The sequence below is a fragment of the Oryctolagus cuniculus genome, chromosome 5, assembly GCF_964237555.1.
Source record: "Oryctolagus cuniculus chromosome 5, mOryCun1.1, whole genome shotgun sequence".
Classification (NCBI taxonomy): Eukaryota; Metazoa; Chordata; class Mammalia; order Lagomorpha; family Leporidae; genus Oryctolagus; species Oryctolagus cuniculus.
In genome coordinates, this window is record NC_091436.1 from 35,195,747 (window position 1) to 35,339,925 (window position 144,179).

At 38.5% G+C, this 144,179-nt stretch overlaps 1 long non-coding RNA gene and 1 pseudogene across 2 annotated transcripts; both read right to left on the minus strand.

Annotated features, from left to right (window-relative positions):
- Positions 1-11,830: 11,830 nt before the first annotated feature.
- LOC100358102 (cold shock domain-containing protein E1 pseudogene) lies at positions 11,831-20,335 on the minus strand (annotated as a pseudogene).
- Positions 20,336-24,218: 3,883 nt separating this feature from the next.
- On the minus strand, positions 24,219-72,878 carry LOC138849730 (uncharacterized). 2 transcript variants are annotated; one of them, XR_011388862.1, is made up of 4 exons: positions 72,766-72,878; positions 50,913-50,984; positions 25,516-25,602; positions 24,219-25,410 (listed from the first exon to the last, which is right to left on the minus strand). It is a non-coding gene; the product is annotated as an uncharacterized lncRNA (long non-coding RNA). The 2 variants fall into 2 exon arrangements; XR_011388863.1 differs by lacking the exon at positions 50,913-50,984.
- Between the last annotated feature and the right edge of the window lie 71,301 nt (positions 72,879-144,179).

Sequence of the window (144,179 nt, forward strand, 5' to 3'; positions counted from 1 at the left end):
TGTTAAGCTAATGACGTTCTGTTATAAAGTTTTTACTTTTAACCTGAAGGAAAATATATTTAGGGCTTCTATTAAAGAGAAAATTTCGGCTTGGACTAATGTTCAGTCTGGTGCCAAATTTCCAGGAGAATTAAAATTCACATAATCTATTGAATTTTATTAATGGAGCATATCCTAATAGAGTAATCCTTCACTTTGCTCTATTGAACTGTCTTAAAATTTCCTGTTTCAAACAGCTATATTACTTGATTAAAATAATTAAAATTAAAGAAAGGATATCTGTACTCCCACATTCTTTGTTACATCATTCACAATAGTTAATTTAGGGAAACAACATGTGTTGTTTCTGTCTATGGACAAATATATAAAGAAATTATGATATTTAGCACACTCACATGTACACATAAAAGCATGCACACAAAGGAATATTATTCCTATTTTAAAAAGGAGATTATGCCATTTACAACAGCATAGATGATTCTAGACCAGAGGACATTTATGCTAAATGAGATTAATCAGACACAGAAATGTCCATACTATATAATCTCATTTCATGTGGAATATAAAAAAAGTCAAACACATAGAAACAGAACAGAACAGTGATTAGCAGGAAAGAGTTATGGTGGGGGACACGAATGAGAAATGTAGGAAGAAGTATACAAAGTCATAACTACATAGTAGAGATAAGCCTAGAGATCTAATACCACATTACAGTTAATATTATGTTGTAATCTGGAAATTTTGCCAAAAGAGTCGATTTTAACTATTCTTAAGAAAAAGGAAAGTAGGAAGGTAGGCAGGCAGACAAAGAGGAAAGAGAGAGAGCCAGAATGATTGTATGTATTTATGGGGTTTCGGATGACATTTCAATACCTGTATACAATGTACAATCACATCTGCATTACTGATGTATCTACCTCCTCAGGCATTTATCATTTGTTCTCTACTAGCTACTTTGAAATACTCAATTAATTGTTGTCAGCCATAATTATGCTACTGTGCTATAGAATCTTAGAAGTTGTTCCTCAAATCCAACTGCACCCTTGGTCCCATTAAGCATCCTCTGTCCATTTCCTCTAAGCTTTCACACTCCTCTCAGACTCTGGCAACCATTGTTCTATTCTCTACTTCCGTGAGCCCATCTTTTAGCTTCCACATGTAAGTGAGAACATGCGGCATTTATCTTTCTGTGCCTGATTTACTTCAGTTAACAGTGTCCTCCAGCTCCATCCTTATTGCTACAGATGACAGGAACTCATTTTTTTGTGGTGGAATAATATTTTTTTACTGTGAATGCATACCACATTTTCTTTAAATGCTGTGCCAAATGCCCATGATGTTACATTTTCTTCATCCGTTCCATCCACTGATGGACACATGGGTTGCATCTGCAGCTTTTTTTTTTTTTTTGACAGGCAGAGTTAGACAGTGAGAGAGAGAGAGACAGAGAGAAAGGTCTTCCTTCAGTTGGTTCACTCCCCAAATGGCCACCATGGCCGGTGCGCTGCACCGATCTGAAGCCAGGAGCCAGGTGCTTTCTCCTGGTCTCCTATGCGGGTGCAGGGCCCAAGCACTTGGGCCATCTTCCACTGTCTTCCCGGGCCACAGCAGAGAGCTGGACTGGAAGAGGAGCAACTGGGACAGAATCCGGCACCCCAACCGGGACTAGAAGCCGGGGTGCCGGTGCCGCAGGCAGAGGATTAGCCAATTGAGCTGTGGTGCCAGCCACTTCTGTATCTTAACCATTGTGAACAGTGCTGCTATAAACAAATGAGTGCAGGTGACTCTTTGATATATAATCTCAATTCTTTGGAAGTGTACTTAGTAGTGAAAATGCTAGGATACATGGTAGTTCTGGTTTCTTTAGGAAATTTCATACTATCCTCCATAATAATTGTATTAACTGATATTCTCCAGTGAGGTATTTGCCACAGTGGTCAAGATGTCATTGAAATGGTTGTATCCTATATTGGAGTATCGGTCTTTGAGTTCTTGCTCTACTTCTTTTTTTAAGAAACCTTTTTATTTAATGAATACAAATTTTATAAATACAACTTTAGGAATTAGTGGTTCTTCCCCCCATCCCTACCCTCCTACTCCCACTCCCATCCCACCTCCTCTTCCTTCACCCACCGCATTCTTCATTAAGATTCATTTATTTTGGTTAGGCAGAGTGGACAGTGAGAGAGAGAGAGAGACAGAGAGAAAGATCTTACTTTACCAATGGTTCACCCTCCAATGGCTGCTGCGGCTGGCGCACTGCGGCCGGCGCACTGCGCTGATCCGAAGCCAGGAGCCAGGTGTTTCTCCTGGTCTCCCATGTGGGTTCAGGGCCCAAGCACTTGGGCCATCCTCCACTGCACTCCCGGGCCACAGCAGAGAGCTGGACTGGAAGAGGGGCAACCGGGACAGAATCCGGCACCCCGACTGGGGTGCTGGCGCCGTAGGCGGAAGATTAGCCTATTGAGCTGCGGCACTGGCCAGATTCATTTTTAATTAACTTTATATACAGAAGACCAACTCTATAACAAGGAAAGATTGTAACAATTTGTATCCCCCTGGAAAATATAAAGAATTGTTTGAGTACAAGTTTTATCGTTCATTTTCATAGTACAACTCATTAAGGACAGAGGTCCTGCATGGGTAGGACTCCTGTTGTTAATTTAACAATTAACACTCTTATGTATGATGTCAGCGATCACCTGAGGCTCTTGACATGACTTGCTCTACTTCTAATTCCAGCTACCTTATAATATGTACCCTGAGAGGTTGGGCAAGATGGTGGAATAGGAAGGGAGCACACTGATAGTCTGGGAAGACAGTTTAATAAAAGTGGAGATACTGCAGGTTCAGGGGAAGAAACAGCAGAGGAAACTCTTCCAGAACTAGTGATTCACAGTGGACTTGCATGGAGAGCATGGGAGCCCACGGTGCGGGACACCAGCAGCAGAATCAACGCACCAGTGCTGGAACATGAGCTGTGTGCAATTACTTCCCTTTTGAATCAAAAAAAGAAAGAAAGAAAGAAAGAGAGAGATTTACCAAGCCTAACTAGGAGTGCCATCTTTGGCACACCCTTAACCCTGAGGAACCAAACAGAGCTCTCAGGCTACACCCATCTCAAGCCTCTAAGGCTCCATTAAAAGCAGACAGTCCACTTAATGCAGTTATAGTATAACAAGAAAAAATACCACCACGAGGGAAGAAGAATCCAAAGGATATATCCACAATGCCAAGCAACAAATGCAGAAAGCGAGGAAACAAGATCAAGGAAGACATTATGACACCCCCAAATGAACAAGACACCCCAAGCCAAGATTATGAAGATGATGAGATGGAAGAAATGCAAGATACCGATTTCAAAAAATTTATGATAAGAACAATTAGAAGTTTTCAAAAACAAATGCTTGAGCTACAGAAATCCTTACTGGAAAGGATAGAAAATCTCCTTTAGAAAATGAAATCTTAAGGAGGAATCAAAATGAAATGCAGAAACTAGTAGAACAGCAAAGTGTGATAGGGAAGAGAAATCAAAATGAAATGAAGAACTAAATAGATCAAATGACAAACACATTAGAGAGCCTTAAAAACAGAATGGGTGAAGCAGAAGAGAGAATATCGGACTTAGAAGACAGAGCACAGGAAAATTTACAGTCAAACCAAAGAAAAGAAGAGAAATGCTTTTTGGTTGAATACTGTAATCAATACACAATTCTTCTTAAGTGCTGAAACTTAACTGAAAAGTGATTGCTGTTAAATATAAGAGTGGGAATAAGAGAGGGAAGAGATGTGCAATTCGGGACATGCTCAAGCTGACTTACCTCAAATGGTAGAGTTAGAAACATACCAGGGGATTCCAATTCAATCCCATCAACGTGGCATGTACCAATGCCATCTCACTAGTCCCAGTGATCAATTTCTGTTCACAATTGATCATAATGATAGGACTAAGAATCAAAGGGATCACATAAACAAGAATAGTGTCTGCAAATACTAGCTGATAGAATCAAAAAGGGAGAGAACGATCCAACGTGGGAAGCGGAATACACAGCAGACCCATAGAATAGCAGATGTCCTAACAGCACTCTGGCCTCATAATCAGCCCTTAAGGCATGCGGATCCGGCTGAAATGCCCATGAGAGTATTTCAGGCATGGAAAGCCAAGACACTCTGGGGGAAAAAAATGACCTAAATAAAAGATCTCCACGAGTGAGATCCCAGTGGAAAGAATGGGTCATCAAAGAAGGAGGTACCTTTCTCTGAAGGGAGGAGAGAACTTCCACTTTGACCATGGCCTTGTCTGAAAATGATCAGAGTCAGTGAACTCAGGGGGCTTCCATAGCCTTGGCAGCTCATGACAAGAGCCTAGGGTGATTACTGATGCCATAAACAGGAGTGTCAATTTGTTAAGTCAACAACAGGAGTCACTGTGCACTTACTCCTCATGTAGGATCTCTGTCCTTAATGTGCTGTACATTGAGATTTAATGCTATAACTCAAATAGTATTTTTCACTTTGTGTTTCTGTGTGGGCGCAAACTGTTGAAATCTTTACTTAATATATGCTAAACTGATCTTCTGTGTATAAAGATAATTGAAAATGAATCTTGATGTGAATGGAAGGGGAGAGGGAGTGGATAAGGGGAGGGTTGCGGGTTGGAGGGACGTTATGGGGGGGAAGCCATTGTAATCCATAAGCTGTACTCTGGAAATTTATATTCATTAAATAAAAGTTAAAAAAAAAGAAATCTAAAAAATATTGTCGGGAATCTACAGGATACTATTAAAAAAAAACAACATTCGAGTTCTAGGAGTTCCTGAAGGCATGGAGACAGAAAAAGGATTAGAAGGCCTTTTTACTGAGATACTAGCAGAGAACTTTCCAGGTTTGGAGAAGGACAGAGACATCCTTGTACAGGAAGCTCATAGAACCCCCAGTAAACATGACCAAAAGAGATCCTCATCACGACACGTTGTAATTAAACTCCCCACAGTGAAACACAAAGAAAAGATCCTAAAATGTGCAAGAGAGAAACGTCAGATTACTCTCAGAGGATCTCCAATTAGACTCACAGCAGACTTCTCATCAGAAACACTACAGGCTAGGAGGGAATGGCGAGACATAGCACAGGTGCTAAGAGAGAAAAATTGCCAGCCCAGAATATTATATCCTGCTAAACTCTCATTTGTGAATGAAGGTGAAATAAAGACCTTTCATAGCAAACAGAAATTGAAAGACTTTGCCGCTACTCGTCCGGCCCTGCAAAAGATACTTAAAGATGTGCTACACTCAGAAACACAGAAACACGGCCATCAATATGAAAGAAGGTAAAGGAAGAACACCTACCAGTAAAAGAGCATGGGAAGCTCAAAGCATATACTAGAAAATATCTCTGGGAAAATGGCAGAGCAAAGTAACTATGTATCAATAGTCACATTAAACCCTCAATGGACTTAACTCTTCAGTTAAAAGACACCGATTGGCTGATTGGCTTAAGGAACAAAACCCAACTATTTGTTGCCTACAAGAAACACATCTCTAACAAAGATGCAAGCAGACTGAAAGTTAAAGGTTGGAAAAAGATATTCCATGCCAACAGAAACAAAAAAAAAGCAGGTGTAGCCATATTAATATCAGACAAAATAAACTTTAATACAAAAACTGTTAAGGGAGACAAAGAGGGGCACTACATAATGATTAAGGGTTCAATTCAACAGGAAGATGTAACTATTATAAATGTATATGCACCTAATTACAGGGCACTGGTCTATTTAAATGATATGTTAAGGGACTTAAAGGGAGACTTAGATTCCAATACAATAGTACTGGGGGACTTCAATACTCCACTCTCAGAAATAGACAGATCATCTGGACAGAAGATCAACAAGGAAACAGCAGATTTAATTGACACTATAGCCCAAATGGATCCAACAGATATCTACAGAACTTTCAATCCTACATCTAAAGACTTTACATTCTTCTCAGCAGCGCATGGAACCTTCTCTAGGATTGATCACATACTAGGCCATAAAGCAAGTCTCAGCAAATTTAAAAGAATTAGAATCATACCATGCAGCTTCTCAGACCACAGCGGAATGAAGCTGGAAATTAGCAACTCAGGAAACCCCAGAAAGTATGCAAACACATGGAGACTGAACAACATGCTCCTGAATGAACACTGGGTCATTCAAGAAATCAAAAGAGAAATCAAAAACTTTCTGGAAGTAAATGAGGATAACAACACAACATATCGAAACTTATGGGATATGACAAAAGCAGTATTGAGAGGCAAGTTTATAGCAATAGGTGCCTATATCAAGAAATTGGAAAGGTACCAAATAAATGAGCTTTCAGCACATCTCAAGGACCTAGAAAAACTGCAGCAAACCAAACCCAAATCTAGTAGGAGAAGAGAAATAATTAAAACCAGAGAAGATATTTACAGGATTGATTCCAAAAAACATTACAAAAATCAGCCAAGCGAAGAGCTGGTTTTTTGAAAAAATAAACAAAATTGACACCCCATTGGCCCAACTAAATAAAAAAAGAAGAGAAAAGACCCAAATCAATAAAATCAGAGATGAAAAAGGAAAAGTAACAACAGACACCACAGAAATAAAAAGAATCATCAGAAATTACTACAAGGACTTGTATGCCAGCAAACAGGAAAATCTATCAGAAATGGATAGATTCCTGGACACATGCAACCTACCTAAATTGAACCAGGAAGACATTGAAAACCTAAACAGACCCATAACTGTGACAGAAATTGAAACAGTAATAAAGGCCTCCCAACAAAGAAAAGCCCAGGACCAGATGGATTCACTGCTGAATTCTACCAGACATTTAAAGAAGAACTAATCCCATTTCTTCTCAAACTATTCAGAACAATCGAAGAAGAGGGAATCCTCCCAAATTCTTTCTATGAAGCCAGCATCACCTTAATTCCTAAGCCAGAGAAAGATGCAGCATGAAAGAAAATTATAGACCAATATCCCTGATGAACATAGATGCAAAAATCCTCAATAAAATTCTCGCTAATAGAATACAACAACACATCAGGAAAATCATCCACCCAGACCAGGTGGGATTTATCCCTCGTATGCAGGGATGGTTCAACATTCGCAAATCAATCAATGTGATTCACCACATTAACAGACTGCAGAAGAAAAACAATATGATTATCTCAATAGATGCAGAGAAAGCATTCGATAAAATTCAACACCCTTTCATGATGAAAACTCTAAGAAAATTGGGTATAGAAGGAACATTCCTCAATATAATCAAAGCAATTTATGAAAAACCCATGGCCAGCATCCTATTGAATGGGGAAAAGTTGGAAGCATTTCCACTGAGATCTGGCACCAGACAGGGATGCCCACTCTCACCACTGCTATTTAACATAGTTCTGGAAGTTTTAGCCAGAGCCATCAGACAAGAAAAAGAAACTAAAGGAATACAAATTGAGAAAGAAGAAGTCAAACTATCCCTCTTTGCAGACGATATGATTCTTTACTTAGAGGATCCAAAGAACTCTATTAAGAGACTACTGGAACTCATAGAGGAGTTTGCAAAGTGGCAGGATATAAAACCAATGCACAAAAATCAATAGCCTTTGTATACACAAGCAATGCCACGGCTGAGAAAGAACTGCTAAGATCAATCCCATTCACAATAGCTACAAAAACAATCAAATACCTTGGAATAAATCTAACCAAGGACGTTAAAGATCTCTACGATGAGAATTATAAAATTTTAAAGAAAGAAATAGAAGAGGATACCAAGAAATGGAAAAATCTTCCATGCTCATGGATTGGAAGAATCAATATCATCAAAATGTCCATTCTCCAAAAAGCAATTTATAGATTCAATGCAATACCAATCAAGATACCGAGGACCTTCTTCTCAGATCTGGAAAAAATGATGCTGAAATTCATATGGAGACAAAAGAGACCTCGAATAGCTAAAGCAATCTTGTACAACAAAAACAAAGGTGGAGGCATCACAATACCAGATTTCAGGATATACTACAGAGCAGTTGTAATCAAAACAGCATGGTACTGGTACAGAAACAGATGGATAGACCAATGGAACAGAATTGAAACACCAGAAATCAACCCAAACATCTACAGCCAACTTATATTTGATCAAGGATCTAAAACCAATTCCTGGAGCAAGGACAGTCTATTCAATAAATGGTGCTGGGAAAACTGGATTCCCATGTGCAGAAGCATGAAGCAAGAGTCCTACCTTTCACCTTACACAAAAATCCACTCAACATGGATTAAAGACTTAAATCTACGAACTAACAACCATCAAGTTATTAGAGAACATTGGAGAAATCCTTCAAGATATTGGCACAGGCAAAGAGTTTCTGGAAAAGACTCAGGAGGCACAGGCAGTCAAAGCCAAAATCAACTATTGGGATTGCATCAAATTGAGAAGTTTCTGTACTGCAAAAGAAACAGTCAGGAGAGTGAAGAGACAACCGACAGAATGGGAAAATATATTTGCAAACTATGCAACTGATAAAGGGTTAATAACCAGAATCTACAAAGAGATCAAGAAACTCCACAAAAACAAAACAAACAACCCACTTAAGAGATGGGTCAAGGACCTCAATAGACATTTTTCAAAAGAGGAAATCCAAATGGCCAACAGGGACATGAAAAAATGTTCAAGATCACTAGCAATCAGGGAAATGCAAATCAAAACCACAATGAGGCTTCACCTCACCCCAGTTAGAATGGCTCACATTCAGAAATCTACCAACAATAGATGCTGGCGAGGATGTGGGGAAAAAGGGACACTAACCCACTGTTGGTGGGAATGCAAACTGGTCAAGCCACTATGGAAGCCATTCTGGAGATTCCTCAGAAACCTGAATATAACCCTACCGTTCAACCCAGCCATCCCACTCCTTGGAATTTACCCAAAGGAATTTAAATTGGTAAACAAAAAAGCGGTCTGCACCCTAATGTTTATTGCAGCTCAATTCACAATAGCCAAGACCTGGAACCAACCTAAATGCCCATCAACGGTAGACTGGATAAAGAAATTATGGGATATGTACTTTTAGAATACTATACCGCAGTAAGAAACAATGAAATCCAGTCATTTACAACAATATGGAGGAATCTGGAACACATCATGCTGAGTGAAATAAGCCAGTCCCAAAGGGACAAATACCATATGTTCTCCCTGATCGGTGACAACTGACTGAACACCAAAAAGGAAACCTGTTGAAGTGAAATGGACACTATGAAAAACAGTGACTTGATCAGCATAGCCCTGACTGTTAATGAACAACTTAATACATTATCCCTCTTAGTAGTTTTTTGTCTGTTCTACTTAATACTACTGGTTTAATTCTGTAATAAATGCACAGTTATTCTTAAGTGTTAAAATTTAACTGAAATGTCATCCCTGTTAAATGTAAGAGTGGGAATAAGAGAGGGAAGAGATGTACAATTTGGGACATGCTCAAGCTGACTTGCCCCAAACAGTAGAGTTAGAAACATACCAGGGGATTCCAATTCAATCCCATCAAGGTGGCATGTACCAATGCCATCTCACTATTCCAAGTGATCAATTTCAGTTCACAATTGATCATAATGAAAGGACTAAGAGTCAAAGGGATCACATAAACAAGACCAGTGTCTGCTAATACTATCTAATAGAATTAAGAAGAAGAGAACGATCTGACATGGGAAGCGGGATACACAGCAGACTCATAGAACGGCAGATGTCCTAAACAGCATTCTGGCCTCAGAATCAGCCCTAAAGGCATTTGGATCTGGCTGAAAAGCCCATGAGAGTATTTCAGGCATGGAAAGCCAAGAAACTCTGGCAAAAAAAAAGGACCTAAATGAAAGATCTCTGTGAGTGAGATCCCAGTGGAAAGAACAGGTCTTTAAAGAAGGAGGTACCTTTCTCTGAAGGGAGGAGAGAACTTCCACTTTGACCATGGCCTTGTATAAATAAGATAAGAGTCGGAGAACTCAAGGGGCTTCCATGGTCTTGAAAACTCATGACTGGAGCATAGGGAGATTGCTGATGCCATAAACAGGAGTGTCAATTTGTAAAGTGAACAACAGGAGTCACTGTGCACTTACTCCTCATGTAGGATCTCTGTCCTTAATGTGCTGTACATTGAGGCTTAATGCTATAACGAGTACTCAAGCAGTGTTTTTCACTTTGTGTTTCTATGTGGGTGGAAACTGTTGAAATCTTTACTTAGTGTAATCTAAACTGATCTTCTGTATATATAGATAATTGAAAATGAATCTTGATGTGAATGGAAATGGAGAGGGAGCGGGAAAGGGGAGGGTTGCAGGTGGGAGGGAAGTCATCGGTGGGGGGGGATGTCAATGTATTCCATAAGCTGTACTTTGGAAATCTATATTCATTAAATAAAAGTTAAAAAAAAAGAAAATGATCAGGATCACTAGCCACCAAGGAAATGCAAATCAAAACCACAATGAGGTTTTGCCTCACTTCAATTAGAATGTCCCACATACAGATCAAAAAATGACAAATGCTGGCAAGGATGTGGGGAAACAGGTATCCTGATACACTGTTGATGGGAATGTAACTGGTGCAACCACTGTGGAAGACAGTATAGAGATACCTCAGAAATCTGAATATAGACCTACCACACAAATCAGCCCTTCTACTCCTGGGAATTTACCCAAACCAAAACAAATCAATATACGGGAGAGTTATCTATACCCCATGTTCATTGCAGCACAGTTCACAATAGCCAAGATAATGGAGTCAACCCAGATGTCCATCAACTGATTACTGGATAAAGAAATTATGGTATACATGCACTCTGGAATATTTCCCAGTTGTAAAAAAAAATGAAATCCTGTCTTTCGCAACAAGATGGTTGCAACTCGAAACCATTATGCTTAGTGAAATAAGCCAGTTCCAAAGAGATAGATATCATGATTTCCATGATCAGAAATAATTATGATATGCTTTTTAATGCCAAGAGATTATAAAAATTAGAAACTTGGAAACATGAAAGTTCATGTACTGCTGACAATTGCCTTTTTCTAGAATAATTCTTGTCCATGTGATGATATAGAAATCCCACTCTATGCATAAAACTAAAGGAACTGGTCCAGCATACTCACAATGGTGCTGCTTGGAGGTAACTCAGATGTCCATAACTAAGAAATTTGAAAGTTATTGTGGTGATATTATCCACTAATTGGAAACAATACCTGAATTATAACATATTGAAGTGGAAGAACTATTTTGATAATCAATGATGTTTATAGCCCCTGTCTCTCTCGTTGAGGAACAGTACTTTGTTTTGCTTTGTTTTGTTTTCTCTTCATACTATCTGTTGAACTCTGTTACTAGGGTAGCTTTAACTATAAGAGCATTAAGACTACTGAAAAAAGATTTTTGTAAAAATTAAAAGTGGGAATATGAGAGGGAGGGGTAGGAAGGGTGGGGGGAAGTGCCACTATGTTCCTATAATGGTATAAGGGAAATATATGAAACTTAAATACAATATATATTTAAAAAGGTAATGTATTTTGACATCATATGGTCCTCAGAATTAAAGCATACTGAACAGGAAGGAAAGAAAAAGAATGCAACTCAGTGCTTAGGAAAACACCTTACCAGAAGTTACAAAGGTCATGTATATACTAAATATCAAATGCAGAATTTCATAGGGCTAAGAAGATCCTTCTGTATTTTTCACTCACATAGGTGAAGTGGATTTCACAATTACCAATTTCACTAAATGCACCAAGTGAAGCTCCTTAAATTGATACAATAAGGCACCATATTAAGTTTTTCCAGGCTGAAAATGTGCATAATTTTAAAGTGGGTTTCTTAAATTTATTTATGTTTTTAAGCACAACACAAGGAAGGTGTTACAATTGTTGCAATAGCTGAACAGAGTAAGTATTCCAGATTTTGGGAGGAATGAAGAGGGAGATACTCAATACCCTTCACCAGATGCCCCCAGCTAGATCATAACACATTAGTGATCCATTATGCCTTGTGGATGGCATTAGTCCATGACACCCCTTGACAGTTCTTTCTGCACCAAATCTCATTGAGTTATCTGGTCCCCTTGGCTGACAACAAACTGTTAGGTGGGAGGAACTGGCTTCATCCAAGGTGGTGCTCTTCAAATGACTGACCATGCAATCAGGCCAAGGAGCTTCAACAGCCTTGGGACCCTCACAGACTCACCAAACATAACAGCTGCTGCACTTGCCAGGGTACTGGTTAAGAATCACCAACAACTCCACTTCATCTGCCTGTAGCTCAGTGCCATCCTGAACTTCTTTCACGTGGCAAAAGAGCTTCATGCTGTCTCCTACTTCATACTTTGTGAAGCCAAACTGATCTTTCACACACTCCACCCTGGTCATACACATTAATATGATGATGTAGACCATACTATGCATTTTGGCTCAGGACACAGACCTGGAAATTGACCATCTTCCCTCTCTGCAAGCAGTCTTCTTTGTTTCTTCCAACTAGGCAAAATAGATAGGCCTCACCTTTCATATCTCCCTCCTCCACAATCTCAATCATTGCTCAGCACTCTGTCTGTGCTGGATCAACACTCCTTAGCGGGTAAATGACTTTACCAGAGTAGAAGGTGGTATCAGCTCTCTCTGTAACGATATTCACTGAGTGTGCTTTGTCCTCTTTTTCAGCACTGATTCTGCTGCCTTTGCCTCTAGATAAACTGCACTTGACCATGTCTCCCAGTTCCAGGCTGTCAACATCACCAGAGAATTCACTATAATTGAAAAAGATTTCCTTACCATGATTGGCTGCTTTAACAAATCCAAAATTATCCTTCAGAGTTGCCACATAACCCAAGAGCCTCATAGCGTTTCCATTATGATTGAAAAGTCACACAGAAGCTGGTCAGGGCCTTGTTTTCCACAAATAAATTCAACCTGACCTTCTATTTGAGGAGAAGTAGGTCCTTCCACATCGTTGGCTTGAAAGTGAAGGTCAGGTTCACCCAAACTTCGTAAGTAATAATGCCACCCTTAGCTTCCATCTCTCTACCTGTATTTGGGCTAGTGTTTTAGAATTAGAACTAGTGGCTTCATTTTCTACAGTGCCCAGACAATGACTATCTAAGAGAGAATGGAGTGAAACTGTGACCTTGTGAAGCTTTTCAATCCTAATAGTATGATGTTTTAGGGCAGAGAAATGTCAGGAACTGCAATAGACTCTACTTCATCTGCAATAAGGAATGGTTCCCCATCTAGAATTTCACTAAAGTTAAAAAAAATTCAAGCATCACAATCCACACACTCAGTGAAACCCAAACCATCTCTCATGGCAGCAGCCACACCCATTTCTCTGGCTTCATTAGTGAACTGAAATGTGTTTGATAGAATTTCTATGCAGGTTGCTCATTCTAAATGTTCATATTGATCTATTGAAATATTGAACTTAATATGGTTGCCTCCTAGCAAGGTCACCTTGAATTTGTTATCTTTGACTCCAAAGGGAAGATCTTCAGGAATCAAAAGGTCAACTTTGGTGTATCCTGGCAATGTGTCATTCTGATTTTTGATGGCTACTTTTGTTATAACTTTGGTTACAGTTTCTTCAAAATGTTTGATAGTGATATCTTTAAAATTGACCATTCCTTGAGACAATAGTCTGATATCTGTTGCAACTTCTTTACCATTTCTATCCACGAGAGTGAATTGCATGTCACCTCCAAGCTGTAATTTTTCTGTATTCACTATAGCAAAAGAATATTTATTTTCTAATACCTTTCTCAATAAAGCCTCCTTCATGGAAGAAACTACTCCCTGACAGCAGGCTTGTTTGTCAACAGCATAATGTCCGAGTACTTTCAGGACCAGTATGTTTATTGTTATCAATTGCAATGTTAATTTTATCTCTAGTTTCCTGCTGAACATAAAGACATTAGTATATATGCTGACTTCTTGGATAATACCCCAAAAGCATAGGCAGCAAAAGAAACACTAAACAAATTGGATGGCATCCCCTCAAACCACTGGCTGTGGAAGTTCCTGTCAGTGTCCTGATCACTGCTGAATAACTGTACCATCCTGCTGCCATGACATCTCTCTTTCTTCTGTAGAATTTCTACTGCAAACATCTCTCCAACTGTCCCTTGGGAACACACTTCTTTCTCCTTTCTTCTGTTATCTTCCTGCGCACAAAATCAGCACATCTTTCCCCTGTTCAGCTATCTTGGTTCTTTCACTCGCTCTGTGTTTATGGTAATAGCCATTCTGACAGGAGATGAAGTGATATCTCATTGTGGTTTTGATGTGCATTTCTCTGATGGATAGTTCCATGTAGCTTTTTTAAATATATATTTGTTGGACATTTGCATTTCTTCTTTTGCAAATGAGCTCTTCAGGTCCTTTGCTAATTTCTTAAATGGATTGGTTGGTTATTTTTGCTCTTTTTTTGAGTTGTTGATACATTATGGTCATTAATCCTTCATCAGATAAGTCACTTGGAAATATTTTCTTATATTCTATCAGAAGTCTTTTCAGACTATTGTTTATTTTGCTGTGCAGCAACTCTGAGTTTGATATAATAATCCAATTTGTTTAGTGTTTCTTTTGCTGCCTATGCTTTTGGGATATTATCCAAGAAGTCAGCATATATACTAATGTCTTGGAGTGTTTTCCCTATGTTTTCTTCAGGCAATTTCACAGTTTCCGGTGTTACTGAGAGGTCTTTTATCCATCTTAAGATCACTTTTGTATGTAGTAGAGTTCTCATTTTATTTTTCTACATATGTATAACCAGTTTTGTAATTATCATTACTTGAAAAACTATTCTTTCTCCATTGTATGTTCTTGGTACCTTTGTAAAAAGTCATTTGGTTGTATATATGTGAATTAATTTCTGGGCTCTCTATTTGATTCTGTTGACCAATGTGCTGATTTTTATGCCAATATCATGCCATTTTAATTTCTATAACTTTGTAGAATACTGTTGAGCCAACTTATTATGATGCCTATAGCTTGATTTTTATCTCCCTCAGGGTTGCTTTGGCTTTTCTGAGTCTTTTGCAATTTGAAATGAATTTTAGTATTTTTTCTCTTTTTTAGACATCTTTTATTTAATAAATAAAAATTTCATAGGTACAGCTTTTGGAATATAGTGGTTCTTTCCCCCATATCCGACCTCTCACCTCAGACTGTCCCACCTCCTACTCCCTCTCCCATCCCATTCTTCATTAAGATTCATTTTTAATTATCTTTTTTTCTTTTGACAGGCAGAGTGGACAGTGAGAGAGAGACAGAGAGAAAGGTCTTCCTTTGCCGTTGGTTCACCCTCCAATGGCCGCCATGGCCGGCGCACCGCGCTGATCCGAAGGCAGGAGCCAGGTACTTATCCTGGTCTCCTATGGGGTGCAGGGCCCAAGTACTTGGGCCATACTCCACTGCACTCCCTGGCCACAGCAGAGAGCTGGCCTGGAAGAGGGGCAACCGGGACAGAATCTGGTGCCCCAACTGGGACTAGAACCCGGTGTGCCAGCGCCGCAAGGCGGAGGTTTAATTATCTTTTACAGAAGATCAACAATATACTAAGATTTTAACAGTTTTGCACCCACACAGACACACACAAAGTGTAAAGTACTGTTTGGAGACTAGTTTTTTTTTTTTTTTGACAGGCAGAGTTAGAGAGAGAGAGAGAGAGAGAGGTCTTCCTTTCTCTGTTGGTTCACCCCACAAATGGCCTCTATGGCTGGCACACTGTGGCCGGTGTGCTGCACTGATCCGAAGCCAGGAGTCAGGTGCTTCTCCTGGTCTCCCATGCAGGTGCAGGGCCCAAGGACTTGGGTCATTCTCTACTGCACTCCCGGGCCTCAGCAGAGAGCTGGACTGGATGAAGGGCAACCGGGAAAGAACCCAGTGCCCCGACTGGGACTAGAACCCGGTGTGCTGGTGCCGCAGGCAGAGGATTAGCCTAGTAAGCTGTGGCACTGGCCTAGTTTTACTTTTAATTCTCATAGTACAACTCATTAAAGACAGAGGTCCTACATGGGGAGCAAGTGCACAGTGACTCCTGTTGTTGATATAACAATTGACACTCTTATATATGACATCAGTGATCACCTGAGGCTCTTGACATGAATTGCCAAGGCTATGGAAGCCTTTTGAGTTGGCCAACTCCAATCTTATTTAGATGAGGTCATAGTCAAAGTAGACGTTCTCTCCTCCCTTCAGAGAAAAGTACATTCTTTGATGGCACCTTCTTTCCACTGGGATCCCACAAAGATCCTTTATGTAGATCATTTTTTTGCCACAGTGTCTTGGCTTTACATGCCTGAAACGGTCTCATGGTCTTTTTAGCCAGATCTGAATGCCTTAAGGGCTGATTCTGAGGTCAGAATGCTATTTAAGGCATTTATCATTCTGTGAGTCTACTGTGTATGGCACGTTCCCATGGACTTACACCTAAGAGCAAAGCTAAAAATTTGCCATGGGACTCCAAATTCCCCTTAGTTGGCAGGTACTAATGCCATTTTACACATGAAAGTGATCATATTAAGTGTGTAACTAATTATATAGATAGGATAAAGTGTCAAAGGGATCACGTAAATAACACCAAGTGTTTGCTAATAACAATAAATAGAATTAAAAAGGAGAGAATGATCCAATGCAGGAAGCAGGCCACACAGTATTGTTTTTTTCTAATTCTGTAAAGAAGGTCATTGAATTGTGATAGAGATTGCACTGAATCTGTAGATGGATTTAGGCAGTATAGATATTTTAACAACATTAATTCTTCTAATTTCTGAACAAAAAATATCTTTCCAATTTTTGTGTCTTTGATGCTTTTTTTATCAATGTTTTATAAATTTTCATTGTAGAGGTCTTTAATTTTTTTTAACTTTTATTTAATGGATATAAATTTCCAGAGTACAGCTTATGGATTTCAATGGCTCCCCCCCCATAACTTTCCTCCCACCTGCAACCCTCCCCTTTCCCTCTCCCTCCCCCCTTCCATTCACATCAAGATTCATTTTCAATTCTCTTTATATACAGAAGATCAGTTTAGCATATATTAAGTAAAGATTTCAACAGTTTGCACCCACATAGAAACACAAAGTGAAAAATACTGTTTGAGTACTAGTTATAGCATTAAATCTCAATGTACAGCATTATGAGGACAGAGATCTTACATGAGGAGTAAGTGCAGAGTGACTCCTGTTGTTGACTTAACAAATTGACACTCTTGTTTATGGCTTCAGTAATCACCCTAGGCTCTTGTCATGAATTGCCAAGACTATGGAAGCCTTTTGAGTACACTGACTCTGATCATACTTAGACAAGGTCGTAGTCAAAGTGGAAGTTCTCTCCTCCCTTCAGAGAAAGGTACCTCCTTCTTTGATGACCTGTTCTTTCCACTGGGATCTCACTCGCAGAGATCTTTCATGTAGGGTGTTTTTTTTGTTTTGTTTTGTTTTGTTTTTTTTTTTGCCAGAGTGATTTGGCTTTCCATGCCTGAAATACTCTCATGGGCTTTTCAGCCAGATCTGCGTGCCTTAAGGGCTGATTCTGAGGCCAGAGTGCTGTTTAGGACATCTGCCATTCTATGGGTCTGCTGTGTATCTCGTTTCCCATGTTGGATCGTTCTCTCCCTTTTTTATTCTATCAGCTAGTATTTGCAGACATTAGTATTGTTTATGTTCTCCCTTTGGCTCTTAGTCCTATCATTATGATCAGTTGTGAATAGAAATTGATCCCTGGGACTAGTGAAACTTAACTGAAAAGTGATCACTGTTAAATATAGGAGTGGGAATAAGAGAGGGAAGAGATGTGCAATTCGGGACATGCTCAAGATGACTTACCTCAAATGGTAGAGTTAGAAACATACCAGGGGATTCCAATTCAATCCCATCAGGGTGGCATGTACCAATGCCATCTCACTAGTCCCAGTGATCATTTTTTAAATTTATTTCAAATATTATGAAAGTGAACATCCTTGTCCTGTTTCAGACCTGAGCGGGAAATGCTTTCCACTTTTCCTTGCTCAGTATGATATGGGCTGTTTGTTTATCATACATACTCCTTTATAATTTTGAGGTATTTTCCTTTTTTACCTAATTTATTTTTTAAAATCATGGAGAAATGCTGAGTCCTTTCTTTTTTTAAAAGTTTTTTTATTTATTTGAAAGTCAGAGCTGTAGAGATGCAGAGGTAGAGAAAAAGAGAGAGCTCCTCCATTCGATGGCTCATTCCCCATATGGCTGCAACGGCTGGTGCTGTGTCAATCTGAAACCAGGAGCCAGGAGTTTCTTCCAGGTCTCCCACGTGCGTGCAGGGGCCCAAGGACTTAAGCCATACTCTACTGCTTCCCCAGGCCATAGCAGAGAGCTGGATCAGAAATGGAGCAGCCAGGATTCAAACTGGTGCCCATATGGAATGGTGGCACTGCAGGGGAAGTCTTTACCCACTATGCCACAACACTGGCCCCAAAATGCTGAATCTTTTTTTTAACTTTTATTTAATGAATATAAATTTCCAAAGTACAGCTTATGGATTACAATGGCCCCCCCCCCCATAACGTCCCTCCCACCCACAACCCTCCCCTTTCCCACTCCCTCTCCCCTTCCATTCACATCAAGATTCATTTTCGATTCTCTTTATATACAGAAGATCAGTTTAGCATACATTAAGTAAAGATTTCAACAGTTTACTCCCACACAGAAACATAAAGTGAAAAATACTGTTTGAGTACTAGTTATAGCATTAAAATGCTGAATCTTTATGAGTGATTTCTCTGTGCCCATTGAGATGATCATATGGCTTTTGTTCTTTATTCTGTTGAAGTTATTTGTGATATTCATTCATTTTTGAATGTTGAACCACTCTCACATCTCTGGGATAAATCCACTTTGATTTGATGTATGATCTTTTGGATATAGGTTTGGATTCAGTTTGCTCTCTCTCTCTCTCTCTCTCTCTCTCTCTCTCTCTCTCATATCTCTCCCTTTCTCTGTAAATGAATAAATAATAAACAGATGCAATATGGGATGTCACTCAGATTATTGATTTGGATTTAGTTTTAAATGAGCCCAGAAATGTTATCTCTGAGAAATTTATTCAGTGAAAATCAGTGTCAGTAGTATATAAAAGAAGCACAGTTGTCTATTCTGCAGCAGTTTGTGGAGGTAGTAGTATCATTTTGAAATGGATGCGAACTTGCAAAGTTGTGTGTTTAGTTTCCAGAGATGTGGGTGTCAATCATGCTAGGGTTTTTGATGGATATAGCCATATTTTGGATGCTCTGGGACACAATGGAGGCTGTTTGCTTGAACTACCAGGCAAGTCAGTAAGATGCTGGGGATTGTGGCACCAATAGTTAGGGTCTTTTAATTGTATGATGTGGATACCCCCAGGTCCTTCTGTGTGCACAAGACTAATTCTGATGCTTATGATACCCAAAGCCAAAGTCCCAGCACTGAGACCTTGCCCAAATACATAGGGTGAATACAGATTGTGCTGAGGATTATACACTGGAAAACGTGAGTCTGGAGCATTTTGGAATGCACGTAGGCTCTTCTCTAGATCCTGAAGGGTATATTTCAATGACTCTTGGGAATAGAGTACTAACAGTCATAGTTCTGTAGCTGCAGGATACAGTGGAGTCTTTACCCAGCCTTCAAAGTTTAAGTGCCAGTTGCTGGGGATTGTAGACTGGCAGTCACCTGTCTGATGCGCAGAAAAACAGGTAGTGCTCTCTAGATCCCACAGATGAGTGTGACTTACTCCAGGACTTATATCAGCAGCAGCAACAATCTCAGTTTTAGGGCACAGGGGAGGATGTCCCAGTTCCTACAGAGGATACAAACGTGAAGCTGGGGTTGTGCACCTTGAAGTAAGACCTGAAATAGGAGTTTCCTCAATTGGGATTGTGTATGGGCTGATGCCTATTTCTAGTCCTAAGAAGACAAGTGAAGTTCCCCAGATAACATAGAGCAATCAAATGTAACTCCAGGGCTTGTGCCCAAAACTCCTGTGGCTGAAGGAATATACTGTCTGCTTGCTGCCACGGAAAATGTCCTTGCTGTCTGGGGGCTGCTGCTAGCACAGGGGCTGCTTGCTTACTCCTAAGACACATGAGATTTGGGTTTAGAGATTTGTGGATGTAGGTAGGCAATGAGGGTTCAATTTTTTGGAGCAAAGTAATTGCTCAGATTTCAGTCAGCTCTCTAGACTTGATTTAAATTCAGTAGAGCTATGAAATTCTCCTGTAGTTAGAGCTGCCCATCTATGACAGTGGTGGTAGTGTGCCTCTTTTTGCTTACCTCTTTCAGGCAAGATGACATCTCCTAGCTGGGGACCTAAGGACGGAGTGGTGGGTACTGGATTGTGCTCTTTGTTCTCTCTCTGCTGGCCTTGAGAGTCAGTGCTGTTTGCAGGTCTTGTCACTTTTCTTCACTAAAGCTTTTCCCTCAGTCAGTCTTCTCAGTGCTAATATCTTACATACAAAACTCTTCCTGGGAAGATGGTGTCCCCTGACCAGAGAATCAGAATAGGAGTGGAAAGGAGGCTCAGCTGGCAATGTCAATGTCATGCTTTGTTTCTCTCTCTGCTGGTTTTTGGCATCTGTGTGCTGTTTGTGGTTCTTGTTACCTCTTTACTGAAGTGTTACTTCAGTCAGTATCCTCAGATCTAATATTCTGTGTGCAGAACCCCTTTTCCAGCAAGATGGTGTCTTCTGGCCAGGATATTGTGTTTGGAGAAGTGATAACAGCAGTGGTAGAAGTAACGTGTCTTTTTGTTTTGTTTTGTTTTGTTTTGTTTTCTCTCTCTTGCCATCTGCTGATTTTATTTTTTGAGTCTCCATGCTATATGTACTTCCCTTCACTTCTTTACTGAAGATTTCCCTTAGAAAATCATCTGGAAATGTTGTTTTTCATCCATTTTTTGAAATATTTTTCTCTAAGGAGGATGCAGATCTTTTCTATTCAGCCGTCTTCATTCTGAGAATTAGATTTTGTTGTTGATTTGCTGGTATTTTGTTGAGAAATTTTGCATCGATGTTCATTGGAAATATTGGTCTTTAGTTTTCTCCTTTTTTGTTGAATCCTTTTCTGGCTTTGGTATTAGAGTAAAGCAGGCCTCATAAAATGAGGTTGAAAGGGTTCCTTATATTTCAATTATCTGGAATAGTTTGATAATAAAATTATACTCATTCTTATTTGAAGGTGTGATGAAATTCAGCCATGAAATAATTCAATCCTGGCTTTTCTTTGTTGGGAGTTTTTATTGTTGATTCAATCTCATGGCTTGTTATTGGTTGCTCATGTTTTCATTGTGCTCAGGATTCAATTTTGGTAGTTATATATGCTCAGAAATTTATTCATTTCTTAAGTTATATATGCTCAGATATTTATTCATTTCTTCTAGGTTTTACAATTTGTTGATATACAGTTCATAAAAGTTTTTGTGATAGTTAGCTGTATTAAAGATTATTTTTTTGAGAGTCAGAGAGAGAGATAGAGAGAGAGAGAGACAGAGAAGAGAGAGATGGCAGGAGGGATCTTCCATCGGCTGAAATGGCCAGGACTGGGCCAGGCTGATGCCAGGAACCAGGCTCTTCATCCAGGACTCCAACAAGGAGGGCAAGGGCCCAAATACTCGGGCCATCTTCCACTGCTTTTCCCAAGCACATTAACAGGGAGCTGCATATTTGAAGTGGAGCAGACTGGACATAAACAGGAGCCCATATAGGTTTATCTGCTACAACATAATGCCAACACTGGATCTTTTGCTTTTTGTGACATCAGTTTTAATATCTCATCTTTCATTTCTGATTTCATTGATTTGGATCTGCGCTTTTTTCCATTGATTAGTCCAGAAGATCTGTCAGTTTTGTTTATCTTTTCATTAAGCTATCTCTTCTTTTTAGTGATCTTTGTAAATTTCTGTTTTTTTTTTTTTCCAGTTTTTATTGCTGCTCTGATCTTTGCTATTTAATTTCTTCTGATAATCTTGGGTTTGGTTTATTTTTCTTTCGTAGTTTCAAGATTTGCATCATTGGGTTTTGCATTTGAAATTTTTTCTTTTTTAAAATTTCATTTAAGTCATACAAGTTTCAGATGTTTCATATATACAGATTTAGTAACTTAGTGGTATTTCCCATCCTACCCTCTCTCCCTCCCACACTTCAACCATCCTTCTCCTCCATCTCCCTTTCCCACTCTTAATTTTTATAAAGATCTGCTCTCAGTTCACTTAATGATCATAAGGTTAACCCTAGAGTAAGTGAAGAGTTCAACAAATAGTATGAAGGAAAAATCACCATTACTCAACAGAAGAGAATAGGGCTGTAAGAAATAATTGAAACTCAAAATGTCTGTTTCACTCTAATGCATTACATTTTAAGTACTCTATTAGTTACCCCAGATCTGGGAAAACAGATCTGGGCAAATATATTGTATCTGTTTTTTGGGACTGGCTTATTTCACTAAGTATGATGGCTACTAGTTACATCCATTTTGTGTAAGAGAGGATTTCATTTTTTTTTTTTTTTACAATTGAGTGGTACTCTATAGTGTATGTATACCATCATTTCTTTATCCAGTCATCAGTTGATGGACAACTGGATTTGTTTAGCTCTCTTTAGATGTAGTTACCGCTTTAAACTTTTCTCTTAGTACTGCTTTTACAATATCCCATGGGCTTTGATGTGTTGTGCTTTTATTTTCATTCATTTCAAGAATTTAAAAATTTTCCTCTTGGTTTCTTCATATTTTTATTGATTATTCAAAATAATGCCGTTTAATTTCCATGTATTTGTATAATTCATAAAATTTATTTGATTTTTAGTTTCTTTCCGTTGTTATCATAGAAGACATGCTTCATGATATTTTTTTGAATATTTGACTCATTTTGTGCCCTAACATATATCCTATCCTGGAGAATGTTCCGTGTGTTGATAAGAAGATGTACTCTGCAGTTGTGGAATGAAATGCTCTGTAAAAGTCTGTTAGGTTTATTTGATTTACAGCATACTTTAGCTATGATATTTCTTTGTTGATTTATTACATGTATGTTCTGTTCACTGATGAATATGACAGTGTTCAAGTACCCAACTAGTATTTATGAAGGGATATCTTGGGGCCAGCGCTGTGGTGTAGCAGATAAAGCCACCGCATGTGCTGATATCCCATATTGGCACTGGTTGAAGTCCCAGCTGCTCTACTTCTGATCCAGCTCTCTGATATGGCCTGAGAAAGCAGTGGAAGATTGCCAAAGTCTTTGGGCCCCTGTATGCACATGGGAGACTGGAAGAAGCTCCTGGCTTCTGGCTTTGAATTGGTGCATCTCTGGCTATTGCTGCCATCTGAGGAATGAACCAGTGGATGGAAGACCTCTCCCTCTCTCTCTCTCTCTCTCTCTCTCTCTTTCTCTCTCTGCATTTGCCTCTCTGTAACTCTGCCTTTCAAATAAATAAATAAATCTTTAAAAATCTAAATTCTGAAAAAAAAGAATATCTCTCCTTTAGAAGTAATATTTGCTATATATAATTAGGTGCCGCAGAATTTGGTGCATATTTATTTGAAATTATTCTTTCCCCTTGTTAAATTTATGTCTTTATCCTTATGGAGTGTCCTTTTCCATATCTTTCTACATTTTTTTTTTACTTAAAATATATTTTATTTGATATAAGTTACTCATTCCTACTTTGGGTTTCCATTTGTATGGCTGTTATTTTTTTCCATCCCTTTATTTTCAATCTACATGTGTCTTTACTGGTGAGTTGTATTTCTTTTAGGTAACGTATCATTGAATCTATTTTCTTATCCATTGATTCCATCTTATCTTTAATCAGAATATTTCATTTGCTTATGGTCAAGGTTACTTTTGAAAATAAAGGTATACTGTCATTTTTAGACTCTTTTCTAATTGTTTTGAATATCATTTGTTCTTTTCTTATTTCATGTTCATGTTTGTGATTTTGCAGTTTTCTTTACTGATAAATTAAAAAAAAAAACAAGAAGAGAACAAGAACTTATCTGCTCTACCAGTGAGTTTTGTATTTTTTTATTTATTTTTTTTAACTTTTATTTAATGAATATAAATTTCCAAAGTACAGCTTATGGATTACAATGGCTTCCCCCCCATAACGTCCCTCCCACCTGCAACCCTCCCCTTTCCCACTCCCTCTCCCCTTCCATTCACATCAAGATTCATTTCCGATTCTCTTTATATACAGAAGATCAGTTTAGCATACATTAAGTAAAGATTTCAACAGTTTACTCCCACACAGAAACATAAAGTGAAAAATACTGTTTGAGTACTAGTTATAGCATTAAATCTCAATGTACAGCACACTAAGGACAAAGATCCTACATGAGGAGTAAGTGCACAGTGACTCTTGTCTAAATATGATCAGAGTCAGTGAACTCAGGGGGCTTCCATAGCCTTGGCAGCTCATGGCAAGAGCCTAGGGTGATTACTGATGCCATAAACAAGAGTGTCAATTTGTTAAGTCAACAACAGGAGTTTTGTATTTTTGTGTGGTTTTGTGATTATAGTATTTGTCCTCTCACCTCTAATGTAAGACTTACTTAAACATTTTCTGTAGGACCAGTCTGTTGACGAATTCGCTCCACTTTTGCTTCTCTTGAAATGATTTTATTTATTTTTCATTTCTGAAGGATAGCTTTGCTCAGTAGAGTATTCTTGTTTGGCAGACTTATTTTCCTTTTAAATACTTAGAATATATCATTATATTCTCTCTTAATGTTTAAGGTTTCTATTGAGAAGTTTGATGTTAGTCTAATAAAGATTCATTTATATGTGCCTTAACAGATTGTTCTTGAAGTTTTAGGAACTGATCTTGGTCTTTTTCTTTAGTCAATTTGACTGTAAATGTATTGGACAGAATACTTTTTGAACAAATCTAATAGAAGTCTTTTGAGCTTGCTAGACCTAGATGTTTATTTATTTCCCAGATTTAGAAAGTTTTAGCAATTATTTCATTAAGTAGGTTTTTATGTCTTTTTCCTTTCTCCTCATTAAGTGCTCATAGTGGGAAGGATTACTGGCTTAATATAGTCCCACACATGTTTCATAGGCTTTCTTCCTTCTTTTAAATATTTCTCACTCTCTCTCTCTCTCTCTCTCCCTCTGACTGTCTCTCAGGATCCAGAGAAATTTTCCACTTAGCGAAGGCTGCCCAGTTGATTTCTAGGCTCAGTGGTGGGTGTTTAGCATTTCCAATATTACTTTCAGGGTCTATGCAGGCTGATCATCTTGGGGATGGCTTCATGGCTGCTTCAAGGCACAAAAGTGGGTGGTCAGGGCCACCTTGTGATTCAAAAAGAGCAAAACGGGAAGCTTTCTTCAAATCTTATTATGGTGCTTAATATGGAATCCTGTAGTGTTGATACTGTGTGAAAACATAAATAAAAACAAAATTCATAGTTTGAAATTATTTGGAAGTCACCGTCTAATCACTTAGTTCTATAGATCAAAAAGAAGTTAGGTGACTTACTCAAGAACCAGTGAATGACAAAGGCGGGACTGGAATCCAGGATTCTTTACTGGGCTCAGGACTTTTTAAAGGCATGCTTTACTGCTTCTAGAAAATTTTTACAGAAAGTGTTAAGGATAAAGTTAAACTATGATGTTATACCAGAAATTACAACTACATTATATTAAATATGTATATTTAATGTGATTGATTGGAAAATGACATGTGAGCAGACTACATGGTTGGTGAGCTGGGGAAAGTAAAATGATATTTAACTTAATGGACAAGTCTGATTATATAAAAATATCTTCAGAGATGAAGGAAATATGAAGATTATAGAGAATAAAAAGCCATTACATAAATTTAAATAAATTACAGAGTTAAGTTTATAGCACATGAATGGATAATATATGTCTTCAGTTGACACAGAGGAGATAGAAGTGGAAATCATTTGAGAATACACTTTCTGAAGTTTCTGTTTCTGTTTTAAAATTTGAAGTAGAAGCTTTAGAATATCATTCGTCTTTATTATAAATAGAAATTTGAGTACATTTAAGCCTATTTTTAAATTTGAATTACCATAGAAGAAATGCAATTAGTGGAGTTTTATGAATTAATTAAAGTGATATTTATTCAAAAGGTATATGTTCTTTTTATTAGAGGATTGAATGAATTAGCCTAAGATATAACTATAATATTTATTTATTTATTTTTATTTAACATGTTTATTGAAATATAGTGTACATAATAAAACATGCACATAAGTGTACAAATGAATGAGTTTTTGTCCTCAGAGCACACTCATAACCAATACCCAAATTAAGAATAAAATAAAAAACTAATGCCACAAGAGTCTTTGTTATTATAACTTCAGTGTTCTTGTTTTTTCTTTTTTTTAATGTGGGAAATGAAGAGTATATTTTCATTTACATGTACATAGTATGATTCAATGAAGCAATATTTATAGCTAAATACCAAATGACATGGCATCCACAAATTTTTTATACTCTGTGTATGCATACATATGTATATGTGTATATAAATACATTTATACACACACACACACACATATATATAAACTACAAGTAAGAGAAAATCTGATGTTTGTGTTGTGTTTTTGGGTCTGGCTTAGCATAATGATTTCCAGTTTCATCCATTTTTGGTCAATGTCAGGATTTCATTCATTTTGTGTTTGAGTAGTATTTTCATTGTGTATATGTATCACATTTTTATTATCTAATCATCAGCTAATGTTTATCTTGGTTTATATTATGTATTTGCTACTGTGAATTCAGCTCTAATAAATATGAGAGTGCAGATAGCTATTTCATATATTGACTTCATTTACCTTGGATATATTCCCAGGGGTGGTATAGCTGGGTCATATGATAGGTCCATTTTTAGTTTTCTCAGGAATCACCATCCTGTTTTCCAGAAAGATTATACCAATCTGCATTCCCACCAATAGTGTATTAGTGCACATTTTACTGTTTTTTCTTTTTTCTCTTTTTTGAGAGAGGGACCTTCCATCTGCTAGTTTATTGTCCAAATGCTTGCAAAAGCCAGATCTGGGCCATACTGAGCCAGAATCCCAGAACATAATTTGCATCTCCCACATTGGTGACAGGCTCTCAGTACTTTAGTTTTTTAGAAGCTTCCCAGGGTGCACGTGCACATAAGCAGGAAAATGGATAAGAAGCAGAAGAATTGGGACCCACTCTTGGCACCATGATATAGGGTACAGGAATCCTAAGTGGAGTCTTAAACATAGCACCAACCACCCACCCAAATTTTCTTTTTTCTCATACTAACACAAAATTTATTTATTTATTTATTTTTACATTTTATTTCTCAATTTTTAAAAATTTATATTTAAGGTATACAAATTTCATGTATTTCATATACACAGACTTAGGAATACAGTGATAATTCCAAGCCTACTCTCCCTCCTGCCCATGTTCCCACCCTACCCCCTCCTTTCTTTCCTATTCCCTGTATTAATTTTTACAATGTTCTACTTTTAGTTTACTTTATACTCAATTTATAAAATTAACCCTACACTAAATAAGGAGTTCAACAAATTGTAAGAAAAAAGACACTGTTCCTCAACAGTAGAGACAAGTACTGCAAAAATCACTGAGACTGAAAATGTCAATCTCACTCCTACACATTACATTTTTGGTACTCTATTAATTACCACAGAACAAGGAAAACATATGATATTTGTGTTTTGGGACTGGCTTATTTCACTCAATATAATGGTTTCCAGTTTCATCCATTTTATTGAGAAAGACAGCATTTTGTCTTTTTTATGGATGAGTAGTATTCCACAGTTTATATACACCACAATTTTTAAAAAAAAATTTAAAAATTTTATTTAAGCTATACAAGTTTCTTATATTTAATATATACATATATTTAGGAACATAATGGGATTCCCCCTCATCACCTCCTACCCACCCCACACCCCAACCCCTCCTCCTACTCCCTCTTGGATTCCCACTCTTAACCTTTACCATGATCTATTTTCAGTATATTAAATGATCATAGAGTTAACCCTACTTTAAGTAATAGAACTCAACAGATACTATGAAGAAAAAAGAAAGCAAAACAGAACAAAACTAAAGAAAACACTATTCCTCAATGGAAATGACAAGGGTTATAAACAATCATCATATCTCAAGATGTCTATTTCAGGTCAATACACTACATTTCAGGTACTCTATTTGTTACATCCAATCAGGGGAAACACGATGTCTGTCTTTTTGTGATTGGCTTATTTCACTAAGTATAATGGTATTCAGTTGTGACCATCTTGTTGTGAAAGACAGGATTTCATTATTTTTACAGCTGAGTAGTGTTGTATGGTGTATATGTACCATGAGTTCTTTATCTAGTCAACAGTTGAGGAACATCTCAGTTGGTTCCATATCTTTGCTATTGTGACTTGTGCTGCGCTGAACGTGAGGGTACAGATGACCCTTTCATATACTGATTTCCCAGGAGTGGATGGCTGGATCATATAGTAGGTTTATATTTAAATCTGAGGTATCTCCATACTATCTTCCACAGTGGTTGCACCAGTTTACATTCCCACCAGCAGTGGATCAGGGTAACTTTTTCCCCACACCCTCACCAGCATTTGGCATTTGATGATTTCTGTAAGTGGGACATTCTAACTGGAGTAAGGTGAAAATTATTGTTGTTTTATTTGCATTTCCCTTATGGCTATTGATCCTGAGCATTTTTTCAAGTGTCTGTAGGCCATTTGCATTTTCTTTCATGAAAAATGCCTTTTTAAAGTCTTTTTTCCATTTCTTCACTGGATCATTTGTTTTGTTGTTGTTGAATTTCTTGCACTCTTTATACATTGTGTATGTTAACCTTTTATCAGCTACATAGTTTGCAAATATTTTCTCCCATTCTGCCAGTTGTCTCTTCAGTTTGCTGAGTGTTTGCCCTGCAGTGCAGAAGCTTTTCAGCTTGACGCAATCCCATTTGTCAATTTTGGCTTTGATTACCTGAACTTTTGCAGTCTTTTCCAAGAAGTCTTTGCCTATGCCAATGTCTTGTAGAGTTTTCCCCATGTTCTCCAATAATTTGGTGGTATTGGGTCATCGATTTAGGTCTTTGAAGGCTCCATCACCTTAATACCTAAACCTGGGCTGGTGCCATGGCTCACTAGGCTAATCCTCCACCTGCGGCACTGGCACTCCGGGTTCTAGTCCCGGTTATGGTGCCGTATTCTGTCCTGGTTGCTCCTCTTCCAGTCTAGCTCTCTGCTGTGGCCCGGGAAGGCAGTGGAAGATGGCCCAAGTGTTTGGGCCCTGCACCTGCATGGGAGACCAGGAGGAAGCATCTGGCTCTTGGCTTTGGATCGGCGCAGCACGCCAGCCACAGTGGCCATTTTGGGGGGTGAACCGATGGAAGGAAGACCTTTCTCTCTGTATCTCTCTCACTGTCTAACTTTGCCTATCAAAAAAAAAATACCTAAACCTGAAAAAGTTATAATAGAGAAAGAGAACTATAGACCAATATCCCTGATAAACACAGATGCAAAAATCCTCAACAAAATACTACCAACTAGAATCCAGCAATACATCAGAAAAATCATTCGCCTGGACCAAGTGGGATTTTTTCCTGGTATGTAGGGATGGTTCAAAATTTGCAAATCAATCAATGTGATATGTCACATTAACAAACTGCAGAACAAAAACCATATGATACTCTCAAAAGATGCAGAGAAAGCATTTGATAAAAACAGCATCCTTTCATGATAAAAACCTTAAGTAAAATGGGTATAGAATGGTGCTGGGAAAACTGGATCTCCACATGCAGAAGTATGATACTATAACCCTATGTTACACCTTACACAAAAATCCACTTCATAAAAAGAGTTTGGAATGATTCTCTGCATCTTTTGTAAGACTGGATGAGTGGAAACAAATTCTTTCAATTTGTGTTTGTTATGGAAGGTCTTTACTTCACTTTTTCATTCATGAATGTAAGCTTTGTGGGGTATAGTATTCTGGGTTGACAGTTTTATTTTCTTTTAAGACTTGGGCTATATCTCACCATTCCCTTCTAGTCTGTAGGGTTTCTGATGAGAAGTTAACTGTGAGTCTAATTGGAGATCATCTGAAAGTAATCTGGTGTTTCATGCACATTTTATAATCTTTTCTTTATGTTTTACTTTGCAGAGTTTGACTACAATGTGGCATAATGAAGATCTTTTTTGGTCATGTATTTTAAGGGTTCAATGTGATTCCAATACTTGGATGACCCTTTCTTTTTCCATATTTGGAAGTTTTCTATAATAATTTCACTAAATAGGTTTTTTAGTCCATTCTCTCTTTCTGAAACTTCAGGAATTCCTGAGACTCATATGTTGGGTCATTTGATATTTTCCCATGGATCTCCAAAATTGCTTTTAAGTTTTCTATTTTCTTCCATTTCTTTTTCTGATTGTAAGATTTCCAAAGGTTTGTCTTCTAGTTCAGATATTCTTTCTTCTGCCTCACCAAGTCTCCTGTTAAGACTTTTCACTGCATTATTAATCTGGTCTATCGAATTCTTCATTTCTAATATTTCATTTTGATTTCTCTTTGAAATCTCAATTTTATGGGAAAATTTTTCATTCATGTCATGTATGGTTTTCTCTATAGTTCATAAATTTGGTTATGAATGCTTTTGAGTAATCTTATGATTAATTTTTTGAATTCCATTTCTAGCATTTCCTCAGTATCTTCATCTTCACCTTGTAATTCTGAAATGTTCTGTGTTCCTCTGTGGGGGCCTGGTGTCTTCATTATTCTTGTTTCTTGAATTTCTGGTTTTATTTTTAGGCATCTGTGAAGTTGTGTTTGTTTTTGTTTTAATTCTGATGGCTTTTATCTTAGGGTTCTGCTTATGTGGTACAGTGGGATGTTTGCTTTTTCAGTGAGTACCAAGACATGTGTAGTGGGTATAACCTGGGAGTTCTAGTCAATGCTGTAGGGTGGGACAGTTTCCAGGGTAACACCCGGAGTTGAGCATGGTAGAACTCACTCCCCAGCTACACTCTACCCTTCCTCATATAATTGCTGAGTCTCCCAAGTCTCAGTACACACTACTCTTACAGTTGCTGGGTTCAGAGGTTTCTCTCCACCCTGTCAGTCTGTCAACAGAGAGGTGGAGCTGCCTCAGTGTTTTGACTCTGGGAGGTTGCAGGTGCGAGTGCCCTGCCTTTAACTGCCCAGCAACCTCCCAGCCAGGCTCAAAGACTATGGGGACCATGGACCTGTTCCCTCCACAAGAATCTCTAGTTCACACATGCACACTCAATCCAGTGGCTGAATGCTGCTGCCTGTTCACCTCTGCCACCAGCACTGTTAAACAGGCATTTGGTCTCAGCCCACTGCCATGTGAGGACCCAGTGGCTTCTGAAGCTGCTGCTGCCCTCTTCCAAAATGGCACCTGCCCTTTCTCTGCCAGGCAACAGGCATTGCACTGGGGCAATGAGGGAAGAATCAAATATTCCCCTCCACTTCCACTGGGTCCGCAGGTAACCACCAGCAACTGCCAACCCCTGGGACTCCAGTCCAGACTCACACCATGTTCTTCCTCTTGCTATATCACCACAGGTTGCTGCAGCCAGGCTCACCTTGTCTCTAATCTGTAGCTTGCTCCAGCTTTCTGCTGCAGCTCTGCTCCTGCCCGCGCTGTGCCTCAGCTCCATTCACACACTGGTTCTTGCCATTCACCTCTTCCCATGGGGCTTCCCATGCAGTTTTCTCTCCAATTTTCCCCTGGGGGTGTGCCTCCTATATTTTATTTTTTCACTCCATAATTTCTTTATCCAGTCATTAGTTGATGGACATTTGCATTGATTCCATATCTTAGCTATTGTGAATTGAGCTGCAATAAACATGAGGGTATAGATAACTCTTTTTTGTATGCTGATTTCATTTCCCTTGGGTGAATTCCCAGGAGTGGGATTGCTGGGTCATATGGTACATCTGTTTTCAGTTTTCTGAGGAATCTCCATATTGTCTTCCACAATGGATGCACTAGTTTACATTCCCATCAATAGTGTATTAGGGTACCTTTTACCCCACATCTCGCCAGCATTAATTGTTGATTTCTGTATGAGAGTCGCTCTAACTGGGGTTAAGTGAAACCTCATTGTAGTTTGATTTGCATTTTCCTGATGGTTAATGATCCTGAGCATTTTCGCTTTATTTTTCCTTTTGAAAAATCCATGTTCAAGTCATTTGCCAATTTTTTAACTGGATTGTTTGTTTTCTTGTTGTCGAATTTCTTGAGCTCTTTATATATTTTGGATATTAATCTTTTATCAGTTTCATAGTTTTCAACTATTTTCTCCCATTCTGTCAATTGCCTCTTCATTTTGCTGAATGTTTCTTTTGCAGTGCAGAAGCTTCTGATCTTAATATAATCCCATTTGTCTATTTTGGCTTTAATTGTTCAGTTATAGGGTACAGAGGATCTGCTCTGCCCTGCTAAGTTATCCAGTCCATCAATAGGCAGAGATGTTCCCAGGGCCAGCTGTGTGTGGGTGCTCTGCCTTGGGAGTTTGAGTCCCAGAGACTGTGAGGTGAGAGGCTGGAGGCACCTCACAATCCTAAATGGGTGCCCAGTGCAGCAACCTGTCAATCCTCCCAGCCAGACTCAAAGGCAGTGGAGAATGTGAACTTTTCTCTATGGTAAAATAGCTGGGTCACATGTGTGCACAAGAGCCACTGCTGCTGTTACTGTTGAATGGCAGGGTTCTTGTCTTCACACAAGGAAAAATTCAGGTGTGAGACAGAGAGTAGTGGAAAGTAAAATAGCAAGGTTTATTAGGGTAGGGACATCCGTAAGAATGAATGGGAACCTCTCCAGACAGAACCTGAGAGAGAGTACCCAGTCGCTCAGACTGGGGGAGAGAGGGTTACATGGTTGAGTGGAGAGAGTACACCTGGCCAGGCCAGGCGGGCAGCTCAGCATAGAGGCAAAGGACTGAGCACACAGTCTGGTTGAGGCTGGGGGTTTTTAAGAGGATGGGTTTTGGCCGGCGCTGTGGCTCACTAGGATAATCCTCCGCCTTGCAGCGCCGGCACACCGGGTTCTAGTCCTGGTCAGGGCGCCGGATTCTGTCCCGGTTTCCCCTCTTCCAGGCCATCTCTCTGCTGTGGCCAGGGAGTGCAGTGGAGGATGGCCCAAGTCCTTGGGCCCTGCACCCCATGGGAGACCAGGATAAGTACCTGGCTCCTGCCATTGGATCAGCACAGCGCGCCGGCCGTGGTGGCCATTGGAGGGTGAACCAATGGCAAAGGAAGACCTTTATCTCTCTGTCTCTGTCTCTCTCTCTCTCTCTCACTGTCCACTCTGCCTGTCAAAAAATAAAAAATAAAAAAAGAGGATGGGTTTTGCCTCCTCACCTCTTCTCCTCTTGGAACAAAGGACTTTTTGGATGTAAATATGAAAAATTCCTTTCTGAATTTTCCCCCTGAAGTTATCAGACAGGGGGAAGCTTGGCTGGTATCACCCCGCCTGAGAGGAGCCTTAGAGGAAGGATAGTTATTGGGTAGAAGGGGCTGGGTGTGTTTGAAGTACAGATACTGGGCTGCACCTGGAAGGTTATCAGGCAGAAGGGGTGGGGATGCCCACCTGGCAGGTTATCGGGTAGAAGGGACAGGGCAGGATGCAAATACTGGGCTACCCCTGAAAGGTTATTGGGATGACTTTGAGATGCATATGTTGGACCTAGATGTCAACTCTTTAGGCCTTTGTCACACACACACACATAAGCTCATGTCTGACTTCCTACCTAACAACTGCCATTATTTATTTCAAATTGTGGGTTCTCCCTGCCCATTGCTGTGTATGCTGACTTGAGCTGCTGCAGTCGCTTCTTATGTCAAGGTGGTGTCCTCTCCCAGTCAGTGGCCCAGAGCTGTTGTGGGGGGATGGGGAGAAAAAAAGATGTCTTCTTTTGCACTGGGTTGGGGGGTACACTATTCACCTTAGGGCTCCAGGCTGGACTCATGCCAGGCTCTCCCTAAGGCTATATCACCAGTGGCTCAGGCTGCTGCAATTTGCTCTCGTACTGCTCTCCAAAGCTGGTGCTTCCTCCCTGCTCTCTGCTGCAGGTGTCATGTCACCCTCCCACCCGACTCCCATCCCACCTCCCTCTTCTTTTCCCATCCCCTTCTTCATTATGGTTCATTTTTAATTTGATTTTATATACATAGGACCAACTCCATGTTAAGTACAGATTTTTCAATGAAAATTAAGACTAGATCATACCTCAATTCAATCTTCAAATGTTATTGTTGAGTTTATTTATGACTTTTAACAATTATTGTTCCCAAAGTTTTTTTTTGAGTTATAAACATGTATAATACTTTTTGATTCTTCTGAAGATTTTTAAAAATTTTAATTTTAATTTTTTAATTAATTTTTTAAAGATTGATTTATTTATTTGAAAGTCAGAGTTACACAGAGAGAGGAGAGGCAGAGAGAGAGAGAGAGAGGTCTTCCATATGAAGGTTCACTCCCCAATTGGCCCCAACGGCTAGAGTTACACTGATCTGAAGCTAGGAGCCAGGAGCTTCTTCTGGGTCTCCTCAAGGACTTGCGCCGTCTTCTACTGCTTTCCCAGGCCACAGTAGAGAGCTGGATCAGAAATGGAGCAGCTGAGTCTCGAACCCAGTGCCCATATGGGATGCCGGCGCTTCAGGCCAGGGTGTTAACCCTCTGCGTCACCGGCCCCTCTGATGAAGCTTTTTTTTTTTTTTTTAATTTTTAAAAATTATTTGCCAGGCAGTGTTAGACAGTGAGAAAGAGAGACAAAAATAGATAGAGAGAGACAGAGAGAAAGGTTTTCCTTCCCTTGATTCACTCGCCTATTGGCCACTACCCAGGAGCCGGGTACTTCCTCCCAGTCTCCCATGCTGGTGTAGGGACCCAAGCACTTGGGCCAACCTCTGCTGCCCTCCCGGGCCACAGCAGCTCCGGGACTAGTACCCAGAGCCCCAAGCGAAACTAGAACCTGGGGTGCCGGCGCCGCAGGCAGAGGATTATCCAAGTGAGCCATGGTGCCAGCCCCTTCTGAAGCTTTTTAAAAATATCTCAGGCGTAGGCATTTGATAGAGCAGTGAATATGTCAATTGACATGCCTGCATCCCATGTCAGAATGCCTGAGTTTGAGTCCTGGTTCCACTTAGGATTCTATTTTCCTGCTTAAGTATACTCTTGGAGGCTTTAGGTGATGGCTTAAAGACTTGGATCCTTGCCACCTATGTTCTTGGTTCAATCCTGGGCTCCTGGCTTTGGCCTGACAGCCTTTGTTGTCGCAGGCATTTGAGAAGTGAATCAACAGAAGATCTCTGTATTTATGCCTATGTCTCTTTTTTTGCTTTTCTAAACAGATTGATAGATCAAAATTTACTGTGTTAGAATGGAGCACAATGTGTATTTCACACAATTTTGCCTTCTATTTCAAAAGGCCCCTGGGCTCCCCTTGTGGCCAATCAGTAGATTGCAAGTTGAAAAACTAATGTATTAGGATTCAAGGTTAGAATAAATGTTGAATGCGTATCCGATCTTGATGAAATAATTTGGATTGGATCTAGAAAATAAAATACACAGCTTTGCTTTTATGCTGCCAAGCCAAAAAATTTCTTTGGTGTAAATCATACTGCTGGACTAGATGACCTTTAAAATCCCTCCAAACGTAACATTATATTATACCATGATTCATCCTTATTGGCTAGTGAGACTGTTCTGATTTCACTGCTGTATTGCACCACCTTTGCTTCAATCCAATTATGTCCAACTGGCCTCAAGTGTATTCCCCAGAAACTAGTCATACATTTATCAGGCAATTTCCTTTGCTTAATTTGGAAAACATCTAGTGAATTAAATACTTTATTTCCAGGGAATAAAGAGCAATGGTAAACAGGTTATTTATTATACATGTATGTACTTCTTACGAAAAGGAACAAGAAAAAAATTTTTGGTGAAAGCATTTCATTTTTACAATTCAGAATCTTTTTAGCCTGTAAAATCCATTGTTTGCTTCATTTTACACTGTTTCTGTTAGAAAACAGATTTCTATTCAAAATAAAAGATACCTTCATTCAAGTGTAAATACCAAACAAGCATGAACTTCTCTTGTTAGGAAGGAGAATTGTTTCTTAAATCCAAACACATGGGTATTTTCAGAAATGTTGAGAGTAAATTATGACCTTGAATCTATCATTTATTTTCCAGGACTTATGGAAAAAAATTGGAAGCAGATAACTCACTAAACTTCAAATTTGTGTTTATGTAAAAGGAAACAGTCAGTTGATCACTAGGAATTGTAGCGCTAAATATTGACTTATCCAAGTATAGAAGTGTTTGATATTGGAAAAGAGAAAGTTGACTTTATTTTAAAATTTCCAGGTTTATTATGCAGATAGAATCCAAATCTATGAAAATGGTAAGAAGTAGAATTTCTAGATTTTCTGGGAAGAAAAACTTATATAAGGGAAAAAATTCAATTTTCTGCCTAAATTTTCTCAAAATGACATTGGGCTTAGCCTCAAGATTAAATTCACTGACTGCCCACCAAGCAGTGTTATTATCTTTCTAATTGCTCTCCTGCCTTATCTTTTTCTTGTATAGCTTGAAATTCTCACCACCTGAAATTCCTGTACCTAACCTAGACTGAAATGCTCATCTTTTCACATCAGTGCAAAGCAGGCTAGGACATTACTGAGTTGCCTTGATTCTGGGGGTTGCACACCTACTATAATGTCAGTAAGAAGAAAAAGTTAAAGATTATGTCCTCGAATCTGCCCTTTATGAACACACCACTCCATGCCTGAAAAATAGCAAGCTTGATTATTCCAGATAATGGGAACAGTCTTGGAGGAGTCCAGCCCACAGCCATCACAACCCACAGGCACCAAGAGCTAGGGGCAACGATGTTCAGAGAAGCTCCAGTCAGCTTCCTAAAAAAGTGAGAAGCTGCCCAGTGTCAACAGGGATATAAATCAGTGAACTTTGGTCTAATCTTACAAAGGCCTGCTACACGGCAGTGTGACTGAATTGTCTGCTCCACAGCACAGAATTGGTGAAACTCAGAAACAAATGGTAAGTGAAGATAACCCAAGTCTCAGAATACTAGAAGTGGTATGATGCTATTTTTGTAGAGCTCCAAAACTAGACACGATGTTGTTTCAGTATACCAACATATGTAAAAGAATCATTTTTAAAAGAAAGAGAATGATAAAAATAATGTTTGGAATCCTGCTCAACTGGGAGTTGTATTAGTGAGGCAGAGGTTCAGGACTAGGAAAGAGCATCCAAGTGTAGGCCAATTATTGGTAACATTGCCTTTCTTGGCTTATGGATATTTACAAATCATAAAAGAGATTATACCTATTACTTTGGAGATATCAAATGTCATATTAAAAGAGATAAAAGAGGAAGGAAAAATTAAGGGCTATCTTCTTTCATTTAGTTCTACTTAATCAAGACATAATCAGTAACTGAGAGCCCAGAGAAAGACCAGTTGTTAGAGAAAGTGCAATCATATCTCTCTTGAACCTCTTGCTGCCTTCAACATAGGGCTTTTTTCACAGGAAGCTTCCATATGAAACCTTGCTATCAACTCCAAATGGAAAGCCCACATCCACCAGGACATGGGAGGTTTTGGGTTGTCTTAAGCCACTCCTAGAGAAAGCACTCATTCTGTGTGCTTGTCCACCGTGTCATAGTTCAGTTTGAGTCTCAACATGATAAGCTCTTCAAGGCAGAACATTTCCAGCTGTCGTGGTCAGACAGCAGCAGGTTCTTATCTGAGGATAGCAGGGCCATGTGGCACACGGCAGTCGGGGCAGTGTCAGCGGAAGCATGTGGTCTCTGTACACAGTAGCAGGGTCCAAGAGACAGCAATTAGCACCAGGAGAATGAAGATGAACGGGACATATACATAACCTTCATAAAAATGTCACAGGGAAAAAGACTCACAAACCATATGGATCCAAACTGGGGCTCTCCCAGGCATGGCCTTTTATATTCCACTAGTCCAAGTGTAGAGTTTTAAAAGCGATGTCTTTTCACAGCTGTCTCTTCCTGGCCAGCTCTACCACAGGAAGTAAAGTAATTGGCTTCCTCTCTGATGTTGGATGAAAAGAGATGAGCACTTAAATCTTGACATTGTGTGGCTTTTTCCACTTGTTTTTCGACCAGTTGTGTCATCTGCACAATATATTGGTAGTTAATTGGACACACTGCCTCCTCTTCTAATATGTTCTGTTTGTCTTTTAGTGGTGTTATTCTGAACCTATAGATATTTCACAAACATCCTCATCTGTTTTCAAAAAAAACAATGCCAGATATTCTTTGTAGCAAAGAAATAGAAGCTCCCAGTTGTTAATTTAAGAAGAAAATTAATTATTGAATAGGATTTTGTGTTACCTACAAGATCAATGAAGTGGCTACAGAATCAGTTCCAGGAAACAGGTAGATATGGAGGAAAAGACTGAGCAAAAACCACAGCCAAAACCCAACCACAGGGCTCAGTGGTTAGCACTGTCACTGCTGGTGACCACAAGCTAAAGGGTTTTTGGACATAGTAGGGCATCTGCTGCTGTTGCCCTACACACTCCCTCCTAGAAAATTGAGTGTGGGGCCACTGAGACCATAGCCAGGAAGAGTTACATAGAATAAGAGGAGAAGAAAAATCTTCCATCTGCTGGTTCACTCTCCAAATGGCCTGAATGGCCAAGAATTGCACCAAACTGAAGCAAGAAGCCAGGAGCTGTTTCTGGGTCTCCCATGTGGGTACAGAGACCCAAGAATTTGGGTTGTCCTCTGCTGCTTTCCCAGGTGCATTAGCAGAGAGCTGAATTGAAATGGAGTAGCAAGCACTCAAACCAGGGCCCATAGATGATGCCAAAGTTTCAGGAGGCAGCTTACCCTACTACATTACAATGCCAGCCCCTTAACTACTTTTTCAAGATGTCAACACTTGACTCAAAATACTAGATCTTCTTCAAAAGAATCATTGCCTACAACAATGTCTTGAAATGTTTCTTCTATGTTTTCTTTTAGTAGTTTAATAGTTTTAGGTATTATATTTATGTCTTTGATCCATCTTGAGTTAATTTTTGTAAATGGTGAGAGGTAGGGATCTAATTTGATTTCTACATATGCATATCCCATTATGTCAAAACCATTTATTAAAAAGAATATCCTTTCTCTACTGTATGTTCTTGGCATCTTTGTGAAAAATCAGTTGGCTGTACTTATGCTGACTAATTTATGGGTTATCTCTTCTGTTCTATGAATCTAGATGTCAGTTTTTATTTTAGTATCATGCTGTTTTAATTACTATGGCTTTGTAGTATCTTTGGAGTCAAGTAGTCGATGTTTCCAGCTTCATTATTATTATTGCTATGTTACTCTTGGCTCAAGATCACATTGGCTGCTGTTGTTCTCTTGTGGTCTTGTATGAACTTTAGGATTGTTTTTTCTAATTCTACAAAGAGCCACCATGGATATTTTGATGAGAATTGTATTGAATATGTAGATTGCTTTGAGTAGTATGTATATTTCAATAATATTAACTTTTCCAATCCAAAAATATAAAACTTTCTCCATTTTTTTGTATCCTCTATTAGTTCTTTCACTGATGTCTTATCATTTTTATTATGGAGATCTTTGATTTCCTTGGTTAAATTTGTTCCTAAATATTTTATTATTCTTGTAGCAACTATAAGCAGGATTGCTTTCTTGACTTCCCTTTCAGTAGGATCATTTATAGTGTTCTTTTAATGTTGATTTTCTATCTTGAAACTGTATTGAATTTGTTTAAAAGTAGAGAAAAGGCTTATCCACTGATGGTGAAAATGAAAATTAGTACAGCAACTATGGAAAACAGAATGAAGATTCCTTTAAAAACTAGAGGTAGTACTGTCATTATGATTCTACAATCTTGTTACTCAGCTGAGTATATTTCCAAAAGACATTAAATCATGTATCAAAGGGATACCTACTCCACGATGTTTGTTTCAGCAGTATTCACAACAGCCAAGACATGGAAAAAACCAAGATGCCCAACATCAGCTGAATGCATATGGAAGAATATTCAACCATAAAAAAGAGAAAAAAAGAGAAATCCTGTCATCTGCAACAAAATGGATGAAACTGGAAGACATCATGTTAAGTGAAATAAGCCAAATGTAGAAAGACAAATACCACATATACTCCTTCATATGTGGAAGCTAAAAGCAAACAAACAAAACTCAATTTGAACACAGAATAATAGTTAATAAAGGCCGGGAGAGACATAGAGGGTGTTAGAGGACTTGCATAATGGGTACAAAATCAGAGTTAGATTGAAGAAGTAAGCTCCTTTTGTTACACAGTATAGTGGAGAGACTATAGCTCACAGTGCCTATTACATATTTTATGAGCAAATAGAAGAAAGGAACTTCCAGGAGCCACTTATAAAGTAATGCCAAAGAAGGGAAAGTATTGATTAGCCCATGTACTTGTAATGAAATGTCATCCTTCTTCCTATAAATATATGCAATTATTCCCAATTTTTAAAAGGAAAAAGAGGCCAATAATTACTTATAATGAGCAGCTGAAAAGTACCTGACACCTTTGCAGGTACTTGGGATCTATCACTGAAGGAAACAAATTAAGTGTTGGCCTACTGTCTTAGGACTTACATTCTAGTAGGGATGAGGGAGAAAGAAGCATAAAGAGACAGACTATACAATAAACATCGTAATGAAGTAGATCATGTAAGATAATCATAAATGATAAGTGCTTTAGGAAAAATGAGGAATGCAGAATAAGGGGTTGTATTAATCAGGGCACTCCAGAGAAACAGTCAACTTGAAACATAAAGTTAACCCTCACAGGGGAGAAGGAGGATGAGAGTGGGACTTTCAGGTGACAATTTTTAAATCAGATGATCAGAGTAGCCTCATTAGAAGGGTGACATTCTAGCAAAGATGTACAAGAACATGAGAATGGGATGTCTTGCAGCCTTTGTGGAAAATGCAATGTGGCACCTTGGCCGAGAAATTCAGAGAGTTTAATGAGATGGTTTCAGAGCATGGAAAGAATGGGAGAGGGGACAGAATGAGGGCATACTTTGAGCCTTTTAGGGGAAGAAAAGCAGGAGAGAAAGAGCTTACTGGGAGCCTGGGCTTATTGTGGTGACTGGTACATGAAGGTACTTAAAAAGTTAGTGGAAATCACAGTAAAAATGTATTTTTCTTCCAAACAATTCAAATCCAGGAATACGTGGGGTATTCCAAACATTAATGAAAAAAATAGCTGAAATCATGAGTGGAACTGGAACAAACATGAACTTAAGAGAGAAGCCAGATACAGAAAGAGTACCATGATTTCATTGATATGAAGGACAAAACAGACAAAGCCAATTTGTTATAGTGACTCTATCTGGGGAGGAGGTAGGTGTAGATCCTGGATGACAGGATGAGGCCTTCTGGGGAATAGGTAACATTCTATCTATGGAGTTGGATGGTTTTATGAGTATGCTAGGAGTTTTGGCACTTTGATATAAGTATGGGAGAACTCAATAGAAACATTTTCTTTTATACTTTTATTATTATGCAGAAAGCAGTGTTGGTTCTGTAGTAATGGAGAAAAGGGTATGCCCAGACAGAAGCTGCAGTCACTGCTCCTGCCTCCCATTCCACCCTCTTTAGTTGAAAGGTGGGACAAGAAACACCTTTTCCTCAATGTCCACATCTTTCTAGCTCTGGTTTCCTGTTTACCAGACAGTCTGTGACTTGTTTATTTCCTTTCTTCTGGCTATTTTCTTGTTTATACCTCCAACCGATTCTGTGGAACACAGGCCGTCTGCCTTGATTTATTTCCCAAACACAGAAAACCAATGTAGGTCATACACTTTTATGTAGGATTCAGGGAAAATGGGGAGAGGCAGCAGCTGAGCAGGTCATGTGACCTTAATATAAGTTCTGAGCCTTGAATTCAGTGGGTTTTCTTTATCCTCTCCTCTTCCTCAGAATCTCCCGCTGGAAAATTTTCACTGTTTATCTCCTCTTTTTGGATTCCTACCTCCCATCATCCTTCTTCTGCTCACTAATATTGTATTTTTCTTCTCCTCCAGAGCTAGCTTATTGCATTCTCCCATATATATTCTTCAAATTCACTTTATCCCACACATCAGTATTACGGCCATATACTGGAAGTTAAATTACCAAATTAGCATAGGTTTGCTACTCCCCTCCAGGTTCTGCTGATGGCCTATAAACTGGCAATTCTACTCTGTTCTCTTTGATCCTTAAACTGTATTTAAACTCTGTGCTCTAAATATGTGAAGTCCTGGTGAACTGCCCTCACTTTAATTTTAAAAGTCTTAAAATTATTTTTAATTACAAAATAAATACAACATCAAGACACACAGCAGCCTAGAATATCAGAGTTAGTTTACTGTTATTTTTTTTTCCCTCCAAAGACTAGGTCATTTCTACATGATCTTAAAACTTTTACCAGCTTATCGCTACTCTACTATATTCATGCATATTCATTTGTCTTTTATTTCATTACATAGTCATTACATCTGAAGCTGTCCAAAAGACACTTATATAAGGAATTCTGATAGTCACAACACTTTTATCATGTCTAAAAACTAATTAACGTTTTTCACATGTCCACAATACTTTTCTACAATATGGATTAAATTACTCCCACTGTGTGGGATAAACAGGTAGTGACAAGGACTTTGAATGCTTAGTACTACTGATGACTGACAGAGGAGAGGAAACATGCTCCTAAACATTTTAGAGGCTTGTTCTATCAATGAGGTTTTTATGGGTCCAGTGGTTTGGGGAAGACTGGAACCTCCCTTCTAAGAAAAAAGAACAAGTTACTCTTCCTTGAAGTACTTTTCACTACACAAGAAACCCAGTGTTTTGTAGGTTTCTGAATCTGATGCAGTAAATACCATCCTGGCTCACTTATAAGTTGTGAGTAGGATATCGATGCACCAGCTCCATGCTGAAAGTTGCCCTTGCACTTGGGCCATTTGTCTTAGCAGATCTGAGTGCTAATGGTATCCTTGATTAGAAGTCTAAACAAGTTCCCTGCATTCTAGAGTGGGTCATTCTGCTGAAGCAGAGAACTAAATGCTGGCTGTTCATAAACAGCTCCTGATCTTTCCTTGAACTCTCGTAGAGCTTAAGTGTCTGCTGATGAGAACTCCAGCAACTATGTTTCAGGGAAGAGCTAGTTGAAATCCTGTATGTGATGCAATCTTTGAGACAACAAATATTTCACTAGTGTGAAGCCAATTGCATCAGACCCTGGAGGAGGCAGTAATGTTTGAGGATACTTCAAAAAGTTTGTGAAAAAATAGAGTGAAATATTAACTTTGTTTTGATGCAAAACATTTTTTGAAATCTACCCATAGTTTTTTTCATAATATCCATTTTCCACAGACTTTTTAAGGTTCCTTCTACGCATAGATCTCACAATCAGATCTAAAAGCTACAGTAGAAGGTTGCTTCCATCCATTTCTTGCATCACATTTCTATCAGTTTTGTCCAAGGGTTTCTTGACCATGCATGTCTGCTCCACATTGTCCTCACTTGCTGCTCCAGAACATTTCTGAAACTGTTACATGGGGTAACCACATGAATCCCCTTGGCTTTCATGATTTACAAACCAGAACTCCAGGAGTATTAAATCTCTGGGACTACTTTTGACTAGTGGGAGAAATGAAGCCAATTCATAAATGCTTCTCTTTTTGTCTTCTAGTCAGGCAATTCTGAGATATATTCCATGACACTCCAGAGAAGTTTCTGGTATAGTGGAACAGCATCTCCCAATGGTATTGACCATTAAATATGCACCCTGGGATCCCTTTTCCTTTCTTTCCTGTCTTCTTGCCCATGTTTCCTTCTTTTCTTCCTGGAATCACTACCCAAATAAACTACCTACATGCAAGTCTTTGTTATAGGAGCTCCCTTTGGAGATGTTTAAGATAGATTAAAGATGAGAATAAAGTTGATCAAAAGTTTATTTCACTTTCCTCAAAAGAGACTGTAAGTAAGGAATCTGGCAGGTTTGGCTGTCCTGAAGGTGTTATCTGCACTCCTCCATATGAAGCTGGAGCAGATCAGATGCCTACAAGAAATGGAGTCATTATTATCCTCCAGGTTACTAAGATTCAGTTAGGTTCAAGTGGGCTATATCAACTCAGCCCACCCTTCAGAAAAATCTCAAGAAATGGTTTTGGTAGTTGGATTACATAAGAAACTCTATCTATAGCCAAACTAAACTCTATGCTTACCTTATCAACATTAGAAAGCGGTTTCTCTTATATTTGACAAGCACAATATCAATAAATCAACTTTAGTGTTTTAACATTAAGAACTCATCTGAAAGTGATAGCACATCATTTATAATGTACTCTGAACCAAGAATGCCCTCTTATAAAAGTCCTTGGTTTGTTTTTCTCTGTAGGACAATATCCCTATAAACTGCAGGGAACCCATTGTTAAAACTTGGAAACTGTCTTTGATAATTTTAACTATTCTAAGGAATGAAGCAATTTTTATTCCAATGCAAAAGAGAGTTCCTTTTAGTTCTGTCTGTCTCATTAGGAAAGGGGGGGGGGGCTAAGTAATAGTTTGAGAAATTACCAACTGTAAGTGATGAGGGAGATGAGTGTTTAGGTACTAATAATTCCAAAAATCTATCATGAATATGTCAGCATTTGATAAGAAGAAAGAATGATGAAGCTATTAATAATTGTGTTTTAGTAATATCCCAAAATTCTTTTAAACAAAGGCAGTGTGTTTGAATCAGTCCAAGATAGTACGTTAAAAATAATTAGACATTCAGTTGAAACATCATGATTCTATAATTTCTCTCCTCCACATCTCAGCCTACCCTTAAAAGCAAAATTATGAGTTTCAGCCTGCCATTAAAAGCAAAATTATAAGAGTTTTTCTAGAATCCTGCCTTCCCCCATGGCCATGTAGAAAAGCAATAAAGACTAAAGCTATACAAGGTCTCTGATTTGTCACACAAATCAAAGTACAAGAAAGTATTTCATCCCAAAATTTCATTCTAGCTTAAATATGAAAAGATCTGCTGTTATTTATTTTCAATTATGAAAATGGTAACTGAATTTTTGACCTGAAGATCAACTGAGAATTTAAAAGATGGAAAGATTAGAATTAGTCTGAAATATTCTCAGGTAAAAAGGAAAGAAGTCTTCAAAGTATAAAAGAAGAAATATGAAACGTTACATATTTATTTAAGTGTAAAATGTTCCTTTCACATTGAGGGCACCTCAAAAAGTTCATGATTACTGAAATAAAAAAATTAAAAAAATAAACTTTATTTCTGAATAGAAGCTCCATCAAGTTTAAGATACTTTTTAAAAAAAATTATTTGACAGATAGAGTTAGACAGTGAGAGAGAGAGAGAGAGAGAGAGAGACAAAGAGAAAGGTCTTCCTTCCATTGGTTTACCCCCAAAATGGCTGCTACGTCCAGCGCACTGCGCCTATCGGAAGCCAGGAGCCAGGAGCTACCTCCTGGTCTCCCATGCAGGTGCAGGGGCCCATCCTCCACTGCCTTCCCAGGCCAGAGCAGAGAGCTGGACTGGAAGAGGAGCAACCGGGACTAGAACCGGTGCCCATTTAGGATACCGGCCCCGCAGGTAGAGGATTAATCAAGTGAGCCACAGTGCCAACCCCTTAAGACACTTTTGTGAGGATGCCAGTCATTTAATCGATCCCTAAAGAAGTGAGAGTCTTGGAGGTTTAACCATGCTAATACAATATTTTTTACATTATTAAGGGAAATGACTGCCCTTTAATGATTTTTGAAGACAAGGAAACAAAAAGAAGTCAAAAAGAGCCAAATAAGGACTATTGGATAGATGCCTAATAATTTCCCATTGAAACTCTAAGCAAATTGCCTTTGTTGGATGATAGGAATGAGAAGGAGCACTGCCAAGATAGAAAAGGATTCTAGGGAAGCTTTCGTGGGTATTGCTTTCCTAGGGTGAAGCTTTAACTAACTTTCTCCAAACATGGTCCTTATAAGTAGATGCTATCATTATTTGGCCCTCAAGAAAGGGAAAAAGCAAAATGAATTGTGCATCCCCAAAAAACTGTTTGCCATGGCTCTTGCTCTTTAATGAGTTCACTTTTGTTTTGCCTGGACCACTTTCACATCTTGGTAGCTGTTACTTTCATTTTCCTTTGTCTGCAGGTTCCGAGTGGTAAAGCCTTGCTTCATCTCCTGATAGAATTTTTCAAATAAATCTTCAAAGAAATGCTTCAAGATCTTGATCCCTCTCATTTGAAATTTCCATGTAAAGCTCTTCGCCCATCTGTAGTTAATCTGGACACAACAGTTTTGGAACCTATGAAGCAGAAAGTTTGCTTCACTTTATTTTTTTGGTTCAAATTCTTAAAATGAATCTATTGAAATGTCTATGGTATTGTCTATTGTTTCTTCTATTAACTGTTGATTATCTTAATTAGGGAACAAATTTTTTTCTCTCAGATATTAATGTGGGTGGTCTACTGGTGCAGGTTTCATCTTCAACATCATCTCATCCCATGTTAAAAAAGAGTTCTCTAGGACTGGCACTGTGGTATAGTTGGTAAAGCCCCCACCTGCAGTGCCAGCATCCCATATGGGTGCCGGTTCCTGTCCCGGCTGCTCCACTTCCAATCCAGCTCTCTGCTATGGCCTAGGAAAGCAGTAGCAGATGTCCTAAGTCCTTGGGCCCCTGCATCTGCATGGGAGACCCAGAAGAAGCTCCTAGCTCCTGGTTTTGGATTGGTGCAACCCCGGCAATTGCAGCCAATTGGAAAAAATTTTAAGCACTCAATAAAATTTTTAAGCAAAAGATGTTAAAATACTAACACTTATTATAGTCACATCTTGTTGTTGAAATGATCTCTTAATCATTACATAGTGTCCTTCTTTGTCTTTTATAACAGTTTTTGTGTAAAACTATTTTTTCTGGTATTAGAATGGCTACACACGCTGGTTTTTGCTTTCCATTAGCATGGGCTATTTTTTCCACCCGTTTACTTTCAGTCTGCCTATATCTTTGTAGATGAGGTATATTTCTTGTAGGCAATAAATAGATGGGCCTTTCTTTTTTTTTTTTTTAATACATTCAGCCATTCATTATCTTTTAATTGGAGAATTTAGACCATTTACATTCAAGGTTGCTATTTTATTTGCAGGGTTACTATTGATAAGTAACAAGTTGGTTCAGCCATTTTTCCATAATTATTCATAGTATTTACTTTGGATTTCCTTTGTATTTTTACTGGGAGATTTTCTGCCCTCACATTCTTTCATAATGATGATGATATTTCAGTGTTTCCACGCATAGCATATCCTTAAGTATCTTTTGGAACACTGGATGAGTGGTGACAAATTCTTTCAATTTCTGTTTGTTATGGAAGTTCTTTATTTCACCTTCATTAATTCGTGAGAGCATTGCAGGGTATAATATTCTGGGTTGATGGCTTTTTTCTTTGAAGACTTGTGTTATGTCTCTCCATTCTCTCCTAGGCAGTAGGGTTTCTGATAAGTTAGCTCTGAGTCTAAACAGAGATTCTCTGAAAGTAATCTGAAGTTTCCTTCATGCACATTTTAGAATCTTTATGTTTTACTGTGGAAGGTTTAACTAAAATGTGCCATGGTGAGAATCTTTCCTCGTCGTGTCTATCAGGACTTCATTTTTTTATGTGTGTGTGCTTTGTGTACTTGGCTGTCCTTTTTTTTCCAAGTTAGGGAAGTTTTCTGTAACTATTTCACTGAATAGGCCTGCTAATCCTTTATGTCGTTCCACATCTTCAGTAACTCCCAAGACCCATATGTTGTTTCATTTAATAGTGTCTCATAAGTCTCCAACAGTGTTTTTAATTTTTCTAATTTCTTTTTCTTTGTTTGGTCTGAGAAATTTCCAAAAAATTGTCTTCTAGCTTGGATATTCTTTCTTCTGCTTCACTAAGTCTATAGTTAAGGCTTTCCATTGTATTATTTATTTGACATATTCAATTCTCCATTATTAATATTTCAGTTTGATTTCTCCTTAAAGTCTCATCTCATGGGATAATTTTTCTTCAATGTCATATATGGATTTCTTTAACTTCAGAATTTGCTTCTAATTAATCCTATGACTAATTTTTTAAATTACTTCTCAGGAATTTTATAAATCTCTTCATCTTCACATTCTAATATTAAAGTGCACCCAATTCCAGAGTGCCTGGCTATTTAAAATAAATGCTAATAGATCTAAAGGGAGACTAAACTCTCAATACAACAGTAATGGGGGACTTCAACAGCCCATTTTCATCAATGGACAGATTAACCAAAAAGAAAACCAACAAAGAAACAACATAGCTGATCAACACTACAGACCAAATGGGCCTAACAGATATCTACAAAACCTTTAATTCCACAATGCAGAATACACATTGTTTTCATCAGTGCATAGAACTTTCTCTAGGATACACCATATGCTGGGCCATAAAACACGTCTCAGTAAGTTAAAAAACTTAATACCATGTATCTCTTCTGACCACAATGGAATAAAGCTGGAAATAAACTCAAGAATCTCTAGAACATATGTAAACACATGGAGACTGAACAATAGCTTCTGAAGGAACAATGAGTTTTGAAAAAAATTAAAGAGAAATTAAAAATTTCTGGAAACTAATGAAGATTACAATACAACATATCAAACTTGTGGTACACAACAAAATCAGTGTTAAAAGGAAAGTTAATAGCAGTCAGTGCAAACATGAAGAAATTGGAAAGGCATCAAATACATGAGCTATCAATGCATCTCAAGGACCTAGAAAAAATCAACAAACCAAACCCAAAATAGTAGGGGAAAACAAATAATTAAAACTAGAGAAGATATAAACAAAATTGAAATAATACAAAAGATTAGTGAAAAGAATAGCTAGTGTTTTGAATAAATAAAACAAATTAACACATCACTGGCTCAACCAACCAAAAAAAAAAGAGGGAGAAATCCAAATTAACAAAATAAGAAATTAAAAAAAAAGAGTTACAATGGATACCATAGCAATAAAAAGAATCATCAGGAATTACTACAAAGAGCTATATGGCAACAAATTGGAAAATCTAGAATAAATGGATAGATTCCCAGACATGTACAATCTATCAATTTTGAGTCATGAAGACATAGAAAATCTAAACAAATCAATAACCAAGATGAAGATGGAATCAGTGATGAAGACCCACTTAACAAAGAAAAATCCAGGACAAGATGACTTCACTGAGAAATTCTACCAGATTTTTAAAGAAATAATTCCAATATTTCCAAGCTATTCAAAGCAACTGAAAGGGAAGGAATCCTCCTAAACTCCTTCTGTGAGACCAACATCTCCTTAATTCTTAAATCAGAAAAATCATAAACCATAGAGAATTGCAGACCAATATCCCTGTTGAATAAAATCATCAACAAAATATCAGGTAATAAAATCCAAAAATATATCAGAAAGATACTTCACCCAAAGTGGGATTTATCTGTGGTATGCAAGGATGGTTCAACATTCACAAATCAATAAATGTGACATATCACATTAACAAACTGAAGAGTAAAAACCATATGATTATACCAATAGATGCAGAGAGAGCACTTGATAAAATACAGCATCCCTTCATGATGAAAACCTCAAGCATATTAGGCATAGAAGGAACTTTCCTCAACACAATCAAGGCTATTTATGACAAACTCACAGCCACCACCTTATTGAATGGGGAAAAGTTAGAAGCATTTCCACTAATTTCTGAAACCAGACATTGATGTCCACTTTATCTATTGCTATTCAATATAGTTCTGGAAGTTTTAGCCACAGCTAAAAGAGAAATCAATGGGATACAAATTAGAAAGGAGGAAGACAAACAATCCGTATTTGTAGATAACATGATTATATATATAATAAATAATAAAATTTTGTCTTTTGTGATAAAATAAATGCAAATATCAACCATTATACTTAGTTAAAATAGCCAGTCCCCAAAAGACAAATACCATGTTTTCCCCGATCTGTGGTAACCAATAGAGTACAAAAAATGTAATGTGTCTGATTGAAATTAACATTTTGAGCATCAAAGTTTATTTATAGTCCTTGTCTTTGCTGTTGAAGATCAGGGTGTTTTTTTTTGTTTTTATTTTTTTCTTTCTTTCTCTTTTTTTCACTATTTGTTGAATTCTTTACTTAGTTTAGGGATAATATGATGAGTGCAAAGTAAAGTGAAAGTAGATCATTGTAAATAAGAGAGGAAGGAGGAGGAATGGTTGCAATGCAGTATGGGCAGAAGGGAGGGTAGAGTGGGAAGTATTGCTATGTTCCTAAATCTGTGTATATTAAAAAATGAATTTTTTACCTTAAATAAATTTTTTAAAAAAGTAAGCAAGAAATGAATATCTGAGACTATGTATTTGTTGATATTTGACTGTAATGGAATATTTGTGAACACCATTCCCATGATAATTCTGTATTTCCTATGTATTCAGTCATAAGCCATTTATATTATTTTTGCTTTGGAAAAATCAGGCAAATTATGTAGTACTTTCTGAAATTTATTTTTTATACAGTATTGTATTCTTTAGAGTTTTCCATAATGAAATCTAGTTTTAATGACTGGAATTTTTCTTGCATTATTAGATTGTGGTTTTTCTCTTTACTTACTGTTTGTGGATGGGGTGTTTTCTGCTTTGTTGTTTGTTATTTTAACGAGACATGCAACAGTGGACCTTGCAGTACCTGTCTCTGGATACACATGTGCTAGTACACCTGGGCTATGGAGCGTGTATCTTCAGTTTTATTAGGTGTAGGGGAGGGGTGCACTTACCAGCAAGCTGAAGTCTTGACTCTGTCATTTACTCTATGTAATATGACCCTTTTTGACTCTGCTTCCTCATCTCTAAAACAATGACAAAGAATAGTAACTGTGTTTTAGACTGCTTGTTGAACTCCAATAACACTGTCTCCTGTGTCTATAAAAGAGTTTTAGCATATAAGGCCACTCTAATAAAGGTCACTTTTCCAAGCATCCTTACAGCTAGACATGGTCACATAATTTGTTCTGGCTAATAGAATGTGAGTGGAAGTAGTATATAACCCTTTACGCTTGTGTTTGCCTTTTCTCTTCTGCTGTCCAGAAAATGGTAAAAAAAAAAACAGAAAAAATCTAGTCTCAGGGGTGGAATATTCATATGGAACCTGGTGGAATTGCCCTATTAGATCTTTTTAAAAAATTTTAATTTATATTAGGGGAACAAATTTGATGTATTTCATATGTAGACTTAGGAGCATAGCAATACTTCCCACCTACCCTTCCTTCCTGACCATGCTCCCACCCTTCCTCCTCCTTCCTTTCTTATTCTTTCTTTTAATTTTTACAATGACATACTTTCATTTATTTTATAATCACAATATTAACCATTTACTAAGTAAAGAATTCAACAAGCAGTAGGAAGGAAAAAACACTGTTCCTCAACAGTAGAGACAAGGGCTGTAAACAATAATCAAATTTTTTAAAATTTTTTTTTAACTTTTATTTAATGAATATAAATTCCCAAAGTACGGCTTATGGATTACAATGGCTTCCCCCCCATAGCATCAATTCAAAGAGGATTATTATTAAGCTCTAAAATCTAATGCAATTTGCTCTGCAAGGCTTCACACTTGCTTGGGATATATGATACTTTGTATTTTTCCTGATTTATTCTTTTTGTAATAATAATGTCTGCCCTATGCTTGTCCTACTATTATATTTTGGAACTAGGTAAATCATTGGTTTATTTCACAGATTCACAAATGAAGAGGAATTTTAAAAATATTTTTATTTTATCTGTTAGAGAGAGAGAGAGAGAGAGAGAGAGAAAGTGAAAGAGAGAAAGAGAGCATTCTCTTTCCACTGGTTCACTCCCCAAATGCCTACAAGCTGAAGACAGGAGCCAAGAATTCCATTCGTGTTGACCAGTGGTTGACAAGAACCCAAGTATTTGGTCTTCATCTGTTGTCTTTCTAGGCACAATAGCAGGAAGCTGGATCAAAGGTGGAGTAACTGGGACCCCAACCAGAACTCTTATGTGGTATGTGGTGCCCCAACTGTGCCACAGCACTCATCTCTAGGGAGGAATTTTGCCTTAGTGTTACGATTTTACCTCAAATATTACCCATATCTGACTTAGATAATATTTCAATGATATTCTGGACTTAGAGTTGACCTTCTAATGGGTTAAGAATTTTATGACTGGGGGCCAGTGTTATGGCACAGCAGGTGGCTCCCACCTGCAGTGCCAGCATCCCATATGGATGCAGGTTCGAGTCCCAGCTGCTCCACTTTCAATCCAGTTTTATGCTATGGCCTGGGAGCAGCACAGGATGGCCCAAGTCCTTGGGCCCCTGCACCCATGTGGGAACCTGGAGGAGGCTCTTGGCTCCTGGCTTTGGATTGACACAGCTCCAGCTGTTGCAGCCACTTGGGGAGTGAACCAGTGAATGGAAGACCTCTCTCTCTCTCTTGCTCTCTCTGCCCTTCTGTAACTCTGCCTTTCAAATAAATAAAACTTTAAAAGACATTTCATGACTGTTGGTGTTGGATGAATGTGTTTAACATGCAAGAAGGACAGGAATTTGGAGAGGGCAGTGTGTTATAGGCTTTTGGGTGTAGAGAGTTATGTCCTCCCAAAAATCATATGTTGAAATTTTTACCTCTAGTACCTCTGTGTTTGGGGAAAAATCTTTAAAGTGGTAATTTAGTTAAAATAAAGTCATATGAGTGGGCCCAAGTACCTGAGCCATCAGCTGCTGCTTCCCAGGCACAGTAGCAGGAAGATGAATTAGAAGCAGAGGCTAGACTCAAACCCAGGCACTCAGATATGGGATGTAGCAACCGAAGCAGTGGCTTACATGTTGCACCACAATACACACCCCAGAACCCCCATTTAATGATCAAATTTCTACTAATACTCTGCTCATAATATCTGTATTCTCTGAGATGATAGAAGCTTTCTCTATAATTACCTTATTTTATTTATGAATCTTCACCAGAATCACCTTTAACATTCATATTTCTTATAATAATCTAATATTATATTATAGGCTTTAATATATTATAGGACTTTAGTAGGCTGTTTCAAATCTTTTCCAGATTTATCAATTTCTTAAGATTTCATTAGTTATTGATTTATGTATTTTGAGACTTATGAACTGTTAAAAATGCCTAGTGTGTTGGATGTCCTACCATTTTAAAATATTTCTCTTTATCTCTGACAGTGATTCTTGCATTATAGCCTACTTTTTTTTTATCTTTTATTTAATGAATATAAATTTCCAAAGTACGACTCATGGGTTACAATGGCTTCCCCCCCATACCGTCCCTCCCACCCACAACCCTCCCCTTTCCCACTCCCTCTCCCCTTCCATTCACATCAAGATTCATTTTCGATTATCTTAATATACAGAAGATCAGCTTAGTATACCTTAAGTAAGGATTTCAACAGTTTGCTCCCACACAGAAACATAAAGTGAAAAATAATAGATGATTTATTTTTATTTTTTTTATTTTATTTTTTTTAACTTTTATTTAATGAATATACGTTTCCAAAGTACGAATAATGGATTACTATGGCTTCCCCCCATACCGTCCATCCCACCCACAACCCTCCCCTTTCCCACTCCCTCTCCCCTTCCATTCACATCAAGATTCATTTTCGATTATCTTAATATACAGAAGATCAGCTTAGTATACATTAAGTAAGGATTTCAACAGTTTGCTCCCACACAGAAACATAAAGTGAAAAATAATAGATGATTTTTTTTTAATGATGATGAAATCAGATCAGACCTATTGTCATGTTTAATCCCAGTGAGAGTCAAGTTGGGAGTTGATAGTTTCTTTTCTTTTCTTTTTCTTTTTTTTTTTTTAAGAGGATCAGTTTAGTATGCATTAAGTAAAGATTTCAACAGTTTGCACCCCCATAGAAACACAAAGTGAAATATATTGTTTGAGTACTCGTTATAGCATTAAATCTCAATGCACAGCACATTAAGGACAGAGATCCTACATGAGGAGTAAGTGCACAGTGACTCCTGTTGTTGACTTTACAAATTGACACTCCTGTCTATGGCATCAGTAATCACCCTATGCTCCAGTCATGAGTTTCCAAGGCTATGGAAGCCCTCTGAATTCTCCGATTCTTATCTTGTTTAGACAAAGTCATAGTCAAAGTGGAGGTTCTCTCCTCCCTTCAGAGAAAGGTACCTCCTTCTTTGAAGACCTGTTCTTTCCACTGGGATCTCACTCACAGAGATCTTTTGCCAGAGTGTCTTGGCTTTCCATGCCTGAAATACTCTCATGGGCTTTTCAGCCAGATCCGAGTGCCTTTAGGGCTGATTCTGAGGCCAGAGTGCTATTTAGGACATCTGCCATTCGATGAGTCTGCTGAGTATCTCACTTCCCATGTTGGATCACTCTCCCCTTTATTTATTCTATCAGTTAGTGTTAGCAGGTACTAGACTTGCTTATGTGCTCCCTTTGACTCTTAGTCCTTTCATTATGATCAATTGTGAACTGAAATTGATCACTTGGACTGGTGAGATGGCATTGGTACATGCCACCTTGATGGGATTAAATTGGAGTCCCCTGGTATGTTTCTAACTCTACCATTTGGGGCAAGTCAGCTTGAGCATGTCCCAAATTATACATCTCTTCCCTCTCTTATTCCTACTCTTATGTTTAACAGGGATCACATTTCAGTTAAATTTCAACACTTAAGAATAACTGTGTATTAATTACAGAATTAAACCAGTCATATTAAGTAGAACAGACAAAAAAACTACTAAGAGGGATAATGTATTAAGTTGTTCATTAACAGTCAGGGCTATGCTGATCAAGTCACCGTTTCCCATAGTGTCCATTCCACTTCAACAGGTTTCCTTTTTGGTGTTCAGTCAGTTGTCACCGATCAGGGAGAACATATGGTATTTGTCCCTTTGGGACTGGCTTACTTCACTCAGCATGATGTGTTCCAGATTCCTCCATTTTGTTGCAAATGACTGGATTTCGTTGTTTCTTACTGCGGTATAGTATTCTAAAGAGTACATATCCCATAATTTCTTTATCCAGTCTACCGTTGATGGGCATTTAGGTTGGTTCCAGGTCTTGGCTATTGTGAATTGAGGTGCAATAAACATTAGGCTGCAGACCGCTTTTTTGTTTGCCAATTTAAATTCCTTTGGGTAAATTCCAAGGAGTGGGATGGCTGGGTCGAACGGTAGGGTTATCTTCAGGTTTCTGAGGGATCTCCAGACTGACTTCCATAGTGGCTTGACCAGTTTGCATTCCCACCAACAGTGGGTTAGTGTCCCTTTTTCCCCACATTAAATTAAACCAGTCATATTAAGTAGAACAGACAAAAAAAATACTATGAGGGATAATGTATTAAGTTGTCCATTAGCAGTCAGGGCTATGCATTATAGCCTACTTTTTAAAAAGTCTTTATTTATCAGTTTAATCTTGCTTGAAATGTAGAGAGACACAGAAAGTGACAGAGAGATGGAGAGAAAAGTCTTCCATTTATTGGTTCACTCCCCAAATATCTACAAAAGCTGGGACTGGGTCAGGGCAAAGAAAAGATCCAAGAACTAAACCCAGACTTCCCAAGAACTTGAGTCATGTGGGTGGCAGGGACCCAAGTACTTGAGCCAAATCCTGCTGCCTTCCAGGGTTTGCTTGAATAAGATGGAGCTTGAAATGGACACTGGACTTGAACCCAAGTACTCCAATACACGACACAGGTGTCCCGAGTGGTACCTTAATGTTTGTGCCAAATGCCCACCCAAAAACCTCATCTTTTTATCATAGAATTCAGACTGATTACACTTAATTAAGTAACATATATTTTGGGTAAAATCTATCATCTTTTTAATTTTTCTTTTGTTCTTTCTTGTCTTCTTTAAGATCAGTCAACTAATTATTTCATATTTACCTTATATCCATTTATGATTCATTATTTTACTTATAACTCCAAAGATTAAAGCATGAATCTTTGATTTATTACTGTTTGGAAATACTATTGCTGTTACCACTTCCTCAACAATGCATATGTTTTTCCTACCTTTTGATCTATGATTGCCATGTTCTGGTTGCGTCTAATATTTCATATTACACACTGCACTAGACATATTTTAACATTCATTCACATGTGCTAATATATTTATCATTTTTGATCTTCTTTATTCCTTCCTGGATTTTATTTGTCTATTTTTTGTGTACTTTAGAATTTAATAATTATTTCAGGATACATTGAGTATGAGTCTGTAGGTGAACAGTTTTCAGGTTTTTTTTTTCCCACTATTAAACATTTTATTTCAGAATAGCTTAAATTTTACAAGACAAATTTACAAAACAAAACTTGGGAGGTAATAATATTTACTTTAAATTTTGATGGATAATTTTGCAGTTTGTAGAATTAAAATTGGCAGTTGTTTTCTTTCAACATTTTTTAAAAAGATATACTTATTTAATTAATTTATTTATTTGAAAGACAGAGTGATAGAAACAGAAAGAGACATTTCATCTGCTGGGTCACTCCCCAGATGACCACAACAAATAGAGCTGGGCCAGACTGAAGCCAGGACACAGGAACTCCATCCAGATCTCCCACTGGGGTGGCTGGAACTCAAGCATTACATCGACTATCACATGATTCCTAGGTGCGTTATCAGGAAGCTAGATTGGAAGTGCAATAGCCAGATTGAAACCAGCTCTCTAATGTGGAATGTGGGTGTCCCAAGTAGCGGACTCGTGCCCTCTTTCAGTATTTCTAAAGAAGTCATGATATTTTCTCCTATTTTCTAATGCTCTGTTGAGCGGTTAACTGTCAGCTGTTCTCTCTGGATGCATTTGATATTTTCTCTCTATCTGTCCTTAGAATCTTTGGTGTTTAATAGTTAAGACTTCCTTTGTATTTATATATTTTGTGGTTCATAAATCTTCTAGAGTGTGAGGTTTGATATTTTCTACAAATTTATAAAAATTCTTAGTCATACTTCTTTAATATTATATCTCAGCTTATTTCTTCTCTCCTTTTATGCCATTTTCATCACACCCTGTATATTTATTATAACATATTCTGTATTAACCCTCTTTTTTTTTCCCACCATGCTTCATTCAAAAAATGTCTAGTGTCCTGAAAAGCCAATCCACTGAGTTCTCAACTGTGATTATTCTATTAATTTTTATTTGATTTTTTCTGGATTCTCAACTGAAAGTTGTTATCTTGATGAATTTCCCACAGAAAGGACTAAGTTTTCCTTCTAGCAGATGGAAAATTAAGATATAAGTAGTTTATCTTAATCTACTTTGTAGTACTAGTGAGAAGTTCTCTATTTCCCATTTCTTCCATTAGTCCAATAGTCTATATGGGTGTCCTGGGCTTCAACGGAATGTTTGAGATATTTTTATCAAGATCTTATCCTAAAATGAAGCCTGAACTCCAGTTTTTCTTTTCTAGCCCTTGAGATTATCCTAAACTCTCCATAGTTTCTAAATCACTTAGTTACCAGTTTTTTGTTTGGATTTTAGCCACTAGAAATCATGCACTGTCAAATAGTTTAGCAGGTAAGATAACTGTGAATGAATGCTCAGCTTACCTTTCTTTGGAACCTTGTTTGTTTTTTTGTTTTGTTTTTGACAGGCAGAGACAGTGAGAGAGAGAGACAGGGAGAAAGAAAAGACAGGGAGAAAGAAAAGTCTTCCTTCTGTTGGTTCACCCCACAAATGGCCGCTAAGGCCAGCATGCTGCACCCATCCGAAACCAGGAGCCAGGTGCTTCCTCCTGGTCTCGCATGCCGGTGCAGGGCCCAAGCACTTAGGCCATCCTCCACTGCACTCCTGGGCCACAGCAGAGAGCTGGACTGGAAGAGGAGCAACCGGGACAGAATCTGGTGCCCCAACCGGGACTAGAACCTGGTGTGCTGGCGCCGCAGGCGGAGGATTAGCCTAGTGAGCCGTGGCGCCGGCAGAACCTTGTCTTCTTTTTTTTTTTTTTTTTAAATGTTTTTTTTTTTTTTAAAGATTTATTTATTTTTTTTATTTTTATTTTTTTTTATTTTTGACAGGCAGAGTGGACAGTGAGAGAGAGAGACAGAGAGAGAAAGGTCTTCCTTTTGCCGTTGGTTCACCCTCCAATGGCCGCCGCTGCAGCCGGCGCACCGCGCTGATCCGATGGCAGGAGCCAGGATCCAGGTGCTTTTCCTGGTCTCCCATGGGGTGCAGGGCCCAAGCACCTGGGCCATCCTCCACTGCACTCCCTGGCCATAGCAGAGAGCTGGCCTGGAAGAGGGGCAACTGGGACAGAATCCGGCGCCCCGACCGGGACTAGAACCCGGTGTGCCGGTGCCGCAAGGTGGAGGATTAGCCTATTGAGCCACGGCGCCGGCCAAGAACCTTGTCTTCTTAAGTCCTGCTTTGATTGCTCTCGGACATCTTAAACAAGATTTTTTAACTTTCTAGTTCTTTTTTTGTTTTTGTTTCTCTTCAAAAGATTTAGTATTGCATAAATTAGTCAACAGTAGCTAGAAGTAGAAACTCTTTGATTATTATTTTATTTGCATATCTATTTATTGTAGAGAGGTTGAGACTATTTTTATGTATTTATTGGCTGTGATGTTTTCTTCTCTGAACCCTTTGCCCACTATTTATTGGGTTGTCTTTTGGTTTATAATGCATGAAGAATTCCAGATACTATTTAGGAGAAAGGAGGCTTTAATACATCTGAAAATATCTTCTACTCCATGACTTGTCTTAATTTTTTTATGTTGCCTTTTGTTACACAGAAATGTCAAATTTTAATAGATAAGTTTAAACATACTATCTTTTTAGTTTGTAGCCTTTGCATTTGGTTTAATTAATTCTTATATATCCTCAAGTCATAAAGATATCCTCCTAGATTTTCTCCTAAAAGTTTTGTGGTTTGAATTTTCATATTTTAGACTTTGCAAATTTACCAGATTTTTTTTCTGTCTTATGTTATGTAAGGACAACCAATGTTACATTGTCATGTATCAAAATGCCAATCATTTCTCAACCATGGGCAATACCATTGTGTGTTTTTTAAATGTTATTTCAAAATTTGCAAATAGTATTTCTTTTTTAAAGTTAAATAAAATTCTTAAAAATAGTTATGGCATCCTACAGTTTTTTTTGAATCTCCCAAATGTCTCAACTTGCATAAAAGTTAAATATAAAGAAACATCTGCTAATGGATGTGTTTATTTAGAATGATTAATGCTTAAACAACATATACATATATGCATATTTATATTCAATCACAAAATTTACACAGATTTCTTTCAGGTCTACCAAGAAGTTTCTAATAATTGCAACAAATACTGATTTTTAGCCCCTCTAAAAGGAAGCTTTAGAAAAGTAATAATACACTACACTTGTTAATTACTAATTATATGCCTACAAAGTCTAGATAATATTATATGTAATATATGTATATATAAACTCATTTATAAGGAAACTGAGTCAGGTAAATAATTTTATCTATGTTTTTCAGAGAAAAGAGAAACATGCTGTAGTGAAATTTTACTAAAATTTCTGAAGCCATTAAATGCAAGACTGCTTTATTCAAATCTACTTTGTTTAAACTTGTAAAAGTAATGAAATATTGCTACTACCTTTCAGGTGAATACTGTGCTATGATCTTCTCTGCATTGCTTGTTCACATTTATATTTCACTATATGAACACTGTTATCATAATCCTTAATAATAACTTACTATTAGCTTACAATTTTGTCATTTTGTATAAGGTGCTAAAATTAACAACAGTTTGCTTGAATATACATAAAACACTTGGTATGTTTGTCACTGTTCTTCCGCTGATAATGGTTGCATTTCAAAGGATAATGCATTTTATATATTGTCCTCATGTAAAAACTTGTTTCACATAAATGAAGTAAAAACCATTTAATGAACTAAGCTTCATGCATATGAAAGCCAGCAGCAATATTAGAAATGGTGTTTATTTTATAGCCCAGAAACTGCATTTTAAATGCTAGTATATGTTTATATGACAGTTCTATTAAATATAAAAGAGTCCCATTACAAGGGAAGTCCTTTACATAGGCTTTTTATATGGTCTAAATAGCATACCCAGTCCTGCAACTCCTCATGTGAGACATTTTTAGAACCTTATTTATGTTAAAGCCATAACAAACTAGCAACTACAAAACTATAATGGGCACAAACGGCTAATAAAAATGAGATTGTTGAAAATTCTTCTTAATAGCAACTTAGGAAGTATCCTGATAAAACAAAGTCAAGGTTCAGTGTCTCTGGAAAGCTGCCACACCAGTCATCACAGCCATTTGGCCACAGGTACCCCCCTTCCCATCTTGCCTTCTTGGCTGGAAACTAAATAGCTCATGCACTTTAAGATTGGTATTTGCCCGATTTTTCATTTGTGTGCATAGTGAACCGGAGGTGCTCTGGAAAAAATCCTAAGATCTTTCTCCTGCCTGCACTGATTACGTACGGGTGACTCCTCTGCAGAAGCAGAACAGATGTTCCAAGGCTGGTCAGAGGGAGAAGAATGCCAGTATATGATTTGGCTCTTTCAGCATGTATGTGAGTGTGAGACTGTATGCAGGAGTTGCATATGTATGTGAACATGTGTTACACATGCTAGGCTCCCACGTTTGAAATCTGGATCACTTCTCTGTTGAACTGCTCTGTTTAGACAAGCTAACTAAAATGAACAGGCCAAACCCTACATTTATAGAGTAAAAACCATTTGATCTAGGGTAGATATCAGCTCCACAGGCAAACATGTTGGGCCAAAGTCGTTTTTATTGCTACATCTTATAGAATTCTGAAGAGTTCATGTGGGTCTTTCACCTGAACAAAGGAAAAACTCCCAACAAAAAGTAGACCAGTCAACTGTGAAATGCTAGTTGAATCACCTAAAACCAGTATGTGTTTATATAAGCAAGAATGTAAAGGAATGGTGGAAGAAAAGGTTTAATTTCTGATCTAGTGGGAACCTCCTAATGAATTTTGCTCATCTACATCCTGGTGGTGCACTGTGGGGGCAAGAACTGAGGCTGATAATAAAGTGATGTTTTGTGCCATTAAGATGTTTGAACCTAGTAGAATACAATTTGAAGACTACCCATGTACTGTCATTATTTGTGACATGATGAGTGGTCAAAACCTCAGTAACTTTTGGAGCTGGCTGCCATATTTGATGTAGAAATTCCATCAACAGCACCTCTGACGATGATCTTCTGGTCTTTTTTTGAACTCAGTGTTGGGACACATATGAGCTTCACATTTTTCATCTTTGTCAATTTTTCATAATGCAAATATTTCAACTTACTGATTTTCTATAATTTAATTCGTTCCCATTAATGAATATTCAATTATTTCCAATATTACAATATTCTTGCCCCTATAAACAAAGCTTCAGTTACACTCTCTTATAGTAATCTTATTTTCCTTTTAGAAGAAAAAAATAAAATATAGAATTATTAGGTCAAAGGTTTAAATTTTCATGATATTTCCAGAGCTTCTTTTTGAAATACCAAGTGCACATGGATGCCAACTTCTCATTTTCATTGCATTTCCTTTTTTAATCAATCTTTACTTCTTTTGCCATTCTGATTTTTGAAGTTGCATTTTTTTTCATTATTAGGAAATTTGAGTTTTTCTTTCTTTTTTCACTTTCTTTGCAATTCTTTGAAGGTGTTTTTGCCTGATAGCCTTAGCAATTTTCTACTGAGTAGTTTTAAGTTTTAAAATCAGTTAGTAGAATTTCTTTTTACATTTGCAATTTCCTCTTCCCTTCCTTCCTTCCTTCCTCTTTGCTTCTTTATCTCACCTGCTTGCCTGCCTTCTCTATTGCACCCCCCCCATCTCCTGCTCTGTTTTTCTTCCTATCTCTTATTTTCCTGTTCCTCTCTCTGTTTCCCCTTTCTTTCTAACAGTAATGTTTATTTTCCATTTGAGCTTCTTTATGGTGTCTTTTATCATACATCACAGGTTTTTATGTACAAAGCAAACATGTCTGTCTTTTCTCACATGTCTTCTGAGTTTCCATCTTGTTGCTTTCTCCACTTTATCATGATTATGTGATTTTCTTAGTAACATGTTAAGTGTTCCAGTATTCTACCATACCCTGCTATAATCTAGATCCCAGTCTGGAAATATAATTGAAGACCTATTGTGTGCCCTTTGATGTATTACTACTGTAACACAATAGGAGCAGGAAATTCTTTTTAAAAAGTATACAAAATATTTTTTCTAAAATTACCTTTTAATTCCATTTTTCCATGAACTATTTTTTGAAAGGGGGAGAGGATGGGAGGGAGTTAAAGAGAGAGAAAGAAAGAGAGAGAGAGAAATCATCCACATTCTGGTTCATTCCCTAAATGACTTCAATAGTCAGAAATGGGCCAGACTGAAGTCAGGAGCACGGGACTCAACATTGATCTCTCACATAGGTGGCAGGGACTCAAATATTTGAGCCATCACCTGTTTCCTCTCAGAGTTTACATTAGTAGGAACCTGGAATTGGAAGCAGAGTCAGAACTTAAACCCAGACACTTCAATATAGATGTATGTGAAGTGGCATCTTACCGCTGCTCTAAATGGCCACTCTAAATATCTTAAAATGCAAGGAATTATTTAGCAGTAACATTTTAGAACATTTCTAGCAAGTGAATAATCATTCTTATATGAAGTATCTTTCTTTACTTTTGTAAAGTTAGTGAATTTGGGATAAACTCTGCTATTTTGGTTTCTTTCTAGACTTTCATAAATTTTTAAACTATACTAACAGTGCTTTAATGATAACATCTCCAAGCAATTTCAGGACTCTGAATACAGTATCTTTCGACTTGGAATACAAATAAAGCTAAAGGAAAATGGTTTCTTGGAGACTGCTGATAGGGCTTGTGTAATAGCATAGCTCTGGATATGGGGCAGTATAACTACTATATAGATGACATCATTTTGTATGTGCCCAGCTATCTTTAAGTGTAATTTGTTCTGTTTTAAAGATTTTTATTATTTTTATTTTTATTTGAAAAGCAGAGTGACAGGAAGAGAAGGAAAGGCAGAGAGAGAGTCAGAGATCTTCCATCCACTGGTTCACTTCTATAATGGTGGCAATAGCCTACGATGGACCAGGTCAAAGCCAGGATCCTGAACTCCATCTAGGTCTCCCATGAGGATGACAGGGGCCCAGAAGTTGGACGAACTTCTGTTGTTTTCATGGGGGCGTTAGCAGGGAGCTAGATTGGAATCAGAGTAGCAGGGACTTAAACTGCTGCTTGGATATGGTACACCAACATTGCAGGAGGAAGTTTAACCTGATGTGTCACTATGGGGTCCCCTAAATATAATTTCTGATTAAAGATTACAGCATCATCATAATTGGGAGGAAACACTAGTTTTTGATTTTTATAGGCTTTAAGATTTCTGAATCTACTAGAATAGTTAAATATGAAGTTAGAGGGCTAACATATGATTTTAAAATTTACAGCAAAGATGTAGTAATTGATAGTATGATGTTTCTGCAAAGAGAGAGAATAGAATAATGGAACAAAAATATTTTAGAAAATTCATTATATGGTAAAAGAAGTCTTTTCAACAAAAGATAGCCATATGCAGTAAATAAATAAGTACATTTTGATCCATAAGTCATGCCATATACAAAAAGTATCTCAAAATGAGTCAAAAGCCCAAATGCAAAACTGTATCAAATTCTAGAATGAAACAGAGGAATTTCTCTGTGATCTTGGGCTGGGTAAAAATACAACACCAAAAGCACAATACAGAAAAGAGAAACTTAATGAAATTTTGGGGCCAGTGTTATGGTGTATCAGATAACGCTGCTGCCTGGGATGCCCACACCCCGTATGTGTGCCAATTCGAGTCCCAGGTGCTCCACTTCCAATCCAGCTCCCTGTTTGTGCACCTGGGAAAGGCACAGAAGATGCCTCCAGTACTTGGGCCCCTGCTGCCCATGTGGGAAACCTGGAAGTAGTGCCTTGCTCCTGGCTTTTGCCTCCCAGCCCCAGCCATTATGGCCATTTGGGGAATGAACCAGAGGATGGAAGATATCTCTCTCTCTGTCTCTCCTCTCTCTGTAACTCTGACTTTCAAATAAATAAATATTTTTAAAAATTGAACTTCTTAAAAAATCATTTTTCTTTGAAAATTCACTGCTAAAAATGAAAACAAGACTTTGAGAAAGTCTTTGCCAAGCATACAACTGATAAAACACCAATATGCATCTGTAACATATAAAAATTCTGACAATTCAATATTCAGAAAGGACACATTTCTATAAATGGACTAAAGTTTTGCACAGTCACTGCATTTAAGAAGATACATGGATAGCAAAGAAGCAGAAGAAAGGATGTTTAATATCCTGTGGGAAATGCACATTAAAACCACAGTGAGATAGGACAGAGTTTGCTCATAGAGGTCATTATGACTTCCTAATTCAACTATGCTACTATGAAATCCAGCTTTCCTCTCTCCCCAACTCTGACCCCAGCAGTATATTGCTAAGAGCCATCTTTCTCAACACTTCCATACAGATCTCTTGGACAGGCCTAAGGTCCCTGCCACTTGCCATGACTTTGGAGGTGCATGAGAACTACCTGAGGACTTGAAGGTAGTCATCAACCACAAGATCAACCTGGAGTCCTTCACTTCCTACCTCTACCTGTTCATGTCCATTAGTACCTTGATCATGATGATGTGGATTTGCCAAACACTTTCTTCAGCAATCTCACAAGGGGAGGGTTTGAGAAACTGATGAAGTTGCACCAAAAAAGTGGCCAAATCTTCTTTCTGGCTATCAAGAAACCACACCATGGCCACTGCTAGAGTGAATGCAAATGAGTGAATATTATACTTGAAGAAAAGCATGAATCAGTCGCTACTGGAACTGCATAAAATACACACTGAAAAAAGTAGACTCCTTCTTATGGGGCTTTATGGAGCTTCATTACTTGAATGAGCAGGTGAAATCCATTAAATGAGTGATCACTATAACAAAGTTACATACAATGGGAGACTTGGAAACTGGTACTGCAGAGTCTGTCTTTGACCTATGCACCTTGGGAGAGACTGAAGCTCATAACCATGAGATTCTGTTCTTCCATTCCACAGTAGTGAATATATTTGGGTTTAACTTTATTTTCCCCGTAAGTTCCTCTGAAACACCTGCATAAATTCTTTCATGTGTAACATTCCTTCAAATCAAGCAATGTGGTATATGCACCCCATCCCTCATTACAATGAGATATCACTACACATACATTAGATTGGTTAAAATTGATAAAACTGACAATGCCACACACTGATGGCATAGCTGACCTCTTCCACATTACTGGGAATGTAAAATGGTCCAACTACTGTGGAAAACAATAAAGTAGTTTCATAAATTGTCAAACATATACCTATCATGTTGTTTAGTCCTTCTATTATGGGATGATGAAGCAAATCACAGTTCTTGTTACATGTCAAAGAAGAATTTCCATGAGACAGGGACGGTGAGCAAAGCGAGATTTATTGAAAGTGAGAAACTTCCTGTCACAGCAGTCAGGAGGAAGGCTCTATGGAGAAAGCTGGGAAGCCTGCAGGTACTGGCTTTTTTATGCACAATAGTGGCTACCTAGATTTATCCAATCAGGGGAGGAACATAATAACAGCTAACAACCAATCAGAGGGCTAGAATAGCAACCAATCAGGAGACTGGAATAATAACCCATCAGAGGGCTGAGATAACACCCAATCAGAGGCAGGGATAAATCCCATCTGAGGGCTGGAATTTGTAATCCTGTCTAGCCAATTCTCATGATAAAACTAACTGTTTCTAAAGGCAGTCTCTGGAAAGAAGTGAGCACTTCATCCAACCTTAAAGGGAGTCTGCCTCTTTTCTTATTCTGACAGGCACCTGACCTAACTACCTATTAGTCCATCTAGTGCCTCACACTTCTAGATACTTACTCAAGAGAAATGAAAATATATGTCACACCCAAATGTGCCATGTTAGCTTTATAATGACCAAAAGGTGGAAACAACTCAAATTTCCATCAACAGAAGAATGCATAAACTGATTGTTATCTATCCATACGATGGGGTGCTATTCAGTAATGAAAATGAATTAACTATTGATATATGCTACAACATGAATGAAATCTCAAAATATTTATGCTGAGTTAAAGAAGTCAGCAAAGAGGGAGAAAGGAAAAGGGAGGCGGGGAAGGGGAGGTGAAGGGTGCAGAGGACAGGGGAACATCCTGTGTTATTCCAATTTTGTGAAGTTCTAAGAAATAAAAATTAATATATATGGAAAAAAAGCAGATTAGTGGTTGTGAAGTGGGGGTGGATAGCTGTTCCTAGCCACTTAGTTCATTGTGTCATTATGAAGAAGTGTAAAGGCACAGCCACAGAATGACATGTGCATACTGAAGCAAAGTTTAATGAAGAGGAATATACCTGAAAGACAAGCTTCATAATGGACCTAATAGCCTCTTTGGTGTAGTGCAGAAGAGATTCCCCTAAGCTACATGTAAGGGGAGGTCTGTGACCCACCTAGACAGGATACTGAATAATGACAAGACTTTTGATATATAAATGCTGGTTGCTTCTACATTTCTTTTCTCATTTAACCATACAAAAGACCTATCTAACAAAGTTATTGAGCAAAAGCAATACTTTAGATATGTAATTGCTGGTTTGCTTGTATAGTTTTCATCACCCCACCACACAGAAATTTCTGCAAGAAAATTGCCCATTTTCTTCTGCGCCTTACACAAATAGACTAACGTCTACTTAGCTACCTTAACAGTTGCATGAATGGAAGTGGGAGGTGTTGGAGGGAGGGTTTATTAAGTGGTGCAAAGAAACTTCTGAGGGTGATGAGTATGTTCATCATTTTGAATGAGTGGTGTAAATTCTCACTTTACATATGGATAGTTTGGAGCCGGCACTGTGGTATAGCAGGTAAAGCCATCAACTGCAGCACTAGCATCTCATATGGGTGCCGGTTCAGGTCCCGGGTGTTCCACTTCTGATCCAGTTCCCTGCTAATGCGCCTGGGAAAGCAGTGAAAGATGGCCCAAGTGCTTGGGCCCCTGCACCCACTTGAGAGACCAGGGAGAAGCTCCTGGCTCCTGGCTTCAGTCTGGCCCAGCTCCAGCCATTGCAGCTATTTGTGGAGCGAACCAGCAGATGGAAGATATCTCTCTGCCTCTGCCTCTCTGTAACTATGCCATTCAAATAAATAATAATAAAGTAAATCTTTTAAAAAATTATGTATAGTTTGTACACTATACCTCAGTAAAGCTGTTTTAAAAAAAAATATCTGAATGGCTGGCGCCGCGGCTCAATAGGCTAATCCTCCACTTGCGGCGCTGGCACCCAGGTTCTAGTCCCAGTCAGGGCGGCGGATTCTGTCCCAGTTGCTCCTCTTCCAGTCCAGCTCTCTGCTGTGGCCCGGGAGTGCAGTGGAGGATGGCCCAAATGCTTGGACCCTGCACCCGCATGGGAGACCACGAGAAGCACCTCGCTCCTGGCTTCGGATCAGCACGGTGCACTGGTTGCAGCTTGCTGGCCACAGCAGCCATTGGGGGGTGAACCAACGGCAAAGGAACACCTTTCTCTCTGTCTCTCTCTCACTGTCCACTCTGCTTGTCAAAAAAATATCTGAAAGGCATAAACTTACTATAGGTTTGCATTTACATGTATTTTTAAAATGTGACTTTAAAATGTTAATATGCCCCATTAATAATCCCCTGTCCCATCACCATGCCTGAGTTTAATACCTGCCTCTGGCTTCTGACTTCAGGTTCCTAATAATACTGACCCTGGGATGCAATGGTGATGGCTCAAATAGTTGGGTCCTTGCCACCCACACAGGAGACCTGGATAGTGTTCCTGGCTCCTGGCTTCAGCCTGGCCCTGTTCCAGTTATTGCAAGCATTTGATAAGTGAATCAGTGGATGTGAGCTCACTCTCTCTTTCTCTCTCTCTCTTTAAAATACATAAATAATTATTTTATTTATGAAATATTAGACCTAATACAGGGCTAGCACACCATAAGCAACGATGGCTGCCTCCTCCAGTGCCTGGGTCCTGTGGGTCATTCTTTGAGCATCTCTGTTCTCCCTAGTGCTCAGGTGTGTGGTCCTGCCGAGCTACTGTTGTTCTTGGCTTCCTTCATTCACTGCTCATCTTTTCCTCTCTGATATTTTTTTCAGAGGTTACATCCTCAGTGAGATCATTTAAAAAAAAGATATGTGTAAAACTCATAAATGCCTCTCTTCCTTTATTTCCTTTTTAACCATACCAGTTCTCAAAGTAAAAGCATTGCAATTGTATTTTTGTCAAATAAAAGCATTAATTTTAGCCTTCTGTTTGAGAAGTGAGGGCATTAGCAGAGAAAGTAAGCACTCCTCTAATGGAAGCTGGTGCAAGCAGACAGCTTTATTAATCTGGCCAAATAAATGGGAACGTGGGAGGACTGGCCCATGGAGCCAATCTGGTTATTGACTAAATTTCAGCCTGTTGTCCAGCACGTAGCCTCAAGAGACAAGACTGTTTGTTCTTCTGTGGGAAGCATGGCTCCAGCTTCATGGGTTTCATGCGTCACAAACTCAAAGCGTACAAGTGAGGGTATTTTTCTCTATGAAAATCCACAATACTTTTCTCTGTGTTAATAACCGTGTGTCTCTCCCTATTTAGGGTGACTCTCTTTATCTCTCCTTGAGTGTGGTCTTCTTCCCTATTTCTCCTCCCTCTACTTTGACTCTCTTAACTATATCATGAACTTAAAGTCTGTTTGTATTATTTTATTTTTTGGATGAGATGTGTGACTTTCCATCTTTACAAACAGATAGATAGCACATTTTATATCTCCCAATCACAATGATACAAATACAATCTAGCTGTTTTATGCTTTTTAAATTAAGTGGCCTTCAATTTGTTTTTCTGGGGTGGGGGCGCTGGTGGTGCTTCTCTCCTCTCTTCCTTCCTGCCAGCTGTAACACTATTGTAAAGTAACAAAGAATTTAGTAAATGATTGTCCATCATAGACTTAATAAGTGATATCAAAAAGTAAATGACAATAGAATTGGCTGTGTGTAGGAATTTGCTATCTTTCTTTTTAAGGTTTTTTTGGTCTGACTATTTAATTTCTACTAAAAATATGATGATTAAAACAAACTTTATTATGAATATGTATTTAAAAGGAGTTACTATACTTTGCCAAAAATCACTTGGCCAAGCTCATCAGTAGTAGTCAATGTGAAGCATGACTATGTCCTTCGTGGCTTTGGCCATTCCTCTCATCTTTGGAGGAAGGACAAATTGTGACCACGTTATTTGCACTGAAAGAACATCAAAGGCATTTGTTTTAGGCATTCAGCCTCACAGTGGAAGGCCCCTGAATTTCTAAGAGAGTTTACTTTCCAAACTATCACTGATCATTCATGAGTCCAGAGTTCTACCTGATAAAATATGAAGCCAGGAAAACTACCCTTTTCAACAATGTCAGTTAAACATGAAATAATAATAGAGCCAATCAAATGAGAGCAAAATTACAAAAGCGCTTTAGAAACATTAAGCCAAAAGTATTCTAAAACGGTTTAGTGAATTCTGCAAGGAGATTAGAAAAAAAAAAAAAAAAAAAACACTGCTTGCAATCCTGCACCTCTGCTTCTCTATTACATTTTATTATTTTAGCCACAGAAAATAAACAATACAAGACACGGGAAGTTCTTTTGAAATACAAGTTGGAGAGAACTTCTTTTGCAGTTCCTTTATTGTATCATCATCTCTTTCCAACTCGGCGACTTCCTTATAAAGAGAAGTTATAAAATTTCCAGAATTACACCCACCTGCAGCAGCAAGATTTAGAGATGGGAGTATTTCCAGAAGGAGAGTTCAGCCACATTCCCACTGACCCCTGGAGATGTAAAACAGCCCCTCAGAGACAGAGAGGAGAGGCCCCTTTAGTAATAGCCAACCATTCAGGGAGAGCTCTCGCCTGCATCCCTTCCCAGACCCATGAGGTTTCCTGTCCATGTGCAAACACAATGATATTTGAGCAATCAGTACTCTCTCATCAGCAGATCAAGGGGATGATAGAATGTCACAGCACATTTGGAATAAGAGGCCACAAGTAGATGGGCAGAAAGCACAAGAGCAGCTCAAGTTCAAACGGACTTCGGCCTTGACTGTTTCCATACCTCAGCAAACACACTTCTCTGGGGTGGGATGGGCCAGTGGGCATGGCAAGCTTAGCCTGGACCAAGGGAAGGACCTCTAAGCAACACTAATTTCTTTCAGCTACCTGGGGAGAGGTCTTGCAGACTGTAGCCTTCCCTGAGGTTCCTCAGAGACAACCCCAGCATCCATGGCTGCTTGTGCGTCTCTGCTGTTGCAGCCAAGAACAGCACCAGGCTGAGGAGTTTGGGGCTGACACAACAGGGCCTTGGACTCCTGCGTTGATACTGAGACCCCACATTCTTTACTATATGGTTCTCCGTTCCCTTTAAAAAATTATTATTAATTATTTAATTTACTTATTTGAGAAAGAGAGAGTGCTCTCATCTGCTGGTTCATTTCCCAAATGCTTTCAACAACCAGAAGTCAAAAATTCCATCCAGATCTCCCATACATTGGGTGGCAGGAATCCAAGTACTTGAGCCATCATTTGTCATCTCCCAGGGTCTGCATGGACAGGGAGTTGGAATTAGGAGCAGACCCAGACAGTCTGATATGGGACACAAGTGTTTTAAACTGGCATCTTAAACACTATGCCAAATGCCTGCCCTTCCATTGTCTTTTTGAAATCAAGGAAGAACTTCCATTCATATTGCCACCATCTGTGCAGCTCTAAACTTCAATCTGGGCTCTGATCAACTGTAAGGTAGAGAATACCCTTGCTTGCTCCCCTGGAGATGAGCTCAAAGACAACTGCAGGGGCCAGCATTGTGGCGTAGCAGGTAAGGCTGCTGCCTGCAGTGTTGGTATCTCATATGGTTTCCAGTTCGAGTCCCGGCTGTTCCACTTCCAATCCAGCTCTCTGGTATGGCCTGGGAAAGCAGTAGAAGATGGCCCAAATTCTTGGGCCCCTGCACCTGTGTGGGAGACTGGAGGAAGCTCCTGGCTCCTGGTTTCAGATTGGCATTCAATTCCAGCCGTTGCAGCCATCTGGGAAGTGATCCATCAGATGGAAGACCTCTCTCTCTCTCTCTCTCTACCTCTACCTCTACCTCTACCTCTGCCTCTTTGTAATTCTGACTTTTAAATAAGTAAAATAAATTTTTTAAAAAATTAAAGGAAGAAGGACTAAAAATTGGGGGGGTTCTCATATTAGTAAGTTAAAACTGCAAGGATTTCTGTTGCTCCACATGCTTCACCTATGTTTTCCTCGATCCTTATCACGATCACACTAGTTAGAGATGCATTCATTTATGGTGAATATTTGTATAAAACCTACTCTGTGCTGTTTTAAATGCTAGTTGTGGGGTTATAACTGAGAATAAATCAGAAATCATCCTTGTCCTTTTGGAGCCTAGATTCCATTGGAATTGCCCTTCATAATGTATATTGTGAAGCCTGGGCTCAGAAAGGTTCAGGAACTTACCCAAGGACTCACAGCCTATAAAAGGTGGTACTGGGGTGAATTCAATCCCAGATCTTCTCAATCAACTATTTTTTTAAATCTCTATATACATCATTTTAAACTTTTTCCTATAACACACATCATATTTGCCATCCACTACATAAATAACTCTATTCAAAGGCACTTCAAGGGGCTGGAATTGTGGAATAGTAGGTTAACTTGCCACCTGCAATACCGACATCCCATATGTGGGCAGGTTCCAGTTCTAGCTGCTCCACTCCCACCTCCCTGCTCACGTACCAAGAAAAGTATTAGAAGATGGCAAAGTACCTGGGCCATTGCCATCCACATGAGAGACCCAGAAGGCATTCCTGGCTCCTCGCTTCTTGGCCCTTGACCAGCTGTTGTGGTCACTTGAGGAGTGAACTAGCAGATAGAAAATCTCTCTGCCTCTCTCTCTAATTCTGCCTTTCAAAAAAATAAAAAGTTTTTTAAAAAAACAAAGTACTTCAAAAATTTGTGGAAAAGTTCAATTTAAATGTAAGTTTGGGATAGGTTGTTTGTGCAGTAGTTGACATCACTCTGTTTTCCTGTATTGGGGTGCTCCCAGGTCTAGCTTCCTGCTAATGTAGGCCTTAGGAGGCAGGAGATGATAGTTCAAGTACTTTGGTCCCCAGCATCTCTGCGAGAGAACTAGATTGAGCTTTGGGTTCCTGGCTTCAGCCTGGTCCAGTCCTGACTGTTGCAAGCATTTGGGGGAGAGAACTAGTAGACAGAAGATCTCTGCTTCTGTTTCTGCCTCTCTCCCCCTCTCTCTTTCTTGGCCTTTCAAACAAAATGACAATAAATAAATAAAAAATTTATAATTGTCTGATATTATGTTTTACTTCGAATTTAATGTGATCTTTTCAGTTTCATTTTCCTGCATTGAGGTGATCCTGTGTCACTTAAAATCTGTGTGTACCTCCCTTCCCTGCTCAGAGTCCTTTCTGGATTCTTAATGGATTATATTCAGCTCAGCTCTCAGCACGTACCTGCTCTGGATGGACGTTTCACCCAGGTGGAGTGGCTTTCCTAGATGGCCAGGCTCCAAATACGACAGTGGATACTGCTGCTGCTCCAGTTCTACTTGCCATCCTGAAGACAGTCTTGCAAACCATGCCTTTCACCTCTGCTGCTGTCCTCCCATTGATGACAGCACAATGTCTGTGATCATGGTGTCTGGAGATCTCCCATGTGCTAATCATGAGTTACAGACCTCTAATAGCAGGATAAACAAATTTAAAGGCTAAAAAATTTTTAGATAAGTTTATTTTGGTGTAAAAATTTGAAATTCATGCATCATTTTTTCAAAATCACATTTCCCATGAACACTTCAAAGACCCCTCATAGGTTCTGCTTGATCATTAATAAATTAGACTTCAGCTTTCTCTCCCATTCAAGTTTAGGAAAATGTAGCATGGAGAAAGTTAATATTATAGAAATAATCTATAATCGTCTCTAGCTTATTTTAAATAAATCTGTAAAAAATATCACCAGTTTAATTGCCAGTGTTACAAGCCTCACATTTGAGCATTTGTCAGCAGTTATGCTACAATTAATTATCTGTCTACTAAGCCAGACCTCTGCTACACTATCCTAGGCTGCCTAAGGTGAGTCAGGCATAGGATTCAGAGGATCATAGGATTCAGCTGACTCTCACAGAGGATCTGCATTCACAATTTCAGAGTTCTCTGGCTATCTGGGCAATCTCTCTACTTCCAACTCCGGAAGATAAAAGAATCGCACTTGCTAAAATCCATTTGGCTACTCTCTCATTGGAGTCTTGGAAAAACTCCACGTTCTCTGACTTAGGAGACGAGCTGTGACTCAGCGTTGTCAGTTTCTGTGTGCGTTTTCAATGCCTCATCCACGGATGTGACTGTCTTGGGCAAAAATCTCCAGGTACATGAGTTTAGGGGATTGGACTGGATGGATTTGATTGCTTTTGTTTAGAAAACATCTTGAGGCCAATTTTTATTCTATAGCCACTGTCCTCATATAAGTAGGATGTTTTAAAGAAAAAAATTGTTGAAATCTCCCCAAAAACACGATTTGATAGAGAAAATATCTTTCTACACAGCAAAAGAAGGATGAGTTCTTACATAATGCACTTGTTTACTTATTTATGCCAACAGAAGTAGTCACAGTGTAAATAAAACCAATGTAATATTTTTGTTTGTTTTGATGGAAGTGGCTATATCTGGTTTCAGTAAAGAAACAAGAAACCTATATAGTCAGCTCAAGTGCAGGGAGTTTAATGTATGTAATTAGATGTTATAAAATCTGTGGAAAGGCTAAAGGGGCAGAAGTCAGCGAGACAATTGGACATCCGTTTCAAGGTCACACCATGGCAGCCACAAACCAGTGGTAGGGAGTTTGCTGCTACCTGAAATCATTCCCTGCAGGCTGGTGGCAAGGAAACATGGAATTGGACCCCTGCACCCTCCATTTACCAGAGCTCAAGTTAGCCCATGCAAATGCTCACCCTTCTACCTTCCAGATCCCCTGAGAGTGCTTCTCATCACACCTAGGGTAGAAAATCAGTTCTCCATTTGCCAGTTTCAGAGATATAGCACTTAATCTCTCACAACTGAAGTACAAGAAAGAAGGAGGTAGACATGGAGGGTAAGAGATATTATTTAGGACACATCTGTCAAGCAAGACTAAAATCAACAAAACATTATTGTGTTACTTTCCATGAGCACAGTGTTTCCTAACAAAGTTAATGCATCACCAATACATCAGAGACTTCAGAAACCACAGTGAATACTTACAGAGATAACTATAATAAACTATACAAAGATAACTATAATAAATTCATTACTTCTGGTAATTCAACTCTCTGATTATACAATTTTAAACTCTTTAATTTTTTTTATTTATCTGAGAAGCAGAGAGAGATGAGAGAGAGAGAGAAACAGAGAGAGCTCCCATCTGCAGATTCACTCTCCAAATGCCCACGATGACCAAGGCTGGATAAAGCTGGATCCAGGAGTTGGGACCAGAAACTCCATCCTGGTATCCCATGTGGGTGGCAGAAACACAGTTACTGGAGCAATCACTGCTGCTTTCTGGTCTGTGTTGGTAGAAAGGTGTGAGAAGTCAGAGCCAGGTGTCAAACACAGGTACTCTTATATGAGACACAGGATATACCCTTTAGGCCTAAGGCCCACTCTCTAATTTTAAATTCTTTGAAGCTTATGGATTAAATATTTTTACCTGTCTTTGCATATGAGTAGCTTGAAAAATCTTGAGCAAAATGAATTATTCATTGAACCTAATAATTAAAATTCTATTAGTAAATTCTGTCTAGTTAGGTTGTATTGATTTGTGATACTTGCATTGATTTTTGCTTTTTATGGCTAAAATGAATAATGCTAATAAATGTGACAAATTCAGGTAATTAAAACTTTCCATGTATCAGTTCCCTTTCATTTTCTGTGAGTAGATTTGGCACCTAATAAATATTTGAATATTATCTCAAAGTATGATTCATAAAAACATAGAAGCATTGAACAATATTACTTGACTAATACAAAGGAATTTTTGTGGACATCAACTTCTAGAGGAAACAGTTTCTAAGGCAGAAAATTTTGTGCAGCTTTTTAAAATTTTTTTTATTTGACAGAGAGAGTTAGACAGTGAGAGAGAGAGAGAGAGAGAGAGAGAGAAAGGTCTTCCTTCTGTTGGTTCACTGCCCGAATGGCCACCACGGCCGGAACTACACCGATCCGAAGCCAGGAGCCAGGTGCTTCTTCCTGGTCTCCCTTGCAGGTGCAGGTGCCCGAGCATTTGGGCCATCCTCCCCTGCCCTCCTGGGCAACAGCAGAGAGCTGGACTGGAAGAGGAGGAACTGGGGCTAGAACCCAGCGCCCATATGGGATATGGGCGCCGCAGGTGGAGGATTAACCAAGTGAGCCACTGTGCCGGCCCCTGTAATTGAGTTTTAACAGGGGATTCTCCAGGGTTGAGACCACCTTTCAGAGCTGCCCTCACTCTGGGCAAATAGGCTGAGTATTTATATATCTGTCTTTTTTTTTTTTTTTTTTTTTTTGACAGGCAGAGTGGACAGTGAGAGAGAGAGACAGAGAGAAAGGTCTTCCTTTTGCCGTTGGTTCACCCTCCAATGGCCGCCGCGGCCGGCACGCTGCGGCCGGCGCACCGCGCTGATCTGATGGCAGGAGCCAGGAGCCAGGTGCTTTTCCTGGTCTCCCATGGGGTGCAGGGCCCAAGCACCTGGGCCATCCTCCACTGCACTCCCTGGCCACAGCAGAGGGCTGGCCTGGAAGAGGGGCAACCAGGACAGAATCCGGCGCCCCGACCGGGACTAGAACCCGGTGTGCCGGCGCCGCTAGGCGGAGGATTAGCCTAGTGAGCCGCGGCGCCGGCCCTATATATCTGTCTTGAGTATAGCAGTTTGTGGCACATGAGAAAGGTACTTAAGGTAAATCAGTCTATGCTATAGCCAAGGAAGATATTACTTTGGTGGCAATAACCAGTGAAATTGTCTAAAGGAATAATGTTAAGGAGGAGTTCTAAATAGATATGGAGAAATAATGTGAACATTTCAGGTGAAGAAACTGGCAACAGAATCTGGGAAATATACAAAATTCAGTCATGACTGAAGATAAATCAAATCATGATGATTGCACTAACCACCACTGGAATGATAATATTTTCTAGAGAATATTAATGTACTAGCATTTGCTGGTATTCACTAGAACTTACTTCTCCTGCCAACTTTGTTAGAGTCTATCTCTCTTTCAAAGAGAGTGAGCTGACCTTTGAAAAGCTCATGGGAAGTGGTTTTCTCCTTCCTTCAAGTTGAATTTAAATCATCCTTAGATTTTTCTAATCTGCCATAAATTTGGCTGCTGAGTGGAGAACAAGTTCATCAGTCATGAAATTATCTCAGATTGTGGCAGTGAATCCCTCTCCTAGGATGATTAAGGAATGCTAATGTGTTAGTGGAAAGTCAAGAAACCAACATTGAATATCCATGATTTTTCATTAATCTGGAAAATGTTTTATCCAAAATGTCTCCTGTCAACAATAAGTAAAAACCGATAAGAACCCTGGAATCACTTTGCAAAATCAGAATTAGGAATTGGGAAAACATCTCTCATGGAGATCAATGGTTTGTAACATGGACTTTTTATTCATGGTCAATGCTGTTTATCCAGATGACCTAATGGCACTCACTGGATAGAAACCATACCATCTGAGAAATGGGGTAGCCATGAAAAAAACAATACTAACACCAAATAAACCTTCTCCAGGCTGACCATTCCATCACAGTGCATGTGGGCCTCTGCTTTCCATACTACATCAACATTCCCTAAGCTGGCTTCTGATTTTAGCCACAGCCATACTGCACAGTTCCAGGTAACATGGAACTCACCTTAGCTGACAATGCCCTATCTCAGGGCACAGGCTCTCTGCTTTCCTGCATTCACTGAAGCCCTTGTAAGTGGGCGAGTTGTGAAGACCTGAGGCAGTTCTCATCCAAGGAGGTACTAGGATTGCAGGGTGAATGCTTCACTTTCCCCTGTCATTCAGGAGGGCAATTCTGTGAGGTGTTCTACACATTTTTCTGCAAGTCTCAGAGAGGTGGAGCCCATTGCCTGAAGCAGTGACCTCAATGATGCATTTTTAGTTGAATTTTCCCCCTTTCTTATTTTTTTTGAATGCTTGCAAAAACTTTAATGTGCTTCAGGAAAATGTCATAAATTCTCATAGAGTGGGTTGATTTTCTTCCACACAGGTTGCGAGTAAGGAACATATTTTCCTTATACATCATAAAACATTAGAACCCAGGCTTTAAAGACAATTGTATAAAAACACAGAATGTCATGATTACAAGTAAAATTTACAGCCTTTTGCTATATTATGATTAGGTCATTGAAGCCAAAGAAAAGTACTAAAATACCAACGAAGTTCTCAGCAACTTAACAATACTGTTCAATTCACAGAGGTTATTTCGCTCATGGAGATGTGGGGTCATAGTCATTTGGATGAGGACTTTATTTGCAATAAAAACATAGCAGTAGATCGTTATATTCACAATATAGTATGTTAAAGTAGCATAAAATGTAAGATTTATAGCAGAATAGTAAAGATGCTGCATTTTCAGGGTTTTCTCTACTAAGGGATCTCCCTTCCTTCCTTCCTTCCTTCCTTCCTTCCTCCCTTTGTTCCTTTGAGTTTTTCCTTCTTGTCTTAATTCCTGCTCTCTCGCTTTTTCCAGAGATCAACTCTAAATAAAGTGCCCACAGCCTCATTCATGTCATGGCTCCTTGGTATATAACTCAGATTAACTTACTTTTTATTATGATCATCATTATCATCATTGCCACCCCCATCATCATCATTATTATGCTATATTCCATCATCTCAAACCCTCCCTGCACAAACTTGGCAAATATTAAGTTCTTTTCTCTCTGTCTCTCTCTCACTGTCTAAACTCTGCCTGTACAAAAAAAAAAAAAAAAAGGAAAAAGTTTTATTTATTTATTTGAAAGGCAGAGTGAGTGAGAGAGAGAGAAAGAGGTTTTTTTTTTTTTTGTTTTTTGTTTTTGTTTGTTTTTTTTGACAGGCAGGAGTGGACAGTGAGAGAGAGAGACAGAGAGAAAGGTCTTCCTTTTGCCGTTGGTTCACCCTCCAATGGCCGCCGCGGCCGGCGTGCTGCAACCAGCGCACCGCGCCGATCCGATGGCAGGAGCCAGGTACTTATCCTGGTCTCCCATGGGGTGCAGGGCCCAAGGACTTGGGCCATCTTCCACTGCACTCCCTGGCCACAGCAGAGAGCTGGCCTGGAAGAGGGGCAACCGGGACAGAATCCGGTGCTCCGACTGGGACTAGAACCCGGTGTGCTGGTGCCGCAAGGCGGAGGATTAGCCTAGTGAGCCGCGGCGCCGGCCAAGAAAGAGGTCTTATTTCCACTGATTCACTCCTCAAATGACCACAATGGCTAGAGCTGCACCAATTGGAAGCCAGAAACTAAGAGCTTCTCCCAGGACGCCTACATGGGTGCAGGGGCTCAAGCACTTTGGCCATCTTATGCTTCTCTCCCAAGTGCATTAGCAGGGAGCTGAACTGGAAGTGGAGCAGCCAGAACCCAAACCAGCACCCATATGGGATGTCGATTTCCCAGGCAGTGGCATTACCTGCTATGCCTTGACACCAGCTCCAGGATTAAGTTCTTTTGTGTACTTGGGTCTCATTCCAGGCTCAGTTTTGTTCTATTGATAAATTTGTATACTGTTTGAGATTATGTCTGCATTACAAAACATATAATACATCAATATGTGTTAAAGTATTTTTCTATTTTTTACCTCTTTTTTTTAAACTTTTATTTAATGAATATAAATTTCCAAAGTACAGCTTATGGATTACAATGGCTTCCCCCCATAACATCCCTCCCACCCGCAACCCTGCCCTTTCCCACTCCCACTCCCTCTCCCCTTCCATTCACATCAAGATTCATTTTCGATTCTCTTTATATACAGAAGATCAGTTTAGCATACATTAAGTAAAGATTTCAACAGTTTGCTCCCACACAGAAACATAAAGTGAAATATACTGTTTGAGTACCCGTTATAGCATTAAATCTCAATGTACAGCACACTAAGGACAGAGATCCTACATGAGGAGTAAGTGCACAGTGACTCCTTTTGTTGACTTAACAAATTGACACTCTTGTTTATGGCCTCAGTAATCACCCTAGGCTCTTGTCATGAGCTGCCAAGGCTATGGAAGCCTTTTGAGTTCACCGACTCTGATCATATTTAGACAAGGTCATAGTCAAAGTGAAAGTTCTCTCCTCCCTTCAGAGAAAGGTACCTCCTTCTTTGATGACCCTTCTTTCCACTGGGATCTCACTCACAGAGATCTTTCATTTAGGTTTTTTTTTCCCCAGAGTATTTTGGCTTTCCATGCCTGAAATACTCTCATGGGATTTTCAGCTGGATCCGCATGCCTTAAGGGCTGATTCTGAGGCCAGAGTGCTGTTTAGGACATCTGCCATTCTATGAGTCTGCTGTGTATCTTACTTCCCATGTTGGATCATTCTCTCCCTTTTTGATTCTATCAGCTAGTATTTGCAGACACTAGTCTTGTTTATATGATCCCTTTGGTTCTTAGTCCTATCATTATGATCAATTGTGAACAGAAATTGATCACTGGGACTAGTGAGATGGCATTGGTACATGCCACCTTGCTGCGATTGAATTGGAATCCCCTGGTATGTTTCTAACTCTACCGTTTGAGGTAAGTCAGCTTGAGCATGTCCCAAATTGCACATCTCTTCCCTCTCTTATTCCCACTCTTATATTTAACAGTGATCACTTTTCAGTTAAGTTTCAGCACTTAAGAAGAATTGTGTATTGATTATAGTATTCAACCAAAAGTATTAAGTAGAACAAACAAAAAAAAATACTAAGAGGGATAACATATCAAGTTGCTCATCAGACATTTATGGCTCTTGGTGATTTTTTATAATAATTGTAAATTAACATTATTCAACTTCAAGATAAATCACAGTGTGACTACAGCAAATTAGAACTGGTTTTACATTAAATTTGCATATTAATTTCACTGAAAGAAGTACATTTTATTGCTTTATAAGAAGTGCCTTTCACTCTGGCCTCAGAATCAGCCCTTATGGCATTCAGATCTGGCTGAAGAGCCCATGAGAGTATTTTGGCAAGGAAAGCCAAGACACTCTGGCAAAACAAACAAACAAACAAAAACAAAAAAAAACCACAAACCTAAAAGAAAGATCTGTGAGTGAGAGCCCAGCAGAAAGAATGGGCCATCATAGAAAGAGGTACCTTTTCTCTGAAGGGAGGAGAGAACTTCCACTTTGACTATGACCTTGTCTAAAAAAGATCAGAGTTGGCTAACTCAAAAGGCTTCCATAGCCTTGGAAACTCATGACAAGAGCCTAGGGTGATTACTGACGCCATAAACAAGAGTGTCAATTTGTTAAGTCAACAACAGGAGTCACTGTGCACTTACTCCTCATGTAGGATCTCTGTCTTAATGTGTTGCCAATGTGAATTAATGCTATAACTAGTACTCAAACAGTACTTTACACTTTGTGTTTCTGTGTGGGTACAAACTGTTGAAATATTTACTTAGTATATACTAAATTTATCTTCTGTATATAAAGATAATTGAAAATGAATCTTGTTGTGAATGGGGTGGGAGAGGGAGTGGGAGATGGGAGGGTTGAGGGTAGGAGGGAAGTTATGGGGTCGAAAATGCCACTGTAATTCATAAGCTGTACTTTGGAAATTTATATTTGTTAAATAAAATTTAAAAAAATAAAAAGGAAGTGCATTTTAAAAATTATGTTTTCATTCAGAGACATGTATTTTTCATGTCATAAGGTATTTAATTTTATTTATTTAAGTTTTATACTTTTTCAAAATATATAAATTTTACTTTTAGTTTGTTCTTATTAACAAATATTTTTAAATATTTATTTATTTATTTCAAAAGCAGAATGACAGTGAAAGAGGGAAGCAGAGAGAGAGAGAGAGAGAGATTGTCATTCTGCTGGTTCACTCCCCAAATGGCCCCAGTAGCCCCGGCTATGCTGGGCTGAAGCCAAGAGTCTGGAACTCCATTCTGATCTCCCATGTTGGTGGTAGAGACTTAAACTCTTGGTCATAACCTGTTGCCTTCCCAGGCACATTAACAGGGAGCTGAATCAGAAGTGGAGCAGCTATTACAGTAACCAGTGCTCCAATATGTGATGCCTGCATTGCAAAAGGTAGATTAACCCACTGTGCTACAACGCTGCCACCTGGTTGATATTTTTGTATTTGACTCTTTAACTAGCTGGGAGGGAGAAGTAGTTGGTGGATTTCGTGAGTTAGAATGAGAACTGATGAGAAAGAGAGGGGTGAATGTACTGGAGTAGTCTATAGATGGGAGAGGCATATGAGAACAAGAAAATGGAAGCACTAACCATGAATTAGATTGGAGTCACACATCATTTGTTCTGGAGAGAGTTGGTGGTTATGCTGTATCTTATCATTAGAGGACTCCGTAAAATTTCCAGCTCCAACATTGTTTGAATTAGACCTTCATGATGGGCAACTTCTCAAAACCTGGTTTTACCAGATAGATAATGGGTTAATCAATCTTCTGTACACACATGTGTATGTGGGTGTGTGCTTGTGTGTGTATGCTTTGTGTTGTGTTAAGGTTTCCAGATGAAGCAAAAAGAATTTAAGAGTATCTAGCTACATTGAAACTTCAGAAAGTAAGGTATTTTTTAATATGTTGCATGTAGTTGAACATATATCATAGGACACACACTTATTGTGTTCTGTTATGTATCTGAATGTGAATAGAATTTGTTTGTGTGTTTGTGTGTCTGTGTGCGTATGTGAGCAGGAATCAGGGATATGAAATGATGAGCTACGCCTTCAAACTTAACATCGAAAAAGAGCTGCTCGGAGAAAGTCACGGGCAATAGTACCACTTCTATTTCCCTGTTCTGGGCTCCACATAGGGGTACTATTCCAGTGGTCATAGTCTTGGGGAAGTTACCTGGGTTTTGATCTTGTTCTGATCTATTTTCAGTTGTGTGATACTGTGCTTCACATTTCTGGGCTCCAGTTTTCTTATCCATAAAATTGGAAAGTAATGGTACCTGTCTCATAAGCACATTGTGTGCATCACTGCTATGGTATAAAAAAGTTCCTGGCACAAAGTAAATTGTCTATACATATTAAATAAATGTAGGATTAGGATCACTAATGTGATATGTACCAACATGTCCATGGATGACTGTGGCTATACAGTTTTCCTCTCTTGAGCACCAGTGTGCATTTTCACATTTTTGTCTATTAATGAAATGAATAGCTTCCTAGGAATTCCCACCACAATGGTTTACTACTGGGGCATCTGCCTTGGTCAAGATTCTTCTCTACACCCTTCAAATTACAATCCAGGAGGCCCCTCTGTATCAGGAGCTGGCTCTCTGAGTGTAAAATGAAAATTCTGGGCAGCAGGCTGCTCCTCTTCCCAACACTCTAAACAAGAGTGATTGAATATTAATACAAAAACCATCACAACCAAAGTCCTGCCACTCCCTTTAAATGGTGTTGAGTGGCAATAAGATGCATTTTCACCCATCCACCCACCACACACACACAAACACACACACTCATGGTACTAGAGTCTTTACCAGGCAAATTTTTCCCACCTTCAATATTTCTCTACCTGTTGGTGTCTACTCTCACTTCATGGTTTTATTGATTTGAAATGAAAGGTAAAACTAAAACTTTAATTTGGCACACTTTTTTGTTTTGAAGCAATGTTCTGTATATCAAAAGAACTGTCAAAATAAGAGTGGAAGGCCAGAATTTCTCTTTCAACTCTCATGAACTTCCTTTATTATGAACTTTTTTTATGAACTTTTGAGATAAAGTTATTATCATTCTGGTTAGGATCAGAAAATTATAAGGAATGAAAATAAAACAAAAAGAACCACCTCCCAAAAGGATAAATCTTTTGCCCAAGTCCTGTTTTTTTTTTCCTTCTATTAAGTTTGACATTGAGAAATTTATGAAAGGTTTGGCATAATAAAAAGAATGCAAGAATTTTTTTCACATGACACAGGCATTTTCTACTGAGCCCATTTTGGCATCTTTAAGTGTCCCTATCCAGTGGATGCCAAGTGCCTGTGTGACTAATCAAACTCAGACGCTGAATGGTTTGGTTGAGTAATCAGCAAGGCTTTTTATTATAAACCTCCAGCTTATTGAAGAATTGGTTTCAAAGGAAACAGTGTGCTTGGTTGATGAGGACTTTTTTTTTTAATAAAGAAGCTACAATAAATATTTTGGAAAAGAAAAATAGGGAATGGAACTATGGAACATTTCTGTCTGGATCAGAATAAGAGAGTAAAATTCAGAACCTGGGGTGTAACTCAAAGAGCCAAATATCCAACTGAAGTTACTGAGAACAGCTGCACTGTGTAGTAGAGTTGGACTAACAAAGAGAGCTATGTGGCATGACTTTTCTTTATAAGATTGGTGTTTTTGTATTCTACTCTTATCAAGCTCAAAGTATCCTGGATAATAAAGATGGCTTTGTGAATTGAATGATTGAGTAGAATAATCTCCAAGACCTTCCATTTAGTTAATAACCATGCACATAGCCATATCTCTTGCCCAGAAAAAAAGCTTCTCATATTATCTGCACATATTCGGGAAGTAGGAGGGCTCTTCAAAAAATGCACAGAATTATGGAATAGTTACACATGAATTTCGATGTCTGCACCCAAAGAAACTTGTCTTTTAATTCTGTTTGTTCACAAATTTCTTGAAATATCATTGTGTTTCTCCATTCTATTTTCTTTGACTTTTTCTTGTACCTTTTACGTATTTTTAAGAAGAACCACCTTTTTCATTCAAGGACTAGTTAAACAACTTCAAGAGGAATAAAGCACATAGTAAGATATCTGTTTGAAAGAGACATTAAAATAACAACTTCAAAAAAGCATGGGGGAGAAAACAGTATGTTTCCTATTTCTCTTCCAAAACAAAGGAAGTAAGAAAATTTGTTATGGTTTTTGTTTGTTTTTCAAATCACACTGTCCCCAACTTTTAAAATAATAATCTCTCTTGACAGTCATTTAATAATTGTGAGTGATCTATGACTTTATTATAAAGCACTCATCTAATGATCTATTTCCTTTACCCTAGGGGCCAAGTACAAAGCTAGAAAATTATCTTGGTGATACTTTTAATAACTTCCTGTGGGATTGCAAGTCCCAAGTAAGGCAGACTCTGCAAAGGAGTTAATCATGTAATTTCGTAGATTAGACACCATAGGGTTACTAATGAGAAACTTCAGTACAGTGATAAACTCTTTTTTTCCAGGAATATTTTGAGAGGCCTGTAACCTTTGGCTGACAACCAGCAAGGCTATTAGTTTAACCATGGGATGCACTACCAAACACACAAGAGTCAGCAGAACTATTTTGGAAAGTTGATTGTTAAGAATAGTGTTGTTGAAAAGACTTCAGAAACAGATGGAATGGACAAAAGTGTGTTGGAGTGGGGGCGGGGGAGAGAGGCGTAGAAAAACTTATCAACTTCTGTTGGTTGGCATAACTTCAGCTTCCAGTGTCTTTTCAGCCATAGACTCAAGTTCACATTTAAATGTCATGCTGCCCTCTGTTCCATAAACATGTATCATCCATCACTAAATATTTAGATCTGAATTGTTGGAGCTGAGCTCTGTGCCAGGGGTAGGGGGATTAATTCCTTTCAAGGTCCTTACATGATGGATTTTCCACTGAAGTAAACATCCGAGAAGAGCTCCCACTGAAGTCATAAAATATATAAATAAGGTTTAAAGTTTAATTAAGTCAACATTATTTAAAGTAGTTGTCATATTTTATGGAAAACTTTTCATGTTTATTTTGTATAACTCCTAATAAATAGCCCCTTCTAATCAGACAAAAGGCACGGTTAGGTTAAAGTCAAGAGTTATAAGTTTAGGACCACAAGAAGAATATTCCTGAATTCAGAATTATGCAACTTTTCTCATTATACCTCTGTTTTAAAACCCAGCATTTTAGCTAGACACTGAGTCAATATCTTATACAGGCAAAGTGTTTCAAAATTGTTTATGACTTTATTAATTGGATTGTGGGGAAACAATATACCCACATAGATAAGATTATAAGATAGCAAGGAGAGAAGAATTCAAGGGAGAAAGTAATTTTCATTTCACTTATTTATTTTTAGTCCTCATAATAATAGGAGGCAAGAGACAAAATAGCTAATTCAAATTAAGGTCCTATTGATTGATTAGCTTCTTAATTTATTTTTCTTATAAGGTACACTATTAAAACATACATAAACCCTTCCCCCCACAAATTAGTAGAATAAGCACCCGATTTTTGTCCCTTAATATTAAATAAGGAAGTTGTTGATTACACACTCTTTCATGTATGATGGTTACAGTGTTTAGAGGAATGACAAATAAATTAAGGAGACCAAATAAAGTGAATTCTTTTTTTAAGAAAAGATTTATTTATATATTTTAAAGGCTGAGTTATAGAGAGGCAGAGGCAGAGAGAGATAGGTCTTCTAACCGCTGGTTCACTCCCCAAATGGCTGCAATGGCCAGACCGGAACAGATCTGAAGCCAGGAGCCAGGAGTTTCTTCTGGGTCTCCCATGCGGGTGCAGGGGCCCAATCACTTGGGCCATCTTCCACTGCTTTCCCAGGCCACAGCAGAGAGTCAGATCAGAAGTGGAGCAGCTGGGACTCGAATCAGCACCCAAAGGGGATGCTGGTACTGCAGGCGGCAGCTTTACCCACTATGCCACAGCGCCAGCCCCCTAAAGTGAATTCTTATTGTGAAAAGCCAAAACACAATTGCCACTCAGAAAGGGCTGTGTCTTTTGTAAGAACTCCTTCAGTTCAACTTCAGGAGCCCTATTTAGAAAGAAATCTCTGTTCAAAGAAGTCTTTAAAACTATAAAGAAAATTTTAGGGTTGGAAAAGAACCTTTAGCAAGCTAGCACAACCCTGATCATAGCTGAGGGAAAGTAATTGGCCAAATTCCCAAAGTTAACTGATGACAAATAAATCCAGAATTCATGTCTCTTAAAGACCATCTTATGACTTTCCTATCCATAATATTTATCTAATAATGTGAATGTCTGCAGAAGAATTTCATGACTGATAGCATAATTGATAGTCTCGGAAAAGATGAACTGGCAAAATTGTAAAGATTGTGGTAGTATCTTTGATGGTCCTTGGAATACAGATTTTCAGAAAGCAGGTGGTTTGGAATGAAAAACTTAATTACTGAGTTTTCTAGTTTCCTCATGTAAAATGCAGTTACTATGAGAATTAGAGTATTTCTGAAATGCATCCTGTCCCATCAGTGACAGGTTATCACTAGCATCACATATACAATTTTAGAAGCTATACATTCAGAACTAAATGTCTTTTCAAGTCACTAAATCACAGAAATGCCTGTGGGTGATTTCACTTTTTCCTTAAGTTGAGGTTCATGTTTATTTTTGAAAAGCCCCAATCTTTTATGTTTAGAAGAGGGGCTGGCTCTGTGGCGTAGCAGGTAAAGTCGCTGCCTACAGTGCCAGCATCCCATACGGGCACTGGTTCAAGAACCAGCTGTTCCACTTCCAATTCAGCTCTCTGCTATGGCCTGGGAAAACAGTGGATGATGGCCCAACTCCTTGGGTCCCTGAATCCACGTGGGAGACCCCAAGGAAGCTCCTGGCTCCTGGCTTAGGGTTGGTACAGCTCTGGCAATTGCAGCCCATTGGGGAGTGAACCAGCAGATGGAAGACCCCTCTCTCTCTCCCTCTCTCTCTCTCTCTCTCTGCCTCTCCTCTCTCTGTGTAACTCTGACTTTCAAATAAATAAATAAATCTTTAAAATCTATACATCTATATATCTATATCTATATCTATATCTATATCTATATCTATATGAAAGACCCTGGATGTAATTTTGTTCCTGGACTAAAAATATGGATCAAATGAGAAAATATGCACTATTGCTTATAATCACTTGGACTAAAGTTTGAGGTTTTAATGAATGGACAATTTTCTTTTAAAACATACTGAAATGTGACAATCAAAATACAAATTTATTTTATCCTTTACCACTGAGAAAATATCTGTTACATGTTCTCACTTGGTGTATTCAAGTGAGACAATTAATCCTACGGCATATAGATTAGAAAATAAGCAAACATTTAGTTAGATACATATATTTTAAGTAAGCCCTCACAGAAGACTAGTGGTAAAAAAAATACTGATGACATAAAAATTCAGACTGTTTCAAAGACTTACATGACTACATGCAAACACTCTACTCTTCTGATTTTATTTAGTTTTTATCAATTCCATATATCTTTTTTTTTAAAGATTTACTTATTTATTTGAAAGAGTTAGAAGGAGAGACAGAGTGAGGTCTTTCATCCACTTGTTCTCTCCCCAAGTGGCTGCAATGGCCAGGGCTGAGCCAGCAAGGGACCAGGAGCTTTGTTTATGTCTCCCATGTCCTTGGAATGTGGACATCAGAGGCCCAGGAACTTGGACCATCTTCCGCACTTTTCCTAGGCCATTAGCAGGGAGATAGATTCAAAGTCAAGCAGCCAGACCACAAACTGGAGCCCATATGGGATGTTGACATCACGGGCTGTGGCTTTACCCACTATGCCACAACACTGGCCCAGAATCTATCATTCTTAATATAATTTTTTCCAGATAATTTTCTTTCCATATTTCTACATACTTCTCATTGTTGTTAATAATGAGACTATTGTACTTTTCACACAAGTATATCATAGTCTGCTAAATCACTCCTCTGGAAATTACCTGTTTGTGAACTAAGACATAATCATAAGGGAAAATAAATGGAAATAAAAATACACCCTTACTACTAAATGAGACTTAAGAATATGACTGTTATTACAGGACACAAAAAATCATGCCAAATGCAACAGAATTCATGAAAACTTGCATACAAAATAATAACCCTAATGGAATCATTCACTATTTCTACAGCTAGTAGATGTATTAAAATGCTTACTTGAAGATATGTTCAAACCCATTAAAATAAAAATGGTGAAGCATGTAAGTCCTACTAAACTGATAGGTGCTGCAGTGTTTATCTCAAAGAAAAATTATGTCAGGAGTAGGCATTTGGTGCAGTGGTGAATGCTTGGGATGTCTGCATTTAATATCAGAGTTCTTGGGTTGGAGTCCAAACTCTACTCTCCACTCTAGTTTCCCACCAATGATCATCTTGGGAGGCAGCAAGTGATGGTCCAAGTGCTTGGGGTCCTGACACTCACATGGTTAGCCTGTATTGAGTTTTTAGCTACTGGCTTCTGCATGGCCCAGCTCTAGTTGCCCTGAACATTTGAGGAGTGAACCAGTGGATGAGATCTCTCTGTCTCTGTCTGTCTGTCTCTCTCGCGCTCTATTTCCTTGACACTATGTTTTTAAAATTAATAAAATAAACTATATAAGGATGAACCTAAGATTTGTTAAAAGAATCATTTCATTGGACAATTCTAAAGGCTAAATATGCCTTCTAAAATAATTTTTAAAAAAATTTCTGCTGATTTTGAGTAATATGGATGTATAAACTTATACCTATTTATACCTAAATGTAAGTACACTAAAGAAATTACCACTATTTTTTATATTCTTATAAGCAGAAGAAATCAATCAAATAGTGCAGATTTGTTTATAGTATTTCAATATGGATGTTCAAACTTCCCATGCAGACATATTAATAAAAGGTTAAAAAAAGTCATCCGCAGAACTCTGCTTTTTGTCCCATTGTGTTGCTTGCTAGGGAAAACTTTCCTTGGGTTCTCATCCAGCTGGCCTTTCAGGAGTGTGGTTTCTGATCACTTCAGCTGGTGACCTGGAAGGCACACTAGTGTGAGAGTTAATCTCATCAAGGTACCATCAGGGCATCACCTGAGCAGGTAGGATTTCCAAATCATATATTTGCTCTGAACATTTCCCTCATTTAGTTATTTATGCCTTATGTAGTGTAACTAAAGTGGGAGCTAAAGGTAGGGCCAGATGAAATCCTTTCTGAATGTAACTCTCTGGTAGTAAATATTGGACTTGTGTCAAGGCTTGCTTTAGCAAGCATAATGTCCATGTGGAAGCAAGGCTTTTAGAGCAGAGCAAAGAAAGACGTACTCACACTTATGCTTTAGCTATCTATTTTCTAAAACATTATGACTAAGACACTCATTTATTTCACAAACATTTGTAACCTACCTCCTGTACAATTAATGAGATGCAGTGAAAAGCAGACTTTCTCTGCCTTCAACCTTGGAAGAAAAATCCATTGTCATCAATACACATACACACACAGAGAGACATACACACACAAATACACACAAATATGTGTTAACATATATGTATTTATGGTCTTAACAAAAGATTTATATGTTTTTGGGGCCGGCACTGTGGTATAGAAGGTTAAGTCTCTGCCTGAAGTGCTGGCATCCCATATGGGCACTGATTCAAGTCCTAGCTGCTCTACTTCCGATCACACTCCCTGCTAATGTGCCTGAGAAAACAGCAGCAGATGGCCTAAGTACTTGGGCCCCTGCACCCAGATGGGAGACCCAGAAGAAGCTCCTGGTCTCTGGTTTAATTGTGACGCAGCCCCTGATGTTATAGCCATTTGGGAGTGAACCAGTGAATATCTATCTATCTATCTATCTATCTATCTATCTATCTATCTATCTATCTATCTTCTATTTATTTCTCTTTCTGTATCTCTGCCTTTTCAATAAGTAAACAAATCTTATATATTTTAAATAAGCTGCACATACATTTATAATTTATGCAAACATATTATTCCATGCCTTTGGCTTTATTTGGTTTTATCTGATGACAAAAAGAGATGAATGAAAATAAACTCATACAACCTAATCAATCCAGAAATGTCATTAACTTCAAAGTTTATCAGCCCTAGTGAAAAGACACAGCTGGGACCGGCACCATGGCTCACTTGCTTAATCCTCCACCTGTGGTGCCGGCATCTAATATGGGTGCCAGTTCAAGTCCTGGTTGCTCCTCTTCCAATCCAGCTCTCTGCGGTGGCCCGGGAAGGCAGTGGAGGATGGCCCAAGTGCTTGGGCCCCTGCATCTGCATGGGAGACCAAGAAGAAGCACCTGGTTCCTGGCTTTGGATTGGTGCAGTGCCATTTGGGGAGTGAACCAACGGAAGGAAGACCTTTCTCTCTGTCTCTCTCTGTCTATAACTCTGCCTGTCAAAAAAAAAAAAAAAAACAGCTTTCATTGTTAAATAGACTTGAATAAATGAGGGAAATAGAATGCTCCCTTTCTTTCCTTTAACCAGAGCATTTCACAAAGTTAGCCCAGTGAAGAGCCTGAAAATTAATTAACTAATAAGGATGTTATTCCATCTATATCACAAAAATACTGACTTAACCTACTTGAAAGTGATGTATACATTATTAACTTCATGTATGTCCTACTAAAATGAAAGATCATGAAATTTCTACCTCACTAAAATGTAAATATCAATGGAAAGACACTATTCTGTCCTGATAAAGTACTTCTTAACTTAGTTGTGTTTGACATTACTCTCACAATTGTGTATAACTTATACTTAATGTTATTATTATGAATAAACTCTTATCCCAGGTGATAACAAAGCTACAGTCCTATTTATGTGGGTGGTGAAAACTTGGCAATGTCATAAGACTACATATTGTTTACATTTAAAACAAGCACATGTGTTAAGATGATGCAAGCTGGCAATATGCAGGTTGACTCTGTCCTTTAAAGATCTTGAAACTGGAAGGACTTCTTCAGACTATGAAACACTAATACATTATTAGCATGAAGCTAAAAATAATAAAAAGAAAGCAAGGAGTTTAATTGAGAAAATCATGTGCAATCATGTGAAAGACACAGCATGTTCATTTTATGCTTTTTATCCCTAATTCCAAACTTGAGAAGAAGAATGAAAGACTACAGTCAGACATATAAGAGAAATAAAATTTCAAATTTTAGTAGCTAATAAGACATTTCAGACTGGTTTGATTTGAGCGTAAAATACCTCAATAAAGCTCTAATGGTTCTGGGAAAATACTCCTATTCCACTCAGAGCTGGCTGCACATTAGCAGTAATGTCACTCGAACATACAATCATTAAATCCTTAAAATACACAAAGTACATGAAAAAGAGAGATAAAGTTAAGTGTCAGATTTATCCATAATACATACTCACTGTTATTTCTTGAATTGATTATTTTTAAAATGATTTTATTTAATTTATTTGAAAGATAGAGTTACAGAGAGAGGTAGAACCAGAGAGAGGTCTTCCATCTGCTGGTTCACTCCCCAATTGACTGTAAGAGCTGAAGCTAAGCTAATCTGAAGCCAGGAGCCAGGAGCCTCTTCCAGGTCTCCCATGTGGGTGCAGTGCCCCAGTGACCTGGGCCATTCTCCACTGCCCTCCTGGGCCACAGCAGAGAGCTGTATTGGAAGTGGAGCAGCTGGGACTTGATACAGTGCCCATATCGGATGCCGGCATTGCAGGCCAGGGCTATAACTAGCTGTGTCACAGTGCCGGCCCCTGATTATGTTCTAATTAGCACCTTTTCAGATGCAATCATTATTATACCAGCAGTAAAAGCTATTATGAACACATCTGTGTTTGGTAGAACATTTCCTTCTCCCTCATTCTCCAGCAGTCCTGATTGGGAGGATTGTTATCTTTATTTCACAAGTGAAGAAAATGATATGCAGGATATGGACACAGCTTTCCCAAGGGCACACAGATAGTAAGTGTCCAAGACATGTCCTTAACTCCAGATGATCTGACATAGAACAAGATCTGTGCCATCCCACAATGATATACACATTATAACCATGACATAGTGTGTGGTTTTAAAGGAAATATTGGGCTTGTTTCAATGGCATCTCTATTTCTTCTCAAGAAACAAATGAGGCTTTAGCTTAAACTGTGGAACAATTGAATCAACCACAAAAGTTTAAAAGAAAGTGATGTGGTAAGGGTACCAAAGGGATTTTTGAGGTAAGAGGTAGAGTGTTACAACACGTGGCCCTAGAGTCTTCCCATTCTGTAGTCTTGCCCCTTGTCCAGTAACTTTGCAGCTTCTCCCACCAACAGTTGATCTTCCTCTCCATCCCCTGAATCTGACTTTGACTGTGACTTGCTTTGGCTAACGGCTTGGTAAGTGTGGCCCAGCAGATGTGTGTTCTGTTGCTGCTGGAAATATTTCTCCATGCCCTAGCTAGTGGCAGGAGAGGCCACACTTTGCTGGGACTCAGGTTCCCTGACCTAACGTCTTCCTGCTGCCAGCTGGTAGGTGAAGCCCCTGCCACATGCATGGTGCCAACCGACTGCAGTGAGTCCAGGCGAGCCCAGCCAGACCATCCTGCTGAGGGCCAAATTCTTGATTCACAGAATGGTGAGCTAGTAACATTGGCATATTTCAAATCACAGAGTTTCATGGTGGCCTATTAATGTATTTTTTTTTCTCGTGTTTGATCTCAGTTGGTGATCAAATACTGAATTTGGTGAATGGCTTGTTTGCTATGGAATGCTTTTCTTCTACAGAAAGTTGACTGAGTTCTTTAGTAATGAAGCATTAGTATTTGTAGGCTTGGCTCAGACACTATTTCCCTAAAGGTTCTTTTAGCTGGCTGAATGGTGCATGTACATCTAATATTCCAGAGCCCTACCCCCTTTGCCTTTCTGGATTACTTCTGTCATCAAAAATTATTGAAAATTATAGTTTTTGAATGCATTTGTAGGAAGATGAATATATTAATATTAAATATTAAAACATTTTCTTCAGTTTTTAAAGTTCACTTTCTTCTTTTTAAAAAAATATTTTATTTATTTAAATAAAAGGAAGGTAGAGTTACAGACAGGGAGAGACAGAGAGAAAAGTCTTTCATCCACTGTTTCACTCCCCAAATGTCCACAATAACCAGAGCTGGGCCTATCTGAAGTCAGGATCCAGGAGCTTTCTCTGGGTCTCCCACATGAGTGCAGGGTCCTGAGCACCTCGCCCATCCTCCTTTTCTTTCCCAAGCCTTGGCAGAGAGCTGGATCAGAAGTGAAGCAGCCGGGACAGGAACCAGCACCCCCATGTGATGCCGGTGCCGCAGGCGGAGGTTTAGCCCAGTAAGCCACAGTGCCGGCCCCCATTTTCTTCTTCTGATTTTGAAAGAACTGAAACACCTTTTGTGGGCCACAAAAAGTACAAGGGTGCTTCAAAAAGTTCACGGAAAATGGAGTTAAATCTAAGTTCATTTGGTGCAAAAATCTTTGAAATCCATCCATTGTTTATTCATAATATACATTTTTTATTATTTTTGACAGGCAGAGTGGACAGTGAGAGAGAGAGACAGAGAGAAAGGTCTTCCTTTTGCCGTTGGTTCACCCTCCAATGACTGCCGTGGCCAGCGCGCTGCGGCCACCACACCGCACTGATCCGAAGCAAGGAGCCAGGTGCTTCTCCTGGTCTCCCAAGCGGGTGCAGAGCCCAAGGACTTGGGCCATCCTCCACTGCACTCCCTGGCCACAGCAGAGAGCTGGCCTGGAAGAGGGGCAACCGGGACAGAATCCGGTGCCCCGACCGGGACTAGAACCCAGTATGCTGGCGCCGCAAGGCGGAGGATTAGCCTATTGAGCCATGGTGCCGGCCCATAATATACGTTTTCCGTGTACTTGAATCCTCATATTGTGGGTGATGGGTCTCTTATGTCTAATGAATTGGTCAGCCTAGGCAGACATTGTAAAGGGTAAACTTCTTCATTCCAGATCTTTTTTGGTTTGAGAACCAAGGGAGGACGTGGGGAGAGGGAGAAAATCAGAGAGCTGCTATCCATTGATTTCCTACCCAAGTGCCCACAGTGAGCCAGGCTGAAGCTGAGAATCAGAAACTAAACCCAAGTCTTCCACAAGGATGGCAGGGACCCAAGTCCTTGGGCTGTTAACTGCTACCTTAGCATTCTTAAGAAAATGGAATAGGGAGCAGATACTACGTTGACATCCAGGCACTTCAGTATGAGATGTGAGTATCCCAACATGCTGCTTACCCACTAGGCTGAATGCTCACTCCTAGAACTGCTATTTTATAATCACGGCTGAGAAAGGGTGTGTGTGCATGCGCATGTATGTGCTAACATTTGTTGCTAACATTTTGCCTAATTTTATGGCTCAAGTAGGTAAGTTAACTCTATAGCACCTCCTACATCCATATCTCACAACCTAAGGGTGTTCTGCAGAGAATCAGCTATGTAGGGGTTGGAGAGGATAAAACCATTCACATCCTTCAGTGACCCAAAAAGACAAAAAAAAAAAAAAAAGCCCAACATGAGGGAATCTTCAATATAAACATTAATAGTTTCCCACATCTTTGTTTAGAGAATAGCCTGAGGATTTCTAAACTTTTAGATCTTATTCATTCCAGAACTGTTTCACTTATGGCCACATAAATCTTGGCCCTTTAGAAGTTCCAAGATTAAGACTCTTTGGAAACTAGAGTCACAGAGAATTCACAGGTGATCCGTATAAAGAAAATTTGACTTGGGCCATTCAGCAGACGCAACATTTGCTAAAATAATTTGAATCTACTTTTGACAACAGTTATAGAGAACACAAACTTGGAAGCAAAATATAGAAACAAGAGTTTGGTAATATTTATATTCTTGGTTTTTAGCCAGTTTGCATTGTTTTCTTCTGATTAAGTAGTAAAGGCATACCCAATGTAGAAAATTTAAAGTGTTATTTTTTAAAACAAAAAGCAAAGATTGTGAAAAGCTGCATGCAGGGTTGATAGACCAGATATGACTGAGAATTTAGAGCCTTACGTATTTTTTCTCGACTAGCTCATTTCACTCATAGATTATTTTCAAAAATTTATTTAATTTTGAATTTAGTAATATAAAAAGCTCAGTTTTCTAACATGTTTCAAAGGGAGAAAGTAACCATTTTAAAAAAGAGAAAATGAGAGCTACAGCAAGCCACTACTGAGTGAGGCAGGAAACAGAGCTCAGGACTTTGCCTTCACATTCAGTGCCAGAATTGTTGCAGTGAGACTCAACACCAGACAAAGCCTTCCCCAGCATCAGATGGAGACAAGAGCATGGTGGTATACATGAGTGTTTTAGCTTGCATGAGTCCCAGCCTCACATGGGCTTTAAATGCATCTACAATATGACAAAGGCTGTGAGACTCTTATGCAATCCAGCTTGGTGTCAGCCCGAGTGACCAAGGCACTACCTTTCCCATTGTAGGCAGATAGCAAGGAGCACGACTCCTGCCACTGGGAAACAGGGCAGCACATAGCTCAGGCCTGTATCTTAGAACTGCTGTAACATCACAGGGTAGATATTTTTGTCCATGTCCCCAGGCCAGAACCTGTGGATGGGGTCTGTGGATCTGTTCCAGTGCCAGGTGGAGACCCCTGGCCCGTCACTTGGAATTATATCCTGGCCAGCTTCATCTTTGATTGGTTGTAGCAACTTCAGGCCACAATTTTACCTCAGCAGCAGGCATCCCATGGTAAGAGAGCCTTGACCTAATCCCAGTGTTGCAGTAATCTTGGCAGGTTTTTGGCTTGGGATACAAGCTGACATTGTAGCAACACAGGATTCTCACTCCATTGCTCCTCCAACCTGAGGCAACATAACACAAAGTGAGTAATTGGAGGAAGAAAGGGTAGGTGTATGCCAAGACAACATAGAGAATTGGGGCTGGCACTGCAGTGATCATGTGCCACTGTCAGACTTTGGGTCAGTGATCTCATACCCCAGCCACACCCCAGCCATAGCAGACTAAAGGCCAGAGTTTCTGTGACCCCGGATTCCACTTCATCGGCCACAACCAAGCCCCATTCCTTGACTGATGCTGCCATGGATTACTGTAGTAAGTAGACAATACTAGAGCATCAAATGGAATAAAAGTCAAAACATCCTCCCAAACTGACATCTGAAGTTTTTACAGGAAAAAGCCTCTATCATGAAATCCACTTGTTAAAAGTGACCTACCAGATACACAAATATTAATATAAGGATACAGGGAGTTTGAAAAGGCAAGGCAATGGAACACAGCAATGTTTCAGGAGCAGACTCTTAGGAAAAGGAGATTGGTTAAATATCTGGTAAATAATTCAAAGAACACCTGGCAATGTGCTGCAGCAGGTGAAACCTCCGCTTGTTAACATGGGCATCCCATGTCAGAGTGCTTGTGCAAGTCCTGGCTATTCTGATTCTGATCCAGCTTCATGCTAACGCATCTGGGAAGACAGAGAAGATGGGTCCCTGCCACCCATGTGGAAGTTCACGATGGAGTTTCCGGCTGCTGACTTTAGTCTGGCCCAGATCTGGTTGCTGTGGCTATTTGCAGGGAGTGAATCAGCAGATGGAAGATCTGTCCATGATTCATTCTTTCTCTCTCTCTCTCTCTCTCTCTCTCTCTCTCTCTCTCTCTCTCTCTGTTGCTCTGCCTTCTAAATACATACATACATACATCTCTCTCTTTTTTAAAGATTTTATTATTTATTTGAAAGTCGGAGTTAGAGACAGAGGGAGAGACAGAGAGAGATCATCCATTTGCTGGTTCACTCCCCAAATGGCTACAATGGCCAGCCTGGGCCAGGCTGAAACCAGGAGCTGGGAATTCTATCTGGGTCTCCCACATGGGTGCAGGGGTCCAAGTACTTGGACCATCCTCTGCTGCTCTCCCAGGAATAATAACAAGGAGATGGATTGAAAGTGGAGCAGCTGGGACTCCAACTGGCACCCACATAAGATGCCAACACAGCAGGCAATGGCTTAACCTGCTATGCCCCCAGTGCCAGCCCAATAAATGCATCTTTAAAATAATTCACTGGGGCCAGTGTTGCACACAGCAGGTAAAGTCACTGCCTGTGATGCCGGCATCCCATATGGGTACCAGTTTTTGTCTCAGCTGCCCCACTTCTGATCCAACTCCCTGCTCATAGCCTGGAAAATGCAGTAGAAGATGGCCCAAGAATTTGTGCCACTGCCACCCATGTGGGAGACCTGGCTGAAGCTCCTGGCTTCAGCCTGCATTAGTGCCGGCTGTTGCAGCCATCTGGGGAGTGAAACAGTGGATGGAAGATCTCTTTCTATGTCTCTCCATCTCTCTGTAACTCTTTTCAAATAAATAAACAAGCTTTAAAGTAAAAATAATTCAAAAGAATGATCATAAGGATGCCCAAAGAAATACAAGAAAATACTGACAATTGATGAAAATCAGGAAAATAATGCATGATATGAATGAGAGCTTCACCAAAGAGAGAGATCTTGAAAAATAACCAACAGGAAATGTTGCAAGTGAAGAATTCAGTAATAAAAACAAGATTTAAAGCTTCAACAACATAGATTAAGCAGAAGAGAGAATATCTAAATTCTAAGAAAAGTCTTTTGAAGCTTCCCAGTCTAAAAGGAATAAAAAGATAAAAAAAGAATGATGCAACCTCCAGAAACATTGGGAACACCACTGAATGAACAAACACTTTAATTGTGGGAATTTTGAGGAATAAAACAAGAGTAAAGGCATAGAAGACCTAGTCATTAATAGATGATAACTTTTGCAGTCTTGAGAATACCATGAACAACCATATAGGAGACCCATAAGACCACAACTAGACATGGCCAGAAAACGTCCTGACAAAGTCTCAAATTATGACACAAAGAGAATTGCCAAACCTATAAGAGAAAAACACCAAGACACTTTTAAGGGAACCCCCATTAAGCAAACAACATATTTCTCAGCAGAAATCTTATAGGCCAGGATGGAATGGAATACTATAATCCAAATTCTGAAAGGAAAAAGAAAACTTATCTGGCAAGTGTACTATTCTCAGCAAAGCTATACTTCATAAACAAGAAAGAAATAAGAACTTTCCTTAGTAAAACTGATGGAATTTATCACCACCAGATCAAACTTACAAACAATTCCTAATATACTACATATAGAAGCAAAAGAAACCGTTATGAAAATATATGAAAGCAGAAAAAGGAAAGGGAAAAAAAGAAAAGCTAACAAAATATTAAAAATTAACAGAAGAAAAATTTTAAATGTCACAACAGTTATTACTTATCAATAATAACTTTGATGTAAATGGATTAACTTCCCCAGTTAGAAATACAGACTTGCTGAATAAATAAAATAACAAGACACCAACAAGATATTACCTACAAGAAATGCACTTCACCAGTAAGACACACATGGACTGAAAGTAAATGTATGAAAAAAATATTCCAGGCAATTAAAACCCAAGTCAAGCAGGAATAGCCTATTTATATCAGAAAAGTAGATCTTAAGTCAAACACAGACAACATAGACAAAGAAGTTCAGTATGTAATGATAAATAGATCAATTCAACAAGAAAATAAAACCATAGTAAATGTATATGCACCTAATGTTAGACTGCTCAATTCTGTAAAACAAATATTACTGGGTGTAAAAAGAGAATCTTTAATAGAATAATAGTAGAGGACTTTAGCATCCCACTTTGATCAATAGACAGACAAAATATCATATCAGAGTTAAACTGTAGAACAGACTGAATGGACCTGATTGACATTGACAGAATATTTCATCCAACAGCTGCAGAAATTACATTTTTTTTTCATCAGTCCGTGGAATTTTCTCTAGAACAGATCATATGTTAGGCCACAAAATGAGCCTCACCAAATTCAAAATAAAAAAATTATATTGTGGATCTTTTCTGACCACAATATAATTTTATTTTTAGAAATAAACGGAGAAGGAGGAAGAGAGAGAGAGAGAGAGAGGGAGAGGGAGAGGGAGAGAGAGAGAGAGAGAGAGAGAATGCTACAGAGTCTATGACCTAACATTTCCCCATCAGTTGGAAATTTCCACATCCTTTCACACTTTTCATAGTGTCTAACCAGTAAAATAGCCCACAGTTTTCCTACTTAGTTAAAGCTTTCTTTTAAAATTAAAATCCTATAAAACAATAACTACATATCTCCAACAATAAAAACAAAATCAGAAATCTTTCTCATTCATATCTATTAGTTGTTCAATTTCCTTAGGATTTCAATCTATTGACCTCTCTGCTTTGTACACCTCTATTGACCCATTTATCTGGTCTTCCTTTCCCTGAGCTTGGTCTCCAGGGTACATATTTTCTTTCTTTCTTTCTTTCTTTCTTTCTTTCTTTCTTTCTTTCTTTCTTTCTTTCTTTCTTTCTTTCTTTCTTTCTTTCTTTCTTTCTTTCTTTCTTTCTTTCTAAAAAGGCAGAGTGGACAATGAGAGAGAGACAGAGAGAGAGGTCTTCCTTTTCCGTTGGTTCACCCCCCATTGGCCGCTGCGGCCGGCACACTGCGGCCAGCGCACTGCACTCGTCTAAAGCCAGGAGTCAGGTGCTTCTTTTGGTCTCCCACGCGGATGCAGGGCCCAAGCACTTGGGCCATCCTACCCTGCACTCCCAGGCCACTGCAGAGAGCTGGACTGGAAGAGGAACAACTGGGGCAGAATCCGGCACTCCAACCGGGACTAGAACCTGGTGTGCCGGCGCCGCAGGTGGAGCATTAGCTTATTGAGCCGGGGTGCCAGCCCAGGGTACATATTTTCACACAGCAGCAATCATTACCTCATATTTGCTCAAGTACTGCTTCCTTGGGGCTGCATAAATGTAGCTTTGAGACAAGGCCAAGGAGTACTTTTTACTATCTTCCTCCCTTTCTTGTGCTCTGTGGAGGAGGATTTAGGAAAGCCCCATATGAAGACAGAGATAGGACAGACCTAGTTTTATCTATAATGTCTTACTATGCCTACAAGTTACTGAAATATCCTAGAAACTGAAATATATTGATACCTGAACTATAGCTTTAAGGCCCCCCTTCCCTCTTGGAAGTATCACAAAATTCCAAGTTTTAATTTGGAAAGTAACCCAGAGCCAGCGCTGTGGCATGCCAGGTAAAGCTTCTGCCTGCAGTGTCGGCATCCCATATGGGCGCTGGTTCGAGTCCCGGCGGCTCCACTTCCACTCCAACTCTCTGATTTGGCCTAGGAAAGCAGTAGAAATCGGCCTAGATGCTTGGGCCCCTGCACCCAAGTGGGAGGTCCAGAAGAAGCTCCTGGCTCCTGGCTTCGGATCAGCACAGCTCTGGCCATTGCACCAAAATGGAGAGGGAACCAGTGGATGGAAGATCTCTCTCTCTCTGCCTCTCCTTCCTGTGTATAACTCTGACTTTCGAATAAATAAATAAATCTATTTTTATTTATTTATTTTTTTAACAGGCAGAGTGGACAGTGAGAGAGACAGAGAGAAAGGTCTTCCTTTACCATTGGTTCACCCTCCAATGGCCGCTGCAGCCGGCGCAGCGTGCTGATCTGAAGCCAGGAGCTAGGTGTTTCTCCTGGTCTCCCATGTGGGTGCAGGGCCCAAGCACTTGGGCCATCCTCCACTGTACTTCCGGGCCGCAGCAGAGAGCTGGACTGGAAGAGGGGTAACCAGTACAGAATCTGGTGCCCCAACCGGGACTAGAACCCTGGGTGCCGGCGCCGCAAGGCGGATTAGCCTAGTGAGCCGCGGCTCCGGCCAATAAATAAATCTTTAAAAAAAAAGAAAGTATCCCTGAGCTCTGCTGCTCAGGTGGGCAGGGGGTACCCAATAGCAGAGAAATTCCCCACATCTGCTATGAAAATTTTACTTTCTAGCTGCCACAGCATGGCGGACTCAAACTAATTACAGGAAGAATGACATGCTCAGGAACTTCATTAACGTCATCTTTGTAACTTCCAAGTTCTTGTATGTAGGTCATCCCAAAGGCTATGAAAAGCATCCTCTTTTTTTCTGAGCAGGTACACATGGTTTTATTATTTGAACTTTGCAAGGTTAAATAGTAAATAAAATGTGGTGGATGTCTGTTGCTCCAAGTTCATGATGATCTATGAGGTCAGTAATGTATCTCAGTGGTGTTCTCGCTCTTACTATCCCACTCCAGTCAACCTGGAACTCCCTGTATCCTGAGCAGTTTACATTCAGTTATAACTTATTTGTCTGACTTACTTGTGAAGTCATTTCTCCAACTACATTATCGACTCTGACTGCCTGTTCCTGCATGACCTTATATATTCATAGCACTTCAGTTTCCACATCCTGATTTTTATGTTTGAAATGCATTTCAGCCGTTGGCTCATAGATGTGCCCTAGGAACCTCAAATTCAAAGCAGAAGTTGCCATTTCTTCTAGCCGACAGGCTCAGATTCTCCTCTCCTGTTTACTGTTTTTGGGAACAATGTACAAACCATAAGCCTGGTAATTAGGTTGGCTCCCTCTGACTTACTCCCCAGAGCCATAACTCATTACAGCTTTTTCTTCCCCATTCATGCATAATTCTGTGCCCTTGATGCCACCCAGATTGGTAGTACTGAGGAACTCTTCATCTCTGGATTAGTATAGCAGTGCCCCTACTGCTTTTCACCTCCTCACCCTTGGTTTCCCAAACCATACAACCTACTGTTGCCAGACTCTTCTCTTAAACAGAAATGTGATGATGCAGCACTCTTGCTTAACAATAATTCAGTGACTTCTCCTTCACATATACAACCATCAGCCTCAGGCCTTACAGGATCATGGTATGTCTTCTTCAAAATTAATTTATTTCAAAGTAAATTATTAAAAGCATATTAACATTGATACAATCTAGATGATACAAAACTCACATTTGTTATCACTTTTTAATTATTTATTTATTTATTTGAAAGGCAGAGTACAGAAAGAGAGGGAGCCACATAGAGAGAAATCTTAGATCCAGTGATTCACTCCCAAAATGGCCACAATAGCTGTGTCTGGGGCTGGGGCTAGGTCTGGGATTTGGTCAGGCTATAGCTAGTAGCCAGAAGCTTCTTCCAGGTCTCAAACATGAGAAGGAGGGGCCCAAACGCTTGAACCATCTTCCACTGCTTTCCCAGGATATTAGCAGGAAACTGGATAGGAAACTGGGACACAAAACAGTGTCCATATGGGATGCCAGTTTGTCAGGTGGCGGCTTAACTTGCTATGCCACAACACTGGCTCCAAATTTGTTTTTCTTTTTGAAATCTTGAGAAATTTTTAACATGAACAGCAACCAGCAACCATTGCAGGCCATGCTCCTCTATCTAGTGATGATAAACATTCATTTTTTGTGTGTTTATGCCTGAAAAGGAGAATTCATAGATAAGATAATGTCCTTAATACAGTTTATAAAGCTTGTTATAATCTGTTTCTCCTTACTTTTTCAATCTCATTGTGTGCCTCTTTAGGCCACCTGCATGCACTCTGAGCAACTCCACCTGTCTTCCTATCTCAGGCATGGTTCCATCCAGAAATCTCCCTTCTTTCTCTCCTCTGCCCATCTGGGTTTGGACTTAGCTTCTCTACTGTCCACCAGGATCCTGTGCATACTCTAATCATAGCCATGGAACATTACTTTCTCTGGGTGGTTTTCCCATGGGTTTGTCCATCAAACTTAAGCACCTAAACAACAGGAGTCACTCAGCTTTGAAATTTTAGTGCCTCATAGAATACTGTGCATGTAGGAGGTGAGCAATAAATACTTGTGATTACTTGAATGGTTATTCTGTAGAGAGCACAACAAGGCAATCAATAGATGCATAATTTAGTGAATTACCATCAGGAAATAGACTTTTCTTATGAATTCTTTGACTTTTCATTTGAGCATTCATCTTGTTACATCTCTGACATTTTCAAATCTGATGTTCCACCACCTAACCACAACCCTCTATGGTGAAGGGGACTTCTAAGAGTTGCAGATGGGATGCAGAGTTATGCCTCTACAAATTTGCCCTCTTTAGTTCCAGGTAGGATTTCTTCATCATTCTGTAATCCTTTCACTGCATATTTTATGAGCTACTCTATTGCATTTGACATCATCACTGATCTCTTTTTATTGAAACTCTTTACCCTTGGTTTGAATGATTGCTTCTCTTACTTGCCAAGCTCTTTGTACACTTCCCATTGTTGGTGTTGCATAGAGTTCCATCCTCTACTGCTTTCCTTACTCAGGGGCACTCACTCAGCAGTCCTTCTCTGAAGGATTTAACAGCCAATGGTGTACTCATTTTGGTCAGATCTTTCTATTCTGCCCTGTGGTTTCTAGATATCTTAATCTAGAAATCTTACAGAGATTTAAACCACACAAGCAATAACTTGCTTTCTTTATCTCTTTTCCCTCCTCTAACTCCCCTAAATTCTCTTCTGCCTATTCCTTCTCTGTGTTAATATCATTATCAACTTTCTCAAGTTAGAAACCTGTGAGTCACCTCGCAATGTCCCTTTTCAATGCACTAGTTGATGAATAGGTCTTGACAATTCTCCCCCATAACTTACTTAGTCTATCCCATCCTCTATAAAGAAACTGTCAATACTCCGGTCTGGCCCTCACAAGCTCCCGTGTGCTGTGTTACAAAAGCCCTCAACTGTTCTTAGAAGCTTTACCTTCTCCCATCCCACCCTCCTCACAGCTGCCTGTCATTCCTTCCTGAGAAACTAATTCCTGTAACACCCACCATCTCATCCTTAGGTAGAGATAGCTGCTTTCTTCTGTGTGCACATAAAATCTTGCACAGCAGAAAGTTCTCTTATGATGTTATATTTTATTGCATTCATTTATTTTCTGTTTCTCCCATTTTCTCTCTTCCATTAAATTGTGAGCACTTTGATTACAGAAAGTGTATCTTCTTCAACAGCTCAATAAATATTTATTGAGTGAGATGTTTATTGAGTAAATTCTTCTAATTCTTTATCCTTTCCCTCTTAATTTTACTGTTTTGGAGTTTCATTAAGAGGTGGTAGAGTGTAGCATTTAAAAGCTCACATAATAAAGTGAGACTTCCTAAATTTAATTTCAACTCTGTTACTAAGCAACTATCTTTGCAAGCTTCTTCACTTCTCTATAGCCAAATTACTAACCTATAGAGATAATAATAGAATCTTTTCCCAGGAATTATAAAGACTAAATGAATTGGTATGCACAAATCCAGTTTTTACATTTGCCCAATACACATTCAAGCTTTGATAGATATTAGCTTTATTATTATCTTCTTTTTTCCCCTCCATTCCCCTCTTCCTCCCTTCCTCCATTCCTGCCTTCCCACGTTCCTTCCTTTCTTTTCTATTCCTTTTTTATTTTTGAGATTCAGTTTTCTATCTTCCTGTCCTAGTAACTTCATATTTACTAACAACCCGTAATGTCCCAGTTACAAAGAAGGCCCTGTTCTGGAGAGTCACACAAACAAATGCCTCCTCTGTAAGGTCACAAAGATGTGACATTTAAACACAGAGTAAACAGCAGCATTGTGGCAGTGATCCGACCTAGGAGTCTGACTGCAGCAGAGTCCGCTATAGCACACAGTGCAGATTTGTGATGTTTCAGAATCTCACTCACTCTGAGGGGAGCATGTCTAGGATACAATTTGTGTTCTGTCTCCAGACATGGTGCTACTGTAGGCTTCAGTGTAGTTTCCTCATTGTAAATATCTGACAATTTATTTTAGTACATTGATCTGAGCAGGTCTTGACTGCCACATAAAAGAGAGCTTTGGATTGGATTTGGGGAGAACAACCTTTCTTGGAAGTCTGTCCACTACTCCATCTTCCAGTCTTTCAAAAAAGATGAAAATGGGAATACTATATTACTGACTCTTTTTTTTAACTTTTATTTAATGAATATAAATTTCCAAAGTACAGCTTATGGATTACAATGGCTTCCCCCCCATAACTTCCCTCCCACCTGAAACCCTCCCCTTTCCCACTCCCTCTCCCCTTCCATTCACATCAAGGATCATTTTCGATTCTCTTCATATACAGAAGATCAGTTTAGCATACATTAAGTAAAGATTTCAACAGTTTGCTCCCACACAGAAACATAAAGTGAAAAATACTGTTTGAGTACTAGTTATAGCATTAAATCTCAATGTACAGCACATTAAGGACAGAGATCCCACATGAGGAGTAAGTGCACAGTGACTCCTGTTGTTGACTTAACAAATTGACACTCTTGTTTATAGCATCAGTAATCACCCTAGGCTCTTGTCATGAGCTGCCAAGGCTATGGAAGCCCTCTGAGTTCACTGACTCTGATCATATTTAGACAAGGCCATGGTCAAAGTGGAAGTTCTCTCCTCCCTTCAGAGAAAGGTACCTCCTTCTTTGATGACCCTTCTTTCCACTGGGATCTCACTCGCAGAGATCTTTCATTTAGGTTTTTTTTTTTTTTTTCCCAGAGTGTCTTGGCATTCCATGCCTGAAATACTCTCATGGGATTTTCAGCCGGATCCGCATGCCTTAAGGGCTGATTCTGAGGCCAGAGTGCTGTTTAGGACATCTGCCGTTCTATGGGTCTGCTGTGCATCTCACCTCCCATGTTGGATCATTCTCTCCCTTTTTTATTCTATCAGCTAGTATTTGCAGACACTATTCTTGTCCATATGATCCCTTTGGTTCTTAGTCCTATCATTATGATCAATTGTGAACAGAAATTGATCACTGGGACTAGTGAGATGGCATTGGTACATGCCACCTTGCTGCGATTGAATTGGAATCCCCTGGTATGTTTCCAACTCTACCGTTTGAGGTAAGTCAGCCTGAGCATGTCCCAAATTGCACATCTCTTCCCTCTCTTATTCCCACTCTTATATTTAACAGCGATCACTTTTCAGTTAAGTTTCAGCACTTAAGAAGAATTGTGTTTTGATTACAGTATTCAACCAAAAGTATTAAGTAGAACAAACAAAAAAATACTAAGAGGGATAACATATTAAGTTGCTCATCAACACTCACGGTGAGGGCTGATCAAGTCACCATTTCTCTTAGTGTTCATTTCACTTTAACAGGTTTCCTTTTTGGTGCTCAGTTAGCTGTCACTGATCAGGGAGAACATATGGTATTTGTCCCTTTGGGATTGGCTTATTTCACTCAACATAATGTTTTCCAAATTCCTAACAGGGATCACTTTTCAGTTAAAATTTAAACACCTAAGAATAATTGTGTGTTAATTATAGAGTTCAACCAATGTTACTAGAACAAAAAAATACTAAAATGGATAAAGTATTACATTGTACATCAACCGTCAGGACAAGAGATGATCAGGTCACTGTTTCTCATAGTGTCCATTTCACTTCAACAAGTTTCCCCTTTCGTGCTCAGTTAGTTGTCGCCAATCAGGGAGAACATATGATATTTGTCCCTTTGGGACTGGCTTAATTCACTCAGCATGATGTTTTCCAAATTCCTCCATCTTGTTACAAATGACCGGGTTGCATTGTTTTTGACTGCTGTATAGTATTCGATAGAGCACATGTCCCATAACTTCTTTTTCCAGTCTACTGTTGATGGGCATTTGGGTTGGTTGCAGGTCTTAGCTATTGTGAATTGAGCTGCAATAAACATTAAGGTTCAGACAGCTTGTTTGTTTGCCAATTTCATTTCCTTTGGGTAAATTCCAAGGAGTGGGATGGCTGGGTTGAATGGTAGGGTTATATTCAGGTTTCTGAGGAATCTCCAGACTGCCTTCCAGAGTGGCTTGACCAGTTTGCATTCCCACCAACAGTGGGTTAGTGTCCCTTTTTCCCCACATCCTCTCCAGCATCTGTTGTTGGTAGATTTCTGAATGTGAGCCATTCTAACTGGGGTGAGGTGGAACCTCATTGTGGTTTTGATTTGCATTTCCCTGATTGCTAGTGATCTTGAACATTTTTTCATGTGTCTGTTGGCCATTTGGATTTCCTCTTTTGAAAAATGTCTATTGAGGTCCTTGGCCCATCTCTTAAGTGGGTTGTTTGTTTTGATGTTGTGGAGTTTCTTGATTTCTTTGTAACTTCTGGTTATCAACCCTTTATCTGTTGCATAGTTTGCAAATATATTTTCCAATTCTGTAGGTTGCCTCTTCACTTTCCTGACTGTTTCTTTTGCAGTACAGAAACGTCTCAATTTGATGCAATCCCAAATGTCAATTTTGGCTTTGACTGCCTGTGCTTCTGGGGTGTTTTCCAAGAAGTCATTGCCAGTACCTATATCTTGCAGGGTTTTTCCAATGCTCTCTAATAATTTGATAGTGTCAGGTCATAGATTTAAGTCTTTAATCCATGTTGTGTGAATTTTTGTGTAAGGTGAAAGGTAGGGGTCTTTTTCATGATTCTGCACGTGGAAATCCAATTTTCCCAGCACCATTTATTGAATAGACTGTCCTTACTCCAGGGATTGGTTTTGGATCCTTGATCAAATATGATTTGGCTGATCACTGACTCTTAAGCAAATATTTTATTGCTTAAAAGTGGCCTGTACATGTGTGCGCATGAGCTCACTTTCAGTCATGTGAGTATCAATAATTGCAGGAGTGTGGGTATATGTTTGCCTGCTTGCTATAGGAAGAAACCATATGGACAGTTTAAAAATATGGTTATCCTTCTTGATAGAAAGAATCCTACACAAATATAGGTAAGGTAGAAATCAAAAGTTTACCTATGTGAAAACAATTAGGCAAAGTTTTTTAGTTTGATGCGTTTATAATTGATTTTGGTCACTGGGTTATAATGGGATTTAGCCATTAAGAAGTCTCAATATGCTAGATTCTGCAGCCTAGTATGCCTTGCACACAGTACACCTGTGGTAATTACTTGAGGGATGAATGAATCAGTAGGAAAATTAATTTATAAATATAAATGATATGTAATATCAAATTGCCTCAACAAATTTTCTGAAGATGCTTATGAGTACAATAGCCAAGGAAATTGTAATGAAAGAAAGTGAAAGACCAAGGTGAAAATACTTAAAGGAAAAGTGAGTTGCAGTTATCTTTCTTTTTTACAAGATTTATTTATTTTTTTGATAGACAGAGATACAGAGAGAGAAGGAGAGAGAGAGTGAGAAAGAGAGATATCTTCCACCCACTGGTTCAATCTCAAATGGCTGACCCAGCTGGGACTCGGACAGGCTGAAGCCAAGAACCAGAAACTTCATCCAGGTCTTCTACTTGGGTTCAAGGGCTAAAGTACTTGGGCCATCTTTTCTGCTTCCCCTGGTGCATTAGTAGGGAGCTGGATTGGAAGTGGAGCAGCTGGGACTTGAATTGCTGCCCATATGGGATGCAAGCATTACAGGTGGTCGCTTAACCCCCTATGCCACAATGCTGCCCCATGAGTTGTGGTTATAAATTTAGAAATTTAAATTTGTTACTATTAGCTTAGTAACACCTGAAAAACATTTGTAAGACTATGTATTGTAGTGATTATCAGGATTCAAGAATAAGTTAAAATTGGAACCAAACATAGTTCTAAACCTGAAATATCTACTTCTCCTTCATAGTCACATCTTCCTCATGATCAGATAGTTTATAGCTAATGAAAACCAGAAAGTAAAAGAAAATTTTAAAAATGAAATTTCTGTTTATTTCAATGTGTAAACCTTTGAATAATTTAATAAAGTTAGCTAAACAAATTTCAAAAAATAAGTTTCATTTCTAAGCACACATTTAGATATTATCTTGTGCTTCCTACTTCAATTAAGAAACTGAGATCTTGATGTCAAGAAATTTAATCTATAAAGCAAAAAGAAACTGAATAAACAAGTTAATACTGTCAGAGGACAGACTACAAGGCAATTAAGGAAGTTTTTTTGTTTTGTTTTGTTTTTCTTTTATTTTGTTTTGAGTTATATCAGTCAGAGTTCAACCACAGAAACAGAACCAGTGGGAGACAGTAAGAGATTTATTGCAAGGAATTGGCTTATGCAGTTCTGTGGGCTGGCAAAGCAAGTTCAAAATCTACAGGGTAGGACATCAGGAAGGGCAGGTTGGGAGTCCTAGACATTAATTAAAGTTGTTTTTTAACAAGCAGAAGTTCTCTGTCCTCATGAATGCCTTGCTATGAACTCAAAGGCTTTCAATTGATTGATTCAGGCCCACACAACTATCTAGGATGGTCATTCTATTCAAAGTCAACTGATGGTGGAACTTAAATACCTCTATGAAACATTTTCACCACAGTGCCTATATTAATGTTTGATTAAATAATTAAGGACTATAATGTAGCTTTGCTAATATATAAAACTCCATCACAGTTCACACCTTGCAAAACATACCTTCTGAAACCACACTTAATATCCATATAAAGATGATGACAAAGTCGCATTTGTATTTTAATTCAACATGATACACCTATGTGACACACCACTGAAAACATGCTAACTTTCCCCAGAAGAGGAAATAAAGTCTTCAGGTAATATTCTTTATATTCTGTAACTTAAATACCACAACATAAACTTGACTACCAAGATATATGGCCAAGAGAAAAGAAAATACTTTGCTTATTACATATGTAAATATTCATAATAAAGAAAACATATCCATAACTACTAGAGTTCTCATTTCTGCAGTTATCATTGACTTCAGTTAATATTTGCAACTATATTTTCCCACTTCTAGTTCATATTTCTTTTGCTCTCAACAAGCACCCCAAATGATCATTTTTTTTTAACTTGCAGAGAAATCCCAAATCTTCATTCCTGAAGGGTTTGGGCCATTTGCAGTCCTACTTGAATTGGTTTGCTTTAGGTTTCCATTGACTTTAATCACAGGTAATACTAAGACTAGATGACTCCTTAAGGAGTGTCTTGTATTCAGAACCTACTCTTATGTACCTATTCTTTGTAGTAAAGGCCAAAGGGTCGCATTTGTATGTAACTTTGCAAATAGATTAACACATTCAATTGAAGAATGTCACTGCAAAAATCCAAAGAGGTCCCACAGTATTTTTCCTCTTTTGTGATTAGAGGAAGGAGCAGATATAATAACTTAGCCTTTACCTAGGAAGGGATACCTAGACTTTCTACACCAGTAAACTCCCCAGACAGAAGAGGCTATAGAGCCCTTCAAGGACACTGAAGCTTCCCTCACAAATATATTCCTAACAATCATGGTGAAACCTGTGTCCTTCCAGTGTGAGTGAGCAGGTCATATGTGACAAATCGATTCTCATATCTCAGTATTCCTGTGTTATTGGGAATTGTCTTCTACAGTACACCAAGGCAATTCTGGTTTTTCAGTCTCACTTCTTATTCACCTTTAGATCCATATTTTATCCAACAAACTCTTACAGACCTTTCTCTGTTAAAAGATATTTTCATATTTTTTGAATATAAGTAGGTAGCAACTGTTGCAGGACTTGTGTGCGCAATCAGCAACTGGCAGGGACAGTCTCTATTTTCTAAGCAGAGGCAACCTCAGAAGCTCTGCTGCACCCACCCAGCAATGGGCAGGGAAAAGGAGCCATTCCAATGTTAGTACCACCTGCAGAGACTCTTGTTCACACTGAACAGGTATTATGAACATGTGTGATCCAGGGTTTTTTTTTTTAACTTTTATTTAATGACTATAAATTTCCAAAGTACAGCTTACAGATTACAATGGCTTCCCCCCCATAACGTCCCTCCCACCTGCAACCCTCCCCTTTCCCACTCCCTCTCCCCTTCCATTCACATCAAGATTCATTTTCGATTCTCTTTATATACAGAAGATCAGTTTAGCATACATTAAGTAAAGATTTCAGGGGTTTTACCAGAGGGAAAAATCTGCATTCACCACTGACTATGAGTCTGGCTGGAAGGATTGACAGGGGGCTGTGCACCCATATACAACCATGAAGTGTGCTAACCTGTTAACAATTCACAGGCTCCAGGGATCAATCCACCTAGGCAGAGCACACACAGGGTTCTGTGAACTGCTCAGACTCTCTGTGGAGAGAACAGGGGTTGGAGTGGATCCTTTGTATATGGTAACTATGGGAGCACTGGATTCTGAGACTGTGAAAACACTGTGACTGCATGAGAGGAAGTGGGGTGTATCTGGGTCAGGGCATTCACTGCAGGAGGCTTCACTTGCTCAGAGCTCCCTGATTGCCTGGGATGGGTCACTGCAGCAGGTTCTGAGCTCACACTGAGGGCTGCACAAATCCTTTGTGCAGTACATGTGGAAGCACAGAAGACTACTACTGAGGGCTAGCAACCAGGCATTAATCACCTTGGAAGAGAAGAGGTAAGAGTGTGATCAAATGATCAAGCGAACAGAGGTGACCATGCCTCCCTTCTGTTAACAAGAGACATACCATGCTCAACTTGGGTGCCATCCTCAATATTCATCCCACTTTGGAACATTGACCAGAGCTCCCTGGCATCACCCAACACACACCTCTTGGTATTCACTGAAAGAACAGACATTCCACTAAGCCACAGAGTTCAAAGATAAAAGCCATCAAAGGAAAAAATCCAGCAAGTGTCTCCACAATGTCTAAAAATAAATGAAGAAACTCAAGAAACAACTGTAAGGAAGACAACATGACTCCCCCCCTCCACAGTGAATATACAACATTCATTATTTGAATGTGAAGATGAAGAGCTTGATTAACTGCCTAAGACAGAATTCAAAAGATTAATCATAGGATTACTCAGAAGCAACCAGAAGCAAATCCATGAAAATTTTCCCATGAAATTTAGATTTTAAAGAGAATTCAAAATGAAATATTGGAAATGAAAATTCAATAATTCAATAAAAATGCAGTGGAAAGACTTAACAACAAACTTGGTGAGGTAGAAGAAAGAACATCTGAGCCAGAAGACAAATCTTTGGAAATTTTTCAGTCAGATAAAAAAATAAGAACAAATTTAAAAAATTAAAAGCAGTGTTGGATATTTATGGGGTTCTATAAAATGAACCAACATATAGGTCTTAAGAGTTCCTGAAGGCTTGGAAAGAGAGGATGGATTAGAAAGTTAGAAGGCCTATTTAGTGTATTAAATTACACTAAAATTCAGAGGAAGAATCTGCAATTTGGAGAAAGAAAGGGATGTCTCAGTACAGGAAGCACATAGAACTCCTAATAAGCATGACCAGAAGAGACCTTCACCACAATACATTGTAGTCAAACTCTCCCAGTAAAACATAAATAAGAGTCTAAAATGTTCATGAAACACCAGATTACTTTCGGAACATCTCCAATTATACTCCCAGCTGACTTCCCATCAGAAATTCTACAGGATAATAGAGAATGGAGAGATACAGTACAAGTCTTAAGAGTAAAAAACAGTCAACCCAGAATTACCTGTAAAGCCCTCATTTATGAATGAAGGTGAAATAAAGACTTTCCATAACAGACAGAAATTGAAAGAATTTGTCACCACTCATACAACCTTACAAAATATGCTTAAGGATGTGCTACACACAAAAGTGAAGGCAGAAAATCTCCAGGCAAAAGTACAAAGAAATCCAAATTAACAATAGGAATATTTATGGAAAATGGCAGGGCCAAGTTATTACTTATAATAGTAACCTTAAATGTAAATGGTCTCATAAAATGTTTGGTAAAGTAGCAGGTAATAAAATTAACACACAAAAATCAATAGCTTTTGTAAACGCATATAATGACATGGCTGAGGAAGAACTTCTAAGATCAACCCCATTCACAATAGCTACAAAAATGTTAAATAGCTTGGAACAAAATTAACCAAGGATGTGAAAGTTCTCCAAGATGAAACTTAGAAAACATTAAAGAAGAAGATATGAAAAAGTGGAAAAATCTTCCATTTCATGAATTGGAAGAATCAGTATCATCAAAATGTCCATTCTACCAAAAGCAATTTACAGATTCAATGCTAGTCCAATCAAAATACTAATGATATTTATCTCAGTTCCAGAAAAAATGATGCTATAATGCATATGGAAACACAAGAGACCCAGAATAGCTAAACCAATCTTATACAGAAATAATGAAGCTGGAGGTATCACAATACCAGATATCAAGAAATACTACAGGGCAGTTATAATCAAAATAGCCTGGTACTGGATAAAAAAAAGATATGTAGACCAACACAACAGAAAAGAAACTCCAGAAATCAACCAGTGCATCTACAACCAGTTAAAATGGGCACAAGAAGCATTGGGGGTGCCAGAAGTGGCAGCAGCAGCCAAAGAGAAAGAGAAAGCAGGCAGTGGGGGATGGGAGGTTAAAGGAAGACCTGGTCCCTGTGGTTGAATTGTTAGAGGCCATAGCACCAGGTGCAGAGGTTCAGGGAGATGCTGTATCTGGTGGAGCCACGGAGGTGGGCCTGACAGTACAGCTCCAGTAGTTGCCACTAGGGGGCGATGGAGAAGACCATCCCAGAGCCATTAACTTCCTATGAGATGCCCTACCTGACCCTTCCTCCAAGCTTCTTGCTCCCCAGTCCTCAGGTCTTTTGAGAGGGAGCTGGTAGGGTACTAGGGGTCCTCTCCCCACATGCTTCCTGACCATCCTTAGCCTAAGGTGTCTATGCTGGTACAAGCAGAGGTTCAAGAGCCCTGTTACCTCCCTCTGAAATACACTACATGTGCCCTGTCCTCTGGGCAGGAGATTTGGGTTCCATTACTTCCTTGAGGGGCTCTTATGGTCTACCCCTCCCCTAGGGGCCATGTGCCCATTAACAACTTCTCAGCCCGAAGCCGGGGATGCGGGTGGGGTGGAGGGTGGGGGTGAGGAGTGTCAGTTATATTAAGCCTATGGTTGTTTTAAACAAAAAGGAGAAGCATACATAAATAAAAGTGTTTATCTAAAAAAGATCAAAAAAAGTAGATAAGGAAGTTGGGATTCACATAAATGGTAAATTGCTTATCAAATGGTGGAGATAGTATTTGATTACTTTTAAATCCTGTGCTTTTTTTTGACCTTATACCACATTGTTACTTTTTTTTTTTTTTTTTTTTTTTTTGACAGGCAGAGTGGACAGTGAGAGAGAGAGAGACAGAGAAAAAGGTCTTCCTTTGCCGTTGGTTCACCCTCCAATGGCCGCCGCAGCTGGTGCGCTGCGGCCGGCGCACCGTGCTGATCTGATGGCAGGAGCCAGGTACTTATCCTGGTCTCCCATGGGGTGCAGGGCCCAAGTACCTGGGCAATCCTCCACTGCACTCCCTGGCCACAGCAGAGAGCTGGCCTGGAAGAGGGGCAACCGGGACAGAATCCGGCACCCCGACCGGGACTAGAACCCGGTGTGTCGGCGCCGCAAGGCAGAGGATTAGCCTAGTGAGCCGCGGCGCCGGCCTACATTGTTACATTTTTAAATAGTACCACTTTCAACAGCTTCTCATCAGTAAGAGGCTTTCACATCTCTGTAACTATTGAAATAAATAGGAAAACTCATATACCAATAAATAATCAACTATATAGATAAACTATGTGAGGAAAAACAAAAAAAATTGCTTCTTGTGTATAAAAATTTTAAAATGCTTTTCAAAGTATTGGAATAGTTGGATACTGAACACAACACTATCCAATAAATGTATCTTGATAAATAAATGTATTTCCTTCATTATTCAATATATGAACACAGAACATGCAAGTAAGTGGTATAGAGTCCATCTGGCAATTCTAGGAGAATGATGTGGCCTGGTACATAATAAAGATCTAGGGTACAAATGGCAAACAAAAGCATTTTTAAGATTGAACTTTGAGAAGGAAAGCAAAAGAAATAAAAATTACACCAGACGGCTTACCATAGAAAAGGAATTTTAAATGAGGGTAAGAAAAGTGCAATGAAATAATATGAAAAATAACCATGAACCTTTAAAACAACTAATAATAAATAAATGTTATCTGAATCGAACTGCCAGGTTTTAATGAGCCACATGTAATTTATTTGTGTCTTGATGAGGCCATAATTTTCTCTGAAGTCCAAGTCCATTTTTTTTCCTCACAATGAAGATAAAGTAGCACACATATCAAAAATCATTTGAAAGATGCTATAATTTAATCCAAAAAGATAGTGAACATTCAAGTCCAGTTGGGGAAACTTGCATTTTATTGCATAGCATAGTTTACAACAGAGAGCTGGCTGAGGAATAGAAATTTATTCCTTAAGCAGCTAGTATATTTGTTCAAATGTTTGCTCTTTTGGGCCTAATCACAATGCAATCTTTTGGGCTATTTCAATAATAATAATTGCAGCAATTAATAATGTCCAAACCCAGAGAAGGAAACTCATGGCAGAGTAGCACAATGATGTCCTATAGAAACCTTATGGGGTATGTGTACTATGTTCTGATGTTTTCCATGCAGAAGGGTTCTTTCTCCTGGTGTGCTGCCTAAACATTCCGTGGGTGGTATTGAAGAGTCTGGTCAAAGGGGATAATATATAAATTTCAAATAAAAATCTTAATTAACAGGAAGAATGGGAAAATTACAAAAACAGAGGGCAGTTCAACTTTTAAAATATGTGCTTCTACAAAATAGTCCCATTTGCAATTACTGGAGCTGTTAATAGATGAGCTAAACCATCATATAATCTATTACCTCTCCAAAATGATTTATGATATCCTATTTTTATTAATTATATTTTGATTTTTGATTTTTATTAACATTTTATACACTCAATAACCTAACTCATGAAATCTTTAAAATATTCTAAGTTAGTGTTTCTTGTTGTTTTACTTGGAAGAGTGTGTATTGATAGAATAAATATCATGAATATTATTATTTCATTAAATAAGTATTTGTGAGAGATACTTTTTCTAACAACTGCTAGATTGTCTAACATTGGACAGTCATAGAATCATACATCAAAGAACTTGCTGTATTTGGAAAAGAGAAATGTATAAATTAAGAAATGCAGTATAGGGGATGGTGCTGCGACTCAGCTGGTTAAAGCCCCAACTTGCAGAGCCTGCATCTCATATGGCTGCCAGTTAGTGTCCTGGCTGCTCTACTTCCAATCCAGCTCCCTGCTAATGCATCTGAGAGAGCAGCAGAGGTTGACCCAAATCCTGGGGCCCCTGCAAACACCTGGGAGACCCAGAGGAGGCTCCTGGCTCCTGGCTTCAGATCGGCTTAGCTCCTGCCATTGTAGCCTTTTGGGGAGTGAACCAGCGGATAGAAGACCTCTCTCTGTGTCTCTGCCTCTCTATGTAACTCTGTCTTTCAAATAAATAAAATGAATCTTTAAAAAAAGAGAGAAATGTAGAATAGGATGGTAGAAGCTCCTCCAAGGTATTGTGATTAGTGGGGAAAAAAACTATAAACTCTGAAGGAGAATGGAGGTTTTCCTTGAAATGGGACTTAAAGGATATTCCCCAGATAGGCCAGAAGGAACCGATAGTCCCAATAAGAGAAGGAGAGAGATTCTACGTAGGTGTTGAAAAGAGAAACTTCAGGGCCAGTGCTGTGGTGCAGCAGGTTAATGCCCTGGCCTGAAGCGCCGCCATTCCATATGGGCACCGGTTCGAGACCCGGCTACTCCACTTCTGATCCAGCTCTCTGCTATGGACTGGGATAGCAGCAGAAGATGGCCCAAGTCCTTGGGCCCCTTGCACCCGTGTGGCAGACCCGGAAGAAGCTCCTGGCTTCTGATCAGTGCAGGTCCTGTCGTTGTGACCAACTGGGGAGTGAACCAGTGGATGGAAGACCTCTCTCTCTCTACCACTCCTCTCTCTTGGTGTAACTCTGACTTTCAATAATTAGTCAATAATGGGTATTATATTTCTGAACTGATCACAAGCAAATGATTTGGGTGCTTCTGAACGTGATGTATCCTTAGCAATAATACACCATGGAATCAGGCTACTTATGAGGCTCTGATCAGTTAAAAGTCTCTGTACAACAAGCATGATTCTGGAAGCAAGCTTACTATTGTTTGAAAGTTTGCGTCTCTGTGAGACTCATGTTAAAGTCCTGACTCTAATTGTAATGGTGTTGAGAGTGGGCCTTTCAAGAGATGATTAGGTCATGAGAGCAGAGCCCTCATAAATGTGATTATTGCTTTATAATATACGCTCAAAGGAGCTCATTTTCCATTCTACTGTGTGAGGATATAGAAAAGGCACTATCCATGAATCGGAGTGTGAGCCCTTTTTAATCATTGAATTAATCAGATCATGATCTTGGATTTCCCAGTCTGAAGAACTGTGACTGATACATTTCTGTTGTTACAAGCTAGGTAGCTTATAGTATTTTGTCATAGCAGCTTGAATGGACTAAGGCACAATCCTAGGGTTTTCTTCAGAGGACTTTAGCAGAAACACATATTCCTTTTGGAACAAGTGTTGGTAGACACATTCAGGGAGGTGTCAGTTTAATTCCTGGCTTCAAAAGTAGGATCATAGAACTTAATTTTGTTCTCAGTTAGCTAGGGACACATTATTTTGTAATGAAAGTAAATAATGTGACAGTTTGTATGTGAAGAGTAGAACGTCTTTTCTCCCTCTCATCTGAATTATCATCACCATTACCATCATCATCATTGTAATCATTATCATAAGATCAAACATCATTACAGTCATTTAATATCAGCTCCAGAGTATGGGATGAGAAGTGAATTCTAACTTCTCTCAAGGGATTTTAAATCATCATGCCATAACATGTATTCTTTGAATGGCTGTATGGGAAGTCATACTGGAATGCCGGACAGCCGGAGTGGGACTAGCTGTATGTACAGTATTTAAGAATAGAGAGACACGGCCTTAATTCAATTTGCAAGGAGAGACTAATCATTGCCTAACCAGACTCAAAGTCCTGATGAACTCAAAGGCTATTGTACAAATGAGCAGCATCTGGACTCAGCAAGGAAAAGTAAGTGTTCCAGCCAGGGACAGATTTGATTTCTTAAGGACTCTATTGAACAGGGAAAATTGAAAGGAAGAAAATCAACAATTAAACAGAAATCAGATGACTCTAGAAATACCTGGAAAATATTCTTGCTTTTGGGAAGTAAGACATCTAGTTTGTAAAATGAGCAAATTGTACTAAAGGATTGCTAGTGATCCCTTATACTTCAGCCTTCTGTGGATCTAGTATTGTTTGTTAAATTGTATTAGTTAATATGATTAAGTTGACATTAAAATCACAGTAACACTCTTTTAACCTGGCCTCTTGAACAGTAGTTGAGTGAATTAAGCAGGACACAGAAAGACAAATGCCACATGTTCTCCCTTATATATGGGAGTGAAAATTTTTTAAAAATTTTAAAAATAAAAAAATGCCTATGTGTATCAGAATTACTGCAAACATAGTTTGGTTCACTTTATTTTATAAACTTTATTTGTAAAACAAACGGTTAAATATTATATACTACTATAGTTTTAATGATCCATGATTGTTTTTAAAATTTACTGCATATAAATGACATTGTCATCTTTTCATTTGATTGTTTATAGCCTTGCCTGTATTCCTGCTGAATATGGTCTTTTTACCTGTGGAACTCCTTATTTAGTGGTGCATTAAATCTTTGATTATAATGTAAATTAAAAATATGCTATCTCAAAAACTTTTTAGAAAGAAAGGAAGGAAGGAAGAAAGGGGAGAGGAAGGGGAACGAAGAAGAGAGGAAGGGAGGTACTATTATATTCTTAGAATTGTATCTATGAACTACATTAAATCTGCTCTCTTTATATTAAAAATAAATAAGAAAGTAAACCTGAAAAATGAAGAGGTAAACTAAACGGAGTTTTTTAAGTCAGTAGTCCAAATGAGGAGGGAAGAGAGAGAACGAGAAAGAGACTGCATTGGAAAAATGATCCCTGCTTGTTTGGTCCATTTCTGTGTGTTTTTTTTTTTTTTTTTTTTTTTTTTTTAAAGATTTTACTTATTTATTTGAAAGCCAGAGCTACAGAGAGATGAGAGGCAGAGAGAGTGCGAGACAGATCTTCCATCCACTGGTTCACTCCCCAATTGGCCGCAAAGGTCGGAGCTGTGCCGATCCAAAGCCAGGAGCCAGGAGCTAGGAGCCTCCTCTGGGTACAGGGACCCAAGGACTTGGGCCATCTTTCACTGCTTTCCCAGGCCATAGCAGAGAGCTAGATTGGAAGTGGAGCAGTTGGGCCATGAACCAGCGCCCATATGGAATGCCGGAGCTTCAGGTCAGGGCATTAACCTGCTGAGCCACAGCACCGGCCCCCATTTCTGTTCTTTTTTATTGGTACAGAATGGTGCCCTAACTGATATACACATTCTGCCATTCTACTTTCCACAAAAAATTATGCTCCAGCTATTTTTTTGTTAAACTTTCTATAATTTTCCATGGACTTCATGCTGCTGCATATCCTGAGCTTTCTCAGATTTTCCACTGTTTCCCTCTCTATTAGCTTTGTCTAATGTCATCTGGTGAAACTCAAATTCAGTAACACCTCTTCCAGAAAGTCTTCTTTGAGACTCTTCAGTGCCAAAAGTAATTACTCCACTTTCTTTGAGCTTTCTTTTTATTTTAAAGTTACTTGCATTGTTGAACTTCTCACATAATATTATAACTTATTATTTATGTATTATCACAAACAGGCAGTAAATAAATGATTGTTGCATTTCATTATCATGCTTATAATTGAATAGGTATATCCATGATAACTACATAGAAGCAGGCCGAACTGAATAATTCTTTTTTCACTCCATGATAAATTAGAATATTGCTAAGAACAAAAAGGATTCTGGCATACAATCTGAAAGTAGGACTTTTACAAAAAAAAATCTTTCATTTTCTTAAAACTACCCATTTCTCAGACTCAATTTCTGAAGCAAAAATATTCATTCCACTTCCTAAAATATAGAAAAGGACAGATGAGTTTAAATAGCCGAATAAAACACTACATTTATTAAGTTCATAGGAACAGAAGCACAAAGGAAAAAATATGAATATAATCACTTTAGTTTCAAATGAGAGAATAGATGTCAAGAGTTTCTAAGAGTCAGGAGAACTCCAAGAAGGAAACTCCAGTGAAGGGGCCTGTGTAAAGCAGTTGATACCCCTGTAGGCATCCTTGTTGGTAGGTAGCCTTGGAGTAGGAGGAGCTTGAAGTCCTCACAGGCAGGCACTGTGCATACAAAGGGTATGAACAGAATGTGAGTCAAGCTGCCAAACTGAACAATGGGTCAAGGGGTAGCTGGACTGAGTTTTGGAAACAAAGAGAAAAAGCACAGCTGTTCCAGAGATTTTCAAGTTGAGGATGAGGAGTTACTCTGTAAATTAACTGGCATTTCCTGGGCAGGTCTGCAGTGAAGCTCTGTCTTCACCAAGCCCTAAGGGTTTGACTGTTTTTGCTTGAACTCTCAATTCTGCATAAATCTTGTGTCTTCACCTCCTATATCTAGACTGGGTCTTAACATTAATAAAATTTTCCCTGAACTTCTTAGCTTGTTTTCTGTCTGCCTGGTTAATCCTTGATGCACTCTGAATTATACTCCAGAAATGGAGGGTAGAAATGAAATTTGTTTTTATTGATGGCACATATATCTATGCCTATATATACAATCTATATTTTATCCCCCAAGCAACAATAAGCTTATGAGGTAGATATTATTTTAATTTGCAACAAAGAATAAAGTAGTGGAAGCCCTTATTAGAATCTGAGCTCTGCACTAGAGAGGCATAAACGAGAATCCTCAGATCACAAGGGTACTTATTTTGGGGTCATCAATAACTTGAAAAGTATTCAAGGAACTTCAGTCAATCTATCACTTTGTATACAGGACATGATAAGGGAAGGCAGGAAGAGAATAGAGTCCTATCCAGCCATCTGTTAGAATAAAAACATGTGTAATATGTTTGAATGACAAATGCCAAAGATGAAGTGGTAATTTTTTGCATTCATATTAATGGGCAATCTGTGATCTTAGGAGATGAGAAACAAGGAGGCATACAGAGATAATGCCATCTTTCACATATGCCATGTTTATTCTTGTATATGACTATTCAGTCCCATTTACAAAGGTCACCTCATTCAATGGTCTTTTGAATAGTCTTCAGCGTTTGGGTCTTCCATGAAATATTTCCCTACTATGTCCAAACCAAATTTAACTTTCTTGTTTGCAATTCCTAGCTAAATTCATATTTTGTGCTCTCTGATGATTTGGACTGCAACTCTTATTTGCAAGAGGAAAAACTCCATTAGACTTGTTAAAATGAACTGTAAAAATGCTACTGTCAGAACTGTTGGTAGGTAGCAGGATGATACCATACGATCTTTGAAAGAAGTTTCTTCTGATGCTTTAGAAATCTTGGCATTTCTCATGTGGCATACAGGCTGGAGTCTCAGTGAATCAGTTAGACTTCCTCTTCCCAATGTGACTTTGTCAACTGCAGCATTTACATCCTCCCTCCATTATTCTAGGTAAACAGTGTCTGTAATGAGAATTTCTTCTTCCTTTTTCATCACAAACAATAGGTAGGAATTCATTACCATCTGCTGATGGCTCAGAAACCGTTGAGTACACTTTATCTCTTTCAGCCAATGCCCTGTATTGCATTGCAGAAATAATTTTTCTCATGAAAATAATGCTTGGATGTATCTGTTTGCATATTGGAACAAAACTGTAGCCTTTGATTAGGAACAGGGAAGACTGTGTAAAATATTTTAATATTAGTTTTGGGCTGTTATCACTTATATTTATGTAAGTGTGGGGACATTAGAAAGACTTTGGGCTCCTGTTAATTCAGGTCCTGTAACTGAACATGTTACCTGCTGAGAGGATTTGAAGTTTCCAAGGCAGGGATCACACACCGCGCAATGGGTCATGACCAATGAGACCCAGCAGCAGTTCGCTCTGTGGTCCACAAGTACCAATCAGTTGGGTTATCCCTGAAACTGTCTGAAGGATAGATAATGAACTTGAATGCAAGGAATTTGCACCAGCTGTAAAAGCTTTCTTTGTTGGTGCCTCTGACTAATTTCAGAGACCAAAATTAACTTTATTTTAGATTAACATCATATGTTTTAGAGAGCTTGAATACATTAAACCTGTTCCCAATATTCCAATACCTTAGAAATGTCTTGACCTGAAATAGGCCTTTGTACCAGAATGAATTTACAGAGTTTTATGATGTTTTCTTTGAAAATGTTTTTCTAAATCATTTCCAAAATCATCTTGGCAGTTTTGGCTGCTAGATTTGAATATTTCTTATTTCATTCTATAAATATTTTTGATACATTTATATGGTCTACACACATGCGGTCCTAGGCTCTGGTGATATGAGAGTAAACAAGGCAAATATTCATCCTGGAGTAGTTTTTCCAGAAGATTAGAATTCAGATAATTTGCTTTTTATTCCAAATTTTACTATTAACAAGGTACTTAACTTTCAACAAATTATATAATATGGAACTCAGTGTCTATATTTTGAAGAAAAATCCTCTGCACTCAGAGTTTCTTTCAGCTTTAAAATTCTAAGATTTTATTCTCCTTTCATTTTTTATACACCACTGGGGAAAAATAAAAATAACAACACAAGCTAAGGAAATCAGAATTTCTGTTGCCTAATTTGGGAATACTCTTTTTATCGAAATGTATTTGAGTAGCCTGAAAGGAAATTAAATCAGTCTAATGTAAAAAAATCAGACATAGAAACAAAGGATTCAATATAGGTTTTTAAAAAATGAATAGCAATAAACTTTCTAAGTCCAATGAAGCAGGAATGGATATATGAGTCAATCTGCTAACCATCTATATGTTGAAAAAGTAATAAGCATAGAGCTTCCCTTTTTAAATTTTAAGTGATTTATTTATTTGAAATCCTAAGAGTCACAAAGACATAGAGAGAACCTCCAACCACTTCACTCCCCAAATATCTACAACAGCCAGAGCTGGATCAGGCTGAAGCCAAGAGCTTGCAACTCAGTATGGCTGGTAATGATCCGATTACTTGAGTCATAACTTGCTGCCTTCCACAGTACACATTCGCAGGAAGCTGGAATTGGAAACAGAGCTGACTTGAACCCAGGAGCTCGGGCATCCTGATGTGTGATGTGGGCATCTTAACTTGCTCCAGATGCCTTCCTCTGGGTATAAAACTTCTAAGTCCTTTCTTAAAGCTATTCTGTAGATGTGATTGCTGTAAAAAAGCAATGTATTAGTGATTTTGCCAAGAGGACAAAAGCAATAACATGAAAGTATTTTAAAGCTATTTTTGGAATTAGAAATTAAGAGAAGTTCAAGTATAGTTGGATCCTGATTTATGCTGGTTGGATTAAAGGTTTTTTGACATTACAATAGTGTGAAAGTGTTGTGCCCTCAGTAGAAACTGTACTTTGAGCTTTGAATTTTGATCATTTTTTGAGCAAGTAGTATGTGGTGTATGATCTTCTGCCATGATCCTGGAGAGTGGCAGCCATCGCAGCTCTCAGTAAGCCACATGATCACAAAGGGGAAATAACTAAAGCTCTAGATTGTGCTATGTTGCTCAGCTACAGTATTCAGCAGCTTAGGGATACAAAATGCGTTTTCAACTTATGATATTTCTACTTATGATAATCATGAGGTAGTTCATTGAAAGTCAAGGAGAATCTATCAGATTTTTCCACTTATTTTAGTGCTGAATCTTCTACAATTCTGCCAATTTTCTAGATTAACATTCTCCTTTCTACATAGTTTTCTTTCATGTATACTAATGCCTTCCCTTGGGTTATATGGTTTCTGAAGAATAGTCAGTGCTTATTCCAGGACAAATTACTTACGAGTTTGAAGGGCCACACTTAAGCTTCTGATGTCTCAAAAATTCATTGTGTTTTTCTTATCCTTCGTGTCAGAATTGTGAAAATATAATGATAAATTAATTCTGGCATGTATTCCTTATTTGAAGAGGTGTTTCTTATCCTTTCAAAGTATAAGGCCAAGTACACATAGATCAATTTACCATAATGTCAAATAAGAGTTATGGGAGCCAGACCATATACATATCAAGTACAATAAAATACCACCCATTGTGTTTCTGCCTTAGATACCTTAATGGCTAATTTTGTATTCCATGAAAATTTATCTCATATTCTTGGGGATAAATAGTATTTAATTTTTTTTCTACTTCTCCTTTTTATTTCCTGTTGGAGAAACAGCCAGTTAAGAAGTTGTCCCTGTAGCTCTGTATATGACAGATGACTTTCTGGCTTGTGTTTCCAAAATCCAAAGCTGAAATGGTGTGAGAGAAGGGCTGAGAGGATGTGAAGAGGAGGGAGAGAATTATGAAAGAAAAGAGAAAATTCACAGAGCTTTCAGAGGAGAAAGTAGTGTGCATAATGTTACAAGCATGAATGGAAGTAGGGCTCCAGCCTCAGCAAGATCCTGTGCCTTAAGATGTATGTAACAGAAGATCCCAGACACCTCTACAAATCAGGGCATAAGGGAATATTTACAGCTCATCTATGATCAAGTGAGTGAAACCAATTAAATTTCCACAAAAGAGATTTTTATGTTTTTAAATTCAAAGAGGTGAGGAATTGAAAGGGTAAAAGCCAAGACAGTCACCTACTAGAGATATCAAAGTATCTCAAAACTCATTGAAGAAGACTGAAGAGGAAGCAGAACAAGGAAAGTTGAGTAAGAGTGGGATGAGAGGAGCTAGTCATTAATTGGGTTGAAAAGAGTGGACACTACCCAAATCATTGAGGTAACCGAAATTCCTCCTATTGAAGGATTACACCTGTTACATTTGGATGAACTCAAGGGAGAAGCATGGAGGTGGTTCTGATGAGAGAACTAAAATAGTTTAAAAGTTAAGGAACAATGGAATGGGTCAGGTAAAGCAAAATGGGGCTTATACGACTGAATTACCAGCCTGCAGTGACAATGTATTGGGAATTAGAATGGGAAGAGGACAAATGTCTCAAAATGACTCAACAACCAGGAGTCTGTTGCCTGGGTCAGGCTATTTTAGTGCCATGAGAGGGAGGCAGCAGCACATTTGTGGAATTTAAGGAGATAGAAGGGCTGAGAGGATGTGGAGAGGAGGGAGAGAATTATGAAAGAAAATAAAGGTGAATATCATAGTTCTACTCATTATCTTATATACTAAATGTAGGTCGGAGGGTTTTCTAATCAGAGTATTCCATGTCTTAATACTCAAGTAAGCCCTATCTTACTGATGAGGAAACTGAGACTTGGGGAGAGTATGACTCTTGCCCAAGACCATTCAGTCATTACTCTGCCTCTGTTCGGAGTCCTCTTTTGCACTGTGGCACCACAGCTATCATATCCACCCCATTGTTCCATGCTTCCTTTCTCCTTCTCTTTGTTCATGAACATTATTCCTCCCAAATGAGATGTTGAATTACATCTCATTAGTATGTCAAAGAAAGGGAAGCTCCAAGAACCTGTAATAGTTTAGTCTTTTTCTAAGCCACATCTACTTTAACTCTGAAATAGTCTGTAAGCATCTCCTCTGTGTGAGGCAATTCTTGGTTATGGCAGTGAACAAGATATTCTCAACTCTGATGGACCTTACATTCTAGTGGGAAGGGACAGGGAGTGAAAATGGCAAAATATGTCTGGTAGTGATAAGTGCCACAACAAAGAGAATCAGACAGATGGACGAGGAGACACTAGATGTGTGATCAGGGAAAGCTATTCTAGGAAGTTGACATATGGAAGAATACGAAAGGAGACAGGGTCTTGTGTAAATTTTCTGGAGAAGCCTAGGAAGAGAATGCAGCAAGTGCCAAAGTCCTAAAGTGTTAATGTGCCTGGTGTATCTGATAACAGAAGGAGACCAGCAGGACTACAGCATGTTAAGCAATGGGGGAGAGGAAATGAAGTTAGAGAGTTGGCATGATCGCAGATCACATGAGACTTGTGGCCTTTGGCTTCTATTATGAGCAGAGAGAAAAGTCATCAGAATGTGTCATGTAGAGGAGTAACACAATCTGGTTTACAATTTGGAAGAATCACTTTGATTTGATTACTCTATGGGGAAAGGATTGCAAAGATCCAGAGGTCAAAGCAGGGAGACTAACAAGGGGCTCTTGTGTTAAAATCTAAATGAAAAACAACTATAGAATGGTCTAGAGTGGTGGGCATGAAATACGATTGGGAGTAGGACATGGTTTCAAAGTTGAGTAATAGACTTTGCTGATGAATTACATAGGAAGCAGAGGAATCATTAACAACGTTAGCTATGGTAACTGATTCTGTGATTTGTTATGAAGGATTGGGGGCACAGATTTTATGAGAAGTAGGAAAGATGATTAATAATGACTTATATTTGGAATATTTCTAGTTTTAGGTGCCCTTAAGAATGAAAAGCAGCCCCCAACATCTGGAAACTGGACTGGTACTATTAAAGCTAGCCACTGGTGTATGTTCTTGGTGGTATCTGGAGAGAGGGCTATGGTGTCCTTTAGACTTCCACATGAAAATGTTACAGACAGTAGTCCAGATCAGGCAGAAGGTCAGGACATCAGATGTAAATTTAATATTCATCTGTATAGAAAACTCAGATTAATGTCATCAACTATCATCCAGTGCTTGGAAATTAGAGAAGAGATGAGAAAGATCCAGCAAAGAAAACTAAGACAGACTGGGGACTGAAGTAGAAGGCAAACTGCTCGACAAGAAAGTATTATGCAAGAGAAACCAAGTAAAGAAAAGTATTTCAAGACACAGAGGTAAATAACTATGTTAAATTCAAGAGTTCAAGTAACTTAAGGATGGAAAAGGGATAGTTTTATTTGAGAAAGCAGGGTTTTGGTGACATTGTTGGAATAGACTGAGGAGAGAGGAAGGGGAGAACTCTTTTGAGGAATTTTGTTATAAAGAGGGGAGAGGAGAAATGGAGTAATAGCTAGAGAAGGATAAAGGGAGACAAGAGAACATAAATCTTCTGGCTTTTTTTTTTTTCCTGAGCTGCAGATACAGCATGTTGTGTACCAATGGCAATGACTCAACTGATGGAGTTATTGATGATGCAGGTGAAAGGTCACACTTCTGTGAGTCATAGGCTAGCATTCATGCACAGGTTTATTCATCACAGAAGGGAAAACAGTTAGAGGTCCAGCGGAGCCAAGGCTGAGTGATCCACATATGTGTCCATCTTCTAGAAGCTTCCATGCATATTTCTAAGTGAGGATAAGAAAGCACTGGCAATTTGAGAAGGGAGATAAGTTTGAGAAATTTCCTACAGGAGACTAAAAGAGTTTTCCCATTGATCTTCTTCCTCTTAATATTACCCATCTTAACAAATAAGGGACCTCAGTAAAGATACATTCAACAATATTACCGATGTCTCATTGTAAAAATTAAAACTCCACATATATGGGCCGGCACCGTGGCTCACTAGGCTAATCCTCTGCCTTGCAGCACTGGCACACCGGGTTCTAGTCCCAGTCGGGGCACCGGATTCTGTCCCAGTTGCCCCTCTTCCAGGCCAGCTCTCTGCTGTGGCCAGGGAGTGCAGTGGAGGATGGCCCAAGTCCTTGGGCCCTGCACCCCATGGGAGACCAGGAGAAGTACCTGGCTCCTGCCATCGGATCAGCGCGGTGAGCCGGCCGCGGCAGCCATTGGAGGGTGAACCAATGGCAAAAGGAAGACCTTTCTCTCTGTCTCTCTCTCTCACTGTCCACTCTGCCTGTCAAGAAAAAAAAAACAAAACCTCCACATGTATTAAATATATACACAAATATAGTCTTGAATAGTTTCAATTAATTGTATTTTTTAAAGATTTATTTATTTGAAAGTCAGAGTTAGATAGAGGAGAGGCAGAGAGAGGGAGAGAGAGAAGTATTCCATCGATGGTTCACTCCCCAATTGGGCACAAAGACCGAAGCTGCACCGATCTGAAGCCAGGAGCCAGGAGCTTCCTCCAAGTCTCCCACATGCGTGCAGGGGACCAAGGACTTGGGCCATCTTTCACTGATTTCCCAGGCCACAGCAGAGAGCTGGATTGGAAGTGGAGCAGCCAGGACTCGAACTGGCGCCCACATGGGATGCTGGCACTGCAGGCCAGGGTGTTAACCCACTGTGCCACAACACCGGCCTCAATTAATTGCATTTTTTAAAAATGCAAGTATACTCATTAATTCAAAAAAATAAGCTCAAGGATAAAATAACACATTTACAAGCTGTCAAAATTAATGGAATGTCAGATATATCTTACAATTTTATTTGAGATTTTTTTATGATGTGCTGCTTTTACCTAGAGACTTTTGAAGGCTGCATTATCTGAATTTATAGTTCTCAAACTTGAATAGCCATCAGCTCAACTAGGTTTGTTACATCTAGAATTTCAGGGCTGTAATCCAGAACTCTGATTTACTGTGTCTGGGGTGGGGCTTGAGAATTTGCACTTTCAGTAAGTTCCCAAGTGACACTATCTATTGGACCATGAAGTATACTTTGTGAATTATCAATCTGGATTTACAGGCTTTTGTTGCCCTTCCTGTGTGTAAAGAGCAACAGGGATCTCAGAGAGAGATTAAAAATGTGGACAGACCTCAACAGCAACAAGAAAGAAAAGGGGCCGGCATCATGGCTCACTTGGGTAATCCTCCGCCTGCGGTGCCAGCATCCCATTATAGGTGCCGGTTTCTAGTCCCGGTTGCTCCTCTTCCAGTCCAGCTCTTTGCTGTGGCCCAGGAGGGCAGTGGAGGTTGGCCCAGATGCTTGGGTGCCTGCACCCGCATGGGAGACCAGGAAGAAGCTCTTGGCTCCTGGCTTCGAATCGGCGCAGCGCTGGCCATAGCGACCATTTAGGGAGTGAACTAATGGAAGGAAGACCTTTCTCTCTGTTTTCTCTCTCACACTGTCTGTAAGTCTACCTGTCATATAAACAAAAAAAACAAAAAAAAAAAAAAAACAAAAAAAAAAAGAAAAGACTATTTCTGTCCTTGGCAGAGGGTGAGGGGAAGCAGGGGCCTAGATCTTAGGGTGTGATGAGCCTTCAGTTTGGTCTTAGTTTCTTATTTCGGTCTCTAACCATGGCACTGTTAACCCCTGCAAGAAGAATTACACAGGATTCTAGAACCAAGATGGAATTTCATTCCGCTGTCAAATACTAAACTCTGTTGATAATAAGAGCCTTCTCTCTTTCTATATCCTAGGCAGTTTCTAGCATTTATGAATGTACAGCCTAAAATAGAAAACGTTGTACTGACAAAGAAATTAGTCTTTTAGTAGCTTATACCAGCTTCCATGTTGTGTATAACCTGATTCCAGTTTTCTTAAGCGGATGCAGGAAGTGGCCTTAAGTTCCCTCATTTACTCCTTTTCTCTTTTTCCTCCCACTTGCCAGCTGAGGCATAAGGGGCCTCTAGAAACTCTGCAAATCCATTTGTCAGGAACCCATTCAGTAAACATGCCACTGATCTCAGACTGCTGTAAGAGCTTCTGCCAAGGAGCTCTCTGCACCGGGTTCTCTGGGACTTCTTGTTTAACTTCAATCCCATCCACATCTTTATGTTTTGTTTAGAGTCAAGTACACAGTTCTCACATAATAAATGTTGACTAATAACCTGACCAATGTCTACAGTAACGCAAATGTGGATGTTTTGTCATTTTAACACAGAGATCAGGAAAGATGAACTATTTCATACACAATATCAAATATCTATGATTTCCCTCAAATCACAAGGTAACTTATTTTATAGACTTCAAACATAACAAAAACTTCCAAAGGTAATAGGTATTTCTTGTGTTAAACATAGTTAGTTAAAAGGCAAATACAGAAGTGTTTCTAATGCCGTTTTCCATACAGAGAAAGTATGATTTTTGTCAACTAACTTTTCAGACACACACACATTTGTGCGTGTATGCATGTGTATGGACACATGCATAAATATTATCAAACTTGACATATTTGGTTGCGATTTGGCTTATTTATTTTCATACCAAATGTATTATGAACAGCTTTCCACACCAACAACCTCATTATAGATTTCTACCTAAATATTCCACCATGTGGATGAATCATGGTTTATTTATCTATTAACCATTCCCCTATTGCTTGATAATTTCCTCCAGTTTCTTACTTTGAAAATAATGGTACTAAATTTAATATATATATAACAATAGTGTTATATCTAAAACATTAAATCCATATTTAGTAATTGTTTTAGGACAAATTCCTAAAACTATCATCTTAAAGATATTAATGTATATTACCAAAAGGCCTTCCAAGTATTTTATAAGAATTTTGTTTTCTATAGATAGTGATATTGTCCATTTCTATGATATTTTTGTAAACTATAGCAATTACGGATTTTCCAAAAATTTTGTTTGCACTTTCTTTCTAGCTAGTCATACTAAGTTTCCTGATATACCCTTTGCATTTCAGTTTTGTTCATGGATTACCTAAATGTCTAATATCTAGATGTCTAATTCTGATGGTTAATTTTATGTATCAACTTGACTGGGCCACAGTGTACCCAACTATTTGGGTAAACATTGTTTGGGGTAGATTTTTAGACTAGATTTTTGGAATAGATTGACATTGAAATTAGTAGACTGAATAAAGCAGCCTGCCCTCCCTAATAGAATACACTTCATTTAATCAGTTGAAGGTCTGGTCTCCCACCAAGTTAGAGAGAATTCCTCCTGCCTGATTGCCTTCAGATGGAAATATGAGCTCTTTCTGGTTCTCAAGCCTGCAGAATTTGGACTAAAACTCTACAATTAGCTCATCTGGATCTTCAAATTGTCAACTCATCTTGCAGATTCTGGAACATGTATACCTCTAACGTCATGTGAGTCAATTCTTCGTAATAAATCTCTTTATCTACAAAGACATCATATTTGCTCTGTATATACTCATGTCATATTGGTTCAGTTTCTCTGGTAAAACCTAACACAAGTCTTTGCATGGGCATATCTACTCATGTTTCTCTTTAATGTTTCTGCTTGTGGTATCATGACAAAACAAAATTGTTCAGTATGCAGTTTTCTTAAGGTAAAATTTAGAAAATATTTTTGGTTACCCTAAATAAACTCCATATTATGTTTTGCCCTCCAGTGATCTTCTGTTACTCACTCCATGGTTTATAACAAAGTTCTTCTTGGCTATGGTTTTCTCTGATATGATCCTATACCTCCCAATGAACAGATACTGATGTCTGAACACTTTTTTTGAAGATATATATGTTAGCACCAATCAATTAGTTTGCTTTATTAAAGGTGGTTTAAAGCTGTTAAGATTAACAGTTCCATTTTTTAAATTTCATTTAATAAATATAAATTTCCAAAGTACAACTCTTGAATTATAGCAGCTTTTCCCCCCATAACCACCATTCCACCCACAACCATCCCATCTCTCACTCCCTCTCCCACCCCATTCACAAGAAGATTCATTTTCAATTATCTTTATATACAGAAGATCAATTTAGTATATACTAAGTAAAGATTTCAACAGTTTGCACCCACACAGAAACACAAAGTATAGAATACTGTTTGAGTACTAGTTATACCATTCGTTCACATAGTACAACACATTAAGGACAGAGATCCTACATGGGGAGTAGGTGCACAGTGTTGACTTAACAAATTGACACTCTTGTTTATGGCATCAGTAATCACCCTAGGCTCTAGTCATGAGCTGCCAAGGCTATGGAAGTCTCTTGAATTCGCCAACTCTGATCTTATTTAGACAAGGCCATAGTCAGAGTGGAAGTTCTCTCCTCCCTTCAGAGAAAGGTACCTCCTTCTTTGATGGCCCATTCTTTCCACTGGGATCTCACTCACAGAGATCCTTCATTTAGTTTTTTTTTTTTTTTTCCACAGTGTCTTGGCTTTCCATGCCTACAAAACTCTCATGGGCTTTTTAGCCAGATCCAAATGCCTTAAGGGTTGATTCTGAGGCCAGAGTAACAGCTACATTTTTGAAGTCAGGTCCACCAGATTAAAAAACTGATACTGGGACATACTAATGGACATTAGGTGAATCAACTGCAAGGATAACAATACTATATCTCACAAAATTTTTGTTAATAAAACAAGTTATAGAAAGTGTTTTGCTTTTTTATTTTTTTATTATATATATATATATATATATAAAAGAAAGTGTTTTGCATGCTTGGTATATGGTAAAATTAAATATTCTCAAAAATTATATCCAAATTTCAGCATCTTAAGTGGAGATTGGTGACTTTTTGAAAATAATTCTTATTTATGTGTTAAACAAATTTCATGTATTATCAATTACCTTTTTCCATTGCATCACTTAAGATGTTTAACTAAATGATTAATGTGCCCAGCTCTTGACTCTGAAGTCTTTAAAGGTAGGGACTTGTCATATAATTAATATAGCATTCCAAGCACCTTTTACAGTGGCTGATACACATAAATACTTGTCAAATGAATTAACAAACTGAACAAATATAAACAATGTTCATTTCTGTTTCATGAATCATGAATGGAATATTTTAGCTAAACTCAAACTTTATCATTATGAAGATTATAATTGTTTGAATAAAATAATCTATTATTTTGGTGAAGGATTGAAAGATTATAGAGCATTGAAAAAATGGGAATTCAGCTGCAAACACCCCACTATTAGAATTTAAACATAGAGTGAATAGAAGCACAATTTAGTGAATGTTGTATGGCAGATAAGTATATATTGGGGCTAAATTATTGTATCATGGAGCAGCAGCACCATAGGTGAAATATAAAGGGTACTTCGATTTTATTTTTATAAAAACCAGCCTCTCTTTTAAGGATCACATCCATGTTGAAGCTCTATCAATTATCCATTTGTTTATCATTTGTGTGTCTTTAAAAGTCTAAAATATCTCTCCCTCAATTTGTAATTGCCTTGTGTTGGTTTCCTCATATTTTGTAGAGACACAAGTTAATTAATTTTTCTTCTTCCCCTTAATGTGCAAGGATAGATACATGATTTATAGTCCTGAAAAGAATAGATAAGACTTCGATAAGAGGGGTTAGTAAATATGGGGTAATCTAAGTACAGGAGTCCAAAAAGGTCACCATGTTGGCAACAAAATAGAAGATGATGAAAATGTCAAAAATTCACCAACTCAGTTTTCAACAATCATTAAGTTCAGAGTTTGGTCAGGTACTTGGATAACTCCTACAATATTGTGAAGATGGCCAGGAATGGCTTCTTATACACAAGGAACTATAAGTCAAAATAAAATAAATATTTTATACACGACGAAGCATTTTATCATAAAACTTGTTGTCTGAAAAATAAGTAAGGCATATCTTATTAGGTATACCCTAGAGAAAAACAGGAAAGTGAACTGAGACTTTCCTAATATTTTGACTTAGCATCAATTTCCAAAACTAGAACCTCAGCACTTGATCTAATGCTTACTCAACTGCACTCTGTTGATCTCTAACATTTGTAAGTATTGTGACTAAAAAAAATAAGATGAATAACAATAGGTTAAACATTCTTCAGTGACAGCTTTTGTGCTTTTGAAAAATAATGATCATATGGGAGGAAGATACAGCAGTTTTTTTGGTATTTCTTTTAACATTTCCATTGATACTTCAAGATGAAAACTATGTACTAGATTTGGTAAATTACTCTGTCCATTTGAGCCACTGTAATACAGTAAGGTTGTGCAAGACAATTAACATCAGTAGGAGAGAGGGAATGCTTGTGCTGTTTGTACTGCTTCCTAGAAAACTGTAAGGGTCTCAAGCAACACCAGTGAATGCTGATATTCAAGAAGCTGTGAGGCAGAGGATATGCCTGCTAGATACAGAATCTAATGGCAGGATGGAACTGGGATCCTGCATGAAATTAAATACAATAGTCCACAAGGGAGAATAGATATCCAAAGGAAAAATTTTTTATGGACTGAAAAGGATCATAGTGGAAGAGTAAGGAAGTATTTGTTCATCCTCTTATCTCTAAGTGTATTTATAAGGGGTTGCTAGTAAGACCATGTTCTCTATGGGATGCATTAATAGATCCAGCTCAAGTTTTTGTTTGCAGCAAAATAATACATGATAGTTGCTCAAATTTACTTAAATTTATTTCTTCTAATGTTAGAGTCTGAGAACTTTTAAAAGATTTTAGAAATTATAGAAAATATCTGGGCTTTCTCTCTAGCTTATGCTAGATTTCTTTTCCTAATTATGTCTCCCCACAGTCAGGAGTAGGCACCGTGCAACCATGGTTTTGTATGTGTCTCTGATCCTCTGGCTACAGTTAATTAGATGCTGATATTGAGGTATTTCCTATTGTGGTGCAGGGAATTTTCCAAATCAACCTTTCCAGGGAATTTGGAATTGTGATTCAGGGATAATTCTTTTTTAAGTTACAAGTTGAACAAGAGTTTTGAAATTGGGGATATTTAAGCATCTGTTTTCTACATACCAGAGTACAGATATGGAGAGATGTTCAGAGAAGAGTATAGAGTTGCCATTTCAACTTCCAGTAGTACTGCTACACTAATATTAACATAGCAATGGGTAATAATAGTACAGTACATTAAATATGATCAGAAACATCAAGCATAAAGCCAAAGAACTCTGAAAACAGAAAAGATGGTTGGCCAAACGAGAACCACAGTTAGGCAGGAAAGAGAATCTTCCAAAAAAAGTCTGGTCTCCCACTGTTTCAAAACTGCTGCACCCCTAATTCCTGCTGCAGGGTATTGACGTCCCTAGTTCCACACCCGCTAAGTGACCCCTACTTCTAGAATAATTATCTATAAATGTTCTTTGTAAATACAAACATTTCAATTTGTTTACCCAACTAGTATTTTGAAATGCCTACTATATTTCAGAAATTATTTTAGATGCTAAGTAAATAAGAACAGGTCAGGAAAAAATATAACTCATTTCTCAAATACTCTATACCTAATGAGAACAGAGAGAAACAATTCAAGAAAGAGTTTATATAATCAGGAAAATCAGGAACAAATGATAAACATTGTGCAAAGAATTACAATAAGAAGATACACTATTGATGGGGTATCTACTTGCATTGGGTGGCTTTGGAAGGTGCTCTAAGGAGTAGACTTTTTAGCTGAGCACCAATCAGTAGAAGAGCAGGAGTAAGGACCTTGGAACCTTAGTTCTAGTGCAGTGGTTTCCAAGGCACGGTCCAGGGACTCCTGAGAGTTCCCAAGACATTTCAGGGATCCAAAAGGTCTAATCTGTGTTCATAGCAATAAGAAGATAGTAGTTAACCTATTCAATGTGTTGCCATTTTCATTCATTGATGCTGCAAAAGCAAAGGAGGGTAGAACTTTGAAGCCTCAACAGAAATCAAGTCAGTGGAAACAAACTGTGTGAGTAGTCATTGTGTTGTGCTTCTTTTAAAACATTAAGCACACAATCTGAAAAACATAATTTCATTTAAAATTACAGGAATAATTATTAGCTTTATTATATCTCACCTCTAAGGACACATTTTTTTTTTATAGATTTACTTATTTGAAAGTCAGAGTTAGAGAGACAAAGATGAGAGAGAGAGAGAGAGAGAGAGAGAGAGGGAGAAAGAAAGAGAGAAATATCTTATATCTGCTGATTCACTCTCCAGTTGGCCAGGGCTGGAACAGGTCAAAGCCAGCAGCCAGGAGCTTCATCTGAATCTCCCATATGGGTGGCAGGGGCCTAAATATTTTTGCCATCTTCTGCAGCTTTCCCACGCCATCATCAGGAAGCTGGATCAGATACGGAGAAGCCATGATAGGAACCAGGACCCGAGTAGGATGCCGGCAGTGCAGGCAGCGGCTTTACCCATTATGCCACAATGCTGACTCCAGATCACGATATTTTGATATTCTGTGATGACATGATAAACACAAATAAAACAATTCTTCTGCATACCAAAGGGAGGAATGTCTTGAAGAAAAGCCTAAAATTTGACTTATAATTTTCAAATATACGCATGTAGAGAAATTCTACCTATTAAATAAAAAAGGGTTTTAACCCGTTTTGGGGCTGTATAACAGCAAGAAAGACTTAGTGGTTTATGAACATCAAAAATTTATCTCTTACATTTCTGAAGGTTATAAAGCCCAAGATCAAGGCCACTGACAGATTCAGTGTCTGGCAAGGTAGGCCATTGGCTTATAAATGGGCATCTCTTTGTCTCTCTTTCGCTCTCTTGCGCTCTCTCCTTCTCTTCACCCCTTCCTCTTTCTATGTCACTCTGCCTTTCAAATAAATAAGTAAATGAATGAATAAATCTTTAAAAAAACAAAAGAACTAAATTAATACCATAATAAATAAGCAGAAGAAAAGCATTATCATAAATTGCAAAAAATATTTCTAGAGTGTGAACTGAAAAGCTATTAAAACAATAAGAAAATCAGTATCAGTACTGGTTACAATAGTAATGTAAGAATAATGAATTTTCCCTCTTAAAAACAACAGGCAGCTGTGAAATACCATAATGATAAGCAAGATTTTATTGAAACCGGCAACAGGATTGTAAAACCATTGGCATAGATGTAACAACCAATGTGAAAGGAAGCACATGAAGCATACATAGAAGAAACTGATAGGACAGTGATGTTCACTTTTGAAGTTCACTTACATATTCAGTATATTCCTAAACAAAAGCCAATATGATTTGGGATGAACTGCTTTGAAGAAAATAGGCTTTATTTCTTTGTAGAAATTAACCGACAATTTTAACAAGAGAAAATGTCAGATGATAAATCCTCTTTTGCCAGTCTCCCACTTTCTGAGAATGAAAGAAAGCAGGCACCACCCCGGATGTCCGGCTGCAGTGGGCTCACTAATGGGGACTTTGGCTCCTGCTGGGCCCAGAGGAGAACACGAGGACGACGTCAGCAGCTGTGAGCCCTCACACAACATCTCACTTAAAATGTCATGTGTGCTACTTGGTTTAAATTGTCACCCCTCCAGCAACCACAAACAATGCAGACACAGCAGATGTGTTTTCTATTTAGAATTAAACAGTTTATCTCAACCACTGTCATTGTTATAGGGAAAAAATAAATAAATATCCATCTTAATGTAAACTTCAAAAGGTACTTTCTGGCAACTTGAGATACTTTCAAATCCAAAGTCCTCTGAGAAAACTAGGATTGACCACAGAATTTTTTTTTCAAATTGGGATGCTGGCAGCTCCAAGAGTAGTAAAACGTAGCCTGGTCAAGAGATTTTTGGCTAGATATTACATACAATAACTCATGTCATTGATGCTTAATGGCCCAAAACATTAAGTAAACATCATAAATGTCTTTTGTTATTAAACGTTCCATTCAAACATTTTGTTTAACTCTTGTGTAATGAATAGAAAACAAGAAAGTTGTAGTAGAGTTTGGCTTTCATGACGCTCTTTGATTCACCTTTCAGAGATGTTTTTGAAAATGCGTGCTGTCCTCAAAGTCAAGCAATAAATAGCCTTTCTATCTTTAGAGTGTGCACTCTCTCTCCGCAAGTTAGGCTACTTGCAAGTTTGACTTTGTTAGGTCAAGTTCAAATTACCACCCATGTGTTCAGAAGACTATAACTTTGTTCTTCCTAAAGTTGGGAGTCAGCCTTCCTCAGTGATAACTAAAGCAGAAATGTGACTGTTTTCTTAATGTGAGGTTAACAAAGACAAGGAAAATGCTACTTTTCAAAGATCATTTTACAAGAATAACAATTGGTGTAGTAAAAGGAAAACAAAAATCAGTTTGTAAAAAAGCCTATCAAGACAGTGATCGTCTAGTATAGTCCACCCAATCCACAAATCTTGACATAAATGCATTTGTGTTTCCATAATCTGAAGGTTCTGTTTAGTCGTTAAAAAATGACTCATTTTATCCTGGATCTAACCTCAGTTTTTCTCTTGAAGTGCTTTTTTTTATCTGAAGCTAAAACATCAGTGAAAATTCCTGTAGTGACATTAAAACTGTTATATTTTCCTATAGAGCTACTTCTCTTCCAATTTGAGTAAATACAGTTGCTCAGCTACTCGGGTGATATATCCTCCTATACCCAACATGTTGAAACAGTTACCAGGATGCCTTCTGCTTCTCTCCAGGAACAGAACATTCAAACAACACAAACCAAATGGCCAACCATTTGCATTCTATAATTTTTATGTAAAGAGGATTTAAAATTACACTTGGTGTGTTGCATCCATCTCAGTCAATTCTAACTGTATTTTTACCATCACATAAAGGAGGTCCTATACTTTATTGAGAGAAAGTTGTCTACTTTGCTCTAAATTCTAAGATTTTCTAAGTGAAAACTCATAAAAGTTAGTATTTTCACAACGTATCTATGGTTGGTTTATTTATCCATTGACTCACACAATGCTTCCTTTGACAATTATTTACTAAGCATCAACTGTGAAAGGAGGAAATACTGTCCCTGTCTTGATGGAACGGCTAATTTACACTTCAGTTGTTCTGCCATATTTCTATTACTGTAGCTTTTTTCTATGTAGAAAAATTAATTCAGATTCTTATAAGAATCTGCTTGCATATGTTGTAGAATGGCCAAGAATATTCTGTTGACATTTCTAACTATATTTAGAACATCTACAGCCATGTATTTGGCAAATGAATGACACAAATTTACCAGAGTACACAATTTCATAGAAAGAACAATAACAAGAATGTAGCAAAAGCAGTAATAAAAATGCTGCAATGTCTCTTGTGAGTTTAGGTAATGAATATCTCCTTTTTGAAGATTTTTAAAAATTTATTTAAAAGGCAAAGTTACAGAGAGAAGCACAGATAGGGAGAGAGAGAAAGAGAGAGAGAGCGGTATCTTCCCTGCTTTACTCCTCAAATGGTCAAAATGGCTGGGGCTGGGCCAAGCCAAAGTCAGAAGGCAGGAACTCCATCAGTGTATCTCATGTGTGTGGCAAGGGCCCAAGTTCTAGGGTCATCATCGGCTGCCTTCTCAAGTGCAGAACCTGGATTAGAAGTGGAGCAGCCAGGATTCAAACTGGTACTCATATGGGATACAATTGTTATAGGTGGAAGCTTAACCTACTGCACTATGACGTCAGCCCCATGGAAATGACTATTTCTAAAGCAGTTGTATTTTCACAGTTTCTAAGATCTGATACCTGAACAAATCTCTGTAGAGGAATTTTTAAAATATATTCCATAATCAAATGTAATGAAGAAAATTCATAACATATATTCTTCTATCAAAAATCCTCAACGTTTCCTGTCATCATATTACTACTTGAGAAAAGTGGTAGTTCATGGATCAGTTACCTACATCTTGATAATGTCATTGCACTATAAACAAATGTCCTTCACTGTAAATGAAAATAATAGTTATGATATATAAAAAATAGAAATGGACTCACTGGTTTTTAAATTTATTTTTATCATGAAAGAAGCTTTATTGGAGCTTGTGCCAAAAAATATTTTAGTAATCAAACTTTCCAATTAATAGTTAAATAAATTTCTTTTCTATTGAAGATTTTTAAGAAGGTGGGGATCAAAGAGAGGAAAAACGCTGAACTCCTCCTAAAGAAATCAAAAATATGAAAGACTGAATTCTGTAATCCTAAAATCTTACATCTCATTATGGCACTCTCCATTTTCCCTGCATTAAATGATATCACAGATTGGGAGAAGTTTTAAAATTTTTGTTTATTTATTTTATTTGGAAGAGAGAGTGTGTCTGTCTGCTATTTCACTCTCCAAATGTCTGCAATTGCTAGGGCTGGTTTAGGCTGAAATCAGGAACCTGAAACTCAATCCAAGTGTCCCACTTTGGTGACTGAGGCTCAACTATTTGAGTCATCACCTTCTGCCTCCAAGCGTGGCATCAGCAAGATGCTGGAATAGGGAGCAGAGCTGGGACTTGAACCTACAAATTCTATCTCTGAGAGAAATGTAATCATCAGCTTTAATAAAACACCAGATATTATTCTTTGAAGAAAATGATAACATAATATTACTCTGAAAATACCTCTGTTACTAACCACTGTGAAGCACAGAGCCTCTGAACATTGTATGTTTTCCCATGTACTCTTCTAAAAAGCTCCTGCTGCTTCCATTAGATTGTTTGTGACAACTGGTTTCTTCATGTCTTCCCATAGAAGACATGTTTTGGAACAAACCTGGGGAAGCTCTGTATATTCATGTGGAAGTATTCTTCAGAAAAAGAAGCAAGATAGCTGGAGTAAAATTTTCCAGTGTGACCCAAGGTGCCTGTGTTGTGCCCTCAGCTCCAGTCAGTGTTGCTATTAAGTACAGGGGTGATATCTCGCTACGTCAGTTTCCTTCTTTGAAGACTTTAGTGCTTCCTAAAGATGCATGGAATTTACAGTAAGTACATGAAAATTCTTGGCTCCCAAAAGGAAAAAATAGTAGGAGGTAAGGGAATCACAAGATTTCTTTAAATCTTTAGAAGGATGCTCCTTCCAGTGAAAGACCTAAAAGAAGATCTAAGGTTCAAAATAAATATTAGAGGTGACTGAGACAATAGATTCCATGATGATTTACAGTTTACCTGGAATACTAGGAAGGAACTCATTCTTTAGAGCACTCTATAACCTGTATCACCAACAAATTAATAAAGGGAAATCTTGTATCATTAGTACTCAAGTCTAATTGTAGCCAAAGAATAATGGTCAATATATTCTTTCTATGTGATCAAAAGACTGATTTTTTGGCTTTATGTCTTTTAATATAAGGAATGGTTCCAGTACAAATTTAAATTGAAATAGATTACTTATTTACAAATTTCTAGAATACATGCTTTAAATGGTTTACATATAAAGTGTGTATATGGGGAGGGATTATGCACAAATGACTACCTAAGCAAGTTATTTAAATATATTTTAAAATTTATTCTAAGTTGGAGCTTTTTTTTTTTTTGGCTAGAATGCAATTTTTTTTTTTTTTTTTTATTTTATTTTTTTTTTTTGACAGGCAGAGTGGACAGTGAGAGAGAGACAGAGAGAGAAAGGTCTTCCTTTGCCGTTGGTTCACCCTCCAATGGCCGCCGCTGCAGCCGGCGCACCGCGCTGATCCTGGCAGGAGCCAGGAGCCAGGTGCTTTTCCTGGTCTCCCATGGGGTGCAGGGCCCAAGCACCTGGGCCATCCTCCACTGCACTCCCTGGCCATAGCAGAGAGCTGGCCTGGAAGAGGGGCAACCGGGACAGAATCCGGCGCCCCAACCGGGACTAGAACCCGGTGTGCCGGCGCCGCAAGGTGGAGGATTAGCCTATTGAGCCACGGCGCCGGCTTAGAATGCAATTTTATCCACTTAGTGGCAAGGCAATAATGATACAGAAGTAAGACTCCAATGTTACAAAAACCCTAACACTTATTCACATATAGTTAAACCTGTAAAGGATTTTGGTCAGTTTTTTTAGTGTACAAATCAAAGAAAAGTATTTAATGTTATTATTTATTTTAAAATATTAGTTTTATTATGCAAAGTGACTAATTGTAATTTCTTCCTAACAGTTTAGAGAAATCAAACTTAATGAAATAAACAGTGTCTGAAAATACTAACTGATAGAATAAAAAAGGGAGAGAATGATCCAACATGGGAAGCGGGATACACAGCAGACTCATAGAATGGCAGATGACCTAAACAGCACTCTGGCCTCAGAATCAGCCCATAAGGCATGCGGATCTGGCTGAAAAGCCCATGAGAGTATTTCAGGCATGGAAAGCCATGACACTCTGGCAAAAAAAAAAAAAAAAAAAAAAAAAAAAAAAAAAAAAAAAAAAAAAACCTAAATGAAAAATCTCCACGAGTGAGGTCCCAGTGGAAAGAACAGGTCTTCAAAGAAGGAGGTACCTTTCTCTGAAGGGAGGAGAGAACGTACACTTTGACTATGACCTTGTCTAAATATGTTCAGAGTTGGCTAACTTAAAAAGCTTCCATAGCCTTGACAACTCATGACAAGAGCCTAGGGTGATTACTGAGGCCATAAACAAGAGTGTCAATTTCTTAAGTCAACAACAGGAGTCACTGTGCACTTACTCCTCATGTAGGATCTCTGTCCTTAATGTGCTGTATATTGTGATTTAATGCTGTAACTAGTACTCAAACAGTATTTTTCATGTTATGTTTCTGTGTGGGAGCAAACTGTTGAAATCTTTACTTAATGTATGCTAAACTGATCTTCTCTATATAAAGAGAATTGAAAATGAATCTTGATGTGAATGGAAGGGGAGAGGGAGAGGGAAAGGGGAGGGTTGCGGGTGGGAGGGAAGTTATGGTGGGGGGGAAGCCATTGTAATCTGTAAGCTGTACTTTGGAAATTTATATTCATTAAATAAAAGTTTAAAAATAAATAAATAAACAATGTAATTATGAGACTTGTTTTAACCTAATGGTATGTGATGGCTAATATGTGAAACATGAGTGGACTTCAAAAAATTCATGGAAAATGAAATTAAATGATGCATTTATTTTGCAAAAAAATCTTATAAATCCATGCATACAAGCAGTAATCTTCAATGAGTTCATAAAAATGAGTATCATGAAAAAGCTATATGTGGGTTTCAAAATTATTTTAGACACAATAGAAGATGATAAGCTAAGGCAGTGCTCTCATTTCAAATGGAAAGAATAGTCTGTTATCTTAAAAGGGTACTTGGTTTATAAATTTTCTATAAAGAATTCTTTATAGTTTTTAGTGGACATCTTCTTTTAATACACCCAGAGATAAGATATTTTCCAAGGCGTATAGTGGTTCTATGATTTCAGGAGAATTTTAGTGTTTACAGCATAGGAAGAACATGAGGCAATAGAGAAGGCTGTCATCCTTATGACCATGTTTTTTGCAACAAATCTCTTTCAACACTTTTAATAACTAAACTTCTATAGATAGTGGATTGCCAGAGCTTATGTAATCAAACTATGAATGTAGGGGTACAGCTAAAATGCCCTACAACTCATCCTACAAACTGAACGTGATCAATTCATTGTCATTATTTCTCTCCCTCTCCCTGTCCCTGTCCCTGTCCCTGTCCCTCTCCCTCTCCCTCTCCCTCTCCCTCTTTCGTCTCCCAAGCTAATCACTATTATAGATACTGGGATACAACAGTGAACAACAAAAGTAGTTATAACTCTCAAACCTTAGAAGCTAAAATTGTTTCATAAATTCTTAAGCAGAAGTTTGGTGTCATCAGATAGAAATTGGAAAAGGGCATCACTGGCCAGGAAATCAACATGAGGAAACAGACCAGGAGAGGAAAGCACATGAATAAAACACGCCAGTAACATCCAAGCATCACACACAGGCATGGAGAGTAGATCAAAGAAAGCTGCAGTGGAGTCAAAAGTCAAAGGACACTGAGTGCCACAATAGGAAGTAATAGATAAAAAATCATTGTGAAAATGAGTCTACCGAGTTTCGAAACAGATCATCGGTATGAAGTGTAAGGTTTCCAACTTTTGAAACTGTACCCCACCCCTTTTACTTGCTGACTTCACACAGACACACAAATCATAAATTCTCTATGAAAGATATGAGGATTAAATGAGTTATTTGTAAAGGGCTCAAAGAAATGTCTGAAACAGGGAAAGTACCTTAAAGTATGAATTATTATTATTACACAGTTTGTGATATAATAAATTCATGGAAAGGTACATATTAGATAAGGAGATCTTGACATTTGAAGGATATGGCTTTTAGGAAGGAGAGGTTAACTCCAAGAAGACTGAAATTAATTGGAAAGGTATTCTGTGTGCCATGTCACTGTGAGCGTAGAGAATGGGCCCCAAAGTCATGCTGCCCTGTAGGGGTCACGACGTCACCATGCACTCACGTGAGGTCTTGGATAAACTACCTGTTTTCTAAGCTTCATTTCCTTTTCTAAAATAGTAAGGGTAGAGGTTGTTAGGAAGACTACATGGACAGTGCGTTTGGCATAGAGCCTGGCAGAAATTCAGCACTCTATAAATGCTAGCTGCTATTAATTGTGTTACTTTAGATAGTCTTTATTGAACTCTTGACATTTCTGGATAAAAAATATTAACCTGTGATTTTTAATAGTCCATACAGCTTGATTTTATCCATAATTTCATGTTAAGGACAGCCTACATCATGTTGAAATTGGGTTTTAACTGGTTTTCCAGAATGCCTATACATGCAATAATAAACATGACATTCCTCCAAAATTAACTCCAATCATTCACTACTGCCTAGATATTGA